At 39.3% G+C, this 143305-nt stretch overlaps 1 protein-coding gene across 2 annotated transcripts; it reads right to left on the bottom strand.

Moving 5' to 3' along the window:
- Positions 1-38405: 38405 nt before the first annotated feature.
- Positions 38406-96072, bottom strand: LOC148025138 (uncharacterized). 2 transcript variants are annotated; one of them, XM_087694868.1, is made up of 11 exons: positions 95082-96072; positions 94730-94930; positions 94527-94649; positions 93296-93333; positions 93048-93207; positions 92896-92931; positions 88800-92603; positions 88471-88629; positions 55921-56031; positions 39430-39572; positions 38406-39297 (listed from the first exon to the last, which is right to left on the bottom strand). In XM_087694868.1, exons 1-11 carry the CDS (start codon positions 95166-95168, stop codon positions 39063-39065), a joined length of 5097 nt encoding a protein of 1698 aa, XP_087550994.1. In that variant the 5' UTR covers positions 95169-96072; the 3' UTR covers positions 38406-39062. The 2 variants fall into 2 exon arrangements, with proteins under 2 accessions (XP_087550994.1, XP_087550995.1); XM_087694869.1 differs by lacking the exons at positions 93296-93333; positions 94527-94649; positions 94730-94930; positions 95082-96072 and adding an exon at positions 93334-93373 and having other exon boundaries at positions 93048-93238.
- Between the last annotated feature and the right edge of the window lie 47233 nt (positions 96073-143305).

The raw sequence follows: 143305 nt of genomic DNA, 5'->3' as shown, positions 1-143305 counted from the left end.
ATTAGAGATGGAGTAGCCACAACAACATGTGCAAATAATGCTGGTTTCCATATAGGGTGTTGCTATTGCTACTGAGCTTAATGCTGACTTTTTGGAGCTCAAAACGTCTAACAAAAGTCCGTAATCATTGCTAGAAGGTGTGGAGTTAATCCGAGAAGAAATGGGACTAATGCATATCTCATTGAGAGGCTACTATGAAAAATAAGAATGAAGCTCTATTCTCGAACTAAAGAGAATGTCGGTGAAGCTTCTTGAATGCCTGCTTTGGTACCAATTGAAAGGTGGAGTAGGAGTGAGAGTACAAGTGGAAGTAAGAGTAAGCTAGAGCTATGGAGGTTCAAGCAAGAGAGAGCAAGAGGGTGATAACTCCAATAGTCAAAATGTGTGACCTACCTTTTCTTATTCTATTGTCGTAGAAAGAATAAAGAATAATGTGATGGTGATGGACAACTACCACTTACAATATGCAAGTGTGCGGACATTGTGTACAAAGTAAATGTAAGTGGCTAGGCATAGGTGGCCTTTAATCGCCAACATCTATCAAAAATTTGGGGTAGATGTAAGAAGAACATTATAGTTGATTTTATGATTTATTGGCTTATCAAATATCATCATTAGATGATCTCGACTCCAAAAGTTATGCTCATTTATAAACAAGCCTTGCAATACTAGAATATAGCAATTCTACCTATCAATCACCTAAATTTGGAAGCCTATATAGAGAGATATCCAAGACTTGCTCATTAGTGGCTATCACAAATTTGTAAAGGCCATTTTGACGTTGTAGTTTAGTAAATGCATAGTCATAGTGAACATTGCGCAAAACACTAAGAAATGTTACTAAGGGTCATTCTTCTAATGCAAAACCCTTTGATTATTAGTGCTAACAAGACCGCATCAAAATCCTTTACATCTTCAAAAGAAACACAAGATTTTATTATATGAATGAATGAATTCCTTACATCTTATCTAGTAGTTTGGTAATTGTGACTAGACTTGTTGATTGCACATTTTGGTTTCACAAGCTAGGTATGAAGAGGATTTTCTTTTGCATAAATGATGGTTGTAGGTTCTTGAATTCCAATGATGCATTCTATATGGAATCTACAATATTCATGAGGATGGATTAAATGCAATAATAATTTACAATTTATGTGAGTTGGGAATATACATATTTGTTATGGTTGTGGTATTGACCATTTACAAGGATAATATCATCAAGCTTTCTAGTTTTGAAGAAGCAAACGAGTTTGATTAGGTAGATCTTCGCAAATACTTTGGCCTTCACTGTGTCTTTTGACAATTGGTTTATCTTTTTATGATCAATTGCAAACATTCCAATCATTTCATTTCTATTCTTCCTAAAGGGTAGGTAGAAAATGACTTCAAGAGAGTCCTTTCAAGGTAATTGTGGCCATGTAAGGATAAAAGCCATAATCATCCAACTAAGAATAAATGCATTATCAAAAGAATGAGCATAAATACTTATTAGTATAATCTACAATAACTTGACTAACAAGCTAAGTAGACTCATCAAGAATTTGGGGGCATCTTAGTAGCATAAACTAGTCGATGTTTATCAACACAAATCCAATGTATGTCAAAAACCTCACATTCGAGTTTGACACAATGCTAATGTATGTCACAAGATTAAAAAGGAAATCCCAATTCATTAGCAAACTTTGCAACATCAACTTAGAAACATATGCGCTTACCTCTAGACTATCAGTTGCTTGTTTCACAAACTTAGTCCTAATTGAGTAGAACCTTACAACATCATTGTGACAGAAGGAAAATTGAAACAATTAATGAGAAAGAGAGCTTCACTCCCCCAACATAAAGAGAAAGAGAGTGATATGGATAGAGAGATTGACCCATGAGCATGCATGCTGCAACCATTTTTATTAATCAATGAAACCATTACATGACATTGAAGAAAGAAAGTGAGATGGATAGAGAGATAGACCCATGAGCATGCATGCTGCAACCATCTTTATTAATAAGTTAAACCATTACACAACATAGTAGCACATTAGCGACACAAAAGGAGAATGAAGGAGAGAAGTAGATGTTTTTCTACCATTTCACAACATGCATGTTAACAACATAGAAGAAAAAACGAAAGAGACAATGAAAATATGTTCTTCATTGGGCGAGAAGATACTTGAGATTGATAGAGAGTGCAACAAGAAAACATAGATGGACTTTGCACCAAGTAATAACTTTGAGCTATGAGACAAAGAGTGATCCACCATTGGAGCATTATCACATCTAACCTCCATCAGGTGTGTTTTTAGCAAGTGAAAGGTTACCCCCAGAATCCTATGTGCAACGTGATGAATTGACACTGGACTAATGGGAAGCTTCCATGCGGCAAAAAATGCCCTCCTTTAACTAATTTTCTTCCCACTAGTTTTAATTCTAACCCCCTAGAAGGCCATCTATCACATGTCTTTAAAGCCCATAACAAAGATGCATCATAGGGATACATAGAGGATGCCTTCCATGCATCCACATTATACTTAATGGCCTAGCAATCATGTGCATTTGGATGGTCATTTTAAATGACTTATATTGGCATGTCTACCTTGGATCATACTCCCTCCCTCCCTCCCCCCCCCTCTCTCTCTCTCTCTCTCTCTCTCTCTCTCTCTCTCTCTCTCTCTCTCTCTCTCTCTCTCTCTCTCTCTCTCTCTCTCTCTCTCTCTCTCTCTCTCTCTCTCTCTCTCTCTCTCTCTCTCTCTCTCTCTCTCTCTCTCTCTCTCTCTCTCTCTCTCTCTCTCTCTCTCTCTCACTCACTCACTCACTCACTCACTCACTCACTCACTCACTCACTCACTCACACACACACACACACACACACACACACACACTCTCTCTCTCTCTCTCTCTCTCTCTCTCTCTCTCTCTCTCTCTCTCTCTCTCCCCAAGGGGTCAAATATCAAGTGGGAAGACATAATGAGTAGAGCAACTGGCACACAAAAATGGGAAGATTATTGATAGTACAATCGTGTGGTGGGGGGGAGGCACTTGGACTCATGAGATAGTGGTGGAGGTGGTTGGTGAGCCAATGTCTAGTGACTATGAGTGATGATATGTGATCATATAGCAATAGAAAAGATGGGATAGTGGTGGCAACTTGGGGTGGGATAGTCATAGTCTTGAGCTCGAAGGCCGTGCGCTACTTGTAGTGCACTCTTGTTGATCATCCACATATATTCATTGCTGCTCTACATGAAGTTACACAACTCTGAAAGCATGAATTATTGAATTGAGAGAACTAAATTTGAAAGGTCATCACTGAGATTACATATATTCATAATCAACAAAATAAAGAAATATAATTTGCCTATTTACATCTCTCTCTCTCTCTCTCTCTCTCTCTCTCCACAACAACTCTATACTTATTCCATGTGTGTGAAGAAATTAGCAAATTAATAATAAATCGTCACCAATACTTAGTTCCTATATGCGAGCTATATGCATGTCCTTTTTGGTAAGACATTGTAAAAGAGAGTAAATAGAATTAAGTAAGAATTAACTTAGCTCATGTCACCATTGTCTTGCACTATGAGATTGACATCAAGACCATTAGACATACTCTTATTATTCAAAAGACTCAACATACATGAAAACCACGACTAGCTCTCACCTAGCCTACTTACATAACAGATGCATACAAGATGGAAGAACATGCTTATGTATACTTAACTTCATTGAAGTCCATGTATTTGCTTGCCTCCTTCTTGATCCAAGTGCATGCTCCTTTGATCACACCTCTTTATCACCTCGATGGAGAGGATACACCCACAATGAGCTCAAAGAGATGAAGAGAAGAAGATGGTCTCTTGTTCCATGACCCTCACCCTCTTGCACTCTTGACTCACATGCTCTTGCTCATGAAGCCACTCACCTTGATAGGATGGAGAAGAGAAGATAACATGCAAAGAGATTCACATTCCATGTTCCTCACTCTCTAACAAGCTCTCAACTCCCTCTCCTTCACTCAGTCTCAAGACAACATGTTGTAAGAAATCAAGAAAGCAAAGTTTATACACATGAAATTTAGGATTAGGGTTTTCCCACACCCCTTGGGCATCCTACCCCTTTTGTGGCCTTTTGATCGGTCATGGCTTCTATTTTATGCTCTAGGCCTTCTTCTTAATTAGAAATTTGACTAATAAGCTATAATTTCAAAGTGCTAAAACTAATTGTGTTATAATTTGCAGGAGCTCGACTCTCAACCTAATAATAAAATAAATTTTATAAGATTGTTAACATTATACCCCCTTCTAGATGAGTGTCAATCCCATAACACTTATGCTAAAGAAATGATGCTATTGCTCGCGAGAAGCACTGGGACGTTTAATGAAGGATCTTAGCAAGGAAAGATGGTAAATGGTGATGTTAAGGAACTTGATGTTGGGTAGGTTGTCTTGAAGAGGGAAGGAGTAGTAGTATGCCAATTCTCGAGCTATCATAATGGTTGCACGCCACTGATGTTGATGGGACTTGAGGCTCCATTACACATGTTAAGTCACTTGTGCTCTCCCTATAGGGTGTATCTACCTTACTTATGCAATGATTTATGTGCATGCATGCAAAACTAGGATTTGAGTCGAATCCCAAGTAAACTTGGAATAGTTTCCCACACTTGAGGATCTATTTGTTGAGAAGTTATGGTGCTATGCTATTCTCAAGGTGGCAGGGCATCCAAGCATGCTTGGGATGTCTTGCCCTTGACATGCCCTGAGGTTGTGACATGGGGGAGTGGGCTAGGGTGTTGCTTAGTTGTAGAGAGGGTGCAATGTACTTATTATTTTGCTTTATTTTTAATATTTTTATTTTTTAATTTTTTGGGGATACAATAAATAAACCAAGTATAAGTGACTAAATAAGAAGAGACACACACTCAATGAGTGATGTGAGTGTATGCTAAAGACATTAATTGTTGAAAAGATATTCTTTAATTGATTCTCACAATTGTAATGATGACTTTGGGTAGAAGGGATGGTGCGAATGGCAAACTTGTTGTCCACCATGTCCTCCAATAAACTAAGTATAAAATGTTGGCAGTAGTAGGGCTCAAAGGCGAAGGCAAACCATCGCCACTTGATTGATTCCTACGTTTACATTAAAAAGTAGTAGTGGAAGGCTATCTTCATAAGATATCATTGGTTGTTGTAGAAGCCTAATGAGGAGTTTTAGGTAATTATAGATGGTGATGAAGGAGGGATCAGAATAGTTGGTGAATTGTCTTACAAAATAGCCAAAAGAAGGGACTAGGTTAATAGGCTAGAATAGTAGGTTTTATCAACATGGATTGTTCTGATATTGGGAAGTTATACCTACCATGTTTGTTCTCTTGGTACTCCTAGCCATGCCTCTATGGGTAGGGATAGTAGAATGGATTAGATATGAGGCAAAGAGAAAAAGATAATACCACTAAAACATATAAGATAGAAGACTCCAACATGTTATAGGTGAGGTTAGTAAAGAGGAGAGGAGGGGGGTGATTGGAAATGTGGCTAGGTGTTCTTTTCCAAAGATACTTTTGGTATGGATGAATAATAGTGAATGTTATTTTTAGCTGCTTTTGCCTTCTTCCATCAATCAAAAAATTCATACATTAGTTGCATGGATCAGAGGCCAAAGTAAATGAGGTGCTTATTTTGAGAATGTGATGTACCTTGAACTCAATAAAGTAACCTAGAGCAACATTTTTAGATACCTTTCCTTACTTCCTAGAGCTTTGTAACATTTTTGATAGGTTGTGACATCTATGGAATCTAACAATTTCATTGCAATATTTTTAGATGTTCATATGAGCAATCATATTGTACGTGATGGGAGAGACTGACATGTGTGTATCAGGCTATATGAGACTTATGACTTTCAGTCCATGCTTCTTAGATCCCTTCTTCTTTAGGTGGCAAAGTAGGTCCTCCTTGGTCCACTCTTCATTCATTAGAGTGATATCCTTGATTCCCTCCATGCTTTCCAAGCTATTTGAGATCAAGCCAAACTAAGGTTTGAGTTATTTTGAGTAATCTATGCGGGTATGGGCTATTAATGTTGCTTCTTTAAAGAGCTCTTGCTACTTGGCCATGGCAAACTTATAAGCCTCCAATTGCATGTTGTGTTGGCTTTTATTGAATAATGCTACACCTAGGTTATTCGAGAGCTTTATCAAGGCTGTTTTGTATAATCTTTGCATTTCATTCTCTACTTGGCCGATAGCTCTTATTAGGCGAGCTGGGATTGCTTCTTGTAATAATGCGTATGGAGCCTTCCATTGGCCTTTTATCTATTCATACTCTATTTTTCTTTGTTTATAACTCATTTTAGCGCTTTCTTGGGTCAACTTAAGGAAAGTCTTTGTCCATTTTTGGTTCATGTCAAGTATCTACTTGCATAGTTTTTTTGTGTCTTCCTCCTCGATTTTGAGTGCCTTATCTTTTTATTTGAGCTTAAGGTATTTCTCCTTCCTTAATTTGAGTTTGGAGTTTTGTCACTTATTTTTCTAATGCAATTAGAATCTTCTTGTAAGCTTCTTGAGTTTCATTTAGTCTTTTTTGTAGATCATGTCTTGCTATTATGGCTTCAACTTTATCTCTCCTAAGCTTCTCACACAATCATTTCAAAGCTTGCACCCTATTTGTTGCACTCTATCCTCCTATAGGTGGTTCATGGGTGTTTTTAGATGATTCTTCTGGGCATGGTATGTTATCCTAACTTATCATTGTTTTTTCCTTTGCCCTGGTTCATCAATTTGTGCCTTTGCACTCCCCAATTGAATCATTAGGTCACAAAGAGTTGTTGACTCAGATGATAGTGACTCCTCTTAGACTTTTTCTTTCCTTTTCTACTTTCTTTGCCAAGATTTGTGCTACCTGCTGAGAGATTGATTGGTCCTTATTGTACAAGTCCTTATTAAGGGAATCTTTAATTGCTTGAGCTAAGCTAAAAATATTCTCTTTATTTTTTCTTTAGTTTTTTTGGCTCATTATGATAGGATTTGGATTTTTAGCTTCCTCCCTTTGCCTCTTCTCCTTTTCCAGGGTGCAATTGTTCTCATGTAGTCTCATTTGGTGGTCGTTGTTGTTGGGCTACAAGCATTGATGACATAACACTCTACAAGGGCATATCCATATTGACTGTGATGACCCATATTAGTGCATTGCCATAGTTGATAATTGTGAACCATAAAACAAAAAGGCAATAAAACTACAAAGTAACCGACAAAGGCAAACAAAAGCAAAAGAAGTGCAAATCAAGCAAAATATGTAAGATACAAAATAATTTTTTAATCAATATTCACAATCATACAATTAATTGTACTACCATTTTGAGAGCTAGGTACATCATTGTGCAAGTTGTAATATTTCTTGCTGAAAAGAAAGATTGCAGCTTAGCAACTGTGTGGCTATTAGCTTTCATTCACTTTTGATATGGTTGATGTAATCTAAATATATATGCATAAACCAGGAAAGACCAACCAAGAACCAAATAGAATAGATCAGAATCCAACTTAAGTGAAAGCCTAAACTCAAAATCCCATGTATAAGACCTAGAAAGTAAATAGATAAACTCATTCTTGTGGTGTGCAACCTTGGGAGCATGCTTCTTTTTCTCGCTTCTATTTTATATACTTATGCTTAATCTTGGGAGTGAGGGAGAGTGAGAGCGAGGGAGAGAAGGAGAGACTTGAGAGATGAAGCTTCTTCCTTGCATGTCTTCTTCCCCTTCTTGCATGAGAGGTAGATTGGAGGAGAGATCAGATTGTCTTTCTTCTTATTTGCATTTTCTCTCATGGATAGGGTGTTTGTGAATTGGATTGGGAGCAATGGACTAGAGAAGGTGGATTGAGTATCACTAACAAATTGTGGAGCCACCAAAGCCTTCACTTTGAGCCTTCACTTTTGGGCATTGAGGAGAAGGTAAGGCGGTGAGTTCACTACACTCTCATAGATTCTTTTGTTCTTTCACATGGTTTGGAATGGATAGATCAATGTGAGAGTGGAGAATATATAGGCTATGTGATAGGTAGCCATTACCAAATCATCGGATGAAGTGCTTGAAACAATAAGCGATTAGCCAAGCCTGGTAGTTGAGCTTGCAAAGGCTCCAACATTTTTGTTTTGTTGTTAGGACATAACAGAATCATCCATGAAGGCAAACATTCTCTTTATCATGCATTGAAATAGAAGCACTGCTCCAAAATGAAATGGGAGCATGTACTTTGAAATAGACTAAGAGTGGGGCTCGAAATGAGTGCGAGATAGAGTAGGATGGATACATGAGTTTGGGATCAAGAATTTGGATTTCAAGTAGAGTAATAAGTAAGCGTAGCCTTACGAAGAAACCTTTAAAAATAGAAGTAATTAAAAAATCTAAATTTTTAGTCTATGTTTTGCATATTGTGAGATTTTTAAAGGGTTTTTTGTGATTTCAAAGTAGGGGGCTTGCAGAAGCTAGGGGTTTCAATTTCCATGCAACTCCTTGTAACTATTGTGAATTGAAGGAAAACTAAGCCTTTGCATATGAATTTTCTCTTGAGTTGCTAGGATAGAGATTGGTTGCACTAGGATTACTTCTACTCTATCCTCTTGAATGTCTGCGGCTTCTCCTAGTCTAGTACCTAGATTGGTTGAATTCATGGATGTTTTCCTCTCATTTAACACCCTCTACTCATCTATCAAAAATACTTAGAGTTTAATTCCAAGGGCTCTTCATTTGGTCTATTAAAGGGCCTATGCCTTAACAAGAAGGCTGTGAGCAAAGACCATAAGGTTCAAAGGCTTAAAGACCATACATGAATCATTGGTCAAAAGGGCCTTAATAAAAACTTTTAGCCTTTAAGGCCTCAAGCCTTCATCCCCAAGACATGGTTGGAAATATCTTTTGAAAGGCATATGCATTATTAACATCTAATCCACCTCTTTGAAGCTTGTAGCCTTGGTAAATTGCCATGTGTGAGCTATTTACCAAGGCCCGCCCGTTATTATAAGTGGTCTAATTGGTTAACAATTGGGCCAATTGTAGTGCTTTTATTTTAGGAAAAATTTCACTATTTAGGCTAAAAATGTGTGCCCCAAACAAATCAAACAAAAAATCGGGTCATTTTTGAGCCTCAAAATCATAATGATCACATAATATGGAAAATATTGGCATGAAAATTGAGTTTTGATTACCTAAAATAGATATTTCTATAGAGGAAAAGTATAGATATCCATAAACATCCATATAAATGTATGTAATGATATGTGATAAGGTATCTCTCAAGTTGAGGATATTGTCACCAAATAATAAACTATTTTTAAAGAGAGATATTTGAAAAAAAGATCATTAGCCAATTGATTTTGTGAGGCCAATTTGGTGAGCATTGACCCAAATTTTTGATTAAGACCGATCATTAGATTATTGGGTTGCAAATTTGAATGGGTTGAAATTTTGATTAATGGGCCAAGTCACTTTTTGATTGGGCCTATGGGCTAAGTGTTGATTCAAGTAGGAGGATTCCTTGTTATGGGCTGAATTTTGATAATGGCAAGCCAAATTGGAATTTAGGCCATTGGCGACACAAGTAGGCTGAATAGTTAAAAGGATCGAATTTTACAATGGGCCAAATTTTTGTTATGGGCTGAATTTTTGTCTAATCGGTTAGAATCATGTGGACTAGAATCACGTGGGCCAATTGCTCTTGTATTGGGTTGAATGATATTTTGTGGGTCACATATTTTTAAGAGAATCATTTTTGATGCACTCCAATCTAGATTAGATCTCACCAAGCTTCATAGCTAGAACAATTTGGAACAGATAAAGAGAATCATTTTTTGGTACACTAGAAATGTAAATGTGTCGAATGCTATATGGAATAAATCACCAAATTTGAATCATAACTATGTTAATGTTATAGAGACAACACAACAATATTGAAACACATGACACATCAAATAATTCCTATATCTTTCATATGCATGAAAAGCCTGAGGCCAAGTAGGCCATTGGGATGTAGGCCGAAGATAATAGGCCACAAGGCCATTCAAATGGGGCCATAAGCCTTGAGACCACACAGATAAACAAGACAATTGGCCTATAAGCAACTGCCCCTACACATAAACTTGGGCTATTGGCCACCAATAGGCCACCCCTCACATCGACTTAAGCTATTCACCATGTATAGGTCACTCCTACATGTTGACTTGAGCTATTGGCTACCTATAGGCCACCCCTCACTCTAGCTCAACCACCCATCTTCAACTCGGTTGACATCGTGTGGCCTCTCTCCTCTCAATTGCCACCTTCCTCCTTGACCCCATCCATGCCCACAGTTAGACAATTGAGCTTGAAGGTGGTCCTCTCCTCCAAGCGGATGATGATGCTAGCTTGGCATGCCTCAAATGGTCATGGCACTAGGACCTTAAAATCAACAAGACAAGCTTATTGACCATAGTAGACACACTAGCTCACCTCCCCTTCAACTCATGAAGGTCAAGTCAACCAAACAGTCGAAAGACCAAGGCTATGGCCTTCAAAGGCCTTATTTATTAATAACACCAAATGGCCAAGCCTATTGGGCCCACCCTCAACGGTTGAATTTTTAAAAATTCTTTACTTCAATAAAAAGGGAGTGTTATTGATTTGGCTGATGACCTTCCATGCCACCCCCACATACAACTAGGCAGCCACCATATCATACAAATTGACTGCCCACCATTGGCTCTTGCATCCTCACACATGACCTCATCATGATTTAGATGGCCTCACGGTTATGATCATATTGGACAAATGCTACTCAAATGGTAGCATTACACACGGCCTTGGTTAAGTTGCATGCCACTCTAATCAACCTCCCAGATTGCTCTCCTTGACCTATCCAATTCAAGCAGTTCTCTCTCAATGCCACAATTGGCACGTAGCCTCCTTGCCTTTATAAGACACACACATCAAAATGGCTCATGTATGACCACTAGGCAACTTGGATGGGACAAGCTAGCTGCCACATATTGTCATGGCACTAACACATCATCTTCACTAACATGGCAATTGATCACACAAAATTGCCTTGATGAACATCCTTGACTATTTCATAGGGGCTTGTATAATGAAGATTTAACTTGCCTAGATGTTTCCCAAACTTCAAATTATACACCATTACTAAATCTCATTCTTTAAAAATCTTCTTTTTCACATGCTATTTGACCCATGGGTATCCTTCAACACCGTAGGCCACCATAAACCTACTTGAAGAATCTATTTACTTGCAATCTCATTGGATAAGTGACCTCCTAACAAACCGACATGAGCTTCATGCAAAATAATAGGCTGCTTCTCAACATGAATACATCTTCTGAGCACTTGATCAATGCCCCTCTTTTAGAGGACTCTCATAACAGCCTGAAAATGTCTACTCTGCAATGCAAGCCTTCTCCCCTGATCTCTTAATAAATCTATTAGCATTACCCCATCAAACAAAAAATCAAACATTTGATCATAATAATAATAAAACGTATGTGCATATGTACTTTGAAATAATCACTCTCGAGCGAGCCTTCTCCCCTGATCTCTTAATAAATCTATTAGCATTACCCCATCAAACAAAAAATCAAACATTTGATCATAATAATAATAAAATGTATATGCATATGTACTTTGAAATAATCACTCTCGAGAAGTTGATCATTGACTTCTTGCACACGATCTCCTAATTCAAGTGTACTTAAGAAATTTGATATTGCATGTCTCTTACTTGGAGTGTGTACAATTTTATAATCAAATTCTTGAATAAGAAGCATCCATCTAGCTAACCTTCTTGCCTATAGCAGTACAATGTATTATCTTATATAGCAAAGCAATCCTATTATGCATTTTGTATAAATTAGAGATTTAACATTTTGGGATCTTGACATTGTTGTCTTGAAACTCTAGGTTGAACTTTAAAAAAAAACAACTTTGTCTCATGAAAGAAATCCAATTTTTTGTAAATCCATGAAGCAAGATGATGCAATTATGCTTTCTTGTATATATAATTTAAAAATTTATAAAAAATGACCATGTTTCATGGCAAAAATATAAATTTTTGATAAAGCTCAAAGTAATGAATTCCTTCTTGAAGCAAGAAGATTCAATTCAAAGGCCTACTTTATCTGCGTATGCATGTTAAAGAAGAATTCAATTTATTTACATTGTGTAATATAATACTAGTGGCATGTCATGCTTTATGATTGTCCATATGGCTATTTAAGATTCTATTTAAATTTTCCATTGTTGTAGCTTATCTAATTTGTAGTTAATTAGGCCATATGATCCCTACTCATGGCATTCTTAATTATTTGGATAGCACAAAAAAGAACTACCACCATGAATCCGACATGCTATCCATCTGATAGCATTTTGACAAGGAGCTAATCCAAAGAATTGTGGGAGTTGCTTGCAAGAAATCAACAACATGATCCATTTCAAGATGAAGGACAAGCAAGAGCATCCACAACCCTAGATGAGAAAGGAGAAACAATTTATGCAAAGGATTACTATGATGTGGGTACCTCTATAGGTATCGCCATAGTATATCACTCTCTTGCTAATTTTATAAAATAAGAGGAGCCAATTCCTCTTGACCAAACTCAAACAACTCCTTCTCATCAAGTGGCTAAGAGATTGCAACATTTAATATTGGGTAGAGTGATCTTGCTACAAACTTCTATAGCGATAGCCAAGAGATCTTTAACTTTCGATCCTTTACCACTTTGAGAATGATAAAAAGGAAACCCACAACAAACCTAAATCCACCAATCAATGCTAAGCTTAGGGATTCTAAAGTTTTTGGAAAGAAGAAGGGAGGTCTAAATCGCCATGTGGTTCAATTCGAAAGAAGACAACTTGCCACTAGCTTTTATAATATGTATGGGGATCAAGTCAAACTTCAGAAATTTGTTACAACCTTCAAGGGTAAGGACATGTGGCATGGGTTATTTTACTACTTACAATGCACTCAAAAATGCATTTTCTGTAGGTTCGAAAAAGATAAAATAGCCATAGATGTATTAAAGAGATTGAAACAAATTAAGAAGAAGTTAATATTGGTATAAGACTATGCATAGAAATTCAAGAATTTTTTGAACATATTGGATGCTATAGACAAGCCATCTTTAGATCTATAGAGTTCATACTTTGTAGAAGGATTGGACAAAACAATTGTAGAAGCAATTGCTGGCATTGAATTGTACGGAAATGCTACCATAAATGTCCTAGTTGATGTCAACCAAAGGGTAGAAAAAAGACTTAGAAAGAGCAAGTCCAAGAAGAAGGCCAGCGAGAACTCTTTTGACTCTAAACTTGATTATTCAAATACAGAGGATATTAGTGATAAGGAGGATTCATCTTCAAGATCAAACTCAAATACTAAGTCTAGTGATTCAAATGATGACACACGGAAGAGTAAGTAGAGGAGGCATAAGAAGAAGTTCAAGAAGTACAGAGGATCCTCTAGGGATAAGAGGAAAGGAAAAGATAAAGATGAAAATACTACCTTAGAGAAACAGCTTTAAAAAAATAAGTGGTTGCTAGATATGGGAATAATGAATGCTCCAATAAATGTAAAGTCTTCCAATATTTCTCAAAAAACTAGGCATGAAGCCAAAGAATGTTGGTACAATCCAACCATTAGGAATGCAAGGATATAGACAACACTGTTAGTAGCACTTGTTAATAGAATTTAACTTGAAATGGCACCACAAAGAGAGGATTCAGAGGATTTGGTAGGAAGGGTCAGCCACCAAAACAATGGACCTTCGACCGGCCAAGACCATGGAACAATTTATAGTAGAGGCCAAGGGGACCTTATTATACTACGAAAGGAAGTGCACATGTCAAGCCCAAACTACAAGTTATGGGTATGCGATACGGATAAGAGAGGGATGCATTCCTAAAATCAACAAAAGATGCAACCAATAGGAGCACCTTAAGTTCAACAACCACAGACACCTAAAGCAATGGTCTTAGTGGAAATTCCTATAGAGATTATAAAGGAACAATTTGTAGGCTAGCATTTGAAGCAAAGAACCAAGGAAGTAATGAATATAGAGGTGTCATATCAAGAGAAGAAGCTTGCAAACTAGCAGGTGTTGGATAAACACGTGGGGTGTGACTACTCTAATTGCATCATAGTTGAGGATTGTCCAAAGGACATTAAAGTTATGGCCATTACAAGAGCTAAAATAAAGAAAAAGATTATATGGATCTGCAAGAGAAATCCACAGAAGCGGTGGCAAAAGAGGTGCATTGAACATCAAAGAAAGAGAGGGCCAAACCGATTCAGCCCCACCACAGACCCACTGCAAAATATGCAAGAGGATCAAATATTTGAGAAAGAACAACCAACATGGTAGGAGATTCAGCAGCAATAGCAATATGGTTATGAAGAAAGCTTGGATATTCGTGAGCAGCATGAAGGCTCTCATGAGATATTTACAACATTAGCAAAGTCCTATTTACAATTAACATTAGAGAAAATCCTCGATCTCATTCTAGGTTTCAAAGAGAAGTTGTTGTTAAGGATTATATCTTAGCAACAAGTATGGAGGTAGCATGTGGACAATGAGTTGGGTACAACAATTTATCAAGCCATAATATTAAAACAAAGGCGAACAAGGTACCCACTATCTAAGTGGAATATTTAGGTAGAAATGATTATGTTTTGTTGGATGGAGGATCAAGGATAAACATAATCCCCGAAGAGTTAAATTTGGATCACAAACTTTAAAATTTAGTATCAACACCTTTTCAAGTAAATTGGTAGACCAAAGGGGGCTCCAACCTCTGGAAATTCTAAAGAATTAGCTTATTAGGGTGGTAGGTTTGAAATTCAAGGTTAGTTTTGTTGTCCTTAGAATGGAATGGGAATTTTTATCATATGTTAAGAGGGTTAAAGAGATAAAGCTTTCTATGTCTAATTAGGTGGTTTTGAAACCCAAATTTTGGCCATTAGTAGCTCAAACTATAAATATGGCATCTGAAATAGGAGATGATGAAGAGAAGTTGTTTTTGTAAGCTAATCTTACTATTGTTCTAGTATTTAAGGTTAATGTGGAGAAAATTTTATCAAAATACAATGTATTACTAGGATTTCTACTATAGGAAATGGAAACTCTATTGTGGAAAACTGCAATCCCACTATAGGAAATGTCAATCCTACTACATGAAAGTGATAACCTGATGGAGGTAGATGTTTGAAGCAAGTAACTATTGATTTTAAGCAAGTCAAGATAGTGTTGAAGAGGCTTAGAATACATGATAATCAACAAACAAAGACATAATAGGCTCTAGAGAAAGCTAGTCAACAAGCTATAACTAATGCAGAGTTGAAATTTAAGAATATTATGAATAAATTAGGAAGGGTACTAGAGGGTGATATCCAAGAAGTTAATTTGGATTTTGAAATAGGTTCTAAGCACATCAAGATGAGTATCCTTGTGGAAGAGGACTTTAAGCAATAGTTGGTACAATTACATAAAGAGTTTCAATATATCTTTGCATGGGAATATACAAACATGAAGCATTTTGATCTACAAGTTTGTCGACACAAAATTAATTTGAAGGAAAATTCTAAGCCCATAATGCAAAAAATCTATCACATGAATCCTAATTATGCAAAGTAGCTAAAGGAAGAAATTGAGAAGTTGCTCGTGGTTGGTTTTATCAAATTGGTTAATGAAGTAACATGGCTATCACCAATAGTGGTTATTCCGAAGAAGACTGACAAGATTTGAGTTTGTATTGATTACAGGAAGTTAAATGCAACTACTATCATTGATCATTTTCCTCTTCCATTTACAGATTCACTTCTACATGATGTTGCAAGTCATGAAATCTATAGCTTTTTGAATGGTTTCTTATGATACAATATGCTTCAAATGCACCTTGATGATATGGATAAGATCACATTTAACATTGAATGGTGAGCTTTTGTAAGTACAATCATGAACTTTGGATTGAAAAATGGACTTCTAGGGAGCATCCTATAAGACATTTGATCTGTATCTTACTACATTTATGAGAGTTTTTATTGATGATTTCTATGTTTTGGAAAAGAAAGAAAATATTTATAGCATTTAAGGCTATGATTTGAAAGATGTTGTAAGTTCGAGATGTCACTCAATCCTTCTAAATCAGTGTTTGCTACAAAAAAGAGAGCTTTATTGGGACACATTATATCAGAGGAAGGTATGCCCATTGACTTAAGAATAATCCAATCAATATAAAAGGTCGCATTTCCTACAATAGTTAATGAGGTTATGCGGTTTTTGTGGGGCAAGCTAATTGGCATGGCAGGTACCTTAGATACTTAGCCCATATTTGTTCTCCTCTTACCTTACTTACTAAAAAGTGTATTCAATTCATATCGAGAGATGATCAAGAGAAAGCTTTTAATGTACTGAAGAAGATGCTAGTTGTAGCTCGAATTTTGGAACCTTTGCAATGGGACCTACCATTTTATGTATTTGTTGATGTTTCAAACATTATGATTAGGGCATTGTTGCTGCTCTATCTATGCAGAATACATAATAGGAGGTCAGAGAATGCTTCATGGGGTAAATCCCAAATCTATAACCAAAACTCATCGAAAATCCGAACTAACCACATAGAGATATAGAAACACTAACTTCAGTACTACAAATCAGAGAATAAGAAGTAAATCAGAGAGAACATGTTGTAAATAAGATAAAGACACAATAGATGATGGTGCCAACTACTAGATTCTCAATATATCTAGATAAATCCATCATACATCAAACATAGACATCCAGGATTATCAGATCCACGAAAATGACACACAGAAATGCCTCTTCAAGTCACATTTTCTAGCTGCCACAAAATTGCACTTCATGAGGCACTAAACTTCATAAGACAATAAATACTGCCTCACACATAAGACTAACATAACTAAGGTCCAACTATGCTAAGGGTATAATACGTGATCCATAAAGTGTGAGACTATGACCATGGCTAACATCTGGCACAGCATGGTGGATGGTTGGAATAGCCACCCATGACTTGAACCCTTGCATGATCCCTAAAGTCAAAATGCCTTATCCAAATCCTAGCATAATAAATTATGCCTTACACATAGCCTTGCACCATGAAGTAAGCCACAAAGAAAAACCATAAGTAGAGCTTGTCCAATAGGATACTTATAGCCTTCTGAATGGTTGCATAATCCCCTCAAGAGAAAGTCAAAACAAAACATAAAGGCATCACATAGCGGCATACATATCAAGTATGAAATAAGTATGATGGACAAACAAAGAAATAGGTCTGATAGTGGTACATGAAAGTAACTCATGAGCTAGGAGGCTCATGAGAATCATGGTAGTCTGTAATAGACTTCCTGGTCATGCTGTTCATGTGATCTAAGAGATAAAACATCCATGTCATGAATCTTATCCACTGTAAGCTCCCTAATCTGCACATGGTTATGAATATCATGCAATACATCATTAATATTAACCTTGATAACATCAACATCAGAAGACCAATTTTTAACATGATCAAGCAAAGTAGTAACCATTGCCACGAGTCTATGATACTCAACGTGCATCTCATCAATTTTCTCCTTAAGAGCATTCTTTTCATGAATAAATGCTTCCATATTTTTAAACACAAATGACTGCTATAAACTGCATATGGCTGAGATATAACCTATGACATCCTATCAGCAATACCCACCCACAACCACTAATCATGCATCAAAGTAGTCAATGTAGGTCTCATTGAAGCCTAATCATCTTGCTGCATAAAAACAGACCCATCTAGATCAACCTCCATGTCATTCAAGAGTTGCTTTTCAACCTTTAGAAAAGGTTGTAAACAAGCATCCAAGAGTACTTTATCAGCCTTAAGCTTAGCATTTTCCTTAGCCAACAAATCAAGTTCACCATTGAATTTATCTTGCATATTAGATGTTCATTCCTTTTGAAAGCAACTGAAGACATTTACATTTAGCCAACATATCAGCATAGTCATCAATCTGACTCCGTAAAGAACCCACCTCATTATCATGCGATTCCCTCATCTTTTCCATCTCAATATGCATTTGTTCCCTTTTAGTCTTCATGCAAGCCAATTGCTCTTGCAAAGATTGTACTACATCCAACTTCACTGCACCACTAGATTGCATTTCTGTCATGAACTGATGTAAACCTGTCATAAAAGAACAAGCTTCCTCAAGATTCTAAGGAACGTAGGCATCTGAAACCACATTCATGTCATTAGGCAAAACCAATACGCTGCTGCAACTAATCACCATGTTTAGGTATAGGCATGTTCTCCATCTTGATCTTGGAGAATCTTACCTTTTTCTTTACCCCTTTAATCACTACATCTTCATGAACATTTGCATTTTTGGCATCATCATTCAACTACTCTAAAATATCAAAAGGCATAGAAGTTGCCAAAGCATTAACATGTGAGATTTCATGAGAGGAAAGATTCATGAACAAAGGATCCACCAAGTCTTTTGCCTTATCATTTCCAGAATCAACCAAAGCATTAGCATGAGAGAAATCTTTGTCATAGAGATCAACAAGTATGCCATCCACCAATTTCTACCTCTTAAATGCACTAACCTTATCCATTTTTGGAGACTCCCAAAGAGATGGATGCATGGTCGAGCACACAACCTGCATATGAGCATACAAGGACGCCAACATAGATCCAATCCTACTTTTCTGCTACTTTTTCTGAATAGTTGGTACATGGACTTCCTACATCAGCTTATCATACAAGATTATAGACCAATTAGGAACTCCAATATTTTCTGCATATCATAAAATACTGAATGTATCCTTTACAATGACATCTACCTTAATGAACAACAAAAACCTTTTCATAAACCACTTTATGAAGAATCTTCTTTTTGGGTCAACATGTCTCAAGACGTATTGATTTTGGGCACTAGTAACAGGTCCAAATTCCTGTTTCATGACTTCATCGGTACACCTTTAATGCTTTGGTCCATCATTGATTTCAAGAGAGAATACTTGAGCCAAAAAAGGAGTAAGTTCCAATTGACCACCAATTTTTCCACTCTCTCTCGGATCATCAACAACTGTTGTTGGGCATGTACATTATTACCCCAAGCATCCCAAGGCAACTCAGCAAAATTGAGAACCAATCTACTTCAACCAGCCCCTAGTATTGGGATTGTTTGTATCCATAAGAATAGAACAAATCAATCATTGGTGTGAACAGCTCACTGTCGTCATCACTAGACATCGTAGACAATGCCTTCGGTGTTGAATCCTTGGCTTTAGGAGTAACATATGGAGGAATATCGCTCCAACCCTCATCATAATCAGGAACAGCTCTCTGATGTTGGCTTCCTCTCTTCACAAGAAGTTTAGAAACATTTCTTTGCCTCATTTTTACCATGGTAGCTACCGCCACAACTTGCTGAGAATCAAAGAGGTAAAGAGATGAAGAATATGAAGAAAGAAGATGGCATGGAGTTGTAGGATGATGCTGTTGGATGGGCGCATGCATCAACATGCATGTCTTCTTTCCCATGCTTTGCCCTTTTTCTTCTTGCCCTACTTCTCAATGAGTTACACTCCTAGAAAAGAGAGTGTGTATCACACAGTGATGACAAGATGTACTTACTAAGAGTTTGACATGTGTCTGAAGTCTCTTCAAATAAGCCTCATACAATTGAAACTCAATGTCTTCACACAGTTCCATTCCCACAAGAATTGGAGTTGAAATCAATTGATCTACTAAACCATCATGTCGCACAAGTCCAAAATTAAAAGGTAACAAGCCTTTCAATGCACATTCCCTCCATGCCATGATAAGACTTTGCCAAGTCATAATATCTTGTGAGAAGGCTTTAAAAATATAACCACCATAATACAAATTCCCATAGCCCACTTTTAATATAGTAAAGTGCCACCACTTCATGAAGCTCCTTTGCTCCTATAACAATACAAAGAACAACTCTAAAGTATCCTGCACTTCATAAAGCAACATTAAAATTTGCATAGCTTCCTTATGAAGACCATAAGTAATAGAAAAGATAACATCATCTTCCAACATCTGCCAATAAAATAATGGCTCTATTTGTAAAGAATCAATCCAAGGAACCCTAAAAAGAATCATTAGGTGTAAGGAATCAAAAACTACTCTATGGGGTAAAATCCCACTCCTTGCTCCATGAGGCAACATTACTAATGGTTGAATCAAATTAACAGAGCAACTGTTGGTTTCTCCTGAACTTCATGAGGTGCATCATCATAATTCGGTTGTACTAGTCTTCTTAATCTAAACCCATTTACTACGGGCTAGAGTATGTCACCCTACAAAGTAGCCAACACAAAAGTACCTTGGCCCACATCTTTTACAACCTCATAAGGACCAATATACCTCAACTTTAGCTTTTCGGATGCTTTCCAAGCCTTGAATTATACACCATAATAAGACCCTCCCTCTTTAATTATCTTTTTCTTGATGTGTCTGTTTACCCATGCATGTATTCTTGATTGCACCATTGCTAAAAGGTAATGAGCTATAATCTGATCTTCTTCCCAACTGCATTAACTTTTTCAACCTATCATGAAACAATTCTTTAGGACACAACCTATAAGTAACTGCCACTCTCAAACTAGGAAGCAAGAACTCCATGGGGACAACTGCCTTAAGGCCATAAACCAACTTGAATGGAGTTAAATCAGTAGACACCTTATATGCTATGCGGAAATTCCACAATGTTGAGTCCAATTTAGTATCCCGATCCTTACAGTTATCAACAACTATCTTCTTAAGAATCCGAATCAAAATCTTATTAGAACTTTCAGCTTGTCCATTTGCCCAAGGGTGGTAAGGGGTAAATTTCTTATGCAGAATCATATGTTTAGAAGTCGGTTCCTTAATCACTTCATTCAGAAAATGCTTATCCCAATCACTTACCAACTCTATGGGGCATCCAAACTGAGTTATTATGTTAGAGTAGAGAAATTGTGCCACATTTGCTACATTATTGTCTCGCAAAGCTTTAGCTTCAACCCACTTAGTACAATAGTCAATACAAACCAAAATATATTGATTTTTACTTTGTCGAGCAGCTAGCTTGATAGGACCCACAAAATCAATACCCCACTTTTGTAAAGGTTTTAAAGGTAAAACGGGATGATCTTGCATTCGATCCCTAGATTGTGGTTGACCTTTCTTCATACAAATAATGCACTCTTTTGCATATCGATAAGCATCCTTAAGTACAATAGGCTACCACAAACCAGCTTGAAGAATCTTCTTACTTGTGACTTCTCTTGAAAAATGACCTCTAGTGAGTCCTGCATGTGCTTCATGCAAAACCATAGACTATTCTTGCATAGCTACACATCTCCTTAACACATTGTCAATGCCCCTCCTAAAGAGCACTCCCATAATAACCTCAAAGTTTTTGCTCTGTAATGCCAACCTTCTACGGTGGTCTCTTGATAAGGCTGCAAGCATCACTTCATGAAGCAAAAAATTCAAAATTTGATAATAGAAGGAATTGAATTGACTTGCACTCTTAACAGCTCTCCATCATGCAATTGATCATTTACCCCCAATGCAGGGTCCACTGTCAAGTCTACTCAGAAAATCAGCTCTACATGCTCTTTACCTGGTGTATATACTATTTTATAGTCAAACTCTTGCAAAAGTAACATTCACCTTGCCAATCTTCCCGTAAGCTGCAGTTTGTTAATGAGATACAATAAAGCTTGATTATCAACATGAAAAATGACTTGATTTTCCAATAGATAATGCCAAAATTTCTGCAATGCAAATATCATCCCAAGAGCCTCTCTTTCAGTTACTGTATAATTATTTTTAGTTGATGTAAGCCTTCTACTTGCATAGTAAACAGGCCTAAACCAACCAACCACTCTTTTCTGCATTAAAACTACACCCGTTGCAATGTCAGATGCATCTAAAAACACACGAAATGGTATATCCATTGGGGAGGTTGCAAGATTGTAGCCACTACCAACATCTTCTTCAATATCCCAAAAGCATTATCTTGATCATGTCTCCAAAAAAACTGAACTCCCTTCTTGGTAAACAAAGTAAGCAAAGCACAAATATGAGCTAAATACCACAAATACCGACTATGCCATTTGACTTGCCCCACAAAGTGCATCACCTCTAAGACTGTAGTAGGGACAGTAGCCTTCTAAACAACCTGAATTTTCCTTGGGTCAATAGCCATACCTTCCTCTGATATAATATGTTCAAGAAGAACTCCTCTTTTAGTAGCAAAAATAGATTTAAACGGATTAAGTGACATTCCAAATTGTTAGCATCTCTCAAAACACAATCTAAGATGCTGCAAATGATCCACTTTCTTACCAAAGACATAAAAATTGTCTATAAAGACTCTCATGAAAGATGTAAGATATGGACCAAATGTTTTATAAGCTGCACCTTGAAATTCTAGTGGTCCATTCTTTAACCCAAATTTCATGGCAGTACTCACAAATGCTCCCCACTCAAAGGTTGTTTTGTCCATATCATCAGGATGCATGCGGATCTGATTATATCCAGAGAAACCATCCAAGAAACTATATATCTCATGGCCCACTACATCATCCAATAAAGAATCTGTGAACCGAAGAGAAAATGGATCAGTGATTGTTGCTAGATTCAATTTCCTATAGTCCATACTGGAATAAACATCCACTTCAAACACTGGAATAACAATAGGATTAGCTTGTAGAAAAGGTTCATCCTCATCATCTTCAATCTCAGGGGGTATGTTAATTGTCTGAGAAATTAATGGACGGTATTTAAACTTCAATACCACCTGATTCTTAGTAGATAACTTGACCTCTCTCCCCCAATAAGGGATAATTACTGTATTAGAACCCCGATCTTGTTTCAACTTGGCTAATCTGAACCAAGGTCTTCCCAACATCATATTATAGTAATCTCCTAAGCCTTGCATACGAAAAACTACAAAACTGACCTTGAACTTCAATCCTGCTACTCGAATGAGTTGATTCCTTAGTATGCCCAAAGGTTGAAGTCTCTGTTGATCAACCATTTGAACCTGAAATGATGCTGCAACAAGTCCTTGCAATTTGTGTGCCACATATAGTTCTTCATGTAGAATATTAACCCATGAACCTCCATCTAGTAGTACATCATCAAACTTACTACCCAAGTATTCAACTTGAATGGTTGGAACCTTATAATCTACCACCTCTGACTGTGTGGGGATTATTGCTTGACACTTTGAGATCAATCCACTATCACCATCATGATGATTCCATACCTTATCTTGATTAGACATAATCTTTGCAATGAGCTTTTCCTTAAATCCTAGAATCAAATCAAGAATTTATTCCAAAGTTAGTTGTAAAGAAGATTTAACTAATGCAGTAAATAACTCATGGGAACCATGAAATGACTCATATGGGTCAAAACTTTGATGCTAATTGGTTTGCTCTACTATCAAAACACTCCACAACTTCTACCTCGCATCCCACCATTGCTTCCCTCTCAACAACAGCTGATATTAGAGTGGCCTTTCATATTCATGGGAGATCTTGCTTAAAGCAAGGAACACAAGGAGTGAAGCTTTATCACGATGTGTGAGGATTTGAGCTTATTCTTTAACATTGATGCTTACTGCCTGCACATTGATAGAGATGTTATTCTCATTGCTTGGATGTAGATCTGAGTCAATAGGTGCTCAAGCCATTGAGGCTTGATTTGGAGCTACAGTATCCCATTTTGGCAGTGATTTGGCAACCATTTGTGGCTAGGTATGGAGCAAAGATCTTGGCTTTGAATGCTTAGAAAGAGATCTTGGTACATGGTTTTTATGTATGCAAGCACATAGGTTGCTTAAGTACAATGGCGACTTGTTTTTGGGAAGCAAGAGTCTTAAGCAAGGGGTTTGCTTGAGTCTAGCAAGGGGCTTGCGTTATCTCAAACTCTACTTGTTTTGAAGCAGAGAGTCTTCTTGTGTTTGTAACACAAATAGAAAGAGAGAGAGTCTTGATAATTTTATTGAGAGAGTGATGTCTATGAACTGCGATGTAGATCAAGATGCCCCAAAAGATTGTTTATGTTTAAAATGACTCGCATGAGACTAATCCCCACATTTTTACATTATCTAGAAGATAAAGGGCATCCTTTTAATCACAGAAACCTTTCTATACGATTTGAACATTAGCTGGTTGTGACTAGTTTGCACTGGGATGCTTGCAGATTACTCCCTAACTTTGGATTGCATATAGATTTGGATAACATTGCTAGTTTATGCTCACTTTGTAGAGAGTATGTTAGCTAAATTTGATTTGTGAAGACAATTTATATGTACTTAGTCTCTGGTGACTATTTTATGCTCAAAAGATAGCGGAATACTTGGGACAACTTGTAAAAAATTCATGTCTTTGGGAGTGCTAAAATATTATTTTTACATCAAATTTATTTTAGTTTGATATTTGAATAGCCATGAGCACTTCATTTGTAGTCCATAAGTCTATTTTGAGTTGCAATTGGATATACCTTGTTGTTTTTTGTATATATACATACTTTTGTCATTATGACTTCTTCATCGACGTACAGAGAATGCATTGTTCAATATTGAAAAGCTTGATGGTACAAATTGTTCATACTACAAAGAGTAAATATAAAATGTATTGGTCCAAAGAAAATAGGTAAAGTCAAATGTAACGGGATTAAGCTTGAGGACATGGATGTAGATGTATGGGAGGATTTAGATGAGATGGCATGCTCTACTATTATATTGGCATTCTCAAAGTTTGCAAATTTTAATGTAACATATATAACAAGTGTATATGGTGCTTGAAAAAAGCCTGATGACTTGTATGAAAAAGAAAGTGCAATTTCACAGGTTTATTGGCTGAAAAAACTCATTGATCTTCGCATAAAGAAGGAGGCTTCAATGTCTAAATCAACTCAATGAGTTTAATAGCATTTTTAGACGATTGACATCTTTGAAGATTATCTTTTATGATTCAGTGTGAAGGCCATATTCTTGTTAGTCATGTTGCCTGAGTTGGGATACTTTCAAGACTACCATTAGTAACTCTGCACCTACAAATGGTCTTACAAGTGCTAATATTGAGAACAACTTGCTCCACCAAGGAGGTGAATCGAAAGAACAATATAGGGTCAAAGAGCTCCAATGCACTTATGGTGAAAGGAAGGTCAAATACCAAGGGGAACTCTCATGAGAGAGGTAAATTAAGAAGCAAGTCATGTAGCAAAGAGGATGTAGAATGCTATTTCTCTAACAAGAAGAGACACATAAAAAAGGATTGCTACAAGTGGAAGAATAAGCAAAACGTAAAAAGAAAAATAAAGATAATGAAAAAAATTATGAGAGGAAGGTCAAATTCTAGGATAAACTCTCATGAGAGAGGCAAGTTAAGAAGCAAGTCTATTTCCTACTTATGATGCTCAAAAGGGAGGATGCATCCATCTTGGAAACAACTATGCATGTAGCATTGTTGGCATTAGGGATATGCACTTGTCATTTCAAAATAGTTCTCATTTTGTTTTCCGGAATGCATGGCATGTTTCAAACTTGACAAATAGTTTGATCAGTACTTGCAACTTAATTTAAAGAGATTAATGTCGTGAACTTATTTTGATGATGACTACATACTTACAATTTCTTCTCTTGATGTTTCATAGTTGACTAATGCCTAGTCTACCTATACTCAGTGTTGGTTGCTTGATTCAAGGGCTTCATTTCATGTCACCCCTCATTGAGAGTGGTTTCACTCCTATCACAACATGATCGGATCTGTCAAATTGGGTAATGACCTAGCATTAGATATTGTTGGTATAGGAGATGTCCACCAACAGTTTCCTTCAGGTAATATGTTTACTTTGCATGATGTATATTATTTTTCGACTTTGTGTAATCTGTGTGTGGAAGATTTGCAACGATCTCTTGTTGTGGCCAAAGGATCAAAATCAGATACTTTGTATCCTTTGCATGTTTTTGGTGTTAAATATCACATTATAGCTATCACTAAACAACCATGTGTCTCTTTATGGCATCACCATTTGGGGCAAATATCAATCATGAAAGCTTTGTGCCATTTGAAATATCTTCCTTGTCTAAATTATTTCAATCTTGGCTTTTGTGAGGATTGTCTCCTTGCAAAGCAAACTAAAATGTTGCATAATAGATGTTGTGGGAGTAGAAGATCAAAATGTTTTGATTTGGTTCATAGTGATTTTTGTGAGCCAATGCCCATGTTTCATTGGGCAGAGCCTTATACTTTGACACCTTTATAGATGATGCCACAAGGAAGGTTTGGGCTTATCTTCTTCACAAGAAGAGTGATGCATTGGATGCATTTTAAAGGTTATTGGCATTTGTAGAGAACCAGTCTAGCAATAAGCTTAATTAATTGAGGACTAATAATGATGGAGTACACACCTCGCACACCTTACAAACTTTTGTGCTAGCCATGGTATCAAGAGAGAGTTGATAGCTCTTGAGAATCTTGCTCAAAATGTTGTGACTAAGAAGATGAACATGACCATTTGGGAAAGTGTTCATAGTATGCTCTGTAATGCTAGCCTCATGAATCCATTTCAAGCTAAAGCAATAAAGGTAGTAGTGTGTTTGATCAATACATCTCCTAGCAAGCCATTGCATGCCAATATACTAGAGAAATTAAGGTATGCAAAGAGACCTAGTTATGATCACTTGGGTGTTTTTGGCTTTGAGGCATTTATGCATATGCTAGGGACAAGCGGAGTAAACTTGATCCAAATTCTAAGGAATACATTTCTCTTAGCTATGGAGAATAAGGTGAAATGGGTAATCCCTTTGTGGGATCCTGAATCAAAGAAGATAATATGCAGCTATGATATTATCTTTAATAAGAATAAAACACATGAGTAGCCTATTAAAATGGTCAAGATTCGTAGAGTTGTATTTTAAGAGGATGGGTAGCCACCACATAAGTAGATTGCACAACTTGTTCCACATGATGTAAGTTTTGGATAGCCAATAAATGTTGAGGTGAAAGTTCCATGAGATGGTGGACAACCTCATGTTTTATAGGATAGACAGATGGGATAGCCAAAGGCTCCAGTTGAACCACTTTGATGTAAGTCTACAAGGGTTTCTAGACTACCAGATAGATATAATCCATCTCTAGAGTATGTCCTAGCCACAGATTGTAGTGAGCCTTCTTGTTATGCAAATGCTATGACTATGGATGATAGTCATAAGTGGAAAATGGATATGTAGTCAGAGATGGATTCTTTAGAGAATAATGCTACATGGGAGTTAGTTCCTTTGCCTTAGGGAAAACATGCATTTCCATAAAAGGGGGTCTACAAGTTGAAGGTATCTTCATTCGATGTATTGCCTAAATACAAGACAAGATTGGTGGCCAAAAATTTAAGCATGTAGGAGAAGGGGATTGACATTCATGAGATCTTTTCACTAGTAGTCAAGATGACCACCCTTTGTACAATTCTTGATTTGGTTGCTAGGGAGGATATGGAGTTGATTCAGATGTGTGTAAACATTGTTTCCTTGCATGAGGACTTGCATGAGAATATTTACATGCATCATCCTGAGGGGTTTGTTGTGGAAGGAAAGCAGTAGTTGGCGTGTAAGTTACATAAGAGCTTATATGGTTTAAACATGTTCCCAAGGAATGGTATCATAAGTTTGATGCCTTTTATGTGATCCGAGGGATACATTTGGAGTGAGACCAATTATTGCCTATATACAAAAAAGGATAGGAATGTTATCCTTATTATCTTGATTCTATATATGGATGGCATGCTAGTTGCTGGGAAGTCCATTATGGGTGTGGATGCCTTAAAGAAAATGTAACATGAAACCTTTGACATGGAGGACTTGGGGAATGCTGCTTGGTATGCACATTATGCAAGATTGAGACAAAAAGATACTCTATTTGTCTCAAAAGGAATATATTGGCAAGGCATTGGAGTGTTTTAATATGGAGAGGGGGAAGACTATCAGTGTTCCATTGCCTCCATATTTAAAAGTTAGCTAATACGACAACACTAAGCTAGATGAGAAGAATGAAAGATAAAGCATGAGTGGAGGCACCCAAGCCAAAGCAAGAGCTATGGTGGATGGAGCAAGAGAGAGACACATTGTATCTGGGAACTCCAATAGTCACAATCTATAACCAACCTTCCCTTATTCAATAGTCACTAAAATAACAAAGAATAAAGTGATAATGATGGGTGTCCTTATCCCCAACAACATTACACTTAAAGACGAATGTGTCTCAGTGAGAGGAGTAAAAGAAAAAGTGAAAAAATACAACATATACATAGAGTACGACAAATGAGAAAAGATATCATCTCATCCTATGCCCATCATGTTTCTAAGGAAGGCAAAATGTTTCACTAAGAGACTTTTTGTGAGTAGATCTATAGGATTCTCGTTAGTCAAGATCTTGACAAGCTCAATAGACTTGTCCTCTTCTACCTCTTTGATGAAGTGAAAGCACTGCAATGTGCTTAGTTTTTTCATGGAAGACCACCTTATGGACCAATTGAATGGCATTTATAGAATTTGAATGTAGTGTGGGGGTCATAGGCATACCAAGATGTGCGACTAAGTAGTCTAACCATAAAGCCTTTTTGTAAGCCTTAGTGGGGCTGCAATGTACTCAGCCTCTGTAGTAGTAGACAAGGCCCTGCATTGTTGCACCTTACATATCCAAGACATAGCACCCGCAATATAGACAAAGACGTACCCAAAGGTGGACTTTCTACTATTTGGATGTCCTGAATAATCAGAGTCATTGTACTCCATGACTCCTATATCTTGGCTACCATAGCAAATGCACATATTTGTTATGCCTTTCAGGTATCTCATGATACCCTTCACGACATCCCAATGCCGCATGCCAAGTATAGCCATATAAAATTTCATTGTGTCCATTGCAAATGCTATGCTGTAGACATGATGAGTAGCTATCATGGCATACATCAAACTACCCATTGCGTACGCATATAGAACCTTGGCCATCTTAGCCTTCTCTGGCTATAGACAATCGACCTGACTAACCTTCACATGAGAAGGTAAAGGGCAATCAATAGGCTTACTATCTTACATATGGAATCACTCAAGTGCTCTGTGGATATACTCCTTCTGGGACAAGTAGAGAAGTCCCTTAGAGCACTTGCACATGATGCACATACCAAGTATCTGTGAGTCATGTCCCATGTCATTCATCTCAAGCTCTTTTCTTGAGTTGATTCTTCAAAGCATTTAGCTCAACGTGAGCACTCCCAACTATAAGCATATTATCAATTGCAGTACCAAAATAATAAGGCTACCATCATGGGCCTTCTTTGCTTATAAACATGGATTCATATCATTATGAGAATACCCTTGCAAATGCATAAAAGAATCAAACTTATGGTACAACTCCCTAGTTGCCTACTTAAGCCCATAAAGACTCTTCTTCAATTTGCACATTAGGTGTTTCATGTCTTTCTCCATAAAGCCCTTAGGCTGCACTGTATAAATCTCATCATGTAGATCCCCATGTAAGAAAATTTTCTTAACATCCATTTGATAAAGCTCAAAACTTAACTGATTAGACAACCCAAAAGAACTTCTACTTTGAATCCTTTGCAACAACCAATCTAGCCTTATCTATTGGATTAGGTGAATAAGGTTACTTTTCAACTTGTACACCCACTTGCATGGTAATGCATGTTTCCCATCAAGCAATGAAACTAAGTCCCATGTACGTTTCTTCTACAATGAATCAAACTTAAGACTACTACATAACCCTCTCCTAAGAATGAGAATCATCTTTGCAGATAGCCTCCTCATAGGTAAGTGGTTCAGTAGAGTCTATCACCATGACATAATCCATAAAGGGCTCATAATAATGATCAAAAGAATGTGAAGCTCTAAGAAAGCTCCTCAAAACTAGTTGTGGGGCTTGTACTGCATGTCCTCTCTATCTAATAGTATAATCCTATATAATGGGCAGATTGTGGGCCACTACATTATCAACAACTGCAACAAGCTATCTCATTCGGGCTGGTTGAACGGTAAGAGAGAAAGCTCCCCTTGAAAGACCACCCTGCATACCTCAACTACCTGCTTAAGCTTCTTATGCATATTCTCTTCATGGAAAATTACATCGTGGTTAGGATACCTTCTGAGTAGCATGTAGATCCCAAAGGTGATAGCCCATCTCACTTGCATCACCATATCTAAGAAAGATACATTTGACAAACTTTGAACCCAGCTTAATTACACTTGTCCTTGTGAATATGGCAGAAAGCCTCACATCCAAAGGCCCTCAAATTGAGCATATGACGGAGATTTTCCATGCCATACCTCTTTTGCAACCTAACAACCAAGAGTAGTGTATAGAGATTTTCCATGCAATACCTCTTTTGCAACCTAACAACCAAGAGTAGTGTATAGAGATCTATTAATGAGATGCACAATAGTAGTAACTACCTTAGTCCAAAAGTATTGTGGTAAGCCTACATGACTAAGCATACTACGGACTCTTTCTTGAATAGTCATGTTCATGAACTCTACAATACCATTTTGGGGTGGGGTATATAGGGTGATCAACTGACGCTTAATACCCATTCATCACAAAACTACTCAAATGCCTTAGAAACATATTCACTCCCATGATCAATCCTTAGGCATTTCAGCCTATACCTAGACTAGTTCTCAACAAAAGCAAGAAAGCATTGAAATGTAGCTAGAACATCTTATTTTTCCTTAATAGAATAAAGCCAAACCTCACTTGAATAATTATCAATAAATATCACAAAGTATTTTGCACCACCCAATGATTGATAGGGCATGGGACCACATACATTAGAATTCACAAGAGCCAGTGGCTCACCCATATGCGTAGAATCAGACTTTTGATGAGTTATAATAAGATACTACAAATAAGTAAGTACTTTCATTCCTTTCAAAGACATGTGCCCAAGGCAACGATGGCATAAAGATACATGTGGTGCTATGGTCAATAGACCTAGATACAAACAAAGAATAGAGGTTGTCAGCCTTGGCACCTCGAGCAAAAACAAGGTGACCATGGGTACGCTTCCTCACATAATCACAAAAAGAGACACAATATCATGCATCATCCAACTTTTCGATAGAGAGTAAGCTTTTAGTCAAAGTCGGTATATGATGTACATTATGTAAAATAAAAGAGTTGTCTAAACCAAACTGCAATCCAACATCCCCAATGGCAATGATATCCCATGCATTGTCATTTCCTAGTCTCATAGAACCTATAATGTTGCAATATGTATGAAACTAATTGTGATGCAGGGTAACACTGAAAGAAGCCCTTGAATCAAGTAGCCAACACCGAGAGTAAGTAGATGAAACATTGGTCAACTTAGTAATATCAAGAGATGAAGCAGCTAAGATATAGTCATCATCAAGCTCAAGATGCATTACATTTATATATTCAATCTTCATGCTGGACTTACTAGGGCCAATGCTATGATAATTGAACTTTGCATTATCACATGATTTTCCCTTGTCTTTCTCATTGCACCTATGATTGTGCATTTTATGGCGCCAGTACGGCGTAATATAACCCTAATATGGTCTCATCAAACTTACATCTATGGGAGTTACTGTGAGATTGCCCAAGAGACTAAGACTTGCCCATGTTGGGTGTTGTGAGTCTCTACCATAGTTATTATTGCCATTGTCACCCTTTTTGCCTTTAGAAGTAAATGCATGAGAAGTACAAGATGCATCAATGTTCTTCCTATATTTACCTCTTCTATTAGTAGAGTACTCTCTATATCATTACATTTAAAACCACCCTCTGGGGGGACTAGCACTCATAACAATATAGAGATATCCCATGACTTGGACAGTGTGACAAGCAAGAACAAAGACTTGATATTATCTTTAAATTGAATGTCCTATGATACAAGTTGTTTAAAAATAGAATGAAACTCATTCAAATGAATAGACATAGTTCTACCCTCCTTCATGCAAAGGCCTATAAGATTCTTGAGCCAAACCAGTACAATTGACATGTAGGACTTAGCTTTTCATAAAGATCAAAAATCTTTTTTCATTATGCATAAGCATCACCCTTAGTGTCAATGACATTAAAATACACATGCTTTGATAATGACATAATGATAGTAGATTTGCATAGCTCATCAAGTTCTACCCAATCCTATGCATCATAAAGCTCATGCTTTATGCCTTGTAACTTCAATGGTTTAACTTATATCTTTTGCACCAAGACATGCCATATTTGTATCTTCCAGTATTGAAAATTATTACCATTAAGCTTTTCAATGTTGAAAATAGGAATATCGGTTAATGAACTTGCCTTGCAAATGTCTACAAATGATGAGAGTACGTGTTGCTATAATTAGAACAAAGCAATCCCAAAACTAATCCAAAATGGCAGGCAAATGGACGAGAACAAATGCGGGTATAGTTGTCTACCGATTGCAATTTAAAAAATTCCAAAAAAAATCTATCTACTCTCCAAAAGAATGCTAAAACCTGTAATTACAAAAATGCTAAAATAAAGGCAGCAGTATATATCAATCCAACGGTGGACAAATAGCCAAGAAAGCAAGCTTCCACTGTTAGGAATATTCAAGTAGCAATCAGGATGCAAAGAATTAAACTAACAATAATTAAGCATAGACTTCTAGTACCAAAGAATGCCATGAAATCAAAGTGTCAATAAACCATACATCCCATAAGCATATACATCATGTATGTAGAAAATCTCAAGGGCAACAAAGATCAATCAAATACACAATTAACTGAGAAAAAAGAAATGGCATTTAATACATAACCAATATGCATATATATATCAATAACAAACCGATGACAGACATATGTGCTAGTGCCCAAAGCATATGAAATCAAATCAGTCCACAAGCAGAGGTTATTGCATCCAATATCATACAAGAGAGTATATACATGAACCAAGAGTCCCACTATCTCAAAGAACCAAGCTTTGTTAAGTAAGTACAAGAATCTCCCACTAGAAGCAAATCCAAAATGCAAAGTGAGTAAGCAAAGCTCAAGACATATACGTCAAAGCATTCCAAAAGCCCAAATGCATCACAAATACATCCGAGAGCATGTGTCCAATGAAGCTTCAATACCCATAAGTGAGTAAGCATGGAAGCTCAAAGCAGCAATAAGTGTCCAACGAAGCTTCAATACCCATAAGTGAGTAAGCATGGAAGCTCAAAGCAGCAACCAAAGCCCAAGTACATCAAATGTAGCTCAAATCCAAGTGCCAAAGCATATCATAACTATATCCAAGCTCACACATCAATCCTAGACATCACCATAGACATGTACTATACCCGAAATGCTATGCAGACACATAGGGATTCAAAGTATAAAGCTCACTATTGTATGCTTGCTACCCAAACTATTATTACAATAATAAACACTTCAATGACTAAGCTATCGATCTCTATTCAGTCCAAAAGCCTTTCTAGAGCATCAATATAAACCAATCAAATGCTTAGTGTTCAAACTAGAAGTGTTCTATTTTGTGTAAAACAGAGAACTAAAAACTGCAAAGAATTAATCACACTCTTTATTTCTAGCTATAGAACACATGAATCTGATATTGTATACAAAACTTAATGGCCAAAATATGAAAGTACTATCAAGCTACCATAGTTGTCCACAACTTTTGCAGCATGCTCTATATCCACTCAAATATAATAGAATGGTTGCTTTTCAACTCAATAAGCACTCAAATAGGATGATCTAAGATTTGGAAAGCTCATCGACAAGTCGAGAGCAAGTAGAACAAGCCAAGAGATGAAAGAACTCAATGCATACCTCAGGAGGAAGAAAAAATGTTTGCCATGAAGCCTTGAGCTCAAGCTTCTTTACGGGCTGAAGCAAAGTGATCATTGAATCTCCTTGAATATCCACTTTGATACCACTTGAAAGATAGAGTCTAAGCAAAAGCACACAAGTAGAAGCAACAGCAAAGCAATAGCTATGGCAGATGGAGCAAGAGAACAAGAGAGAGAGACATTGTATGTGGGAACTCCAACAATCACACTATGTGATTGGCCTTCCCTTATTCAATAATCATTGAAAGAATAAATAATAAAGTGATAGTGTTCGGTGCATGCTACTTGTAGTGAATATATATGTGGGCACAATGAAGTAAATGTGGATGGCTAGACATAGGCACCTTTACCCCCAACACAGAAGGCTGAAATGGCCAAGATTCCTTATGCACCTGTAGTTGGTAGCTTGATATACTCCATGGTTGATACACGTCTAAACATTGCCTTGTAATAATCAAAGTGCCATTCAGTTGACACGAAACCCTGTCTTTCATGCAAATATAACGAACATTGACTTAAAGTATCACTTCATCAAGAAGGTGCTAAGTGAATTGAGCTTACCAAGATGCATCTAAATGATAACCCTATGGATCTTCTCACGAGCAGTTTATCTTTTGACTGCTTCGCACACTACAAAGTGTTGATCAACATTAGATAGTATCTTCACTTTCTTATTATACTCCCATAAAGGCACATTGGCCTTTAAGCAGAAGGTTATTGGGTTAAAGGCCAATGGCTAATAGTTGGGCAGGCACTCCTTGTATAAGTACACACTATACAATCATATATAAGTGAAGATAACAAAGAATAAGGGTACCATTCATCTTTTTATCCACATCTCTTCTCTCTCTTAACCCTCTTTACATCCCAACATTGCTTCCCTCTCAACTTTGAGTATTAGAGTCTAGGTATAAAAGGTAGAGAATAAGGAGTGTGCACATCTTTTACACATTTGTCATTTGTATCTTGTTCTTGAGGATCTCTTCTTGGACCTCCCACCATACATGGAGGTGTGTATCCATGTCCAACACTAGCAACAAATGTGTTTCATGTCTAAACCTTCTATGATTTCGAGTTATGCTACATTGTGCCATGAGCATGGTAGTAATATGAATTTATGTTATGGTAACGCTATGGCTTAGTCATATCTTGGTGTATTTTGTCTTAGTTAGAGTTTCATTCATTTCATTACTAGAATGAGGTAAAAGTAGATTCAGTCTTATAAGAGGGCATGATTGCATGGGTATGTGTGAGCATGCACATGCATATTTAGAATTAAAGTGGTTGCTCTTGCTTAAAGTGTGCATGAGAGAGAGAGAGAGAGAGAGAGAGAGAGAGAGAGAGAGAGAGAGGCATGATTGCCTTTTAGAGGCAATCATGTGTCTCTATATACAAATGTTTTTTAGAATTATACAAGTAAGCTCCTCGATAAACACATAGTGTGCTTGGGGTTTAACTCCTCTTTACTCTTTCTTTTGTAGGTTTGATATGTGCAACCATAAAGGTATGGCTACAATGGTAGATTATAGCATTAACACTTCCCTAAACTTGATAATAAGGACTCAAAACATTATGAGCCTTTTGAACCCAAAAATACAAGTTCAAGAAAAACTAAGATCTTCAACCTACACTTACATCAAATACTAATGTTAAGTGGTTTAATTTTCAAAGATATTTATTGCATACCAAAAACCCCTAGCTTATAGCATATTTATGATAGTTGTTTTTTATAAACTTGTAGATTATGAGGTTCAACGTATGTAGATAGAAAATATTAAGTCGTTTTATTAGCAAGGATATTGATTGCACACCAAAAACCCCTAGTTTATAGCAGATTTGTCACCAATAATGACACACCCATTCAACAAAGCCATGTTATATGGGTCAAAATGGAATTTGGTGAGTTGTTGGCTTCCAATCGGTCGAAGTATTATGCTCATGAAGGCATTGTGAGATAATGCGATGCTATTATGCATAGTAAAACTAAGTACAATCACACAGTGATTTGCCATGAAATGACCCAAATGTTCTTTTGATCCCTACACGAAAGTGTTTAATATGCATTTTCTCTCTCCTACACTACTTTCAATCCTCTCTCTCTCTCAAGCACAACTTAAATTTTCCATTTGCAAAACTTATGAATGATGATTTACCACTTACAATAAATGTTTTTTGAGAGTTAACTTAATGGGTAGAATATTGTCACTATGTTGAAAAGTAATTACTTAACTAGAATTGTGCTAGATTTTGCTAGTTTATATATAGGAAATTAATGTATTGTCTAGTTAGAAAGGCTTGATTATATGGTAAACAAGTCTATCTATTAGAAAGACTGCAATTTCTATATAAATAAGATGAACTATATAGAAAAGTTGATAGATCTAGTAGTTATATGTGGTAATCTTTTGATTTTCATATAGTAAAATTATTAGGCAAAGTTTTTCCTCGTTATAACTAGGAAATGAGAGAAGTTTACCAGTTTTTTATTCAATTTGCTAAATAGCAAATAGTTAAGAGTTCCTTATGTGAAGCCACATGGTTGGACCACAATCACATCGATCCCAATTAATGATAAATGTTCATACTATGAAGCAAAAGGTTTTTGTAACAATCTTCTCTATGGAATGGCTTCTTTGCAAATGTTTAGGCTATGCATATTTGGAGACGCTTTTAAGCGACACTCAAATGAGTTTACAATCTTAAATGCCAAGATGAAGAACCATACTAAAGTTATGTATGGCAACATCAGTGTTTTAAAGTCCAAACAATCCTTCAACAAATCATTTTTTGCAACATTAATCTTGATATTAAAACTTACTATAAGACATATAACTATACTTACACACGGACTTGTCAAGAGAAGAGCATCTAGCCCTTATGTTAGTGTCCTACATCATGGAATTGTTGATAGAGCAACCACAAAATTGTTGGCATTGTTGGTAGAGAAACCACAAAATTAAAGAGAAACAAGTGCACCATAGGAAGCATGTTAAATAATGGTCTTTGGTCCAACTTATAGTATCAACACACTAATTTGTATCATGTTATTGGTAAAGAAGATAGCCTAATAGCTTGTAACATACAAACCTTGCCAAAATCCAAATCTTTTTCATGTCATCACGAGGCCTAAGAAGAACCAATCAATTTGTCTTGAGAGCATTCCTAGTTGACCTTTGAACCCATGGTCAATCTCTAGACTATTTCAACCTAAATAATGCATTGGTAAAACAAAGTGTCATTTGCAACATTAACATAAAGTCGTAACTTACCACACTTGTGCAAAGAGCACTTGTGTGTCAGTTGCAATATCAACATAAAACCCCATGGCTCACCAGACTTTGTGGAAAAGATAGTCTTAATAGGAAAGCACCACAAAAACACCATATACTGCTTGTAATGGACTAAACAAGCAAACAAATGCAACAGTAGCAAGTCATGAAGTGAACTCAAATAAGAAATGATGAAACAAACTCATGATAAGAAATGATTAAATAATTCATGAAACCACAGCATCTGCATTCCTCCTTCCCAACTAGGTATGGGATTCTATGCCTAATGACATCTAAAGTAGCTCTAGTCACACAACCATTAAAAGACCAAGTATGACAAGTAAGGATCCCCTTTTGATGGCATTGCTTTGTAGATGTATCACTTCGGCATAAAGATGAGGGCTTGGAAGGTGAAGCACAAGAAGATTGCAAAATATCCCTTAAGAAAATGAAGGAATATAGAGAAAAGCTTACCTGTATCTAAGGTTAGGGGCCTAAACTAGTTCGAACAAGAAAATGCCAAGCCTTGCAAGCAAGAGTGACAAGAAATTGCCGAAGGAAGGGCAAGAAAATAAGCTTCACTTCTCCAAGAACCCGTACATAACAATGTGCTTAGCTATCACAATCATGACGAACATGCGATCGATGACTTGGATAATAACAGTATGCATGCACTTGGCATGTTGAGTCTTTTGAGGCTCCAAAAAATGCCAATCCTATGATGGCTTGCAACATGTAACACTTGTGTCAGATTGAGTGTGTGTGAGAGTGAAGGTTTTCTTACCCTGATCCACAAGTTGGATCAACAGAATCTTTTGAGCCGTCCCCAAGATTGCAACATCCTTTGCCTTGCCTACATGTGTTATAGTGTGCCTAAAAACCCACAAACAATAAGCATGGCATCGACTTATACAGGGGAAGCGTTGAAGGAGTGCACTGTGTATCAAGGGATTGCATTCATAGGATTATTTCAGAGAGCACCAAGACCAAAAACCACAATCATCCCTCGTTCAACTCCAAGAATCATTATCTGTATACATCCCACCCAAAAGCTTCTCGTCTAAGTTACAACTTTGTGCACGTTCACTAAGACTTTCCGAAATCAAAGGGAAAAACCAACTTGATCATAAAGCCCTTCCAAAGGCACGCCAAAAATGCATACAATACTTCAAATAGTAAAGGTCTTCACCAAATGATTGTGTCCGTTTCCATTACACATCTACCCTTCAATGGCAACAAGAAACATGTTTCATGTCCAAGGGAGAGTACACACTTCTTTTTTCTCCTCTATGATCAAGAGGGTGCATCCAGGTTACCTACCAGGCAGTAGCTCTTCCATTTAATCAGCAGAAGTATTTGGTATATTAGAAGTATATACAAGTCTGCTACAGAATGACCAAGTCTACACTCCCGAGAGAAGGTGATGCTGCCTTTGTCATTTATTTGGAAAACCAGGTAGCGCTCCTGTTTACGACTGCTGTACAAGACAAAATTAGCATACATCTGAGACATGTCCCCACAGATTTGCGGACGACAGCTTCTCAGACAATATCTGTATAATTAGGTTCCATCTCTCTGAACCTTGACATGGACTTCCACCAGAACTACCAGTCCAAGCCCATGCGAAAACAATGAAAGAATGCCACTCATAATTTCCGATTGTTATTGACACCACTGAAAATTGGGCTTCCTGTATAACTACAGATAAGAATACGTCAGGCCTCAAGGCAATTGCGCAGCCATCTCTTGGTTTCAAGGGATCTGACCAAAATAGGCTAGCCAAACCAGACACCTGTACAGATCAACCTGTCCCTTCGAGACACTGGAAGATCAGATGAGCTTGCTGTACAGAGAGTGCCAAGGGGTTTTCTGAGCACATATACACTACTATGTCTTCTTATCACTCTTCAAATTCTTCAGCTCCAGAAAAAGGTTACTCTTTTCAGCCTCGGCTTCTGCAAGCTGGATGCTTATCAGCATCAACCGCTGATTTGTACTATGCAACTCATCTTCAAGTTCTGTAGCCTTCTTTTTGTATTGTTTGAGGTCATCAATAACTTGATTCAGATCACCGAGGTCTTGAAGGGCCGCCATGCTTACATTTTGTTGTTTATCAAGAACACTGAGCCACAAAGCTTGTCATGAACATTAAACAAAACCGCATGCTCAAATCTCACTCCTGAGTTTTCCAGCAATACCATAGTGATCAAAATCAATCTAACCACTAGTTACAAAGCTACAAAATTAAGCATACCTTCTGAGTTGTATTTTGTACATATTGTTGGCTTCTACAGCTTCTGCTAACTCAGTCTCCAAATTGACAATTTTTTCCAGAAGGAAAGGATTCTTTGCTGTTTCCATAAACTTTGAAAGGCGAGCTTCAAGAAGATCATTTGCCTGCAAATATTTGCAAAGCAAAAGATGCAGTTTGATATGGAACCTTTGAACTCTAAAGAGCAAGCACCAGGAAAACATATAAAGAAAATTTTGAGAGGTTTTGTAGAATCCTCTCTGTAGAACTTGAAAGCCATGTACATAATTTTAAACAATTGAGTCTGCAAATAGTTTGCCCATTGTGCAAAACTGACTTGTGATCCATCGGCAACAAAACTCGAAAGTTTACTTCTGCCACTAACCTCTACGTGCGTACAAATTAACTTCCAACTCTACAGACTTCATTTGCCAATAACCCGCATGCACACCTGCACATCTATGGCTCATCTACTGTTCAATCAATACCATGTGATGAGCTTTGCTAAGCATCAGCAAACAAAGGAGAGCTAAATGAGGAAATCACATTATGCTAAAACACGTGCATGAAAAACATGCAAGAGTGTAGCCCCCAAACTGAATATCCCAAACCTCCAGCATATTGTGCACAACAAAACATACATAGGAGATCCAAGTTTAGTAGATTACCTTGGAGCTAAGAACCCCCTTGATGCTCAAGCACAATCTTTTCACATTGAAACAAGAAGGCAGAATTCAGGAACTAGACAGATCCAACAAAATAGATTTGAATAACGCGTGAAACGTACCATCTAATTATGCCACAAAAATCAAATCGAAGACCAAGCTGAGAAGTAGAGTAGAAGCCATCCCCCATATCTACTGTCTACATCAGTATGAGCAGAAAGTCAAAGTGCTTAAGCTGAAGGAGATGAAAAGGTGTTAGCAGGTACATACTGCATGGTCATTTCCTGTGACTTGAGTAGGGGATATTAGGAGCTCTATCCACTTTTAGCATCCGGATATTTTTTGGGTTGGCCACTTTAGCCCTCCATGTTTTCATGTCTTGTACATGTTTATGCTGATATATAGACAGCTGAGACCCATTGTTCTCTGGCAATTTTGGCTCTCATCAGAACCTCATCCTCACTGCCATTGTACATCATTATTCATACATATCCAGATCGATTCTGGATCAAGCACTTCCCGCATCTATGGCATTATCTAAGAATGCAAAACAACATCAATGGCAGCCTTCCAGCCTTGCATTTCCATGGTGAATGCTGCTGCATTTTCATGGCCACCATTGCAGAAGGGCTTCCAGCCTCTGGCATCATGCCAGGCTAATATTACACCAGGACTCCTCCATTCTGCATTATATTTTTCTGTCCAAAGGGGGCAGCAACTAAGACAACTTGTTTAGCAGTATCATGTGGTCAACCTCGGTCACCCAGAGAGTTGCCTAACTTGTGTTTACTATAGGATAGTAGGCAGTTGGGTGACATTTTTCAAGACCAAAGGAACTAGATTTACAAGGAGACATGTAGGAGACACGTGAGACTAAGTTGAATGTGTGTCACAATGACAAATAATCCTAGCTTGGGCAGTGGAGGATATTGGCAAAAGTTCAGGGGACAAGTGCTAGTGGGGTGCCTAAGTTGAATCTTGGTCAAGGACATTGAATTTCCCTTATGACTTTTGGTGTCATGGGGTTTAGAGGTTTTAATGTCCACTAAGGTTTGTAGAAAGTTTCAATACTTTCTTGTTCAAAGATGTTAGGAATTTAAAATTGAGATTGGGCAGCATTTAATCTTATTTTAGTGAGGGCAAAGCCGAAAGGGCTATGCAACTTGAATTTGCATATGGAAGCCCCAATGAAAATGGAAATTTTCCAAATGTTAAATTTGTATCAAGTTTGGGTTGTGCAAGTGTATCTTCCATGTTGAGCTCTTTCTCTCCCACTTTGGAATGGTTTCCAGGCCATGTGAGGCTAGAGAAGGCTATAGAGACCGATCTAGGGGAAATGGACAGCAGCTGAACCATAATCTGGACAGTTTGGCTGCTGTCAGGGCATTTTCTGCGCGAAAAAATCAAAATTCCTTTTCGTCTTCAGTAAATCTCTCTCTCTCTCTCTCTCTCTCTCTCTCTCTCTCTCTCTCTCTCTCTCTCGGACCAGTATCACATACAACGACATGAGGACGAAAAAGATTGATGAAGAGAAGGAGAAGATTGATAGAGCCCTTGATCCTATTCAAGCCGCATGGATAAAATATGGTTGCTCCATTCTTACCGACGGATGGAGTGATCGTAAGAAACACGGCATCATCAACATACTCGTCTCATGTCCACTCGGCACTTGCTTTTTGTGGGCCATAGATACCAGCAAGAGGGGAAGGAAAACAACAGGGGCATTCATCTACCGCCACATTTGGCAAGCTATCATTGAGGTATACATTGCCTTTTAAATTTGTTTCACTTTTTTTCATTATGAAAATTAATTTATGCATAGCTATCTATCTCCCTATTCTAATTTCTCTCTAATATCTATCTCGATTCTCTCTTTCCCCCCATGCCCCAACCCCCATCTTTCTTCATTCTTAAATCTTGAAAGTTGAAACTTGAAAGGCTCAACTCTCTCTTTCTCTCTCTAACCTCCAAGTATTGTTAGTATACTTATTTGTAATTTATAAATTGCAGTTGTAGATGGGCCCCTTGAATGTGGTGCAAGTTGTTACCAACAATGTATCAAATTGTCGATGCATGCACTGTTTGCTCGAGGCTGAGTTTCCCACGATTGTGTGGACTTACTCATGGAGGACATTGGGAAGCTCAAATGGATGAAGAGGGTGGTCCGCAAAGCTACATCAATTGTCACCTTCTTCACGGTAAAGGTAAAGATGCTTGCAATGTATCATGAGTATAGCACACTGGAGTTGAAGAAACCTTCTTCAACTCAATTTGCTTACATGTGGTTATTACTGGAGCACCTTTATGAGGTGCGGTCCACCTTGCGCTAGCAGATAGTAGTGTCCACTCTATGGAATGGGTGGGATGAGCATGAGACTGAGGAGGCCAAAGGCATGCAACACTTGTGCCTTAATGAGTAGTTTTGGCAGAAAGTCCATGCCATTGTCATTGTCATGACTCCCTTTTATAGGGTGTTATGTATGAGTGATTGCGAAGGGACCACCATGGGCCTTCTTGTTCACTTCTTTAGAGTGGCATTGGTGGAGGCATGTGCTTATACAATGATCATAGAGACATAGTGTATACATGTTTTAGAGATAGCAGAGAGGAGATGGACATGGATTTATAAGCCCGTCCATACCACATTCATACATTTGGCCTATAAGTTGTCGGCAATCATGGATGATTGAGAGCTCCATTCGGACCAGCTTGCTTATTTGACTCATGCGGTCCCTATGGATGACCACAATGTAGTACTAGAGGAGCTAGGATGCTATGTAGATCAAAGATAGCATGTGGCTTTTGCTTCTCCCACTTGTTGGAGGAGAGAGTCACTTGTGAAGCCTTTATTTTGGTAGCAAAACTTTGGATATGCATTGGAGACCCTTTAGTCCTTAGCCATGAGGGTTCTTGACCAAAATTATTCTTCAGGTGCATGTGAGAGAAACTAGAGTACCTATCCTCTCATTCACGCGAAGATTCACAATCAGCTTAGCACTTGACACTTAGAGCGGCTAGTCTATTGCTGCACTAACTTCCACGTGATGAGAACTATGATGAACATGGATAGTCCAAACCAGGTAAAGTTTAAACACTTAACCATAAAATTTAAAATTTATTGTTTTAAACTTTAAACTTCGAAGTTTATACTCTACAATTTAGACGTTAGCATTTACAATCTTATGTGCATTGTGTAGATGAATGTTGATACATTCAAGTTGACAGGCGACATTCTTCGGAGTGTACATCAAGAGATTGATGAGGAGGAGATGATTTTTGCAAAGCTCTATAGAGAGCTTATAGCAACAGATACTCATGACACTTGCAATCAGCATGCTCATAGGCGAGGAGTTCGAGTAGGTGGTAGCAGGGTCATGGCCATTCGGCATCCTCAACATCAAGCAGGCGTGGTTCGAGTGGCTTGCAGACATATGTAAGGCGGGGCTCTAGTAGCTCGCATTCTGTGCCTCATGATGGCATTCCCCCCTTGCCTACACAGCTGCCACCTAGGGAGCCATCATTTGATAATGATGGTAATCTCATTAGTGAGAATAAGTATGAGTGTGTCTCATTATCCAATGCCGAGAAGTCATCTTTAGACTCTCTTAATGAGCACTCTGATGGTTCTAATGATGATGATGATGATAATGATAGTGATGCCTTATCATAGATTCATAGATCTCTCTCTTTTCTGTATCTATTGTCATTGTCAACATGCATGATACCACTATGATACACTAGATTGTAGTTGTATCGCATGTTTTGCGCAGCCCATGCAACCGCAATGGTCAACCTCATGTATTCATCTTATTTTATAATGAAATGGCTATTTTCACTTTTAACATGTATTCTATCATTTAATGATTTATGGCTTTTTTAAAATCATGTTAAATTTTTTTCGTACTAATATCGTACCGTACCTTATAAAATCATAAGATACCATTTAATACCATATTTTATCATACAGTACAGTATCGTACATTTCGTACCTGACAACTATGAGAAGAAGATCCACCTTGGAATCAAAAAATGCCACTTGAAAAGAGACTTGTAAAGATAGTTAGAAGACCTGATGAGCTATAGAACCTGAAGTACAGCCATGAGTGAAAAGCCACTAGCTTTGTGACACCATGTCAAAAGGAATACTAAGGCCTAGTTACAAAGTCGCTACCGAAAATCCAAGGGTCCTGATCGAAAATTGATCATCTAGATATTTGATTTTAGTGGAGGTAAAACTACTCGAAAGAGAGCCAACCATCAAAATAAGTTGCCTAACAAGTACTATATGGTAGTCGGTGTCAAATTGGGGCCTAGACCAATTTATTAGCCACTAATGTTGGTGATTACATTAGAGAGTAGATATTAATTAATTAATTAATGCCAATCTAAGGGTCAATAACTACTCAGGGATACTTGGAAGACAAATTGTCTAGCCAATTTTATTATTGGATGGTGAAATTGATATTCTTGAGCACTAGAATAATCATTAAATTAATTTTCAGAATTAATGTTCTCAAAATTAATTTAATAAGCTGAATAATGCTGAAAAATGGGATTAGAAGATTGCCACTTGGCAAAATTTACCCATACAAGTGGAAAAAACGTTTCTAGGGGCTGGTGGAAGCCTATTCCAACCATTGTGAGAGAGAATGAGGTTGTTAGAGAGCAAGGAGATGCTGCTTATGTGATCTACAGCCACCATGGATCAGTCCTACAGCAAGTGATAGCAATTTGGAGCCCTCCAAAACACCATTTTCCAACAGTTTGAGCCATCGAAGAAAGAGATTTCAATCAATCTCTGTTGTAAACCCTAATTTACAACAGAAATCAAAGTTTTGACAGCTACCTCAAAATGCATGCTCAAAATCGAGGGCCTAGGACTTGAATTCTAGCAACTGAAATTGAGAAATTTCAAAGAGATTCAAGAGACCAACTAGCCAACATTAGATTTGGCGCTAAATTTGTATTTCAAGGAGCAAGGTGAAAGCCAATCCCCAAGCAAACCAAGGGGCAAATTGGTTTGGAGGCTTCCTGGTCAATTTTAACAGCAAGAGGTACTTGGATTAGCAAAGGGGATCAAAGGATCTCATTTGTACTCCTTCCATTCGGAATATAAGACAGAAATATCGCAAGGGGCGCCAATTTTGGGACCAATAGGGTGTCCTCCAAGATTAAAGTAGTAAAGTGTGCATTTTCAGTTTACATGAATTTTATGCTTGCTGTAATTAGTGCTTAATCAAATTATTTGTTACCCTATTCGAGAAGGAAGACTAGTTTCACAAGCCCCTCAAAGCTCAGACTGCCAAGCCTTGTCTATTAAGACCGTTTCGAGATCCTTTGAGAGCCGATGTTCTTTTAGTAGCTTTTGAGTATTGTAACCTACTCCACTAGTTTTTAGACATAATTCTTTACATATTGCAAGAAGCTAGTTCAAAGCTTGGCTATGGTTGTTAAAGTTATGCCTTTGTATGTTACTGTGATGATGCACATTTTGAATTTCAAGCAAAAAAAAATTGTTATCGTTTAAATATATTTTGATTTGTAAAATTCATGTATGCGATCCTTGACCAACCATTATGAAAAATAGTGCTACCACCAAGGTATCCTAGATGTCCCATCATTGCTTGCATGCTTGGCTATTCAAAATCCATTGGATTGGCACTACCATGATGGCCTTACATTTGCACACCTTGCCCTATAGTTACCAATTGTTTTTCTTCATTGGCTTCTTTGGGAGCTTCAAGTAAAGACTTTGGCACTATCTTCGGTGCATCTTGCTGTCCCGAAGGTATAGAAGATAAGTTTTTTTTCTTCTTGCACTTATTGTCCTTCATTGGAGCATTCAAAAATCGAGTAAACTAAGGATCATTTACCAATTCAGCAAAGCGATTTGTTGCTATCCCCATTCAATTTTTGAATTGATCATCAAATTCCTCTTCCCCTTGTTGATCATCAACATCATTTTGCCTTAAAGGCCTTGCCTCTTGTCCAATAACAACATTTTCAGCTTGTTGTCCATCATGTGAGCCTTGCCCAAGATCAAGCATTGCATTTCCTTTTTCCCCATGTGAATGTTCATACCAAGAGGCATCATCACTGCTTGATTCCATCTCACTATATACTCACATCTTGCTATAATTACCCAAGCTGAGAACAAATTCAGTACTAGCAGAATGCTTCTAGCTTATAATCAGGTGGCTTGGACCCACCAAGTCAACGAATTTGATGGTATCCTAGCAATGAAACCATGAAACCAACCTTCCTTCTCACAGAGGGTGGTAATACCTGATCAAGCACTTAATTAGAGCAATGAACAAATAAGCATAAATTGAAATACACACTTTACCATAACATTCTTGGACATTGCACGCCCTATTGGCCCCAAAACTAGCGCCCCTTGCGGTATTTCTTTAACTTGCATTGCTACCGGATGGAATACAACTAAGATTTCTTAATCTCCTCCACCAATCCAAAAGCCCCTTGCTATCATAACTAATCAATAAGCCTTTCGAGCACTTTGCTCATTGATCTTCACCCAAGCCTTGTACAAATTGGACCCCTAACTAGCCAAATGCTGCCCCAAATCAAATGGGATGGATTGGTATCTAAAATCCCTAGCAATTCCTTGAATTCCAACTCCTGTTTTCAATGTACTATGCCTTCCAACAATCCCTTGTGATTCCTTGAATTCCAGCTACTAATTTGAGTGTACAATGCCTTCAATTGCTAGTACGAGTTTCAAGGTGGCTGCTAAACCCTAATTTATGCTGAGAATTAGGATTTACAGCAGAAATCTCACTACTGTCCACCAAATTTTGATGAGAAACTCTTCAAATGGCTAAGAAATTCTGAGATACTTAAAGAATGGACTGAAGGAGGTGAGAGAATACTTGAGGAGAGAGAAATTTCAGATTTTCCACGCGGAAAACCCCTAAATCTGCCTATTGCCTATCCTGATCAATATCAAATGCTGTCGCCTGCTGCATGGAGCCTCCAAGCTGTTGTCGCCTGCCCACAAATGTTGTAACCAGCCCCGAATGAGCCTCAAACTACTGTCGCATGATCCCTAATGGTTCCTGACTGTTGTTACCTACAACAAATGGCTGTCTTCTGCCCTAGAAACTGATCAACAGCACCTCCTCTCTCTTTCCTACAGACTGAACCAACTGAATGGACCTCTACAAGCCCCGAAACAGCCTTCTCCTCCATTGCATAGGTATTTTTGCCAAGTGGCAGCCTTCTAATCCCATTTCTCAACAATTTTCAACCAATTAATTAATTTTCAAGATTAATTAATTCTGAAAATTAATGACAGCCCTTCTAACCTTACCCAAAATTAGATGTGCCCAATATTAGGGGTTGTAATTGACTGGGCCATTTACAACCCCTAGTGGTCCCTAGCCTTAATTAACCCTTGGGCAAGCACAAATCAATTAATTAGTGCCTAGCGTCACCATTGACACTTATTAGCCAATTAATAGTCCTAGGGCCAAATTGACACCAACTAACATCCAATACCTAGTTAGCATAACTTGTCACAACTTTTGCCTTTGACATCCACTGCTTCCTCAGGATCCTTGGCCTACTATGAAATAACTGCCATGTGCATCACATGTGCCTTATAACACTGCACATTTGATTATTAAATTAATCAAATGTTACTAGCAAGAGCAAGGCATCTCAATAATTGCCATGTGCATCACATGTGCCTTACAATTGTTGGGTGTAAAGACCCTTCGTCTCCGTGTAAATAGTCTTACGGGTGTGAACACACCCTTATTGTACCTTGTACCCTAACATATAAATACATTCTTTTATTCTTTGTGTACCATCACAAACTGGTACACCTGTCTCTACGTTCACTCCCTCTAACTCTCAACTCTGCTCTGCAGCTCACGCCTTGATCTCGCACTCCATTGCGTACTCTCCCCTTCAAACTGGTATCAGAGCACAGAGTTTATGCTTCTCGAGGCCAAACGCAGCTCATGAATAGTCAGGACCAGGAGGCATGACCAACGTAACCAGCGTGGACCAGCAAGAGCAGGCGAATGTGGGGCAAGCAATCGATGATACTGCTAACTGATGGGCGCCAGGTATAACTCACCAACGCAAGGAACTGCACGCGACGAAGACCAGGGAGACAGGCACTCTGGTGCTCCAAGTCGAGCGAGCAACTGACAAATAGCGCGGGCGAGAGTAGGCAATTGACGAGACTGCTAGGCAACAACTTTGAGACAATCGATAGGCGACTGGACAAGTCACAGGTGACAATCCCAGTCAACAGACCGGCAGGGTTCCAAGAACGCAAATGACGGGTCGCACATTTGGCACGCGGGGCTGGCATCATCTGACGGGCAGGTCAAAGGACCTCGTCACATCATTTTTCCTTAAGGTCACAAATTCGTTTTTCTTCAAAATTCTTCTTGAATTTCCCCTTGGCCTGACGGGGCATAACCACAAAGTTCAAATTTGTGCATATTTATGCCTAAAATTTTGGGGCTTTTCAAATTGAGTGCTCCTCATGCAAAATTGAGGCATCTGCGTTAGAAATTGCAAACATTGTGTGCATTTGAATTGGGGATTTCGCCAAATTTACTAAAACTTTGCTCATTTGAGTGAAATTTCTCAACATAAGACCCATAAAATTTAGGGCTTTCGCTGTATTGGTGAAATTTTGTTTAACTGAGTTAGATTAGCTAACATTGGTGCACAATTGGACCCGAGAAATTTGGGGTTTTTGCAAAATTTTGTGAAATTTTGCTAATTTTTTCCATTTTATGCTTTCGAGAATATGTATTAATGCGATCGAGGCAGATCGGTTAGTGAAATTTTGGGGCTTTTGCTGAAATCTATGGATATTGGCAAAGTTAATGCGTGAAACGCACTTTGGGAATATTGTTGAAGAAATATTGCGACTATAAGCAAAGTGATTTGAGCATTTTTGTCTCCCACTTGTGTGATTTTTGGAGAAATTGCAGAGATTTCTTAGTGTTTTGTGTATCAGAATTTGATACAAGCACATATGTATGCAGTGCACATGTTGGACAGCTCCCATTGAGTTGATGTATTGCTGATTATTCATGTTGCAACAGTCTTAGTGATCATTTGCAGATCTGGGATTGATGCAGACGTATTTTTGGTGATATTGCTTAAGTGGGAGTTACCTAGCAATGATGTATGCATTTAATGTATGCTGAAATTGCAGTCATACTGCTGAAAGTCATTTGTTCTACTGCTGTACATGTACTTGGACTGAATCTTGCTATTATTTGCTGAAAATTTGGGCTGAAATCAGCTGAATATTCAACTCATTTTTTGCTGTCATAAATTGTAACATTGAATTTCTGGTTTATTGCTGAAAAATAGCTGCAAATGCTTCTAGCAGCAGTGACACTAAATCCCTCTTTGAAATGAAGAGGTTTGGCACTGGCTTTGACTTGTGGAAGGATAGGATGCAAGGCATTTTGTTTCTCAAGGACTCTAAAGATGCTCTCTCTTGGAGACAGCCTGCAGCTATGACAGATGTCGATGTCTGATGATGTACTTACAGACATCAAGCATCTTGATACAAGTTATGCTATATGGAAAAAGCTTAAGGACACTTATGAAAATGCAACTCTTGTGAATCAAGTGTATCTAGTGGTAAATCCTTAATGAAGTAAACATGGAGTTGGATAAGTCTTTGAGTTAGTAGCACAACTCTGGTTTGTAGCCGTTCAATGATAAATTGAAGGCCATTTTCTTGTTCATGACTTTTCCTGATACCTACGAGTCTTTGGTTGTTTCATTGAGCAACAACCTTGCTTTAACCTTTGATGGTGTTAGGGGCTCTATTCTCAATGAGGAGATTAGAAGAAAATCCAATGGAGAAAGCAGAGGTTCAACCTATCATCTAAGAGGCAAGTCAAAAAAGAGGGGTAATGCAAGAAATAAAGGCAAAAGCAGGAGTAAAAGCAGGGGCAAACAGCAAGATGTAACTTACTATCAATGTGGACGTAAAGGGCATAAAAACCCCGATTGTCGCTACTACAAGAAAGAGCAAGCAAGAAAGAAATAACAAGGAAAGAAAAAGAAGGATGACAAGAAAGATAATAATAGCTTTCCCTCAAAAGAAGTTGCAAAGGCAAATGTTGCATCTAGTGTGCTCATTGAAGAGCTCTCTGACACTGGAGAGATACTTGTTGCAACCTCATGTAATGATGTAGATGTTATGGCAGCAACAGGTGATACGCACATCACTAAAAAGAAGGTAATTGATGCCTTACTTTCAACTCACGATTGGTTGTCTCAATCATGGATAGTAAACAGCGTACGTTTGGAGTTATTTTTCGAATACATTGCAAGTTGGCTAGGCAAGGTTTACTAGGGTAACAATTATACTTGTGAAATAGAGGGTGTAGGTACCATTCACTTGTTCCTTGAAAATGGCGCCAAAAGGGGACTTTGTATTATTTGCATTATAAAGCATTACCTAAGAAGTTTTTAGTTGTGGTTGAAGTTCATTCAAAGATGAAACTTTGGCACAAAAGACTTGTCCATATGAGCCAGAAAGGCCTTCACATTCTCTCCTCTTCAAGGAGATTTGATGTAAAAGACTTTGGTCTCAACTTTTGTAATGATTGCATATATGGAAAACGTGTGAAGTCTCCTAATTACTCTGGTGTCGTTAAGAAGTCCAATGCTCTTAACTTAGTACATTCTGATGTATGCACTATGCCTATTAATTCACATGGGGATGCACGCTACTTTGTCACTTTTTTTTATGATTTCAACAGAAAATCATGGGTGTATGTATTAAAGAGCAAAAAGGAAGTGTTGAATGCTTTTAAAAAGTTTCATGCTTTTGTTACCACGCAGAAAGGGCTTAAGTTAAAAGCTATAAGAACAGATAATGGAAGCGAGTATGTTTCTAATGAGTTCAAAAAGTTTTGTGAGATGCATGGCATTAAGAGGGAGTTGACAGTCCCTTACAATCCTGCATCAAATGGCGTAGCTGAAAGATATAATCACGCACTTTGTGAGAGAGTCAGATGCATGCTGTCCGTAGCTAATTTCGCACAACAATTTTGGGGAGAGGCTCTTAAAACTGTAGTTCATGTATGCAATCACTCTCCCAATCGTGTATGCTAAGCCTTGCAAAGGCTTAGCATCAGGATGCATTCGAGTAGTGAAAGTTGGATAGTTTAAAGGTACCACTTTGGGCCTTTAAGCGGGAGGTTGTTGGGTGTAAAGCCCCTTTGGGTATAAACTCCCATTCATCCCATGTATAAACTTATGGGTGTGGGCACACCCTTTTACTTGTACCGTAACATATAAATACATTTTTATTCTTTGTGTACCGAGCAACACACTGATAGCATGAGCATTGCATTCGAGTAGTGGGAGTTGGATAGTTTAAAGGCACCACTTTGGGCCTTTAAGCGGGAGGTTATTGGGTGTAAAGCCCCTTTGGGTGTAAACTCCCATTCATCCCATGTATAAACTTATGGGTGTGAGCACACCCTTTTACTTGTACCGTAACATATAAATACATTTTTATTCTTTGTGTACCGAGCAACACACTGGCACACTCACATTCAATTCTCTAAGCTCTCAACTCTCAGCTCTATCCCTGCTCATTCTAGTCTCTCACTCCATAGCAGTCGAGCCCAACATCAAGGGGGAGCTACATCACAAGGATATGTATTCTTAATGCTTAGCTTTGGCACTATTAAATTGTGCACTTATAAGATACATGTGAATATGCAAGTCACTTAAGTGACAAAGAGATCTTAGTAACCTCAGTGATCAATGGATAACATTGGCAAAAGTTGTATTAAGTTATACGTGACAAGTATTAGGTGGCACCCGGTGTCAAAACTTGGCCTAAAATGCTTAATTAGCCATTAGGGTCAGTGGTGACACTAGGGAATAAGTGCTCAGAATCACTTGGGTGATAAATTAACCTAGTCAATTTGATTGTTAACCGGTCATATTATTTTTCTAAGCCATAAATAATTAGTGAATTAATTTTCAGAATTAATATTCTAAAATTTAATTTAATAAAGCAAGATAATACTAGAAATTGTTTTGGAAGGCTGCCACTTGGCAAAACTTGTATAGAGAGAGAGAGAGAGAGAGAGAGAACACTATCATTGTTACTGCAACAGTTGACAAGTCATTTCCTGTGAGAATATGCTAGGATTTGCATTGAGGAAACACACCACGTACGACCAAGACTGAAACACAAAGACTCGGACAGAGACGAGCAAAACTCAAACCCTAAACACAAAACGCAAAACGCAAAAACTCAAAACTCAAAAACGAAGAGAAGAAACTCTAAAGTGAATTAATGTAAAAGTGTACACAATGCCCAAGGGCAGAGCAATGCAATATCAAAGAGTGACATCCACCGAAGATGGATCCCAAGCGCTATGACCACTAGCCAAAGTGCAGGAAACACCAAACATTGATTACCAAATTGTCACAAAATCAAGAAATTGATGCGCCAACAGAAAAGGTGTTTGCTAATGTAGATGGCTTGTTGAACAGCAAAAACGTAGATACTGCAACAGTCACCTGGTGGAAGAGATGGCAGTAGCCTGTCGCCTAGCACAAGATGCTGAAAACACATGTTGATCAGGTGCTATGATGACGCAGTAAATGGAGACCTCCAAATAGTAGGGCGATGGTGGCTGAAAACAGGCGGCCTAGGGCTGGATAGTGATGAGCCACAATAAGTGATGGTTGGACAGCAAATGGTAGGTGGGTGATGGCTGAAATCTGCATAGTAGAGTGAGAAACCTACACAAAAGGATGAGGCTAAATGGTTGGCAACCTGTCTATATATAGATGTTGAAGGATGTCCCACAAAATTAGGGTTTCAGGGAACCACTAAAACTCTCTCGAACTGCGCACCAAATTTGTATTTTTCATTAATTAAGCATATTTTGGGACTTTTTGAAAATGGTAATCACCTGTAAAGCATGTTTTAGCTCAGCATTTCCAACCAACAAGAGACCCTCCAAGAGCTAGCAACATGCCTTGAAGAGACTATAGCAATAGGTAACAGCAACTTGAGGGCTGTTTCAATCAAGCTACATCATATTCAACATATTCCATCAATGGAGATAGCTTTCATGGCTATCTAGACAAGATAGTAATTGATTTCTTTCATTTTCTCATGATGGAAATCTAAATTTTCTCTCTTTAGCATTGTCTCTCATCCTCCAGTCTATTCTCATCCCTTCTCAGCAATTTCTAACAAAATCACCCATTGGAGGTGGAGATTTTGACTAATCCCTACCATAACCCATAATTTATAGCAAAAATTAGGATTTGACAATCACCTCAAGAAGCATGCTCAAAAATTGAAGGCCTAGAGACTTGAATTTCAGTCACTAAAATTGGGGCAATTTCAAGAGATTCAAGTGACCATTCAGCCAACAAACATTTGGGGCTAAATTTGTCACCCAAGGAGCACAATTGAATACCAATCCCCAAGCAAACCAAGGGGCAAATTTGTTTGAAAGCTTGCTAGTCATTTATAATAGCAAGAGGCAATTGGAGAGTGAAGGAGATTCAAGGAATCTCATTGCATTCCATCCAAATTGCAATTCAAGGTAAAGAAATACCACAAAAGGCGCCAATTTTTTGGGGCCAACATGTTGTCCATTGTCCAAGATTAATTGGTAACATGAATTTTATGCTTGCTATAATTGTTGATTAATCACGTCATTACCACCCTCTCCAAGAAGGAAGCATGGTTGCAGTATCTCCCGCATAGGATGCTACATCAATTGCTCTAGCACAGGGGACCGAAGTATCTCCTGCATAGGATGCTACATCAATTGCTTTGCTTAGGGGACCGAAGTATCTAGATGGCCAGCTCCTGTCATACAAGACGATGGCTCATATCTATCGATGGTGAGGACAGTTGGATCGTCACACTAGGGATTAGGAATGCCTTGCTCAACATATGGATATGGCTTGCTCTAAGGTGATCCATCATAATAATTTTTTGGGACTACAGAGCTGGTGCACCACAGGGAGGAAGCCGTAATGACTACCGGTGTGAGGAACTCTGTCAGCACCTTTGTCTGGGTGGATCTGGATGTATTCCTCTCATGTGTCTGAAGAGGGTCTCCCTATGGCATTGGAGCTAACGATGCAAAGGCCCACTTTTGAAATCTTCCGACTGCAGCGCAAGGACATGGGCTTGTCTACAGCTTTGACTGTAAAAGGGTGTGCAGATGCAGGTGGTCTACATATTTACTGCACGACAATCAGGTCTGACAGCCAAAAGACTTTCAATGATGATGACTGAAGCCTGCAGGCATTAGGATGTGAGACAAGGTATGCATATGCCAGAAAGTGACACTATTGAGTGACTACATGGACGTGATTGATGAACAGGGTAGTCATAGATTAGCTGGCCCTCATGAACAGCAACATGTCAAGAAGACCAGCACAAAGATGAGAAAGATGGAGATGGCATCTTCATGGAGGGCCAGGCAGCAATGGAAAACGGTCTGTAGCTACAACTTGGATGCAGAACCAGGAGTGTTTGGATCCAAGTTCCACTGGGCACCTTGGGTAGGACCACCTATATTTCTTATGGTGCTGTTCACAGTGAATAAGGCAAAGTGATCTTTCCCTTTTGAGGAGTAACCCTTCCCAGCAGAAGTCCTGTTGCAATTGCTCCACTTCTTGGGCAAGGCTGCATTAGTTAGGGACCATTCTCAAGATCACATGCCATTGGAAAAAGGAACAAAATGGAAGAATGTCTCAAAATGCTGAGTTGGAGACACGACTCAGTACAGAAAGGGCCTATGAAAAGCAGTAGCAGTACAAAAGTGGTCACACCAGCTGAGTTTCTTTAAAAGCAGTCTGCCCCAGCTTGCCAGGTTTGCAAGAAAAAGTTGCAGCTCAAACCTCTCTATACACAGACACCTTCACCTGCATATTTCTCTACTTATACTGAAATTCAGAAGACAACACAAGGAATCGCATCTACAGTGGCTTATGATGGCTTCTCTTGGCTAAGTGCTTGAGGGGGCTACAGGCACTTATGTAGCTGCAGTGTCAATTGAGTATGATATACCCAAGTCACTCCAAGTTCAAATATTAAGACCTCCGGAGATTTGGAACAGCACGAACTCTCAATTCCATTTTCAAGCTCTTACTATTTACATCATTCCAAAAAACAGCTATGGGACCTGCACAACTTAAATTCCACACACCTGCATGCATCATTGGAACTTGGAATCCACCATGGTAGCTGCAGAACATACTATTATGCCTATCTTTTCTAGAAGTGGGAAGTGCAAAATTTTAAAAACTAAAGGCCATCAACTAAGGATGATGTAATCAAAGGTTTATTGCAAATAGAAAATTCAAGTCAAAGGGCATACACCATAGCCCTATCCATGGGTAAGCAGACTCAAAGAAGAGCTAAAATGATAGGCGTCTGCCCCCTAGCTCAACATCCAGTCATTGAAACAATCAAGGCTCTCCCATGACCCAAGAATACATCTAGAGGATGCTGCGTACAAAGTGCAGGTCCAAATACTAAATAGTAAGTGCTGGCTCAAATACTATGTACAAAACATGCATTGAACGAGCTTAGTTTTCCATATATTGCACCCACTTCTCATAAAAGAGCCAGCTGATGCCTACATGAGAAATCTACGGCAACACCATGGACGAAACAGATTAAGAAAAGACAGGGCCTGAAAGTAATCGTCTGTTAATCATTATGCTGAAGACTCAGAGTAAGTGGTTTGAATTTTAGACAATACTAAATAGGCAGCCATGCAGAGCCACTTTCAAAAAGAACAATGTAAAATACCTCCTCAAGGCGCCTAACTTCAGACTGCAGGACTTCTTCAGTCTGCATACTTGATAAAAGTTCTTGCTCTCTCCTTGAAAGGAAAGAATTCTGATTTTGCAACCGCAAAAGCTGTTACAGAGAAAACATAACAAAACAGACTTGCCTCAGTATCTGCTTAACATAAGATTCCATCCATTTCTAAGTCATACTAAAACATCCTTATTTCTTGAAGCAAACAAAGCCACAAGTCTAATTTTACCTACAAATGAGAAAGAGATTAAGAAGAGACATGGAGTTTGTTGTTGTAATGAAAGAAAGCAGGCAAATAGACACATCAAGATGTAAGAGAACAAAACAGGCCATAGATGCTAAACAGTCTCTCAGCATGTTGTAAAAAGGGACTCACTATGCACCCCACTTCATCCCATATCCCACAGTGTGCCCCATCACCTTAATCATCATTACCCTCACATCATTACCTTCATCATCATCCACCAACCTCAGCCCCAGAAGCTGCTGCCCAGTCATCAGAAGGTACTGCTACTGCCGCCACCAGCCAATTGGAGGTCTTTCCTGATGCCACCTCACTTCCTGGAGGTCTTCTTGCTGTTGTGTTTCTTCATTTATTCACTGTGTTTACCCTAACCCTAATTGTGTTCTTTTATCAGTCTATGCTTTGTCGTACGATTGTTATTTGTGTTTCTATGTTAGGGTATTTCTTTACATATCAAACCAAGAGTCTTTAGTGTCATACAAAAGAGCAAATTTGCTTATTGTATTTAAAAGGCAAATTTTGGTAGCTCAACACCTCCTCTCAAGCCCCAAAAGGGACACCAAGGAGAGAGAAGATACGGCTCAGCCCTAACCCAAACGATCCCATCCCAAAGAGACAAAGGCATTAAGCCAAGGATGTCACAATGGGCTGCCCAAGGACCTATTAAAACACAAATGTGATAGTTGACTTCTTTTGAGTCACTCAAGTGAATGGGACTTTTTTTTTTAGAGTTTCCTGTAAGTGGTTATTGTAGTTCATAAAAAAGATAGACCCTAATGCACAATCACAATCAAACCTATCTGTGTAGAGACGTAGAACAAATAAACAATAGCCGATGTAGTGTGATAGCCTGTTGCGGATCCCTGGTAAGCAATAGAATGTTGTATGCTTCACTTGATGACGTAAAAGGGAAACATGATACACAAATGCGTGGGTTTTCTCCTTGGAAGGATGCTTATTCTCATTAGTTCTCATTCCATCAAAGGGCCCAACATATACACACAATGCAAATGCAAAGGAGTAATGTGTAAAGGGCCATGCTCATGGAGCACGGTGCCACTTCCACGGTGTCCTTATCAAAGACTTGTTCACTTGCCCAAGAGCCCTTTTACAATGATGAATGATGTATTGAAATGCAATGATGTATGCCATGAAAAGGAAGATACAACAAGGAAGGGATGCTAATGTTCAACTTTCAAGACAAGAAGGCAATGCCATAATGTGCATGTGACATGAGGAAAAGGAAGGGATGCTAATGTTAAAGACAAGAAGATAATGTTGTAACTTGCATGTAACATGAGGGCAAGCTTCAAGCAACCCCCTCACAAAACATGAATGCCAATACCAAAGGTAGAGGAGTAGTTGATATCAACTTATCAACTTGGGGAGTTGAGGACTTGATGAATGATGAAGCCTAGTATAGCTTGATATAAAGGGTAGACTTGGCACCCCTCAACTAGTAGTGAAGAAATTGCAAGCCATTTAGATAGAAGAGTCATAAAAATATATTAGCAGAAAAATCAAAAGCAAATGGATGTTTTCTACAAAGAGCATTGCCAACTCCAATGTGTTTACATCAATCTTAGTAGAAATAGACCAAGAGAGTTTGGTCAACCACTCCACAATTACCCAAATTGAGTCATCAACAGGACTAGTTCTATCTGAACTTGACACATGACATTTAAGGCTTACTTAAGCTTGCTCACTACTCAATTGCAAGGAGAGAACTGAGAGGTGAGAGAAAAGAGTGACAAAGAGAGAGAAACCATAGAAGCTATGAACAAGGAGGAAAAGTAAGAGACGGTAAATGTATTAATGTCAAAAGATGTGAAAATTTACATGTCTCACCCTTTTTTTGCCTATGTCAATGTGGCAAGGTATTATTAATAATTCCACACTAAAATATATCTTCTTCCCAACTTCTTACAATCCATCCCTACCCAAAGGTTTTTGCCCACAAAAACAAACTTACATTGGCTAGAAAGGATGGATAAAACAGAGTACTACTCTGATTTCAGTTATACAAAGTATTGGAAATGAATGAAAGATTGAAGATATATTGACTGGACTAAAGACTTGAAGATAAATCTCAATTGTATACATGATCCTGATATCTTCAAAAGGGATAGGAGCCTTTAAGTCTTCAAGAAACAAGCTTAAGAATAAAAAGACGGCTTGCTATAAGAACAAACCTTACTGAACAAAATCTGCCGTAACTTCTCATAAAGGTGTCCAAATGAAGTGCGCCACATGTCAAAACGTAGCTAATGAAGAGTACTTTGACATTATGGTAAGTGATATATTTCTGAAAATTTGACAGAATAAAAATTGTTCTAAAACATTTTGTTGTCTTAACCTTATCTGCTCCATAATTGGCTCCATTGTAGTTATACTTCAGCCACCAATGCATCCTGTAGATAAGGAAACTCATCTAATATAGTTTCCAACCTCCAAGAAGCTTCTTTGGATGGCAAACCTCTCCATCTAATCAAATACTTAATGATAGAACAAAAGCGAAGCTTCTTCTCATGCTGACCTATGATCTCAAGGATGTACTAAATAAGACATTCTTCATCTATAGGTGGCAGCTCATCAACTGTATCCACAAGAGTACCATAGAAGGGCTTAAGCTAACTAACATGGAATACATTATGAATCTTAGTAGAACAGGGTAGTTCCAATCTATATACCAAGTCTCCAATATGCTTTAGGATCCTATAGGATCCATAAAACCTATGAGCAAGCTTGTTACTGAATCTATCCTTCAAGTAGAGTAATGAGACTTCGGTACTTTCAACAAAACTAATTCTTCTTCTTAGAACTCTAAAGGTCACCTCTTCTCATCAACATACATCTTCATTTGAACTTAGGCCTTCCTAAGATTCATCTTACACTACTGAAGAAGGGTCTGCATTCTTTCCAATTCTTCTTTTCCATGAGGATTGATTTTCTCATTGAAAATGATTGTGGATAAGGGCGCATTATAACTATACATAATCTCAAAAGGGTGAAACTCCAATTCTAGCATGAGTGGAGTTATTATAGGCAAACTCAACGAAATGCAACCAAGAATCCCATAGATGCTGCATATCATGACAGAAATGGTGAGAATAAGTCTCCAACCACTTAATTACCCTTTCTGTCTAGCCATCAATCTATGGATGATAGGCTGTAAAAGGAGCCAATTTAGTGTCCATGAAGCTGAATACCGCCTAAACTTTAAATCCTTGTCATATACAATCACTTGCGGTAATCCATGTAATCTAAAGTTCTGCTCCATAAATTGCACATAGATACTATTCCATCCCCTTTTTTGTAGTAGCTAAGCCAGTAATGAAATGTATGGAATCTGCATCCACTTGCCCTCAGGAATAGGTAGTGGCTACAATAGCCCACCTCGCTTATGGGTATTGTTCTCATTCTATTGACAAGGTATACACTTCATAACAAAATCCTTAATATCTCTCCACAATCATTTCCAATAAAATCTTTTGCAAATCTTATCATAGGTTTAAAAAACTCCAAAACGTCTCCATGAAGCTGAATACCGCCTAAACTTTAAATCCTTGTCATATACAATCACTTGCGGTAATCCATGTAATCTAAAGTTCTGCTCCATAAATTGCACATAGATACTATTCCATCCCCTTTTTTGTAGTAGCTAAGCCAGTAATGAAATGTATGGAATCTGCATCCACTTGCCCTCAGGAATAGGTAGTGGCTACAATAGCCCACCTCGCTTATGGGTATTGTTCTCATTCTATTGACAAGGTATACACTTCATAACAAAATCCTTAATATCTCTCCACAATCATTTCCAATAAAATCTTTTGCAAATCTTATCATAGGTTTAAAAAACTCCAAAACGTCTAGCTAAAGGCGAAGAATGTTGAACTCTAAATAATGGTGCCACTTCTTTATCGTATGTAAAATAGCCAACATCTCTTGGTCATAGACATTCATAGCCATTTCCTTATTTGTAAGCTTGCAACTTTTAAAGGCAATAACTCCATGCTCTTGTAACAAAACAATCCCTATGCCACGGCCACTAACATCGCACTATAGAGTAAACTCCTTTCAGAAATTTAGACGTACTAGAATAGGAGCAAAAGTAAAAAGTTCCTTTAACTGGTTGAAGCTACTATCTGCAAGTGTATCCCAAAGAAAGCTTCCTTCTTCAACCTATCAGTCAAAGGAGTTGCTATAGCCGCATAATGCTTAATGAATATATAATAGAATGACGATGGATCAAGAAACCCTCTAAGTAAAGTAATGGTATTAGTGTTATCAATCTAGTCAGCTTGTGTGTGAGTTTGGGCTATGCTTGATATTACTCGGTGTAACCAACCTTCCTTCCATGGATGGGTAATAAATCCCTAATTACAACTTAATTACAATAGCAAACAATTAATGCAAATCTAAAAATACAAATTTACCTACTGATCTTGGACAATGCACACCCAATTGGCTCCAAAATTGGCACCCCTTTCGGTATTTCTTTAGCTTTATTGAAAAAAAAGTTGATTTACAATGAGATTCTCTCGATCCCCTTCGCAATCCGAACTCCCCTTGCTGTCCGAGTGACCAGCAAGTCTTCAATCTATTTTGCCCTTTGATTCGGGCACTTAATTGGCCTTCACCCACTTCATAGACGATAGAAATGCCCCAAATTTAATGGCTAGCTAGTCCTCCACCTAAATTTAGCTAAAATTCACCTTCAACCCTGAAAAATCCAAGTCTTGGAGCTTCCAATTTGTGGCACGCTTCCTGAGGCTGCTGCTAAACCCTAATTTCTGCTGTAAATTAGAGTTTATAGCAGAGAAATTTGCAATTTCTCAGCCTCCAAGGATCCAAATGCTGAGATCTTCGGAGCAAGGCCATGAAATGGCTGGTAGATGAGAGAGGAAGCTGTAGAGAGAGAAAATTCAGAGTTTTGTCGCAAAAAATGAATGAAAATCAGTCAAATGCAGCTGCTGCCTTGCCACAACAGCTTGGAGATGCAAAGAACTAAAGAAAATCAATCATTTACTACTGCTGCCCTATCTCAACGGCATGTAGACGCTGTCACCTACTGTTGATTGGTCTTCTCCTGCCCCTAGCTGCCTCAGAAGGTCCTCCAATGGCTGCAAATCAAACCAACAGCATCTCCTCCCTCTCTCTTGCAAGTTGAATACACTAAAAATACCTCTCCAACCTCTAAAGATGTTTTTCAATCTTGCATGGGCATTTTTTACAAGTGACAACCTTCCCAAATGGTTTTTCCAGCATTATCTATAATTAAATATTAATCTAATAATTAATTAGATGCCTTGAAAAATAATCTGACTGGCCAATAATTAAATTGGTTAGGCATCTTCCACTCTCGAGTGTCTCTACGCCATCTTTGACCATCAGATTGGCGTTAGGTACCATTAAACGCCACTTCTCTACGGTCACCAACTAACACTTATAGCCAAACGAATGACCTAGGCCAACAACTAGCACCAGATACCACCAAGTACCTGTGCGGCATAACTTATAGCAACTTTTGCCTTTGACATCCCGTGATTTCCTTGTGTCTCGAGCTCGTAAATTTACTCTAACCCCAATTGCACCTCACATGTGCAACATTTACTTAATCATGTGATTAAAAATTAATCCACATGTTAATTGAGTTTTCAAAAATACATGTCCTCATGACAACCCTCCCCCTTGAAATCCTTGCAATCGTCTTCGATTGCACTGCCAAATGCATCAAAAGCAAAGTACTACACTAGAATTTCCATAGGGCATCATAGTCAATACAGCATTGCACATTGTTGTTCAACCATTCCATATGCCCAACATATGCTGAAAATTACCAACCAACATAACATAACATAAGACTCACAAAGAATCTCAAAAACATTGTCAAATTAGCATGTGACATGTCCATTTTTCATGAGCTCAACTCATCTAGCAAAACCAGATAGTATAGGGAAAACCAAGCATAAACCATGGCTGAAACATCAATGGCACCATAAGACATATTGTTGTCCACAAAACCAGCTGCATACCACTGAATATTAATGATCATACGACGCTGAAAACCAACATTACCAAACATAGTGACTAGTACACTGAATAGTAATCTCCTAGCAAACATACTGTTCAGCTACAATACCTTGAATGTATGTTGAATACATTTGAGATCCACTACTTCTAGAGCTGTCCATTACTGAGGAGTAGAGGTGCTAGCTCCCTCACAAGCATCAGGTAATACTCTGGACCTCTGTTGTGCCGAACCTGATCGAGCTCGAACTAAAGTCGGCTCAAACTGGAAAGCATCAAGGTAAAGCTGCAACAACTGAGGATGGTCTGCCAAGTCATCCTCCTCCATCCATTTGGCATCCATTGGTGAATAATTCTGAAACTTCACCAAGTACCTTCTAGAACCCTTACCCCTGATCTTCCTCTCTCTATGTGCAAAAATCTACTCTGGTACCAGTATTTCATCGAGCTCTTCAACCTCCAGCTGAATTTCAGCAAATACATCCTCTGGCACATTTCCATGAAAAGGTCTAAGCAACCTCATATGAAAGGCATTGTGTATCCGCCAGTGTGGGGGCAATTTCAGCCCATAGCATGCATCATTGATCCTCTCCAACACTTGAAATGGCCCATAGTATCTCATAGACAGCTTTGGATGCAATCGCTCTTTGCCCATCATCTTTTTTAGCCATGCCTTTTCAAATCGCAGCAATACATAATCGCCCTCTGCAAAGTGCAAAGCACACCTATGTCGATCTGCTGCTCTCTTTTGCCAATCCTGTGATCTTTGAAGTGCATTCTTAACCTTCTAATAAGTTGCATCAATGCTTTCCACATAGTGATCAAACTCAAAGATCTTATCTTTTGTGTGCAAAATAGGGGATACTTGTTAGCAGTCATGTTTGTCATGCCTTGTCATCTCCTGCCTGTGAGCCTCAGTCTGAGTCAGACGAGGACATTAGAAGCTCTGACATGTCTATCATGTGTTATGATGGGGGAGGCTAGTCACTCTTGACTGGACATCTAATTCGCACAAAATCCTTCAAAAATTAATGACTTATAAACCATTGCTCAGAACAAAGGGTTGTAAGAAGAAAAACTGTCCAATTCAAAGGAAGGAACATGATTGCGACATCAAATTTCAGTTTCAATGAACTTAGGGTCACCTAAGAAATATGCAAAATAAACAAAGTCTAAAAAGGAAAGGGAAAACCCCTTGTATGCGAGGTGTAACATCATGGATGGGTGGGAGAGGAAAGACCCCAATAGGGTCTAGGAAAAAAACATTCTCAATTAGTGAAGTGTGAATGATATTCACATGGGATTATACAAGATGGATGGATTGTCAAGAATCGCGTGATGGGGGAATGTGCTTGAGCTGCTGCGCCAAACGCACACTATATACACAAGAGGAAGCTCACTCAAGAATACAAAAAGAGAGATGGAAACCAAAACGTTTTCTTACTGGTTTCTTCTTCTTCTTCCACACACTATACAATGTATACAAATATTGAATCTATTCCACCTTCTTAATCTCTTGAGTCTACTTGCGGACGATGGCCTCCAAGCCAAGAATATCGCATGCGGATGACAATCCTGCAACCAGCAACAAGGCTTCGGGCAAAGGCATCACTTTCAATCCAACTGCAGTTCCGGTCGTAAGTAATGTATTTTCAAATTGATACATGCTTGCTTTGATTATCGTATGAGATACGTTAGGCCCCATACTATTGCACGAGTATAGGTCATGGGAAAGGATAAATTTCATCTCACCTACTCAGAAGATGGAGTTTGTAAAGTGTATATATCAAGGGAAGATAATTGCACCTAGTTACATATGACTTATTTGCTAGTAGAGCAATTACAAGGAAGAATTAGTCAAGCGTTATGAATGGCATAGTCATCAAAAGAACGACATTAAAAGATTGTGCATACAAGTGCTAGATTAAAGTATAGTCAAGGGTTAAAAATAGCATAATTACTAAAAGAAAATGACATTGAGAATCATGAATGGAAAGTACTAGTTTAAAGTTTAGATACTTCAAAAGGGTATGTGTATTTTTTTTTGCCTCTTTTAGTGGGCAGCCACTGGCTGCCCGGCCACTTTTTGGTCACTGTTGTGGGGCGCCCATTTTAGGGCATTTTTAGGGTTTGCGCCCATTTTAGGGTTAGGGTTAGGGTTTGTCCTTTTGCCTATTTATAGGCAGCCCCCCTCCCCACTTGATCACTTGTCTTCTTGCACATTCCGACACTCCTCCTCCCCCGTGGTGGTGCTGCCATCATCATCAGCCTGATCTGGTGCCCTCACTGACGTTGTGGGCTGCGTGCAGGGGCTGATCAGTCTCCTTCCGCCTTCCCGTTTGTATTCAGCATTCATTTCAATCAATGCAAATTTCTCTTCCCTATTTTCTGCTTTCTCTCTCTCTCCCTCCGTGTTCGTATTCCCTCTTCCGCAACGCACTCTCACATGGTATCAGAGCCGAAGGAGAGTACACGGAGCTGAGATTTACGCGGGAGAACACCCACAATCTTTGCGTTTGCTGCTGGTCTCTTCCCCAACAGCCAAGACGGCCCTTCCAGGAGGTCACCATCCTTGCGTTTGCTACAGGCACCCCCTCCAAAGGCTGCCACGTCATCAACCACCACTTCCTGCTTGCGTTTTCAGTCAGGGCGGCCACTCCTACAACTGGGCGACATTCCTCCAGTCTGCATTTTGCTGATCTGGCTGTCGTTCCATCTCCAGGCGGCTCTTCTCCTGCTAGCGACCTACTTCCAGGCTGCGTTTTGGTGCTGGCGGCTTCTGTCTTGGTGCTATTCATCAGACAACCTTGCGTTTTGCAGCTCCAGATATCGGTGTTTTGCAGATTGGAAGATGTCTTCTCATCAGTTTACGGGCTTTGATGACTCAGATGACAAGTTTTTGTCTCGACACTCATCTGAACGGAGGCGTGATTTCTATCACGAGGACCGTCATCCAGAGTCTATTCCTCTTTCCCGTCCCCCTTCTATTCATGTATCTCGGCAAGCCCCTTCCAGTGGAACGAAGATGCAACCTTTGGTACCCCCTGTACAGGTACCCATACTTCCTCAACTGCCCAAAGAGGATCGGTTGGATGGCTCCAACTTTTCTCTATGGTCCTGCAAGGTGGAGTGTATCTTGGACTCCTTCGATCTTTGGGAGCTTGTTTCTGTTCCTATTCCCCGGCCTAAGGTGGATCCCGCAGATGGGACTTCTATGGATCGTGCAGCCTTATGGGATCGGCTCAATTCTAGAGCCCGATCTTTCCTCTTTCTAAGTTTGCAGGATTCTGTCCTTATTCATGTTCACAGGTTGAAGACTGCAACAGACGTGTGGAGAAAGCTCGCATCTCTCTATCAACAGAAGACGTTTGCCCACCGGATATCTCTCGAAAAGAAGTTGCGGATGCTCGCTATTGATGATAGTCCTTCCATGAAGGGCCACATCAACAGATTACAGGATATGAGGGATGAGCTTGCATCCCTCGGTCGAACGATATCTTCTGAAGACATGGCTATGATTCTCTTGACTCAACTGCCATCGCCTCGGTTTGATGTCTCTCCACCAGCCTTCTTACTTCGAGGACCGTGCCCAGCTTCTATGGGAGGAGCTATCCCCGCTTGTCTTGGAGCATGACGAGCGACTCAGAGAGGTCAGTGCTAGTGGATCTGACTCCACTAGAGCCTTTGTTGCAGGTTCCGGAGGACAGAAGAAGAAGAAGAAGTCAAAGGCTAAGAAGAAGAACAGTTCTTCAGGCTCTGACTCAGATTTAGAGAGACTGAAGTGCCCACACTGTGGGAAAGGGACACATCCCGAGGAGAAATGCTAGAAGAAGTACCCTCACCTTCGTCTGGGAGCGAAGGGTGGATCTACATCGGAGCCTTCTTCTACCTCTATACTAGCTCTTACCCATGAGTCAGTGTTCCTTCATATCCATCCTTTGGAGGAGGATCCTTCTTCCGTGGCTACAGTGTCTTCTGCGCAGCCTTGGTTAGTGGGCAGTGGTGCTTTGAGTCATATGACTCCTCGAGGTGATTTGTTACAGGATCTCCGTCCATCAGAGGGTTCAGTCACTGTTGGTGACATTTTATCAGTGCCTATTAGTGGTGTTGGCACATTGCCTTTGTTTACCGACCGACCTTTGAGCTCCTTTTCACAGGTCCTACATGTTCCGGATTTGGGCCTTCCCCTCCTCTCAGTTTATGGCCTTATGAGGCTTGGCACACGAGTGATCTTCACCGAGCATGCCGTTGTTATTGAGGATTCTTCTACAGGAGCTGTCTTATCTACAGGTTGGCAAAAGAGCGGGCTTTACAGGCTCCATTTCCCTTCTTTGATGCAGGGTCCTCCGCAGTCTATTGCTACGCATGTTCCCACTTGTGCACCTTCTATTCCACAGGTTCCTTCCCATCCCCCACCTTCTCCTTCGGTGGTTCCCTCCCCTTTTCGCGGGGGACGATCTCGGTGATGTGGCTATGGATTCCCTGGCCCCTAGTGTTTTAGAGGGGGATTCCCAGGATCGTGAGGAGCTCCTTCAGCGGCAGTCTACATCGACGGACTTCATCGACATTGGCATTCCTCTTGCCACCCTAGGATCTATTTCTTCTTCAGCCTTCAGCCACATCCAGGATCTAAGAGGGGGTGTTAGCAGTCATGTTTGTCATACCTTGTCATCTCCTGCCTGTGAGCCTCAGTCTGAGTCAGACGAGGACACTAGGAGCTCTGACATGTCTGTCATGTGTTGTGATGGGGGAGGCTAGTCACTCTTGACTGGCTATCTTAGGATGTGTTTTTTTTTTTGGCCTCTTTTAGTGGGCAGCCACTGGCTGCCCGGCCACTTTTTGGTCACTGTTGTGGGGCGGCCATTTTAGGGCATTTTTAGGGTTTGCACCCATTTTAGGGTTAGGGTTAGGGTTTATCCTTTTGCCTATTTATAGGCAGCCCCCCTCCCCACTTGTTCACTTGTCTTCTTGCAGATTCCAACACTCCTTCTCCCCCGTGGTGGTGTTGCCATCATCATCAGCCTGATCTGGTGCCCTCACTAATGTTGTGGGCTGCGTGCAGGGACTGGTCAATCTCCTTCCACCTTCCCGTTTGTATTCAGCATTCATTTCAGTCAGTGCAGATTTCTCTTCCCTATTTTCTGCTTTCTCTCTCTCTCTCTCCCTCCGTGTTCGTATTCCCTCTTCCGCAGCGCACTCTCACAATACTTTCATACAACCCTCTACCACCTCAAATGGAGCTTTGCCCGCAGAACTATGCACTATGTTACTGTAAGTAAACTCAACCAAGGGCAAATACTACTCCCACTATGTCTTGTGGTCTGAAACATAGCACCTCAAAAGATCTAACACTATAGAATTTGCTTCCTCAGACCGACCATCTGTCTGCGGATGGAAGGATGATGAGAATTTCAGTATGGTACCCATATTCTCAAACAAGCCCTTCCAAAATAAATTGGTCATCCAAGGGTCTCGATCACTAATGATCGACTCTGGCATACCATGATACTTAAAGATGTGCTGCAAAAACAATCGTGCCATATAATCAGCCTTAATTTTCTTCCTCACCGGAATGAAATGGGCTTGCTTATTGAGCCTACAAATAATAGTCCATATCCCATCACTCCCTGTAGATGTCTTAGAAAGCTCAAAACTAAAGTCCATTGCAATGCTTTGCCAAGGGCTACTAGAATAGGCAAGGGCTGCAACAAACTCGGCATCTTTTGCCTATCATGCTTTACCTTCTGGTATACCATGCATGTCTTAACAAACTGTTCTACATCATACCTCAAGCTAGCCAATAAAAGAAATGCTCCACTGCCTTGACCGTGGCATCAATACCTCTGTGTCATGCATACGAGGGAGCATAACCTTCAGTAATAACTCTAGGCCTTAACTGCTTTGTGACACACAATCGTCCATGCAATATCAAAACTCCATCTTGTACACAAAGTGTCCATGCCTTTGGCCATTGCAAAGCTGATCATAAACATTAGCAAAGTTTGAATCAACATATTGCTCTTTCATGGCATCCAACTCAATGTGATAAACCATATTGACAGCCGATAACTGAGGTTTACGTGACAGTGCATCACTTTTCCCACTCTTTCTCTGCGATTTGTTCCTCTTTCCAGCCTTTGACTCTTTGGCATGTGACTTGGCATCATCATCGTGGAATCCTGCATCCTTTCCACGCAACAATGTGTCGATTGTAGTAGCAGTTTCTATAAGCTGAGACATGCTAGAAACTGTAGACTTAATGCAAAAATCTCAAATACCCTTTGGCAAACCACAAATATACTTCTCCACCTACTCATAGAGAGATATTGTACGATAAGAAGTAACTAGCAGCAATGCATCCCAAAGCTTCTTATTATACTGATCCAAGTTCTTGCGGTCTTTGGAATTCAACTGATTCCAACCTGTCATAATGTCTACTTCAAAGGCACTTGTCAACCAATTTGAAGCAAACATTTGCTCGAACTAGACCCAAGTGGTAGGTGACTTCCCTTGAATAAGAAGTGTAGACCACCACTGCAATGCATTTCCCTTCAAAAAAATGTGGCTGCTTTGTGTATCTTAGATGCCTCTGTGAAGATGCAGCCTATCTTGTGCACCATTGAAAGGCTCAAACTTCACGCTTTTGCCACCTTCATCATAGTCCTTCAGCGGACCGGGAGTCAAGTTATCATAAATGGGCTGCTGCAAAAAGGGTGCATTGGCTGTATTTGAATAAAAACCAATACTATCTAAAGCACCTACATGACCAGCACCAAATCCTTGTGCTCCAACAGTCCCTAGGGGTGCCGATACATATCCATATGGCCCACTTTGTGCCCCAAGCATCATGCTTATGCTGCCATACATGAGATTAGGCATTCCACTTGCATTACCTGAATACATTGGGTATTATGAGCCATCCATTGGCTGTTGCATACCATAGGGATTTGTGCCATACATTCCCGTATACAGTGCCTGTCCAACCATAGCATGAAAAATGGTACCACCACCAAAGTATCCTTGATGTCCCATGCTTGCATGTGCATAATTGCCTTGCTGCCCATATTCCCATGGATTGGCACTACCAAGTTGGCCATGCATTTGCACTTGCTGCCCCACGAATAGCAATTGTTTGTGCTCATCAAGCATTGTGGGCTCTTCTAAAGAAGGCTTAGGCATTTCCTTCGGTTCTTGTGGCTGTCCCGAAGCTATAGAAGGTGTCTTCTTCACTTTGCCTTTGTTATCTTAGGGCATTCAAGAATTGAGTAAACCGGGGATCCTTTGCCAATTCAGCAAAAAGATTTGCTGTTGTACGCATTCGATTCTTGAAGCTATCGTCAAACTCTTCAGCCCCTTGCTGGTCATCAGTCTCTTTATTCATTGAAGTGCCATCATTTGAGTCATTTCTCTAATTTCTGCTGTAAATGAGCGTTTACAGCAGAGAAATTTGCAATTTCTCAGTCTCCAAGGGTCCAAATGTTGAGATCTTCGGAGCAAGGTTGTGAAATGACTAGGAGATGAGAGAGAAAATTCAGAGTTTTGTCGCAAAGAATGACTGAAAATCAGTCAAATGCAGCTGCTGCCCTACCACAACAGCTTGGAGATGCAAAGAACTGAAGAAAATCCGTCATTTACTGCTATTGCCCTATCTCAACAGCCTGTAGACACTGTCATCTACTATTGATTGGTCTTCTCCTGCCCCTAGCTGCCTCAGAAGGTCCTCCAATGACTGCAAATCAGACCAGTAGCATCTCCTCCGACATTGCTCTGCCCTTGAGCACACTGTACACTCTTACATTCATTTACAGCATTCATTCACTTCAGAGTTGTGTTCTCTCTCTCCCTTCTTCTCTTTGTGTTTGAGTTTTGAGTTTTGCGTTTAGGGTTTAAGTTTTGAGTTTTCCTTTAGGGTTTGAGTTTGCCCTCTGTGTCTTTGTCTATGTCTTTGTGTTTTTGTCGTGGTCGTACACTCTGTGTGTCCTCAATGCAAACCCTAGCAGTCTTCTTAACAGTAAACACACACTTAGCACTTATACTCACATATATATATCTATCTAAAAACCTAAAGGTACACACTTGTCATTGTACCTAAAATCCTGCACACTCTCTACTTTACTCTCTCCCACTCTCTTTGTATCTTCACGCCTAAGGAACTCCTACTGTCTCGATCTTCGTGCCTAACCCGTCACTACAAACAAAAAGAAAAAGTCGAAGGCCCAATATTATCACTATGGTAAGAAGAGCCACTTACGGAAGAACTGCAAGGAGTTAGCAGCCTCACAGAATAAGAATAAGAAGAAGAAGAAGCGAGATGCGAACCCCTCTGACGCGTCATCCTCTTCCTCAAACTCCGACTCTGATCCCTAGCCAAAGAGAAGTTTGCGGCACGGAAGGGATCCACTTCTTCAAATCGTGGAAAGGGCTTGATTGCCCCTTCCTTTGCTGCTTTCTAGTCCAAGTGATGTAGTCATCCCTCGCAACTCTCCAGTGCCAAAGAGGGAGTGTGAGAGGGTGGTGAGATGGAGCAACCGCACCTCATCTATACCAATATACAAGTGCACACGTTCCACTAAGGGATATTCCTAACGCATCGACCAAAGTCTGCTAGCAAGTTCTAATCCTAGGGTCGAGATTGACATCCAGGTTCATAATACCAGTCTAGTCAGCTCATGAGTGAGTCTAGGCTATGCTTGACATTACTAGGTATTTTAGGCATTTTATGGTAGTCATACTGGTGATTATTTAGGCATTTATTGTTGGCCAACCAACTATCACATTTGGCATGTTTTGGGCCTATTTATTCAGTGGCTTTTCCTCCTCTCATTTGGCCGTCATAATTCTTCAAGTGGTCTTCCTATTGGAGAGAGAAGCCAGTGCCGATGCCTACGCAACCAATGATTCACTGTTGTACACATCATTCTTGTGTTTGGTATATGGATTCCATTTCCCAAGCACATCTCTAATTTCTCTTCCCTTGCAATATTCTTTTGTTCTTTTGTTTTCTGTCTTATGTTCAACAATTCATTTCAGCACTTATCTATGATTCCATTGTTACACCACTTCTAATAGATAGGTGTCACACTAAAAAAACTAGCGAAATTTTTTATAACAAAGATTGCTATGGCACCATTCGGATTGGCCAAGTCTTCAGAGCCACCAAGGCATTGACTTTTAGTCAATGCTTGCCAATCTCTGACACACTGCACCTTCTTAGGGTCAACATGTATCGTTGTTCACTGACAATATGGCCCAAGTACTCCACTTCAGTCTCCATGAAAAAGCACTTCTCCTTAGCAAAGAGTCTGTGATATCTCAACACATCAAAAACCTTTCTTATATGTGATAAATGGTCCTGTAGAATCTTGTTGTAAATCAATATATCATTAAAAAATACTAGGACAAACTCCAAGAGAAAAGGCTACAAAATCTTATTCATCAAACTCTGGAAGGTAGCTAGAGCATTAGTAAGCCCAAATGGCATCACTAGGAAATTATATAACCCACAATCATTCCTAAAAGTAGTTTTGACTTCATCATCCTCTCACATCTAGATCTAATGATATCTTGATCTCACTTCAATTTTCGTAAAGAACCTAATTCCCTTGAGCTCATCAAGCAAATCATCTACTCTAGGGATTGAATACCTATTCTTCACTATGATTTTGTTTAGATCCCTATAATCAACACACATCCTAAAGGATCCATCTTTCTTCTTCAAAAACAAGACCGACGAAGTGTATGATGAAGAACTAGGCTCAATGAGCCCCATCTCTAGAAGCTCTTTGATTTGCTTAGCTAGTTCTTCACTCACATTTAGACAAAATCTGTAGGATGGCTTATTAACTCGCTTTGAATTTGGCTCCAAATCTATAGGGTAATCCACTGTTCTCTTAGGAGGTAATGAAATAGATACTTCAAACAAATCCCTATACTCCTTGAGAAGAGCTTTCAAAGCTGGATGATTTACTGAAGTCTTGGACTGATCTTCAACCTCTTTGTTCCGGTCATTTTGTTGTCGCCCAATCATTCCAAGTATTCCTTGACCTTCCCTGAGTTGTGCTTGTTTGATCTAAAAAGTCCCAATTATGAGATGTGTGAAATGTAATTCCCCAGTTATACATAGGAAATGCATATAGACATATCTAGGAAATGTTAGGGAATTTCCTACATTCTACACATGTTCATATGCATGAATGAATTAAAAGCTCATTGTGTCTCTCTCACCACCTATTTTATCCTCTTCGCACTATCATGCAAAATGGTAGTCACAAATGCATTTGCCTCATCATTATCATCCTTTGAATCTTCAAAGACTAACATACTATGGACCTTGGCTCTTGCATTCTTATACACACTTTGTTGCATGGTCAACTGTATACTTCTCTCCACATTTGAAACATAAGCATTTTTCTTTCATTTCTTTGTGTAGGTTCATAGAAATAGACTTTGGATTAACATTGACTGATATAGTTCTAAACTTGTTGTCCCCTTGTTTAAAATCCAATCTTAGACTGTTTGCTGTCCTAAAATTGCCTTGAGGTCTTGAAGCATTGAATGATAGATAAGTTTGCACTCTAAAGCCCCCACTCGGTGCATGATTGCTGCATAAACATTGCCAGCTTATCCTTGTTTTAAAACAATCCTTGGCTGTCCAAAAGTAGACTCAAATTGAACTCTCTTCTATACTTCCTTCCATAACATTCCGCAAGCTCAATAGCTTTGAAAAGAATGGTGAGATTTGGCACCATAACATCAGCTAATAAAGAAGGTTCTAAACCGTACATATACTTGTGGAGTTTAGATTTATCACTTATACTCTCTACATACATAGTGAGGTTGATGAATTGGTTTCTATAATCCCGCACACTTAGGCCTCATTGCTCTAGCCCATACCAACTTCGTACCAATTTCTCTTTTCACGAGAAGAAACAAAGATCTAAGCCATGAGTGTCTTGAATGCATCCCAACTCTCTACTAGTATGTTCTCCTTTTTAATATATCTCCACTAAGTATGCACAAACCCTTCCAAATGTGATGAGGCAAAATGAATCTTCATATCATCATTTCTAGGGAATATATCAAAATAGGACTCTAATTTTGAAATCCGTTTCTCTAGATCGAATGGTGAAGATGACTGCCCACTGTACTTTGCCAAAATTATTTTGTCTTTCAATTCCCTTTCATGAAAAGGTTACTGTGCCAGAATAGACTGATCATGATTAGTAGGCATTGAACCTCCAAAATGAGATTGTACTCTTCCAAAAGGTGACTGAGAATTAGTGTGGAGTCTTCCCGATAGTAGACAACCTCTAAAAACTTGAGAATTCAGTCCACAAGCTTGTGGATTAGCACCGCTCATGTTGCCCAAATAGTCTTCATGCCTTTGTGAAGTCTCTCCTACTTCATATTGACTATTTAGATACCCCTTCGTCCAATAATTTCTTGACTTCGACCATTTTGATTAGATGGCTGAAATGGGACTAATGGGTCATTGTTTGATTAAGCTTTATCCCTAGCATCCTTGGTTCCCATTTGCATTTGCATCCATTGAGAGAATTGAGCCATAATTTGTGCATTGGATTCTACCCATTTGTTAATTTCTTCGTTTGGGTAGTGGAATCCACCAACTTCTCAATAGAGAAGACTTTGTTTGATGACTTGACAAAACCATTTGCTCAACTCTAGATAATAGTTCAATATGCCTTTGAGCATGTCTCTTCTCATATTCACACATGGTATGATTAAGAGCACTAAGTTCTCCTTACATTTGAGGCTCTTCAGAGCTCTCTTGAGGTGTATTTCCAACAAAGCATCTTTGATTTGTTGGGCATATTCATCCTGGGCCTTACTCTTCCCTTTATGACCTGCCATAGTAGACCCCCTGTAATGTCCCCATTACTTCGTTTATTTTAATCAGCAATGTGCGTATACATTCCAAAAATTAATTTATGTTGAAAACAAAATGATAAAGATTGCACATTTCTTAAAACTAGCTCTAACTATGAAGATAATTGACGGAAGGCTTGGGAAACCCTCCCAAGACAAGCTTATTAAAACTATGTTTGTAGTATAGAACAACAAAAAAAACTAGCATAGTGGATAGTCACTTGGCAGTTAAGTGCACTTGGGTGACGACACTGCCGAGATAGATGACCTCCCAGGAAGCTTTTCCTACAAGCTAGTGGGAGCTTCTCGCACGCCACCAACAGCGCCAATAAAGCCTTCGTAGCCGTTGCCAAGTATGCCAAGGTCTCGCCGCCTTGGTCGTGAGCCTTGGAGTGACGCCCGCCCGACAATGCGATGCACGGTGTCCGCCATATATTCGTAAATTCTTATCTTTATCTCCACACTACGTTCCAAAAACGAAGTCCCTCTCTAACATCATCAATGATGCTATCAAAAACGCTAAAAGCAAGCGTTCTCTCTTTACACCCCTCCCCCTGATTACTATATAAACAGGGATAGAACATCACGTCAAAAAAAAACACTCTGTTGTTGACGCGACGAAGCTCTGCTCCAATCCCTCTCTCTCTCTCTCTCTCTCTCTCTCTCTCTCTCTCTCTCTCTCTCTCTCTCTCCACACGTACGCAGAAGAGCTGCTCAAATCCATCAAGCTTCTTCCATGGCTCCCCAGAGACGTCGAGATATTGGGCGAGGTCATGCTCGGAGAGCTTCCCAATGCGAGGAAGTAGTCGTTGCTGAAGCGCAAGTGGAAGTTACCCCCGAATCCATTCAACCCGAAGGACCAGTTATTCCACAACAAACCGAGGTTGCGATCATAACCCATAATCACGATGGATGGCCGAGTGGAGATAATCAAGTTTAGTAAATAAAAAAGGGATTACTTTTAAGCTATTAACTCTACAACTTTCTAATTTTTCTATTCTATGTTATTGCTTTTTGCATCTTACGATAAAATGAGAGATAAGCTAGAAATGTTAGAAAAGCCCATAGAATAAGTCTGTTACATAGATTTCGATTGGTTAGAATGTACTTAAACTTACAAAAACATGTTAGTATTATGAATTGCTTTTTAGGAAAGAACATAGGAATTGATGAGGAGGATAGCTTGTAGGTTCTATGCATCGCAGACATGAACAAGTGTATTAAAAATGTTTTATGGTTATGTCTGTTGTTGGATTTGTGAATGATGAATTGTGTCTCTTATGATTCTGTGCTTGTAACAATCAGACAAGTTGTGGATTGTGGCTCGAGACGTTGGGGTCCCCAACCCAATGCTGCCTACACACTCTGCAGAGTGTGGAAAAACTCACCTACGGGTGGGGATCCTATGCTCCCGAGAAAGGTAGGTGTTTTTGGTTTTTTATCACTCGAGCACCTGAGAGGGCAAAGGGCCAAGTGATAAGTGCCCCTGCTATGTAGGACGGCTCCTAAGGCTCGGGGAAGCTTAGAGAGGCTCTGAGCCAGTAAATTCCCTGTTGACCGCAGACGAAGTGCGATCACATACAGTCCAATCGTATGAGATTGGAAGGTCCTATCCTAGACTAAAAAATGTCTTTTTATGGAAAGACGGTTTTGCACCACTCTACAGAGTGATGATTCTTCTTGTTATTATGAAACAAAGTATTTGATTTCCGAATTGTTTGTTATTTGCTAAAGATTGAGTTTAATGAACCCACTTTAACTGAATAATTTAAAAAAGTTATTTTTTTTATATGTCCGAATAGCGTAGTAGTATGCCTTGCTAATTAGAAAACTAAAGCAAATCCAATCGAGAAAAGTAGGAGGCTTTGATCCTGACGATCGAACACCTATGGCTGGGTAGACCTGATAAGTCGGATAACTTTTCAACACTAGATAGAGCTGATTAAATCGTGACACTCCCAATATCGATAGGATTAGTTACCAAGTTTAAGGGGCCAAAGCTGAGACTTTACCTTATGGGTAGGGGAATCGAGTTACACTCTCCCCCGTCTCTCACTCTCTTTGAACCAAGTAGTGTTAACCTCACTGATCTTTCTTAGGTGGGCATTAGATTGCTGTTAGGGGTGACTTGTCTACGCTTCCCTTGTGAAGTAGAACTAAGATTTCCATATTCAACTAAGTCCTAGGTTTCCCATAGGAAGACTGGATGGTGATGTGCATGGATATGAATTTCGATCGACTACTAAGAGGACTCCTCCGGGTCTGTTGGAGGAGACACCTCACACGTGGTATCAAAGCCTAGGTTTCAAAAGAGCTTTTAGTATAAGATTAAGTAGTCAACATATAAAATGAATTAATAAAATAAACACACTTGTTTAATGAAAATTGTTGTTGATTATCTTGCACTAACACTAGCATGCACATTGTGTCCACAGGAACTTAACAATGAGGAAGCTACACATTTGCAAGATATTTTCCCATCATGTATCAAGTAGCCTTAGGATCGAATAATTTCTCATACCGCAAGCCTATTTTTGAGATAATGGAAATGATCTTTATTCCTCAAATTGTATTGCAACCTTATCCTAACGCATGGTACATGAGAGATTTCTGGCCGACGAATAGGTCACATATAGGGATATATTGTGGGCATAACATCCTTCTTCATTAGTAGCTATGGAAGATTCAATGGGCAGAACAATCTAGGATAGTTAAGATATACATTTTGTTTAGTGCCTTTGTTGAACGGTTACTAGACATTGGGAATGAGCCTATACTTGAAACCTTGTGAATACATCGGAAAGTGCTACAAATAGTACCATCTAAGAGAGTTGTTGTAGTGCTAAGAAGGCCTTATTTTAGCATAGGATGTTTTGGTTACCCCCAAGAGCCACCATATTATATTGTTTGCTATGTACATGAGAATCCACCAAGATATGAGAGTATAGACCTTGATACTTTTCATGAGAAAATGATCCATGAGATGGTGTGTTGGTAGATCATAGTGTGATCAATATATCTTTGAAAATACTTTTCATAAATATAAAGTCTCGTTATTATTTTTGAAGAGCGTGAGTTATGAGCTTATGATGATAGTTGAGTTGCTTTGACGAGTTAATGATGAAGTACACATTATGTGATTGATTTTTTAGATCATGCATTCCACTGCTTACCAGTCAAACGTGTTGGAATTAAGAGAGAGTATAATGGCTATCTTAGAGAAGACTCATCTATGGAGTTATTTAAGCTTACGAAGGGGCTACAACTGGAGCCCAACCTAAGGACGCAACGCCTTACTTTTACTTAGACTCAACTCTGTACGAAGATGTGAAAGTCCATCTCAAGTTGTTGAAATGGCTCGAAGACTTCAAATTGATAGGACTCTATAAGTACAATCCTCTTCGAAATGATAAGGCAAAATATATAGATGGAAAACTTGTAATGAGAAATAAATAGGTGTATGACCAATATACAAAGGTTATTTCTCCCGATAGGATTGTCCTTACAGGGTGCGTAAAGTCAAAAAATTATGAGCTTCCAGAGTATCCCAATCTCCCAAAATCTTACCAATTCCTAGAGACAAAGGTCAAACCACCTCGTTTTGTAATAAAGAAGTTACACAGATACATTGTTAAACACTTGTACTTTCTTATGACAATAAAAATATCTCTCTTTTGCTTTTGATAAGTGTATTATGGTATTTTAGGATGTTGAACAAGCTTATAATTGATTTATGGTATTCAAGATTGCATACAATATTGCTTGCCAATCCTCGAGTTTCGAGAATCCGTGATGATAATTCTTGAAAATATGACAGACCCTCATTACATTCGAATCCAACGAGGCTGGTTTAGACGAATGCCATGGAGAATAGCTCGCAGCTTCTTCACGATCAACCCCGATCATGCAAGGAACCTCAAGAGTAATCTCAAGAGAATTCGGTGGCTTGAAAAACTAAAACTAGATCAATGTTTCTTATTTGAAGGGCAAAGGATTAATGATACTGTGACAATTAATGGGGAGACAATGACCCTACATCATTCGGTGTATGAACAAGTCATCCAAATTATACCTCCTGATCGTATAGTAGTCCACGGGAGACATGGCCGAAATGGCTACTCTGTCAGAGGATACCCTCCTTTACCCTCAATTTATAGAGCCTTAGAGACAAATAAGAACCCCCCTTACTTTGTAAATGTACCATTACATGCAGTCCATGACTGATCTCCATTGTATTTCTTCTTTTGATAAATAAAGATTACTTTATTTTCTAAAGTTGACTAAGAGAGAGTAGATACTTTAACTCTTGAAAAATCAAATCTAACATTCAACTTGTGTGGTAATCAAAATCGCCAACTAGTGAGAATTGATGAAACATATAAGAAACTCCAAGAGAAGAAGTTTCTTCTCAAGCAGACACCAGCACCTGGGTTTAGCAGTGAAGGACCCAAGGTGGAGCAAGATGCAGAAGCTTGGATTGAGGCTATGGACGACTATTTCCTAGCCGTTGAAACTACTGCTGCAAATCAGTCCATGACTGCTCGTCTTCGTCTTACTAGCAAAGCTAAGCTTTGGTGGAAACAATTTTGCCGGGATAAAGAGGTAACAGAAGCTTTCCAAACTTGGGAGCAGATCAAAGAAGTTGTAAAAGGACGTTATCTTTTTCCATCTTTTAAATCAATCAAGATAAATGAATTCTACAACTTATGACAATTAAACCTAACCTTGGAAGGATACTATTCTAAGTTTGTGAGTCTCCACAAATATACACCCCCAATGACAGCGTCTCAACAGATTGCAAGGTTCTGCCAAGGACTTAATCCACCCTTGGACACTCGCCTTGAATCAATAAGACCAACAACTCTCAAAGATGCTCTTATGCGAGTAAAGCCTATGGCCAAGGAAATCGCTCGAAATGGCCAAAGGAACCACCCAATAAACAATTATGGAAGGGGCTACCCAAACCGTGGTATCGACATGGCCAATGCCAGAGGGAATGGTACAGCTAATGCAATCACCCAAGGACCAAATGGGATAGGCAATAGGCAATGCTACCAGTGTGGAAGGACTGGACACCTAAGGGCAAATTGTCCTAACCGTCCTCAAAATCCTAACCCAAACCAGATTGGTGGAAGAGGCCAAGGGAACGGCAACAACCTAGGCCGTGGACGTGGAAGAGCAACTGGTGCCCGGATAATACCGTGATTGGACAACCCAAGGAATGCACATTAGGTTAAGAAATTGAAAGAGGATCCATTCATGCTCTCGTGGAAAGGAAAGGAGCGGACCACCAATGATCAGAAATTCAATCTCCAACTACTTTACAAGGGTACGTCGTTTATAATCTTGATTGATTATGATAGCACTCGTTCCTTTCTTGCACCCAAAACAACTAAAAGATTGTATATAGAATCCAAGGGAACAAGGAAAACGATAGTAGAATTGGCTAGCGGAAAGGAAATCGCCTCAACTGAAACTGTAGGAAAACTTCAATTTGAGTTAGACAGCCATACAATTGAAGCAAAATTCTAAATCCTACCACTAGGATGCTACAATTGCATTCTGGGAATGGGTTGGCTCAAGAAGAACAAAGCCTAGATTCTATGTGCTGAAGAGAAAATAATCTTTCGAGACTTAGAAGAATAAGCTGTAGCTAGAAGAACTAGAGTCCAACTAGCCAAGGCAAACCGACTCAGGAAAGGATTGAAGAAAGGTCAACCAATCTACACAATCCGGTTGAATAAGGTCAAAAAGACTAATGAAGGCACTGTACCTTCCTCGATCAATGACTTCAAGGATGTCTTTCCAAAAGAACTGACTCAACTGCCTCCAAATCGTGAGGTTGATCATGAAATAAAATTGGTTCCTGGAGCCGAACCAATATCAAAATGACCGTACAAAATATCTATTCCTAAAGCTATTGCGCTTAAGGAGCGACTGATAGAGCAAGGATTTATCTGCCCAAGTAATTCACCTTGGGGAGCGTCTGTCCTCTTCCAGAAAAAAAAGGATGGAACACTTAGACTCCGCATTGACTTTAGAGGACTAAACCAAGTTACGGTCAAGAACAAGTACCCCATACCCAAGATAGATGAACTTTTAGATCGCCTACACAGAGCCAAGGTTTTTTCCAAGATTGATCTAAGGTCCGGATACTATCAAATCCGAATCAAGGAGCAAGATATCCCAAAGACTACCTTCAACACTAGGTATGGTCATTATGAATTTTTGGTCATGCCATTCGAATTGACTAATGCCCCAGCCACATTCAACTGTCTAATGCAAGACATCTTTCGACTATATCTAGATGATTTTGTGCTAGTATTCTTTGACGATATACTGGTACTCCAAAACAATAGAGGAACATGAAGGTCACTTAAAGATCGCCCTAGTAACACTCCATGAAAATCAGCTCTATGCCAAGATGAGTAAATGCATATTTCGCACTAACAGGATTGGATATCTTGGATACATTGTTTCTACTAATGGAATCTCAGTAAACCCTACCAAAGTAAAAGATATCCTAGAATGGCCAATACCTAAGACAGTAAAAGAAATCCAAGGATTTTTAGGACTGACATGATGGTACCGAATCTTCATCAAAGATTATTCCCTCATTGTTACACCCTTGACAAATCTTTTAAAGAAAAATACAACAATCATTTGGATCATTGAACATCAAGAAAGCTTTGATAAGCTTAAAGAAGCTGTAACCACTACACCTGTACTAAAACTCCCTGACTTCAGTCAACCATTTGAGGTGATCATTGATGCAAGTGGACTTGCAATCGGTGGGGTGCTAGTACAAGAAGAAAGACCAATGGCCTATACTTCCAAAAAATTAAGGCCCTACGAGTCCAACTATGCCACTCATAGCCTTGAGTTACTCGCACTAATCCATGCCTTGAAACTATGGAGACACTATCTATTGGGAAGGAAATTCACTTTAGTGATAGATCATAAAAGTCTTAAGTGGATCTTCAACCAAGCTAACCTAAACATGAGGCAAAGAATATGAATAGAGATATTGCAAGAGTTTGATTTTGAAATCAAATATCGTCCAGGGAATGACAACACTATTGGAGATGCCTTAAGCCAAAAAGCCTTTCTTAACAGCATTGTCGAAGTTCGAAGCTTAAGAACCGTATCCATACCTGATAACCCTGTACTTGAGCTTGTACGCCAAGCTATTTCTCAGGATAAGGAATATGAAGGACTCATGGCTAAGGTACTTCAAGGAGGAAGCTCTGACAAAGAAAGGTCTAAGATTAAGGATTTTCATGCTAGCAATGGTTGTCTATATTACCATGATCGCCTTTGTGTCCCAAAAGGACCAAAAGTGAAGGCCAAGTTCTCATGGGAAGCACATGACAACCCCATTGCAGGACATCCGAGGTATACCAAGACACTCAATGCAATTCATAAGAGCTATCACTGGCCAAGATTGAAAAGGAATGTATTAAAGTATGTAACTCAATGCTTGACTTGTCAAAGAGTCAAGGCAAAAAGGATCAAGATGCCTAGAGAGTTACAACCCTTGGACATTCCACAAATGAAATGGGAGTCAATAAGTATGGACTTTGTTGTTGGATTACCTACTGCTGCTGGTGGATATGATTCCATCATGGTAGTGGTTGATATATTGACAAAAGTTGCACACTTGATCCCAATCAAAACAACCTATGAGTCATCTGACACTGCTCGAGTCTTTATCAAAGAAGTATTTACGTTACATGGATTGCCAAAGAGCATAATTAGTGACCGAGACTCCAAGTTCATTCACCTCTAAGTTTTGGACTTGCCTATTACAAGCAATTGAAATGTAACTATGCTTGAATACTGCTTATCGTCCTCAAACTGGTAGCCAAACTGAGAGAGTCAACCAGACCATTGAAGAAATTCTAAGGTCTTATTGTGGCAAAGAACCGAGACGATGGATTGAAAATCTACCTTTGGTGGAGTTTGCTTATAACACTACCTTTCAACAAACAATCAAGATGTCGTATTTTCAAGCCTTGTATGGGCAAGAATATCGTATACCTCTAAACTTCTCAGATCCCACTCTGAAGGTAGAGGCTTAGATTCTAAGGCTATGCTTGAAGAGATGGGCCAACAAATCCAATTGATCCGACATGACATTCAAGTTGCTCAAGATCGGCAAAAGTCCTATACAGATCTTGAAAGATCCATAAGAACATTCAAGAAAGGTGACATGTTGTTTCTAAGGGTAAGGCCTGAAAAGAGCTCATTATACTTGGGGAAATACAAAAAGCTTAGTTCAAGGTACTTTGGACCTTATAAAGTAATCAAAGTAATGGGAAGGTAAGCCTACAAGCTTAAATTATCACCCCATCTCAAGATTCACAATGTATTTCATGTAAGCCTACTGAAACCTTATGTACCAAACCCCGATCATGTGCTTAATGACAAACAAATAGTCGTGCCTACCCAAGGAGTTTTGGAAATGCAACCCGAGAAGATTCTAGATACAAGGGAAAAACCTCTAAGAAGCCAAATCCTAAGAGAACACCTAGTACAATAGAAGGATTATCCTGAAGAGGATGCCACTTGGATCGATGAGGCAACCCTTATGAAAGAATACCCCCAATTTCTCTCGAAATGAGGATATCTCGATTTCTCTAAGGAGGGAAGAATGTAATGTCCCCCCATTACTTAGTTTATTTTAATCAACAATGTACATATACATTCCAAAAATCGATTTATGTTGAAAACAAAATGATAAAGATTGCACATTTTCTAAAACTAGCTCTAACTATGAAGATAATTGAAGGAAAACTTAGGAAACCCTCCCAAGACAAGCTTATTAAAACTATGTTTGTAGTATAGAATAACAAAAAGAACTAGCCTAGTAAATAGTCACTTGGCAATTAAGTGCACTTGGGTGACGACATTGTCGGGATGGGGGAGCCCCTCTCTGACATCATCGATGATGTCATCGAAAACGCTAAAAGCAAGCGTTCTCTCTTTTACCCCCCCCTCCGATTACTATATAAACAAGAATAGAGCATCACGTCAAAATAATAATAATAATAGCAACAATCCTTACAGAAAAAGTCTCTCTATTGTTGACGCGACGAAGCTCTGCTGCAATCAGCTAAGCCTCTCTCTCTCTGCACACCTACACAGAAGCGCTGCTCAAATCCATCAAGCTTCTTCCATGGCTCCTAAAAGACGTCGAGATGCAGAGCGAGGTCATGCTCGGAGAGCTCCCCAACGCGAGGAAGTAGGCACTATTGAAGCGCAAGCGGAAGTTACCTCCAAATCCATTCAACCCGAAAGACCGGTTATTCCACAACAAACCGAGATCGCGCTCATAACCCGTAATCACGATGGATGGCCAAACGGAGATAATCAAGTTTAGTACCTAAAAAAAGAATTACTTTTAAGCTATTAACTCTACAACTTCCTAATTTTATAATTCTATGTTATTGCTTTTTGCATCTTACGATAAAATGAGAGATAAGTTAGTAATGTTAGAAAAGCCCATAGGATAAGTCTATTACATAGATTACGATTAGTTAGAACGTACTTAAACTTACAAAAGCATTTTAGTATTATCAATTGCTTTTTAGGAAAAAACACGGGAATTGATGAGAGGCATAAGTTCTATGCATCGCATATATTGACAAGTGTATTAAAAATGTTTTATGGTTATGTCCGCTATTGGATTTATGAATGATGAATTATCTCTTATGATTTCGTGCTTGTAACAGCCGAACGAGTTGTGAATTGTGGCTCGGGGCGTTGGGATCCCCAACCCAATGCTGCCTAAATACTCTGCGGAGTGTGGAAAAACTCACTTGCGGATGGGAGTCCTATGCTCTCGAGGGAGGTAGGTGTTTTTTATTTTTGATCACTCAAGCACCTGAGAGGGCAAAGGGCCGAGTGATAAGTACCCCTGCTCTATAGGACGGCTCCTGAGGCTCAGGAAAGCTTAGAGGAGCTCTAAACCAGTAAGCTTCATATTGACCGCAAACAAAGTGCGATCACATACATCCCAGTCCTATAAGATTGAAAGGTCCTATCCTAGGCTAAACAATATCTTTTTATGGAACAACAGTTTTGTATCACTCTGCGGAGTGATGGTTTTGCTTCTTATGAAATAAAGTATTTGATTTCCAAATTGTTTATTATGTGCTAAAGATTGAGTTTAACGAACCCAGTTTAATTGAGTAATTAAAAGAAGTTTTTTTTTTAATATGTTCAAATAGCATGGTGGTATGCTTTGCTAATTAGAAAACTAAAGCAAACCCAATCAAGAAAAGTGGGAGGCTTCGATGTTGACGATCGAATGCCTATGGCTAGGTGGACCCGATAAGTCGGGTAACTTTTCAACACTAGATAGAGTTGATTAAATCGTGACACTCCCAATATCGATAGGATTAGTTACCAAGTTTAACACCGTTTTAGGGAACCGGAGCTGAGATTTTACCTTATGAATAGGGGGATCGAGTTACACTCTCCCTCATCTCTCACTCTCTTTGAACCAAGTGTGGTGTTGTTAACCTCACTCCTGCCTTTGATTGACTACAAAGTGGTCTTTCTTAGGTGGGCCTTAGATTGTTGTTAGGGGTGACTTGTCCACGCTTCCCCTATGAAGTAGAACTGAGATTCCCATGTTCAACTAAGTCCTAAGTTTCCCATGGGGAGACTAGATGGTGATGTGCATGGATATGAATTTCGGTCGACTACTAAGAAGACTCCTTCGAGTCTTTTGGAGGAGGCACCTCACTTCCCCTGTCAGTAAACTAGCTATAACTTGACCTAGAAAACTCCAATTCTCAAACTTTTTGATTTAAAGCGGAGCCAACGACACCCTCTTCGAGATGAGCTCTAGTACATTATAATAGATTTACAACAGAAAATTCTGTAGCCCGATCTCTGAGGCTGAATTGTCCAAGTCTACACCCTATTTAACCTACAAGTACCCTATTTCCACCTAAATGGTTGTACGTAAGGGCTTTCAAACCCTATGAGAAGCTAGTTTAGAGCTAGTCTATCAGTTGATGTCATTGCCCAAAGGCCAACCATGCTATTCTAAGCTATTGAATTAGTTGAAAGATATGCTCATAAGCATAAGAAGGATATCCCTATCTATGTCGATTTTGGATAGAGAAGGGCTCTAAATAGGCATGAGAACTTTGGTGGAAACTTTCATGGATCTAGTGCTTCATTTGGCAACCTCGCAAAGTCCCCACATATCACATATTTAATGCTTCAAGGCAGAACAGCATTTCAAAGCCAGCAATCACCCATAAATTTAAGCTTAAACAAGGTGACAATAGACTTTAAAATAATTCAACAAATAGTGGCAAGTTTATACCTATGGATCTCTTTAGAGAGAGAAAGAGAAGGATCTATACTAAGTCTAAAGATTACAATATGATTGTCCGTAAAGATGTTGCTGAGAAAGAAATTGAGGATCAAACTATGGGTACACATGCTAAAATTGAAGATCATGAAGAAAATCTTAAGCAAGATTAGTTCTATGACCCAACAAATGGCTTTTTGTTTGGGAATGTTGTAACAGCCTTGTTTCACCCTATTTTGATCATTAAGAGACTTAAATCTTTGAGAGTGCTTATATCTTCAATTCTCTACTTGCAATACCTATGTGAGGGATAAAACGACAAAATAGGCTCTCTACATGAGCTCTGAATCATTGGGAGGTGGACAAAGTCTCCCCCCCCAAGTCGGTTGGTTACACCTCTTTGGGATCTTTAATAGTGGGGGAGAGTCACCTCTCTGTCCCACTATCTTTCCCAGCATCCACCTTTTTCCTCGATGGGGAATCTCAACATGGCAATGATATGCTACTCTAATCAATCAACATGATATGCATTATTGAAATTTCCATTCAGCTCATTCCATGAGATGCAATAGGATTGAAGTTGGCAAAATGAACGGAAGAGAATCTTACCATGCATTGACTCACTGCTAACTTACCCTTTACAATGAATTATGATATATTTTGCCGTGAATCAAACAATCATCAACAAATTATTGGATTAGAGTGAGCAATTTAACCAATCAATTGGTTCTTTAACAATTAGGATTGGATGTAATACTGAAAACTCAAATAAAAGCTTCTAATTCATTGTTTAAATCAAGCAAGTAATACATTCCCTGAAGGGGCTTATTTAACGAATGATGGGCTGAAATTTTATGGAAACTATTCAATTCTTTAATATCTCAATCAAATGTATGAAGCTCAACAATTGGATAGATGAGAGAGATCAAGAATTGAAGAGAAATACCTCTTGCATAGATTGATGAAGGCTTGAATAATACCAAATGCTTAATTAAGCCTCCGGTTGCTCAATGTACTGAAATAACCTTCAATCCTTGTTCCTTGGACACTTGAAAAGAATCTTAACACCTCAGAAGCTTGAGATTGAAGCCTTGAACCCATTCTTTCCAAATCTTGACTCCATGGAAACTCTTGAGGTTGAATCTTGGCTAATCTTACTCAATCTTTGCAATTTCTTCAAGGAAACTTCACTAAAGTGAGTCCAGGGCTGAAATGATAAAGAATGTTCAAGAAATTTGAGAGAAGTTGAAGCTTGGACTAAATCTTTCATGGCTGTCCATGGACAGCACTGCTAGGATTTAAAAGAGTAAGAAATATGCCAAAAGGACTAGAATGAATGCTCAATAGAGAAGGTTTTTGTTGCTTAATGAAGCCTTCATGTGCAAGATTGACACGGAAGAAGCATAGCAATAAGTGATCAGCCAAACCCACTAAAATTGTGCCATTTTTTTCGGGCTGCTTTTGAAGCACCATAGACAGCTGACGCTCTTGTGATTGGTTATGTCCCTACTTGGAATGAAGAGAGGAACCTTATACAAGTGTTGAATAGCCTCTAGAGATCAACGTCTAAGAGGTAGAGTGAATTCTTTGCTGAAAATTCCATAAAACCTGCTGGGAAGTATCAAGAAAGGGAAAAGAGAACCCCCTCTTTGAAAAGTAACCACAGTTTGTTCTTCTCCTAAGTTCAATTAACCCCTATTTTACCAAGTTACCTTCAAAATAGCCTATAATGGATGCAACCCTACAATTTTAGCAAGGTTTGGCTAAGTCTCTTCAAGCTCTTTGTCAAAGCTCCAAGATTAGTCTCTACTCCAAGTACAACACCTGCAAGTACCTACCATGTGGCTCCTATACATGCTGTCCAAAATTTAATGGTGAAAATTCAGAGAAAATATGTATGAAAATGAAAAAATCAAATGGGTCAAAAGCTTATGCTCTGATATCACTTGTCAAGGAAAGAATTGAGAGGTGAGAGAAAGAATAACAGAGGAGAAAGAAAGACTGGAAAGTTAGGAAAGAAAAGAGAGAAACCATAGAAGCTGTGAACAAGGAGGTGAGGTAAGAGACAGTAAATATATTAATGTCAAAAGATATGAAAATTTGCATGTCTCACCCCTTTTATACCTATGTCAATGTGACAAGGTATTATGAATAACTGCACACTAAAATATATCTTCTTCCCAGCTTCTTACATCAGTGTGGAGGTAAAAAGCGCACACCAAGAATAGGGTCGATTTACCAACCAGCCAGCAAACACAAGAATAAAAATGCAACATTGTGATGCCAAGGATCAGCACTGCACTAGCCACCTAGTGCAAAGGCTGAGTCCAAGGATGGTGCAAAGGGAGAATTCTTCCAAGAGGCAACTGCACGTCAGGAGACACAATGGCTGCGGGAGGAGAACAAATGCATTGAGTGCCAACAAAAAGATCACAGCCATGACAAGTGCCCTTAGCAGAGGTGTAGTCCAATGGATGTGTCAATTCAAGCAACTGCATTAATGACACAAAGTCCTAGACCCTTGGGTTCAAGATCCACAGTTGTGGATTTGATATGATTTGGGTTGGGTTACAACAACCAAGAGCTTTGATCTAGGGTGTGTCTTCTTTGCATAGTATATCTTCTATTGGCCCATAGGGAGCATGGATAGCAAGATCTCCATAACATTTCAATCAACTGGATGTAGGCTCATCTTTTAACCTAAATACGCATTTCTATAGACATCACAGTACTCATGTTGCAACAAGCCCCAAGCCCAAGGTGAAGTGTAGCCTTACATTTTTCAGTATATCTTAGTAAGTTTACTATACACGTTCTCTCATCTTTCTCAGCTCACCACTTGTGCTACAGCTCAAATCTGTTTAAATAACCTGCTTTGGATATTATCGTGGTTGTGCTATTTATGGAAGGAATAGAGCCAAAACATGTACTGAAACTGAGCTCATGAATTAAATCAACAAAGAGCCAAACAAATGCAAACAACACAACTACACAGGAAGAAGGAAAAATTGCTGAGTGCTTAGTGCAAAGAAGCAAGAAAGCTCACCTCATTTTTCAATTGGTCTGCCCCTGAGTCAGCCAGACCAGTTATAAGCTGCTCATTTGACAGCTCAAGATACTCAATCTTTCTAAGGAGGTCTGCTTCTTTCTCCAAATACTCTTGTTTAATGTTATTCAATTCCTCTTCCTTTGCCCTCCCATCTTCCTACAACCACTCAAGAGGAGTCGATAAAACAAACAAGCAACCATGCAAGCAATAATGATAAAAGAGGAACATTGACTTCTTCAGGGGGGACAACCGAGAACTCATCTATGCAACTTAAGACAATCAGATAGAAGTCCAAATAATGAGACCAGAAATATTGAGCAACTTACTTCCAAGAATCTCAACCTTTCGCGCAACTCCAATATCTCCTTTGAGTCTCTCGAAGGTGAAGAAAAAGCCAGCTTGCTGTTTGACCTGTCCATAGACTTCTTACTACCCCCTGAGGCCTCAAGGGCCTTCAGCTGCTTTTCTGTTCTAGTTAAAGTATCAACCTTTTGAGACAATTCTTCTTCTAAGAAGGTAATCCTCCTCTGCAATTCGATTTTTTCCTCCTCTTGCTCCACCAGCTTGCGCTGGGCCTGGCTCATTTGCCTTTTAAGCCTAATCAGCTCATTACGCCGTTCAGCTTCCTGCACTTTCGCTGCCTCTTGTGCTTCTAAAAGTGATTGAAAACGAACTAATTTATCCTCTAGAGCAGTTTTCTGTCGCTTGAGTTCATCCACTTCAGACACATAAACCTCTACAGCCCTGAGCCTCTCCTCAGTTGTGATCTTTTCTTGCTGCAGATTGGCACATTGAGCAGTTGTCTCCTTTAGCAACAACTCAAGAGCAGACTTATCAAGACTCTTCTGTTCCATCTCATCTTTCACACTCTTCAGCTCCTTTTTGACTGAGGACAATTCAACAGCTTGATTGCTCAGGACAGTTTTCTCATCCATTAGACACATCCGTTCGTTTTGCAAGCCAGATAACAACCTCTCAAGCTCCTGAACTTTGGATTTATCATCTTCTCCAGAAGCAGTCAGTTGTTCTATAACAGAATGCATTTCCTCCACCTTTTGACTCAAGTGGGCCTGCATACTCTTAGATGCATCAAGTTCTCTTGTCATCTCAACATTCTTGAGCTCCAATCGCTTCTGCAAACAAGATAATTCTTCATCCATTTCTCTCACCTTCTCTTGCATATGCTTGAGGTTCTCCTCCAGTTCCATTTTCTCAGCACGCAGCTCAGAGGCTTCCACCAAAGCCTGAGAAGCCAGATTTTCTTTTTCATCAGAGGTCGAGGATAGTTGTTCAGTGATTCGTTGCAGTTCACTCTGTAAAAGATCCACTGCAGCAATCTTTTCTTCTTGCAACTGAACTAATGACTCCTCTGCTTTCTTTGTGCGATGTTCCAAATTATCATTTACGCCTATAAGTGTTTCAATCTTAGCCTTAAAAGCGAGATCTTTCTGTTCAACGTCCTTCTGGCGTTCCACTATGTCAACCTCCAGCATCAAGCACTTTGCTCTTAATGATCCACATTCATTTGATGCATTTTGCAACTGCTGCTCACAGAATGTTTGATGCCGCTCTAGGTCTGCTACCAGTTTCTGTAGCTCATTGTAAGAGTGTTCCAAATTTGAATACTTGAATTTTGTTTGTTCAAGGTCATGCTGAAGGTTTTGCCTCACCTTGGAATTGTTCTCTGCTTCCTGTGAAGCCAAAGTATGTTGTTTCTCCAACTCAGTCAATTGAATCTGATGTTCGCTCAAAGTGTCTTGTAACCTGGCTTCAAGCTTACTGATTTCAGCTTGATGGTCAAGGCTCAAACCTCGAGCCATCTCCATCTCTAGCTTGTAAGACTCTCTTTCTTCAGTGATATACCTAAGCTGTGCCTCAAGACCAGATATCCTTTCAGAAAGTTGCACATTCATTTCTTCTAAATCCACAATTTGTGTCTCTAATTCCTCTTTATCCCTCTCTAGTTCTGCAGCTTTCCTCTCCAATGTTCTCTTTGCAACTAGCTGTGAATCAAGAGTAGTTGTCAATGCAGTCATCTGTCCAACTAATTCCTCCAGCCTTTCCCTAGAACCTCTGCTTTCATCTTGTGCCTCATCTAATTTTTCTTTTATATCTGCCTTTTCTGTCTCTAGCTTCAGAACCATCGAATGGTATTCATTTTTGGAGGCATTGAGTAGCTTGATTTCTTCTGAAAGTATTGGCAGCTGATATTCCAGCTCCTCAATACGTGATTTATTAAGACCCCTTTCTTCTGACAGTTCCCGAAGCTTTGTATCCAGCGATGACCTTGCATTCTCAGCTTCTCTCAGCTGTGCTTCCAAGCTTTTCTCACTGGCGACATGATCAGCCAGCTCCTGAATAAGTCTATCAATTTCAACGCAACGTTCTGCAAGATCCAATTCCAAAGATTTTTCAGAGGCCTTATGCTTCTCCAACTCTTGGTACAGCTCGCTAATCCAAGCATCATGTCTCTTATCATCTGCTTTAAGATTCTCTGATGAGTATTGCAACTGTAACTCCAGCTCTTCTTTTTGTTTTTGCAATTCATCAATCATAGCCTCCAGGTTTCTGTTTGATGCGATGACTTGCTTCAGCTGCTCTCTGAATTCTGCATTTTCTTCTTGTAAATGCATCAGCTTCTGTTGATGCTTCTGTTGGAACTCCTGCTCATTGATGAGGGATTGCTTTTTGTCTAATGATCCCCCGGCATCATTCATCAACATCCCTTCTAGCCTTTTTTCCAGATCTGCAATCTGTGCCCTTTTAGAATCCAGCTCCTTGCTGGCTGTGCTTAATTTGTGAAAAAGCTCCATATTCTCATCTGTTAGCTCTTTGCAATCTACCTCTTGCTCCTCCATTTTTCTCCTCAATGCATCTACCATCTTCAACCAGTCTTTGTCTGAAGTTTCAGTGATGAGCTCATTCGCCTTTCTATCCTCAAGATTATCGAGCTTGATTGTGTGCTCTTCAACTATGTCATCTTTTTCCATGATCTTCAGTGTACTCTCCTGTTCTGCAGAGCTCAGTTCTTTCATCCATTCTGTATCATCTGCATCGAAATCATTGTCCCCTAAGGTGGCTTGCCGAAGCTTGGCCTCCATGGCTTCAAGTTTTTCTTCTTTATCAGCCAACTTTTGCAGAAACTCAAACTGAGCTGCCTTAAATTTCTGCTCCCATTCAGCCTCCTTCCTGAAAATTTCTGCTTCATCCATACCAAGCTGGATGTGGCCTTGACCAGACTTTGTTATTGGATGGCCCATCTCCCTGTCTGCAAGTAATTGTTCTTCAAGCTCAGTCACCATATGTGTAAGTTCTGCATTTGAATGCTGCAGCTCATTGAGTTGCTCTTTCAGCTTTCTATTTATGTCTGCAAGAGTTTCCACCTCACTAATTTTTGAATCCAAGCTCTCTTCGAGCTCGGTTACTGCAAAAACAAGCTCAGAGTTGGAATCTTGTGTCTTACGAAGTTGCATCTGCAGGTCTGCTGTGAGCTCCTTTTGGAAGTTAGCTTCTTCTTGCAGTGTTCTGATCAGACGTCTGGATTCTTCTAATTCCCACCTAATATCATCATTTTCATCATCCCATCTTCTGGAACCCAATTTAGACAGCTTTAGTTGTTCAGCTTCCAATCTCAAACCATCACGCTCAGCTTCAACAGCAGACATTTCAATCTTAAGCTCTGCCACATTCTTCTGCTCTGCCACAAGCTGCTGCTTTAGAGTTTCCACTTCTACATTCAACTTGCGTGCCTGTCTTTCCCATGTTAAAGTCTCTCCCCGTAGCTCTTGAATAGTTGCTTCAGCTGCCTCCAGTTTTTGGGATAAGCCTGATGAGGTACGAGTTCCATTAGCCAGATTAGAGTTTACGTGCTCATTCTGCCAGTTGTAAGAATCATTCTGTCCCTTAGCTGTGTACGCTGCTCCATTTGGCTGTTTTGTACCTGGTGCAAAGGAGGATCTACCACTGTCCTGGCCATTGCCAGAGTCTCGGCTTGAAGTGGAAGCAGGCCGCCGCAAGGTTGGAACTGCATCCAGATCTCTTGTCATACTATCACTCAAGTCATTGCCATATGATAATGAATCAGTGGAATCTGAACTATGGCGTGATGCTGGTCTAGATGGAGGTCCATCCTGCATTTCCATGTTCATAATGGAGTCAATGAGATTATCATAGCTGAGAAAACCTTCTAGTGGTAAGCAAGCCTTATACATTATCAGAGTTAACAGAAAAATTTTCCAAAACTTGGAACTACAAGCTGAGAAGACCCTGTACTGAGAAGCCAGTCGGTTATAGAAAAAAGCAATATGAGACCCAATTTAAAGTCCCAGTTATTTTATAAGACCTCACAGACAAAACCACTTATGGATAGCAAAATCAACATGCCTTCGGAGCAATCCAAAGTGTAGTTGGAAATAACCTTACCCTCTGCAGCTTAGTGGGAGAAGTGGATCTCCTTGTCTGCAAAAAATGAGTTTTTAGTATTAATGAGGATCAATGCACGCATGCTTCTAGAATATAAACTAATAAGGATGAAAACACCACAATAAAATCAAACAATAAGACTGCAAATTTACCTTTGCTTGCCCCTGCAGGTTCATCAGATATGACTGAGCACTTGAAACTTGATTTGCTGACGCCCCTACATTCCGTGTCTGATTTTCAAAGCTACTAGCATCCTCTTCAGAACCAGTTTCTTCTTGCTCCGGATTAGCATTACGCCGTCGGTCCAATTCCCTATGGTTCAACAGATCACGTCTCAAAGCTCCTGCATGAAGGACAAGATTGTTGTTGCTTCAACCATTCTCTGAAAGATAGAACATACCTTGAGCTGATTTTTGGTGTTAAGCACTGGACTTTTACCTGCACAAAAATGAGAAACCCACATTGAAACCGCTTAAATCACCATGAGTCTACACCAACCAGGTCAAGAAAAAAAATAAGGTACCAGGCACATTTTGCTTCTATAGAATCAGAGATCAAGAAACAGCCCATATGATTCACAATTTAGCCGCCCTAAAGCTATAAAAACAGAGGTGCAGAAATGGCCTTTACAAATTATAATTGCTCCCCTAAGACTGAACAAATATATTGTGACACATATACATTCTGTGCATCTGTAAGGAGGATCATAAAAGCTGATAAATCTTAGGCTTTGTGGGTTCCTGCATATCACAACACCACATCATCACAACTATAAGGTACAGCATCCATCTGTATTCATAATGCATAACCCAACTCCCTTAACACACAACATGTCATATGTTAAGCATGGAACTTCAACTGTAGGAAGACCACAGAGGCAAACTAACATGATAAGAAGCTTCTTTATAACTGTAGGCATCCGAATGGGACTAAACAGTCTTAGAACGACCATCATCATTTCTTTGATGATGTAAGGAAGACTGAGCTGCTGAAAAACCAACCAAACAAGGCTCCCCTACCTAAGATACTCTCAAAGATCAGAAGCTACTATAATCACTTTGATGGAAGAAAATTATGTGTCATAATCCACTGATGATGCTTGCAACTACAAAAGAGAAGTGGGATGAGCTCGAGAAATTGTATGGTGCAGGGAAGAATTTCAAAATCTTCCTCAAAATAGAGTTCTTTAGCTTGGAATACAAACAAGGAGAAGACCTGGGAAAGTTCATTTCCCACATGAAGGGTCTGATGGGTCAATGAGCTTCCGTTCAAGCTCTGGTTGCTGAAGAAGATGCCATTGCAATACTCTTGAAAGCCGTAAGAAAAGTATTTTCAACTCTTGTCACTACTCTAACAAATGTACCAAATCCCATGCTTGAGGGTGTCATTCAGTCTTGTCTGGATGAGGAAAAGAGAAATTAAAAACTCCTGATGTCATTTTCTCAAAATTTCATTACCACCAGATTTCTTTAAGCCCAAATGCCACAACAACAATATTTTTTTCAAACCTTTACTTCCACATACAAATCCTTATCCTGGTCAAACATTAAAAGAATGACTTTACAAAGCCAAACTTCATTGAAACTTCAGAAAGAAACCTAAAAGCAAAAAACCTGCTTTCGCCAACCTACATGCAGTACAGTTCCGGCAGAGCAGTTCTTCAAAGGCAATGCAATGGAATCAGGTGAACTGGCATTGACATAATCTGAAAGATTGATAACCGCCTCTCCCAATATGCCAACTCGGAGAGAGCCCTGCATATAACAGTTTGGCAATTGAATATTGCTTTGCACAAAATGAAAGTAGTTGAGCTGTACATGTCATTGAATCCCACCATTTGAACCAGAAGTTTATACAGTTTATCCTCATAAGCTCCCGTGGAGGGGTCCTGTGTCAGTTTTGTGGATTCAATCACAGGTTCCAGCCATTGGCAAGTGCCATTCCGAACATGACCTCTTGGTGTCTTCACTGTGATTTTACCTGTCTCAAATGATAGTACAGAGACTACCAACTTGTCCCAACCTGAACTCGGTACCTGATCCAGTTTTGATAGTCAACTCAAGGATCAGCATTGGAAAACCAGCTTCAGAGTGCATATTTTTGAAAAAACAGCCAATTAGGGTAAAGGATGAGAAAACAATATACAACCAGGCAAGGTCAGGGTGAAACAGAAGGATCTCCTTTACCCGGCTGGCATGAAACTGAAGGCTGAAGTCAAATCTGGTTCCATCCGATCTCCGCCTGCTGGGTGGCTTATAAGCCCTCTCCATCATATGTTACTGAAGCGTATGATGACACTCACCCCATGCAAACTTGAAACATCATTGCCACAGCACATGCATGCAGAACCAAGCTAACTTTCAAACTATAGCCTCAACAATCTGGTATCAAGTCGATGACCATTGGACAATCTGATAAATCGATAGCCCACACACTATATTCAAGAAGCCTGCTTCATAAAAGGCTTGTTAAAACCTGCGAAGATCCAGAGTCCTGCAAAGAATGTACAAGTATTTTCCTGAGTAGACCATCCCAAGCCACCTGCTTCCTGATGCGCTTTGTTAAAACCATGAGGGCCTCATTGGTCCCAGCTGGAACTTTCTGATCTCAAAGTTGATCTCCATTACAATCAATCAACAGCCATCTGAAATATTTCTGACTGCAAAAGCTGAGCTCCATTAGAATCAACAGCCCCGTCTTGTAATCCATCCATTGCAGCACCATTTATGATGAGGCAGCTCGATGATGCTGAATCAAAGGGGCAGCCTCAATACCACGACCCTGAATAAGCACATCAATCTGCTTCTGAGGCGCAATTGCACACCGGACCCTGCCTCATTGTTAAACTGGCCGTGGTTGACCTTTGAAGTACCCTGATCGATCAAAGGAGGGATCCTCAGGCTCTAACCTTTCTAAAAGGGGCATGACAAATGCTCCATCGGGAGCATTTGCACAGTCCAGGGTAATCTGCCAAAAACCAGCATAGAGGAGGTCGCAAAACCATGGCCTTAGCCCCGTGGCTTTCAATTGATCTTGCTAAAGAAAGAGCGAGCTGGGCAGCAGAAAGAGAAGAGAGGACTCAGAGGAGGACAGCGATAAAAAAGAGGAAGAATGAGATTATGATTTGTCGCTGCTCTCTCTCTCTCCTCGTGTGTTCTAGCTAACATTCTCTTTCAACTGAAAAGACGCTTACTGAATCGCATCTCTCTCTCTCTCTCTCTCTCTCTCTCTCTTTTTTCGTAAAAGTCTCTCTCTCTCTCTCTCTCTCTCTCTCTCTCTCTCTCTAGCTGGAGCTCTCTATCGCCGGTTAGGTCTCTCTCTCTCACACACTTTTCGCCCCGGTGAAAAGCGCTTTCTTTACCTGTGAGGTGCCGGCAAGCGAGCCCGGCCGCCCCCCCCCCCCCCCTTTCATAATTCATTATAAAGCTGTTCACGTACCGCCACTGCCCAGCGCCAGAGGCCTTAGGCGCTTGCATAACCAATCCAGACCCTGCGTTCTACCTTCCAAGTTCCAAAGCACACTTTTGCAGCTGTCCGCATGAGAATTGAAACTTTTGAACAAGTCCAGGTTGTGTGAAAGTTAAACCTTTAAGCACATTTGTGCTCATTACTATTTTCCAAGCATAATAAATCGTCATTAAAAAGTAAATTTAGGATTCATTGCCATGGCGTGTCTAGCCCCTACATGCAAACAAATGCATAGAGCTTAGCACAAAAGATTGTAGGAGCAAGCTTGACGTGCATGATGCAGTCATGGAGGATAACAACTCTGAAGGAGAGAAATTTGAGAAGTGAAGTGTGCTCGCACAAGGAAGCAGAGTGAAGTCGAGGTTGATGCTAGCCCTATTCAACAACCAGCTCTACAGTGTGAAAGAAAGTGTTTCCTCGAAGAAAACCATTTTCTGTCAACACACAAAACAACTTCAAACTTAGAATTAAAGCCAACCCTGAGATTGTATATGAGGTTCTAGCAACTACACTCAAGAAGAACATGGATGAGAAAAGTAATGGCGCATCTAGGAAGGTTGACTTGGATGCTGACAACAACAAATTGTGCTTCAAATACTAGGGTTGCTGTGGTTTTCTTTGCTACGGAACCTTCCAAAGCTACTGAAAGGGATGCAGGAGACGCGGGAGAGAAGAGCACACACAATGTAGGTGCTATCAACAATGTTATGACAGCCTTATTACACTTTCATATATATATAAATAAAGAATATGGGCGGTCACTGTACACGGGCAGGCCCAAGGGCCTTTTACCCTAACAACCTCCCACTAAAATACCAACGGGCTAGGGAGTAAAAAAACAAAACAAAAGAAAAGAGAAAGGAAGAGGAATCATCACATATCGCCCAATGCCCAATCGAAAAGTGAGCTATGGAATAAGTGGCGAGAACCTCCTCACAAGAAGAGTCAAGCATCCCTGAGTCCATGACATCCAGGAGATAAGCGATCCCAAGCTCTAGACAATAGAGCAATCCATGATTGCTTCCCATGAAGCAAGCAACACAACTCATAAGTGCACGGCTGTAAAGCATTAGAGTGGTGCATAGCATTAGCGCAACGCATAAAAGACAGCGGAGAGCATACAAACTCTCCAAGGTCAACCATCAAAAGAGGGCCAACATCCAGGACACAAGTCAAACAGGGTCTCAAGATAGTATGCGGCCTCAGCAAAGCGGAAGACTGATATACGGCTGTAGAATCAGCCATAAAGCATACTGAACACACATCAAGAGGCCTGAGAGATGTTTGCGTCTCATAAAAGACAGCATGACGGCTGCGTAAAACCTGTTGGGCATCTAAATCCCAAAACTTGTAAGCCGTAAAGTCACCATCTCCATAACCAAGGAAAAGACATCTGCGTGACATAGACTCATGTGGCATACTGATAGTGGCCTCGCAGCCAAATATCCTCAAGTGATCATAAGAGGGTCTCATACCACTCCATGCCTCATGCAGGGTAATACCGTCCAAAGTCAAGCATGGCGTCTTGTTAACCAAGTAGACTGCCATCATAAGGGCCTCAGCCCAAAAGCCATAAGAGAATCCAACTGTGGTAAGCATAGCAGCAACCTTCGCCTGTAAGGTCAAGCACATGCCATGAGCAATCCCATAATACCAGGGGCATAAGAAATAATCAATGCCATACTACTGACAATAGATTGTAAACTGGGAGAGATAGCATAGATCTCATAATCCATCTGCCCTAGGCTTGCAACCAGCAGAATCCATAAACCTGTCAAGTATAGTTGCAGCATCCTCAATCCGTACGAAAGGGTAAGCCCAAACACGATGGGTAGCATGATCCATGAAGGTCACAAAATACGACGCTCCACCAAGTGAATGGGAAGGCATAGGTCCATATACTACAACATAGACAAGATCTAGAGGAGCATGCCTCACATAATCGCCATAAGCCAAAGAGGCTTTGCACAGACCATGAGTACAATGAGGGCAAGTAGCATGGGGAAGAGCAAGCAATAAGCCCATATCACATAAAGCATCCATCTCAGTGTATCATACATGGCCTAGACAACAATGCCATAACAATGCATGTGGTATCTGTGTAACTGCAACCATAGAATCTCCCACATGAGAGACATGCACTACATAATCACTACCATATCTAGCACCTCTGCCCAATACCAAGCAACCACAACGGATTTTCCATGAACTATCCCCACGAGAGACATAATATATTGCACCATGCAACTGACTGACAGAGATCAGTGAGCGTAGGCATATGCAAGACATCACGGAGCATAAGAGCAGACCCATTTGGCAAAGTCAAGTGTATATCCCTTGTACCAATAACATGACAATCCTGCTCAAGGCCCAAAGAAATACATTCGTCAACCTCAATGTAAAAAGAGAACCAAGCTCTATGCGGAGTAACATGACAAGATGCCATACTATCTAAAAGCCAATCAAAGGTATAGGCCATATCACTAAGCAAGTAATCAGCAGGTAACATAATGCCAGGAGTCTAGGCTCAATTGCATCATCATGGGTAACTACATGCAACATACCACTATCAACAGTGGTCTCACCTACTGTATCACTAACTCTGCTCTCATGTCTAGTGCAACGCAATCTTTTCTGCTCTCTAATCCACTTGAAGCATTTACGCTTCTCTTGCCCTGTCTTTCCACAATGAAAGCAAACAGAACCTGTAAAACCTGTAGAAGTGGACAAGTGCTCTGTAATAGCATGAGTAGGGCTGTCCAATACATCCAAGGAGCTCAAAGAATCAGGGAAACTCTCATCAGAGAGAACAGGCTCATCAAGAGGACTGTCTACATGACTAGAAGAGCTGGAAGTGGTCATAGCATACTGCAAAGGGGACTCATCCAAACCAGAAGGGGAGAACACAAAGGTATCAACCACGGATGCAAAAGCTCCCATACGAACAAGCCTAGCAGACAAAAGCATGACATATCCAACCACTGTAGCTCGCAACCATAAAAGCATAAGCATACCTCGGAGCCATAAATGCATAAGCATCCCCGAAATATAGGAGTATACATAACTTTGCAGTGTCTCATACCATTTACTGATATGCATGTCTAGCCAAGAACGGTAGGTGGCAAATAAATCTATAAGAATCAAGCTCCAATAAAAGCCCAAATATCTATGTAAAAGCATCCAGGTAAGAGACTCTGTAAAATACATAGCAATAGACCATATGCATACACGGGTGGCCATAAAGATCAACTACTCCTTGACATACACGGGCAATAGCAGCCCAAATAGCATAGATGCCATACAACAGAGAAGCAGGACGACCATAACTATAAATCCCAAGCACTATCCAAGTCCACTAATTAGTAAGTATCCCACATATCGAATGCAAGCGAGCAATCACAGCTCAATAGACAACTGTCAAAACAAAGGAGCAATTCACTACTCAATACTTGCAAGTGCATCCAAGTAATAGCCAAGATCCATAATCAGAGCATCAAATCTCATATAGCATCCAAGGTCGTAATGGAAAAAGCCAAGTCAATGTCCAACTGCTCAAGGGAATACTCAAATGAATGTCGAGACAAGCTCAAACAATTGCCATCCATAGCCAAAGCATAAAGCATTCACCAAGACATCATAACCCGTACTGGGTAGCCTAGGCATAAACCATGTCATAGATGAAATGCCAGCTACAAAGAAGTGACATTCAAACCCAAATCGAGTTCTAATCTCAGCTCAAAAGCATTCCGGAGCATAAATAAGACATGTGGCATAGTCCAAATACATTATGACATCATATGAGTAGCCAGGAGCACCCCCTGACCAATAGGCATAACCCAACTGTAGCATAAATAGCTTCAGCCCTGAAGTTTCCAACAGCAAATAATAGTCCAAAATTGAGTAAAATAATGCTCAAACCAAGCTCAAATCAAGTGCCAACTCATAGGCATACATTCCCAGACATGTAGGCACCAACCGGGCATAATCGGGCATAAAATTGACGTAATAGGTGGTTGCCCTGTTTTGGACAGATCTGGGACTGTTCAAAATAGTCAATGGCTGAGCTAAATTAGCTTCAAATGCATCTCACATAAGAGGCAAAACATCCACAAGTGATCCGGTATCAATAGACATTAGTAGAAGCATCACATAAGCCATACGCATACAAATACATGTTGTCTCAAACCTGAAATCTATTGCAAAATATTCTGTCATCATAATTTGGCAAATCCGACATCACCATTGTGTACGGAGCTTGCAACACCCCAACTTAGACTCTTACCTTGCCTGAATCGGGTTCCGAATGCCCGAGATATGACAAAAAGAGTGATTTTTGAGCCATTTTTTTCAAACACGCGCAAATAAAACATGAGCATATTGCTGTACTTGAGGGGCCAAATCAGGGTGGGTAGGGGATCAGCAAGAGCCCAATGAAGGCCTACACAAGCCTAGGACAAGTCCAAGCAAGAGGTGAAGAGAACAAGCTTCAATGATGGAAGCTATGGCTACCTCTTCATGAAACCCTGCTATTCATGTCAAAGAATGGCTGAGAATTGAGTGAGAAGCAAGCTCTCATACCTCGTGTAGATGCCGGGGAAGGCCGGGAAGCGCTCGTGAAGGACTTGCTCTGATACCAATTGAAAGGGATTCAGGAGACGCGGGAGAGAAGAGCACACACAATGTAGGTGTTGCCAACAATGTTATGATAGCCTTATTGCACTTTCATATATATATATATATATATATATGAATAAAGAATATGGGCGGTCACTGTACACGGGTAAGCCCAATGGCCTATTAACCCAACAGCTACAACAATGGCTTCTTGGTTTGACGCAATCCTTGAGAATGAAGGTCACATGGATCAAAATTATTGTGGAGAAAATTAATTTTACAAAATGGTGTTTAGGAGCAAAGAAGCAACTCGAAGAGTGCTTGCTCTAGGTATCTACTTTTAGGGCCTTGATCTGGTCCATGTTATGCCTTGGCAACCCATGAGAAGAGATAGCAACAAGAAGGAATGTCATATTTGGGTGGAAATACCAAACCTCCTAGCATATTTATGAAATACTCATTGACATTACCAAGGGTTTGGAAAAACCCTTCTACATGCCACATCTCACCGATCCCTTTAAGAATAGAATATGTATTCTCAAGAATACAATAGAAAGCAATGGGAAAATTGTGGCTTAATTTGGTCTCAAGTAAGTTTGTAAGAGCTTACTTCCATTGTGGAGCATGGGGCCACCACTACCAAGAACGTTCAAGGGTTGGTGACGATGAAGACAAAACAAAGCATGCTCATAATAAACCTTCTTTGGCAAAGATGGCTAATGCCAAACAACATCAATGTAAGAGCAAAAGCTATATGCTTTATAAAGAGGGAGATGAAGAAAGCTAGCAAGTTGTTAAAGATTGCGAAGATAAGCAATGTGCTCCTAGGCAAGGCATAATGGTTAATACAAGTACTTTGGCAAAGCCACCCCAAATTTGAAAATTTTTGGAGCAAGGTCTCCATTTCAAAGTGTAGAATCAACCTACCACATTTTTCCAACTCAACAAGATCCCTTTGGATCACTTGGACATGGAATACCTTGGCATGGACACTAAATTTAGATGGCTTCAAGGAAAGGCTATGCCCTGCAATATGACAATAGAAGCCACTGTTGGTTTGCTACTCAATTCAAGTATGATAAACAAGGAGGGTAAGAGGAGATTGGGAAAAACAATTGGCTCAAGGATCAAACTACGTTCAAATGTGGATATAAGGGTTTTGAGCGGCCCGACATATTAGATCAACAAAATACCACAATGGGAATGGGTTGGGACCAAATTAAGCTAGCAACCCTCAATATTAAAGGTCTCGATGGTGATGTTGGGAAAAGCTTATTTTGTCATTGAATTTTCAAGAATAACTTTGATGTTGTCTTAGGGCATGAGCACAATCTACATAGATGGATTGGCTCTAAATTTCCTCACAAAGAATATATCTACATTATAGGAGGTCAAAAAGGCCAAATCTCAGGTTGCATGACATGTGCCTCCTTAAGAGCTAGATTGCACTAATATGAACACGAGATTCGTATAATTTTTGCAACATACTAGATTATTATAAGACAGCCCCCAAAAATATGGGTATAATACGAAAATACATCAATCAACATGGAGATTGCCATATTGGATTAAGAAAGTAATTAGTATACCATTTCTATCATACAAAAAAAATCCATGATAAAAATGAAAAATGAGTAAAATAAACTTTAAGTACTTAAACTTTACATAAAATAAACTTTAAGTTGAATTTATTTTTTCATTTGAATGAATGAATGAGCATATACATACATACATACATACATACATACATATGTATGTATGTATGTATGTATGCATGCATGCATGTATCTATGTATGTATCTATGTATATATATACATATATACATGAATTTATTCTTTAAATGGACCTATTTAGGAGTAGGGAGAAACTTAGAGAATAGTATTAGCTTTACTTGATAAATTTATTCTTGAAATAGACTTGCTTAGGAGAAGGGAAAAAAATAGAGGATAGAATAACTTTACTTAATGATTTTATTTACAACTAGACTCGTTTAGGAATATGGAAGAACTTACAGGATAGAAACAACTTTACTTATTATCCTACGTGCTCTTTTTGCTTGTAAATAAGTCCACTTGAGGAATGTATAACTTTCATCTTAAGATCCATTAACGTCTATCATAAAAGTTTCATTTAAGCAAGCAATAGAAGGTTGTAGGTTTTAAATAAGCATCACTTTCATGTACATCTTTGTTTAGAGGTTACATACGCTTAAAATGAGATTTCTTAGAAAAACGGCTAAAAGATTGCCCATTGAAAATATTGAAGGAGTAGGATTAGCAACTACATCTAGAGCTAAAGAGTTTGTTGAAGAGACAAATGTTCCACACATTCAAGTTAGCAATTTGTATCGTATAGCAAATGTCTCAATACAATCTTTGCCATAAGCAAGTCATGTTAGATATTCCCATGCAAAACAAAGTTCGTGCCAAGAAGGATTGATGGCAGGATTTGAAAAGCAAAATAACATAATACTACATCTAAAGGGACAATGCTTTTATAGTGTGTGACATTAATTTTAATGTCATTCGAAATCCAATATTTCAAGATGCTTTAATATCCATGGTCAAAGATGGATTCACTCTATGATACTTTAATAAATTGTGTGAAAATTACTTGAATGATAAAACTAAAACAAAGCTAGAGATACATCTAAAATGTAAGTATTTGATATTGTCCCTTTATATGGATGTGCAATTGCATTGGATAATAATCAATGTAAGCCATTGCTAAATGTTTTCACTCTAGATCCAAGAGGCATGGTTTTTTTGGAAGCAATTAATACATAATTTCAAGAAAAGACATATCATTGTATAGAAAATATTTATGAGTAGTCGACAACAAATTTGGGTGTTCCAAAGAATGCCACTACTATTCTATCAAATAATGCTTCAAATTATAAGGGTGTATGTGAGCACATAATAACCAAGTAATCAAAGATTACTTGGGTTTCTGAAAAAGAGTCGAGTAGAGAAGAAGCGGTTTTTTAATAAAGGCCTATACAGTACTGGTGCAATGAATGTAGGTTGTGATTGTACTTGCTCATGAGAGGTATTTTCAGTGAGGTGGATGCACTTTTGAGGATGCTATGGTGCTACATGAAAGAATGCCATGCCTTGATAGGGGGACTAGTAATTCGACAAAGCACCATCATGTTATACTAGAGGTCTATATGTGAGGTTGATTACTTAGCAAGGTTGCTGACCATGTTTTCGAAGGATCGTCTCAATGCTAAAGGGATAGATTTGCCATATATGCAACTGACACTCTTAATTTATTATTAAAGGATGTGGAAAAGTTCTCATTCATTCAACCTATGTTATTGGATGCCACTCACATTATGAAGTTTATCAAAGAACAATAGTATACATATGCATTATGTCAACGATACTTTGATAAATGCTCAATGATTTTTTGAGCGATGTAGTTTGCTATTGCTTATCTAGTGCTCACTAGATTGAAAGAGGTCAAACATGTGCTCTAAGAGACAATTGGAAGTAGATTTTAGTGTATTTGGCTTGTAAAGAATCCTCCATATACTGATGGCATAAGAAAATATGTCATATATATTCAAAGCAATAGATTTTGGCAAAAAATTGCAAGAATCATTGAGTTGGTGAAGTCGTTTCTGCTTGCGTTATGCATGATTGATGAGGAAAACTTTGTGATGGTAGGTTTATTGGCACTTCCATGAGGCATTGAAAAATATATAGGAGCTCACATATTTCACATCATGTGAGAAGGCAATCATTACATGAATCACATTAGGAAAATATGCACACTCCATTATATGGCTTGTGATTTGTCTGGGATCCAAGTTCCAAGTCTTCCAACAACCACAAAATAAATAGGTTTTGTAAGACTTTAGGAAGATATGAGACCACTTATTAGCCAAGCAACCAAGGTAAGAAGGCATATTTGTAATGAGTAAAGTATGAACACAGAGAAGGGATGTGTGAGAATTCTTGGCAAATTGATGTAGCAAAGAGTTTGTTGGCCCCTACTTGGTGGAATGAGTTTGATTCTATGACTCTCAAGCTTCAATATATAACTACACGAGTAGTATTTTTTCTTGCTTCATTTGCTAGCTAGTACGAAGGAAGTTGGTTTATATTTGATTTCATGCACATGCAAAGCATTGAATGAAGCAAAATTGGACATCCTCAAGCAGTCCAAAGTGATCAAAAGAGCAACCCTCATATATGAGTTAGAGAGGCTTAGCCTAATCTCAATAAAAATACTATCAACATTGATCTAAATTTTATATCTCCTGCTTTTATAAGATGTCTTCGTGTAAACTTTATTTTAAAAAGCCTCATGGCCATGAAATCGGACAATGGAGATTAGATTTTTGTTCAACAATGTTGATTGGGAATGCAAGGGCTTATTCTCCAAATTTCACAAAGAAGAGAAGTTCATTGACAAGGAGAAAGCAGTGCATTGATTATTAGATCTAATATTTATATGCTAGATAGAATTCCAAGTTAATCAGAGCCGTCTCCATGAATAAAATAGAAGGGGCACTAAAGAGTATGGGATCAAGAGAATGCCCTTTGTTTTTGTGGAGTTACAAGTGAGTTGCTTAAACATTCATGGATCGTGCTTGGTGATAAAATGAGAACTAGCAAAGGGGTGGCTCCCTAGACTATGGACTAAGACCATCACCACACTCATCCCCAAACAAAGGTAATGAACTAAATTAAGTAACTCGAGGACTTTCTCTCTTGTGAACACTATTTACAAGGTGTTTGTCAAAGCATTGGCAAGGAGGCTAGGTCCAATAATGCAAAAATATACAATAGCAATTAGTATAGTTTTATCACAAGAAGGAATTTACTCGACAATGCTCTTAGTGCTTTAATTGATCTTGTTTGGGCCAAAACCTTAAGGCAAAAAATAATATTCCTTCAACTTGATGTGTGAAATGCTTTTGATAAAGTTAAATGGCTATATATCACAAAGGTGATTATTAAAATGGGTTTTGATAATAGGATTACTAACCTACCATACTTTCTAGCTAGGTAGAGGCCAAGGCTTCCTTTCCCTTATGAATAACTCCTCAATCAAATCAATGTCAATAGAGAGGTAAGGTATAAATGCAAAACAACATCCATTATTGTTCATCCCCTGGAATACTGGAGAACTTGAGACCAAGCATTGTTGGCTAGGCACCGATCCCACGAGAGGTGGACCAATGTCTCCTCATTTTCATGTCAACATTTTCCATTAGTCATGCCTCTCTTTTTTAGCTTTTCTCCGCTCAAAATGGCCCCATGATGATCCTCCATAGAAATACCCTATCTTAAGAAGTAGTTTTTTTAATTATATCATCTAAAAGTATCTACTCCCTAGTCCATTATTATTGACATTGGCAATAGTTTCGAACAAGCTTTTGTGATCAATGCGACTAAAATTATTTTCCTTGCTTGCTTCAAACTAGGCACCGTATTAACTACTACAAGCTTGAAGCCTTTGTAATTGGAAGCTATGACATCCTAATAGAGCTTATGAGAGCTAGGAATTCCATAATCAATTTTAGCTTGGTCAAATCCTTTCAAGGTCCCATCCTAATAGGGATGATCTTTAAACCTGCAGGGACCCAACTTGGCAAGCAAGGTGCCTCCTTCTCACAATTCTACTAATGGTAGTTAAAAGGGCACAACCAAGAGACATTTCCATCAGTGTTAACATCGTTTTTCGAACTATCTTTGTTAATTATTCTTCTACATAAGACCAATAGACTTACAAGGAGTCCCATAGCTCGAGCATAGGTCTTGCTTTTTTAATCACATGAGAGAAAATTGTGTCCCTCCTTGATAGGTCTCATGAGCTACACAATTTCTTGTTTTCCCTTTTGAGCAAGTCCAAAAGCCAAGAAACTTATGTTGCCTAACACTTTACTTAGCAATTTGGCTCACATGGCATCACCTTCAACTTCAAGAATCAATAATTTAGAGCACCTTGTTGGGCACTTTAGATCTTGCATTGACATGGGGGAGGCAAACCTATTGTTGCCTCTCTTGCCCCTCATAAATTTCCCTATAATTGAATCCCATTCTTATGGCATGTCATTCCAACAAATAAGAGGGAGAGGGGGGTAGCATGAGATTGCAAGGCAAATAAAAACTTTGAGCATTTTTTGCTTTACATGGAGGGGCCAATTGATTATATTCCCAATTTAATATTTTTCTTTACATTATTAAGAACCTAATGAGGTTGATAAGTTTCCTTCACATAGAAACCTTGGTCTATTCTAATTATATCCCCCTTCCATTGCAAATTCCCAAGGTCCTATTTAGTGATACTTATCGAGAAAGATTTTTGATAGCATCAATGTATAAGTGTAGGGGATTTAAGGCCATATGAAGGTCTTTCTTCTCAACTTTAAGTGACATTAGCATATCATCAGGAATGCTTGACCACCGGCTACCTTGCTCCATAGTGAATGCCCTATAAACATGTTGAAAGAGCTTGCCCATCACACCAAAAAGGGGATAAGAAACAATGGCAAACAATAACAACTAAGATTAGTATAACAATAACTCTTATACTAATCTTTGATGAAGTTTGAGTAGTAGTATATTGGATCGAAGTAGGGTGTTGGGAGGCATCCTGTAAGCTAGGTAAAATGAGCATAAGAGATGTAGATAAATCATTAGAGCCATTTAATAGCTTGGATCACACTTTTGTAATAAGAAATTATTATTTAATACAATATATTTTCACATCTAAATACTAAACTTGAACCTTTTTTCAATGCAAAATCCCCTCTTTCTTTATATCTTCTTTTACATTTGATTGCTCACACCAAGATTGTAGCTACAAAAAACTCTTAGGACAAGTGTGACAATTTTTTAGAACAATAAAGTTTTATGTTTGCTATTTTGAAAAATGCTAGGAGTTATGGCGAGCAAATGTTCAAGGCACTGACAATATCACTCAAATTGTGGAAGAAAAGCTGGACAACAAAAAAAATTCCTTTATGGAAGTTTCATATGAAGAATTTTTTGGTTGGCAGAGGTTATTGGGACTTATGTATAGGTGATGAGGCTGAACTTGAAATACATGAAAGGAATCCGACAAATTATCAGAAAAGAGCTCATAAGCTATGGACTGAGAGAGCATGCAAGGTGTTACATTGGTTTTCCTTATGTATATCAGATGCTATGGTTATACAGATTACTGGATGCAGTTCTTCAAAGGATGCATGGGACATACTCATGAAGAATTATGGAAATGTAACACATGTAAGAAAGATTCAACTAAATCAATAGTTCAATAACATGTCTAGGAATGGCATAAGCATTCATACCTACACTACAAAGATTAAGAATAAAGCGGATCAACTTGCCACCATTCCATCTTCAATGTCTGAGGATGATATGATTGCAATGACATTGAATGGACTTGGCAAAGAGTATAAAGCATTTGATATGTTTATTTCTGTGAGAGCTGAATCCCATAATTGGGATGAGCTAATTGCTTTGTTGCTGCATGAGGAAACTAAGCTTGGAATGAATATAGGTTCTAGTACGTCTCAAAGCAGAGACACTGTTCTTTACTCTAGCCAGCGTGGCAGATGCAACAGAGGCCGTGGCTCTTTTTGAGGTTGAGGAGACACTCGAAAAACTTATGGACAACATCAGCAGAATGCCCAACATGGCACAAACACACAGGGCCAGCATGGATCTAGTGGCTTTAGAGACAAGGGGAGATCACCCCATGGTAGAGGTGGTGGATTTGGTTCATGGCAGTCAAATGATCAGTCAAACAGAGATAAGGACTATCATTACTACAAAGGATTGTTATAAGAAGTAGGGAGATATAAAGGCAAAGGGCAAACAACATGGGCACTATGCATCTTCTAGCGGTGCTCATGATGAGCATGTTGACAGATTGTTTGCCATGCAGCATGTGTCTAAGAATGCATCTAGGTAGAACAAAGATGAGAGATGGTACGTTGATTCAGGGGCTTCAAATCATGTGACACCCCATGGAGAATGGTTTGATGAGATGGTTGCAGGTTCACATGGTTATGTATGTATTGGGGATGACAACCAACATGACATTCAGCACACAGGAATTGTTCCCTTGTTGATGCCTGATGGCAAGAAAAAGAGCCTGCATGATGTAGTACATGTACCTACAATAACCAAGAATCTTTTGTTAGTTGGATAGATGGCAGAACAAAATTTGCAAGTAAGATTTAATAGAGATGGATGCTTTGTTGAAGAATATGGTAATGGCTGCAAATTGATTGCTAGAGGCCGAAGAGATGGCAGAATGTTTACTCTTGATGTTCCATTCTAGCATTAAAAGCAACCATGTTTGTACATGATGATGGTGCTATACATGACGTTGAGATATAGCATAAGTGGATTGGCCATGTGAATGTACAAAAGCTGAAATTTATGCAGCAGAAGGAGATTGTACTTGGACTGCCTAAGTTCAAGTATCATGACTTTGGATATGTATGTGATGCATGTCAGTTTGGAAAGTAAGCACGGTTTCCATTTATGAGACATGTACGAAATAGCTCATGACCCTTGCAGTTGGTACATTTAGATGTATGGGGTCCATCTCATAATGCTTCGTTTGGTGGGTGCTCATAAGAAGGTTTCACTTATTGGTCCTTTCTCTAAACTTGGGGAAAGTCACTTGGCTAATTGGCTCCACCCAACCATAGGCCGATTCAACTAGAAAATCATCCATTTGCTTCCCATTGTATCAAGGTGTATTTTAGTGTTTTAACAAGGCATACTACCACACTGTTAAAACACATTAAAACACCTTTCTTAATTAGAGTATTATGAAAATGAGTTGAGCTATAAAATTTCATGTCTTAGATGAGATGGAGGTGGAGAATATTTCTCTAATTACCTTGATAGGTACCTTGCTAAACATGGGATTAGAAGATAGTTAACTTGCAGTTATACACTGCAGCAAAATGGTGTAGTAGAAAGGAAAAATAGGGTACTGATGGAATCAATAAGAGCTATGCTAAATGAGAAGAGTTTGCCAAATGGTTATTAGGCTGAAGTAGTAGTGACTACTGTATATGTGCTGAATAGAACCCCTAGAGCAGGGATTCATGATGTAACTCCATATGAGAGGTTGTATGGTCATAAGCCTGACATTTCACACTTGAAGATATTTGGCAGCATTGCATATGTGCATGTTCTAATGAAAAGAGGAAGAAATTGGATGCTAAAGTTGTCAAGAGTGTGTTCCTTGGTTATACACAAGATCAGAAAGCTTACAAGTGTTATGTACCGTCTACACATGAGACATTGATTAGCAGAGATGTTTTTGATGAGCTCACATCGTGGTATAGTAATCCAGCTGCAGTGGCTACTGATGGATTAGTCAGCACTAGTAATGCTGAAAATACACCTATAGTGAGTACATTTATGAGTGATCCTACAGGTGATGGGTCACCTACAGTAAGTCCTTGGTCAGGACGCTTGCGAAGTCGTACTCCTACGTCCACTGACACGGATATGTCAGTGAGCGGGAGATTGGATAAGGCAAAAGAAAAGATGCTTGAGGATGTGACATGTCCACTTATGCAGGTTATGAGTCATCTAACAACGATAGTTTGGATAGTGAGTTAGGCATTCCGTCTATTATGACACCTGGAGCAAGGCATAGTCGTTATGTACCGCCTCATGAGGGGCAAGCTCAAAGTGAGCCACAGTTACGGAGATCTAAGAGAGTCAGAAAACCAGTTGACTGGTTTACATACACTGGTTATTCAGCCCGCCATTATGCATATATGGCTAGTGTGACAGGTTACAAAGAACCTATAAAGTTTGATGATGCAGTTACAGATGATAACTGGTGTGCTACCATGGATGAGGAGTATGCAACCCTTGCTGAAAATGAGACATGGGAATTGGTTGAGTTGCATGAAGGAAAAGTCCTCATTGGTTGCAAATGGGTGTACAAGGTTAAGTGCAAGTTAGATAGTTCGGTAGAACACTATAAGGCTAGGCAAGTTGCAAAAGGGTATGCGCAACAGTATGGCCTTGACTATGAGGAGACTTTCAGTTTGGTGGCTAAAATGGCAACAGTCAGAACTGTCATTGCTTTGGCAGCATGTAAAGGCTGGAAAATATGGCAAATGGATGTTAAGAATGCTTTCTTGAACGGTGATTTGGTTGAGGAAGTATATATGGAGCAGCCTGAAGGCTATGTTCACCCGGACCTTCCTACACATGTATGTAAGCTGAAAAAGGCTTTAAATGGACTAAAATAGGCACCTAGAGCATGGAATGCTCAGATTAATAGTTATTTACAGCAATATGGATTTAGATTGGGTGATGCAGATCATAGTCTGTTCACGAAGAAGACATATCATGGATCTGTTTCTAGTGGTTTGTGTAGATGATCTTATCATCACTGGAGATGATGAAGAGGGAATCGTTGAAATTAAATCATGCTTACAGGCTGAATTCAGAGTCAAAGGCCTTGGTGAACTAAATTATTTTCTTGGGATTGATGTAGTCTCTATGCCTCAAGGTATATGGCTACTACAGAAGCAGTATGTTCATGACATGTTACAGAAGTATGGTATGGTTGAATGCAAGTCTATGGAGACACCTCTTGATCACAATGTCAAGTTGCAGATTGATATTGGGAATGACATAGAGGGCAGCTTGATATACTTGACTTTTACCCGTCTTGACGTATGTTATGCAATGGGGATGATTAGTCAGTTCATGCAGAAGCCTTGCAAAACCACATTTAGATGCAGTCAGGAGGATCATGAAATATGTAAAGGATACTACAGATTATGGGCTGTTTTATGCATATGGAAAATCTTTTGACTTGGTAGGGTTTATTGATGTTGATTGGGCTGGTGGTGCCTATGATAGGAGGTCAACCAGTGGTTATGCATTTGGATTGGGCAATAGTATGATTAGTTGGCAGAGTAAGAAACAACCTACTTTTGCATTGTCTAGTACAGAAGTTGAGTACAGAGGAGCTGCCTTAGCGGCTTGCGAAGTAGTTTGGTTGATGAAACTACTGAAAGACTTGGGAATATAGCTGGAAAGTAGAGTGAGATTGCATTGTGATAACCTCAGTAGTGTTATGTTGGCTAGCAATCCTGTCTACCATGCTAGATCCAAACATATTGAGGTTCACTACCATTTCATCAGAGAAATGGTTCTTACAGGGCAGATTGAATTGATTCATGTGAAGACTGAAGACCAGGTAGTAGACATATTCACCAAGTCTCTTGGTAAAGAAAAGTTCATATACTTCAGACAACTATGTTCCTCGTGGACTTTGTCTTCCACGATCCCATGTATGAAGTGATACCTCGTGGACTATATAGTGGAGATCTTGACAAGGTCAACAGACTTGTCCTCCACAAACCCATGTGTGAAGTGATACCTCACCTCAATGTGTTTCGTCTTTGCATGGAAGACTGAATTCTTGGCTAGCTGAATATCACTCATAGAATTCGAATGCAACGTAGGTATAGTATCAATCCCAAGGTCATGAACCAAATGTCCCAACCATATAGCCTCCTTGCAAGCCTCAGTGGTTGCAACATACTCGGTCTTAGTGGTAGACAGAGCCGTACACTTCTGAACCCTGGACATCCAATAGATAGCACCTCCAGCATAGGTGAATACATAGCCAGAAGTGGACTTCCTACTATATGCATGTCTTTGTGTACCCACAATTCCTATATCCTGGCTGTCATAGCAAATACACATATCTGTTGTGCCCTTCAGGTATCTCATGATACCCTTCACGGCCACAACACCAAGTGCAAAGGTAATATCTGGACAAGTGGCTATCATGGCATACATCAAACTGCCCGTGGGATGATGCATAAGGGATCTTGGCCATCTCGGCCCTCTACTCATCTGCTTGTAGACAATCGACCTATGAAACCTTCACATAAGAAGGTAATGGATAGCCAATAGGCTTCATGCCTTCTTGCATGATGCAGAAATGCTCAAGGACTTTATGAATGTACTCCCTCTATGAGAGGTAGAGTAGTCCTTGATCCCTGTCACGCTTAATGCCCATACTAGGAATGTGAGAGTCATGTCCCAAATCCTTCATCTCAAAGCTCTTCTTCAGCTGAGATTTATGAGCATCCAGCTCATCATGTGCTCTCCCTGCTATCAGCATATCATCCACATAAAGTACCAAAATAAGCAATAAGCCATCACAAATTGTCTTCGTGTAAAGACACGGATCCATAGCACTCCTGCTATAGCCCTATAACTGTATAAAGGCATCAAACTTATGATACCTCTCCCTAGGTGCCTACTTCAAGCCATTAAGACTTTTCTTCAACTTGCACACTAGGTGCTCCCTGCTAGGTTTTGCAAAGTCCTTAGGCTGCTCCATGTAAATCTCATCATGCAAATCCCCATGCAAGAATGCAATCTTGACATCCATAGGATACATGTCCCAGTCAAGTTGCGTGACTAAGGCTAAAACCAAGTGTAGGGTGGGCATCTTGACCAAAGAGAAAAGACTTCATCAAAGTCAACTCCATGTTCCTGCTTAAAACCCTTAGCAACAAGTCTTGCCCTATAAGCCGGCTTGGGATACCCGGGGGTACTTTTTAGCTTGTATACCCAAATTCATGGCAAATCCTTCTTGCCATTAGGCAATGCAACCAAATCCCAAGCCATATTCTTATGCAAGGAGTCCATCTCAAACTGCATAGCCCTCTCCCAGGAGTGATTGTCACCCCTGCGCATAGCCTCATCATAGGTGAGAGGTTCTCATGTATTTGTAACTAAGAGATAATGTACTGAGGGCTCAAATCTATCAGGTGGACGTCTAGCTCTAGTAGACCATCTCACTGCAGGCTCTGTTGCATGTTTAGCATAATATTCAATGCCCTAGCCATGTGTACCAACTGCTATTGCAAGCTGTCCCACTGGCTGTGTAAGAGCACGTGACTCCTCCTGGAATATAACCCTGCATATCTCTACCACCTTCTCAAGTCTTCATGGAAGACTATATCATGGTTGCAGATAACTTTCCGCACCTGCGGATCCCAGAGGCAGTAACCCATCTTGCCTACATCTCCATAGCCAATGAAAATGCATTTGGCACTCTTAGGATTCAGCTTAGTACACTTGTCCTTGGGCACATGGTAGAATGCCTCACATCTAAAGACACATAGATGTGCATAAGACGGAGGTTTCTCAGTCCATATCTCCTCTCCAACCTGAAAATCCAAACCACTAGAAGGTGATCTATTGATGACATGCATAACTGTACTGACTGCCTTAGCCCAAAAGCTCTATGGTAGACCTGCATGGCTAAGCATATTGCGTACATGCTCTTGGATGGTTGTATTCATCCGCTTAGCCAAACCATTCTGGGGTGGGGGTATAGGAGGGGGTCAACTGACGCTTAATATCCCCCTTGTCACATAGCTGCTCAAAGGCACGGTACACATAGTCTCCCACATTGTCAGTCCTAAGGCATTTCAGCCTACGCCTAGTCTGGTTCTCAACCAATGCAAGCCATCTTTGAAACACAGCCAATATATCTGACTTAAGCTTAATGGGGTAAGCCAAGACTTTACATGAAAAATTGTCAATGAACGTCACAAAATACTTTGTAGCACCCATAGACTGACAAGGCATGGGTCCACAGAAATCAGAATGTATCAATGCTAGGGGCTCACTCATGTGTGTCCTACAGGACTTCTTATACGTATTCCTAGTCTGTCTGCCATAAAGACAATGCTCACATAAATCAAAACATGCATAGTCAAGGGGCAGTAAGTATTGCAAAACAAAAAGCATTTTCATTCCCTTCAAGGACATATGGCCCAAACGGGCATGCCAAAGAGATACATGTGGGATGGAACTGACTGACAAAACATGGTCTACAGAGGACCCATCAACTACAAGAGGATAGAGGCTACTAGCCTTGGCACCTCTAGCAAGCAAAGTCTGCCACGGGTGATCTTCTAGGTAGAATCCCTAAATGAAACATGAAATCCAACATCATCAAGCTGCCCTACAGACATAAGACTACATGTAAGCGCAGGTACATGACGTACATCCTGTAACAGAAAAGTACTGCTAGTAGAGAATTGCAGTCGTACATTCCCAATGCCAACAATAGCAAGTGACTTGTCATCACCCAAGCGAACTGAACCAGAGACAATGCGATAGGAATGGAACCACTCAGGGTGTGGTGTAACATGAAATGAAGCACCAAAATCCAAAAGCCAGCGCAGCACATACATAGAGTGAACCTCGATCAATGGTGTAGCATCACAAGAACTAGCTGCAAGTATGTACTCCCCATCGGAGTTGCCAGTCTGCATGACATTTATCTCCTCGATTTTCACATTGGATTTTGTAGGCATAATGTTGAAATAAGAGGATTTTTCCTGTACTTTGTATTTCCCATTTTCTTTGTGCTTCTCATTGCGCAACTCATGACATTGTGGGCGTATATGACCTTTCTTAGCGCAATGATGACATGCCACATTAGCATTTCTCCCACGAGACTTGCTGTCCGACTTACGACGTGACCTAGACCTAGACTTCTGCGAGTCTCTGCCATGCCCATACCCACGGTCATTCTTTCCAGTACCATCTCTGCCTCTAATAGTCAAAGCATGTGGCACGAGGTATCCAAGTTCTTACGGTTGATCTCTTCCTGCAAAAGAGCACTTTGTACATCAGGCAAGCTCAAAATAGTAGCAGGAGCACATAAGGCAGTGCGGAATACATCCCATGACTCACTTAGAAAACAATGGAGTAACCTCATCATTAAAGGTAATGCCCTGTGAAGTCAAGTTCTTGAGAATAGCATAGAACTGGCTCAAATGAGCAGACATCATCACAATCTCCTTCATGCGCAGGTCCATGAGTTGCTTCAGCCAATACATCTGACTTGTTAGACTTTTCTTGTCATAGAGGTTCTTGATCTTATCCCAAAGCTCTCAAGCAATCTGTGCTTCCTCGACCACATTGTAATGCACCTGTTCAGTGAGAGACAAGATGAGGATGGACTTGCATAACCCATCAAGCTCATCCCATTCCTCATTAACCATAGTTTCAGGCTACTCGCCATGCATCCTTAGTTGCTTGATCTGAGAATTCTGCACCAATACCTGCCAAACTTGGCTCTTCCAGTAGTCATAATTCATACCATCAAGCTTAGTGATGTTGAAGATAGTTAATGTGCTCAAACTTTAAGATAAGTTCTCGTAGCATTGAATTAGAGATGATTTCTAAGTTGGTAGTACCAACATAAACATAATTTTGGAAATAAAAACTTTGATTAAAGAGATGGCAGTCACAATAATCATGTGTACTTATAAAAGTATCATGAGGTTGATGCAATGTAGTTTGTAGAGAAGGGAGAAATTTCAAGCCCAAAGTGACCTCATTAAAAACATGTGGTGGAAGCAATGATTTTATAAGATAGATGAACTCTTGGAAACATTTTTTAGGGGGAACTAGGTTGAGTAGATCATTACAATAGTAATACAATAGGTCTTAACAGTAGATATCAATATGAAATCGTGATGCTACATAGTAGGCATCTTCATAATTAGTCAAAAAGTAAAATTTTAACCATATAATTACAATCTTCTAGATTAACACTTTTTCTTTTTAGGTTTTTTGATGTGTATTGTTGAATCCTTGAGTGAAGAAGCGGATGGTATTGACACCACAATTTTTGGGTCTATGGTCTCATTGTGGTGTCCTGGTCCCTCTAGATGAGTTTTGAAATGATCTTTGTGCTCTCTAAATGTATGTATGAATCATATTCCATAAAACCATTCAACTTCGAAGAAGTTAAACATGCACTCATGCAAGGATTTGCCTCAATCCTACATGCTAGCCAATCCCCCCCCCCCCCCCCCCCCCAACACACACACACACACACACACACATGGTGGGAAAATACAAACATTACATCCAATTTCTCTTAATAAACTAAGATTTTGATAGATATTGCATTACATATTTTGCCACTACACCAACTGAGATCAATGTAAGCAATAATTAGAGATCCTCCCCACCTTTTGCATATAGAGTTATTGGAGAGGATATAGCTTGTAAGAAAGGCAACATCTCATAATACATGGAATGCTAGAAATGTCCAAGAAAGCTTGAATACATGAAAAGAAAAGCCATAGCATTGGCGAGGATCAATGATGAGTTGCAGCATCAAACTCACCTCATGCTAAGGTGGGTTAAGAAACTTGCCTCTATGCCGTGGTGGGATATGTAGACACCCATGTCTAGGTGGAAGGAACCATGAAGGTCCTTGGGAAGTGTTATTCCAAGAATGACAAAATGATAAGATCGATTAGCCTTATTTATAGCAAACCCTAGCTCTTCATAGTGATAATTTTATCCTAGGTTATGAGGAGCTAGGGTTTGCTATAAATAAGGCTAATTAGCCAAATGCAAGGATCATCTTATCATTTTGTCACTCTTGGAATAACACTTCCCAAGGACCTTCATGGTTCCTTCCACCTAGATATGGGTGTGTACATGTCCCACCATGGCATAGAGGTTAGTTTCTTGCCCCACATTAGCATGAGGTGAGTTCCGTGCTGTAGCTCATCATTGATTCTTAGTAAGGCTGTGGCTTTTCCTTTCATGTATTCAAGCTTTCTTGAACATTTCCAGCATTCCATGTATTTCATGTGTATCTCATGTTTGTGAGATGCTACCTTTCTTACATAAAGCCCTTTTCTTGGAATCCCAACTCCAGATCATCCTCCAACTTAGTGTTTTGCAAGACAAAGTAACTTAAGTTTGCACCTATTCATTTGTCTCATGCATCCCTTCCTTCGATTTTCAAAACATAAGCTCCTCATTTTCTAGCTAGCAATATTAATTTTCTTGGAGTTATCACTATAGAATTAAGTATTGGGATCCAAATCACTAAACGAGGCATAGAGGTTTGCAAACTCCAGAGCCCTTCAAGCAAATTTTTTAGTAAAGTTTCAGAGGTTTTACTATTTGCTTTAGGATCCTTGGAACTTTGAGCACTTCTCAATAGATTTTAGGACCTTATTCTCATTGTCCTGATCTTTGAGTTTTTTCCTTGTCTTTCCCATCTTTACTACTATTGCTAGGCTTGGCTACAATTAATTCACTTTTTTATTTTCTACACGATTTAGAAGCCTCATGCTTCTCCTAAGTGACCATAGCCTATTTGTGTCCATTGTCAACATGTGGTTTTTCTTCGTTAGACTAACCCTTGTTCTCAATAGTTCTTGGTCTTATCTCCTCCTTTGTTGGGGCATGCCCTAATGAATTGCCTAGACTATTGGCACAAGTAGCATGAATCTTGGTCTTATCTCCTCCTTTGTTGGGGCATTCCCTAATGAACTCTCTAGACCATTGGCATAAGTAGCATGAATCTAAGAAAGAGAAGAACCTAACTTCATACACCAGATACAAGCCTTGAATCAGCTTTGGGGTTGGAGGATAGTGATGGGACATACAAGACACTACCTAATGAGGCTACAATACTACAAACTCCAACTTCAAAGATAGCATGTAAATTTGAAAAAGGTACCCACACTAGACATTGGTGGGGAGAATATCTTTTGTAGAAAATGAGGTTGACCAAGAAGATAGTTGGCCAAATTTTTCTTATAGCCCACAGGTCGAAGAGGACCTAGTCTTTGTCCTAGTAGAAGCCAAGCAAAGCCTAAAAGAATCCATTTCCCATGAATCTATAGTAGACAAGAGAGCAATGGGCTTTGAACGTACTCATAAGCTAGTGAGATGTATTCTTCCACTAGGAACCCTACCCACAAATTAAAAAAGTAAGCCAATAGTAGAAAAGTTGTATACCTAGCACATATGGACTCCATGGGTAGCAATACAAAGACCTTGTAGACCCTCTTGTTTGCACCCTCAACAACCTTCTTATGGGTTTCATCAAGCTTTTGCATATTGGATAGCAAGGGTTTCCCCTTTGCTAGGTCAAAGCCTTTGGCTTTCATGTGTGTAGCATAACTTTCTACCTCCATATCCCTTATATCATTATGACATTGTTGCTTGGATGATGCATCATCAAGAATCTGGTCCTCTCTTGCACACTTACCTTGCGTGTGGGGTAAGGTACCTTTTGAGCCACCATGTGTAGATATTTCCCTCCCGAAATCCAAGCTATCTCATCAAGCTACAATTTCTCTTAGCCTCTAACCTACACAATCCAACACATGTAGAAGTTTGGGTGCTTTCATTTGGTCCCTCCATGATATGGTTGAAGGCTATTGGTTTTACAAGTTTTTCCATACGTACACACATGTTTGAGGTTTGGTTTCTTAATTTGATGATTTTTTAATGCATTGAACATATTGATGAATGAGATGTAACACACTTGAACTAAACAAAACTTCCATGTGCATTGTTGATCAAGGAAGGTCTTCATTAATTTCAAGATGTATCAAATATTGTGTGAGCATAAGAAGGAAAAATTTGTTGTATTGTCTTAAGTTCTACTCATATAAAAATGGTAACCATATTGAAAAAGATCGTCCTTCAACACTTTCAACAAGGAAGTCATGAAGTTGTGAAAAACTACCAAATTTTCACATATGTGAGCACATTTGCACATGCATTAAACTTCTTGATGTGATGGATACTTATTGACTATAGGTAGTTCAAACATCTCATGTCTTTTTAACATACAAAAAACATGAGTCTATTTAAAGGAATACATTTGGACCATAGAAGCTCTCATCTACAAATTTTTATTGTTATGTTTCTTTTTGTTTAGGAGGTTATAGAAAGCAACGATACATATCAAAGTTGTGGCACAATGATTTCATAGTTTCAAGATTTTATTGTGCTTTTTGGTGTTCAAGTTAAATTGTTCTTTATAGGGATCACATGCTCGAGTTATAAGAAAAACTGAGGAAGAATTGGTGCATTAGTACATAATGATGAGACAAGCAAATAGTGAGTATTGTGCCTTAAGTGAAAATATAGAATCTAGGATTAGAAAATACAAGGCACTCCAATTATTCATCATTCTAGTTGGGAATCCAAGAATAGGCATAGACTTACATCAACATCCTCTTAATTAAATAACCTTGTACCTTCACACACATTCTTAGAGGTAATGCTTATCTTAAGAATAATGATGTAAGTAGTGGTTGTTCCATATTCTCACACACAAGCTTATAGATACACTGCATTTCATAAAACTTTAGTGAGCTTATATGTTATTGAGCTAAAATGCATGAAATCAAAGTGCATGGACAAAAGAGATCACATTTAAAGCTCCCAAAATGAGAAAAGACATGAGCCAAGATTGACTATGATGAGAGAGAGAGAGAGAGAGAGAGAGAGAGAGAGAGAGAGAGAGAGAGAGAGAGAGAGAGAGAGAGAGAGAGAGAGAGAGAGAGAGAGAGAGAGAGAGAGAGAGAGAGAGAGAGAGAGAGAGAGAGAGAGAGAGAGAGAGAGAGCTATGTTGGCACCCAAAGTTATGTGACACATGGTTCTCAACTTTGGAAAAAGTTACACACAACAATGTGATAAGTAGACCATGCATGTTAAGATCAAACTAATAAAGGAGGAGAATATGCTTGGAAATTAATGTCTAGGTTGAACTTTGCCAATAATGGTTTGAGGTAAGTTCTACGTCTCTTTAGGGAATTTTTGAATTATGCTGAAGTTAGTATCTATTGGTCCATGCTCATATTTTGATTTTGATGGGGGGAACAAATACTCTTAAATACAAAATACAAGTTCTTCCATGCTACATATGGCTCTTCTTCTCAACTTATTAAGTTTGGGCACACCATTTCTTATGTTGAAAAATCACATCATTTTATGGTTTTCTTCGGTGTGATGAAGTGGAGTGAAATGAAGGCATAGGTGCTCCATTTGCACACTTACAATGCATACACATTTCTTTTGACCACCACAACTTTATAAGTTGTCCTAATATTTGCAAGTGTCCTTCTTATTTTAGAATTATGCTAAAGTTAGTATCTAGTGGTGCATGTTCATATTTTGATTTTGATGGGGGCCAAATACTCTTATATACAAAATACAAGTTCTTCTATGCTACATATGGCTCTTCTTCTCAACTTATTAAGTTTGGGCACACCATTCCTTATATTGAAAAATCACATCATTTTATGGTTTTCTTAGGTGTGATTAAGTGTAGTGAAATGAAGGCATAGGTTCTCCATTTGCACACTTACAATGCATACACACTTCTTTTGATCACAACTGTAGAAGTTGCCCTAATATTTGCAAGTGTCCTTCCGATTCCTCACCATGTCTCATGTACCTTGCTTTCCTTCATAGCCACCTCACCTTACAATGACCACCACCACCATTATCAAATTTGATTCTTCATGCTTATGCTTGTGCTATCATCTCCTTCATGTGAATGAGTTGTACAATTCTTCATGCTTGCTCTCTTGCTCACCATTTCTTCATGTGTATGTTTTCTATGGCCTGTGTGGCAATTTGTTTTGTATTGTTTTTTGTGAAACTAGATTTCTCTTTTATCTAAAACGTTCATAACTCATTCATAATCATTGCTCAATGTTTACTACCTATGGTGCATGGGAGTATCAACTGTGTTGACTTTTATGTTAGTGAAAATTGTTGGAGAAGGAGAGTGGATATTTGCCCTTTTAAGCACTTTATTGATTGCAATAGAGCACTGGTATTTCACTTACACATGCATCATACAAGTTGACTCTCGAGCCTTTATTAGCAAGCCATCTCCTGTGCTTTTTTTCTAACATTAAAAAAAAAGGTGAGAATTGTGTATATTACATTATTAAGAAATATTTACAGCTCCTCAAGGGAACGACCAGTTGATGATCATAAAACCTTACAAAACTTTAAGAAGCATATTGGCAATATCCTTTGGGGCAGTTCCCCACATTCTTTTCAAAAAAACTACAAAGTTCTTTAGAGCCATAGTGGGTATTGAAGACAAGGCACCATTAGCTCTAGTTCTACCAAAAAGATTGTGTTGTGAGCATTTTAGATGGCATGCAAAACAAAAACCCTCACCAAGCTCCATTATTTCATCTCCTCTTCATTGACATGCCAATGATCATCAAGTAGCACTTGCTTAGGGCCAAATAAACATGACCAATTGCATTTAATTTCTTAGCCACCTTTGCCCAAGCTTTCTTAGTTTTTGGGCATGTCTATAACACATGAAACACATCGTCCTCATACTTCTTATAGAAGATACAATGGGGAGAAATTCATATGATTGAGCTTCCTTTTAGTGGGGAATTTATAATTTAACACCCTCCATAAGAAAAGTTTGAGTTGGGTCAATAGCATGGCTATCCACACATTCTTAATGTGCCGCTACCAGACATTTAGCAAGTCAATAGGGTAGTGCATTTTCCAATCCTTTGATACTTTAGGAGCCCAACATAGATTGCTAAATGTTAAATTAGCTTGAGACTTGAGTTTGACCAATGGCTTCCCTCTTAGTGTGTCCCAAAAGAAAAGTGGGCTGTCAACGTAATTGAAATAGGAAGTGGATCATGAGACTTTAAGGTGGTCCAAAGCAGTGTGCAAGTAGTTGGTCTCTTTCCCTCATTTGGTCCATCCTTAGCAGTGTGGATTCATCTTTGGTAGGAAGATCCATGATGCAATGCTAAATCTCAAGTTTATCATGGATTATCTAATGGGAACAAGTGAGAATTCCCCTGAATTCCCTTCTCCTAAACACGGATTTGGATAAGGCTTATGACCACATCCATTGGGATGCCATCTTATAATCACTGATGGCTAAGTTCGAGCTGTTGCAACATGATGAGGACTCTCTACAATAGTGGTTCCACCAACATTTTCATCAATGGTATGCTTTCTAAATGCTCTATCCGTCAGGGTTGTCCCTTCCCGCCATGGTCTGCCCTAACATGAGCATTGGAAGCAGCAATGTCAGCACGCAAAGCATTTTCAACTTCGACCATGTCACAGTACTGCTTCTGTCGGACAACCGCAGCGTGCTGCAAGGTCCATGGCTTCTCCAGTCTTCCTGGTTTTGGCTGAGTCATTCGGATCTGGAGCCTGCCCTACATCGGGTCCCCTTTTCTGCTGCATGTCCTACTGCACGCCCTGCAGCCGCGTGACTGCGTCGGCCAAGCACACGCAGATAGGGCGCTGGGCAGGCTCGGCTATGGCCGTAATTCAGCTTTACAAATATTCAAGTCCTTCCTCACCAAACCATGCATGCATTATCCATGCAGGAACGCAAGGGACGTTGACTGATCTGATAACTGGTTGTTGACGGTAATTGATCCCAGCCACACTGTACACGTCGTCACTCTCACTCGTGCTTGCGTGTGTCTCCGAAGTCACTCTCCTGTGACGGAGCTCGATCATCATGGTCTGATGGTGGAACCCAAATCACTGGTCACGATCCGACTTTGTGTTGGTCCACAGAGCTTCGGGCTTCTAGCGGCGACGAGTAGAAGTACGGTTTTTTTTTTTCAGATGCAGCTAAATGACGTTTTTAAATTATCTTTTATCACGTTAATCACGTTAAAAAAAAAATAAAAACTCCTTTTTTTTACATTGACACGAAGTAGTTTTTATGTAGTTTCATGAGCTATTTAAGAGATGGCTTTTTAAAATTAAATATAGCTTGATGATTACATAAGCAAGGATGTCGATGCTGTTGTGTCGTTACGTGCACATCGTGTAAAAAACTCTAGAGTGCGATTTTCTTATAGATTTAGAGAGCCAATGTCACTTTAGACATTAGTGTTAGTGTCCATGGTTCAAAAATATTAAAATTTTTGACAAGTTTTAATCAATTTTTGATATTTTAGATATTATCTATTGTAAAAATTCATAAAACTGTAGACAACTTTTAGATTAGGATAACATGTAAAAGAAAGTATGTAACTTTCAGCTATTTTAAGAGGATTTTATGTAAAAAGAAAGATTAGCGAAATCGCGTGACACGCAATCGTTGTTTTCAGGCAGTGAACAACACTCTGAAGTAGGAGATGAAGAGAGAGTGATCTGGCAGAATTCTGGTCACGTGTGCTAGTATTTTACCCCCCTTTCGGAGCCAATGGAAATATCAGATTAGCGATTTGAGCATGTTGCTAGGTGGCACTTACGCAAAGGGATGAGCGTCTTAAATGGTTCTCCTTTGTGTGTGCGTTGGCGGGATGAGCGTCTTAAATGGTTCTTCGTCAATGCGGGGCACGTTCCTAAGAATTGTCTTAGGCGGAAGGTCGATGGGGACGCCTATCCTTTCTAGGCATCGACGTAAGTGTGAACGTGGGTGCTACCATTTTATCCACACGAGTATTAACGTCTTCGTGAATTAATTATGGTATGGAATTCCAAATTAATTGATTTATGTGGCTAGCTGCAATTATTCAGTTGGTTATTATTCTAACATGATTTTCTGAATTTTTGGCAGTTGATGTGTAGAGCAAGGTGAATTGGAAAGGCGCGCCACGCGCAGCCATTTTAAAGATTATTTTCTCAAGAATTTATTTGGCAATTATTAGATTATTGTATTAGACACACCGCTATTTCTTATAAAGCGTGCGCATAGCCTTTATGTAAATATTTATTAGCAAAATAGACTTTTAGAAGATATATCCAATAAAATATTAATGGTTTTAGAGAATTGTGGGATGCACAATTGCTAGCATCCATTAATTTAGATCACTCTATCTCTTTTCCAATACACTCAAACTCTTTATGCAAAGAGTGATTGTAAAGGGCTTAAATCTTGGGCAAAGAAGGTTTCATAATATTATTATAAATACGGCATGAAGAGAGTTGCCCACTTCATGTCGGGGGGAGATTGTACCCAATCTTGTGTCGCTTCATCTTACTGTTGAGATATCGAGCTCCACTCGTGATATGCCAGGGTGACCGTTGTGCATTTATGTCACCGACTTGTCAGTTGCAGATGCCGTTGGTACACCGCCCATGAATAATAGCTAGATGACAGCTATCCTTATCTACTCTAGTTCATGGCTCAGTTAGTATGCCACCTTAGTTAGTTGAGTTTGATTTGAGACCCATAGCAGTGAAAAATGATGATTTAGTTTCTGTGACCTTGAATGGTCTAGGAAAGGATTATGCACAGTTTCGAACATCCATTTCCGTCCGTGAAAGATTTCCTGATTTTGAGGAGTTGATTGCTCTTCTAATTTCTGAGGAGGAGAGAAATGGTGGTGCATCTTCTTCAGGAGGAACTTCAAAAGAAGCTGTCTTCTACTCAAATGCTGGAAGAGGTAGAGGCAGAGGTAGAGGAGGCCAATTTGGAGGCCGTGGTAGAAATCAGAATATGCAGCAAACTCAAGAAAACCAGTCCTATGGAGGAGGACGTAGTAACTCTAGAGGCAGGGGGAGCCAAAGAGGTCATGGTGGATGGCAAAGAGGCCAAAATGCAAATAGTAATGTTGAATGCTACTACTGTAGTAAAATGGGTCATATGGCTAAAGACTGCTATAAAAAGCAGAATGACATCATGAATGAAAAATTGCAACAAGGGAATTAGGTATCTTCTAGTAGACAGGGTGATGACAGAAATGAGTATTTGTTTATGGTGCAGCACATGAACAATTCTGTGACAAGTGCAGAAGAAAGCAACGATGTATGGTATGTTGACTCAGGTGCATCAAACCACATGACAGGTCATGTAGAATGGATGGAGGATGCAAGGAAAATGGAAAAACCAGGATTTGTAGAGACTGGTGATGATACTGCACATCCTATTGTGCAGATTGGAAAAATTCCTTTGTCTATGCAGGATAGGAAAAAGAAATACCTGTCTGATGTATTTCATGTCCCGAATATCACCAAGAATCTGGTTTCTGTTGGTCAAATGGTTGAGCAGGGCTTGCAGGTCAGATTTAATCCTCATGGATGCTTTGTTGAGGATATGAAAAATAAATGTTGCTTGATAGCAAAAGGAAAGAAGAAGGGCAGAATGTTTACATTGGATGCAGAGATGCCTGAATTGAGTGCAACAATGTTTGCACATGGGACTGGTGTAGTTGTAGATATTGATATCTGGCATAAACGCATTGGTCATGTTAATGTACAACGACTTAAATCAATGCAGGCCCAAAATATTGTTACAGGATTGCCTAAATTCAAGGTTGCAGAAATGCATAAGGTATGTGAAGCCTGTCAATTTGGAAAACAGGCAAGGAAACCATTTCCTAGACATGTTCAAGAGAGTAAGAAGCCATTGGAATAAATCCACTCTGATGTGTGGACTACTAAAGCTGCATGTCTTGGAGGCTGTCATTATTTTGTCACTTTTATTGATGACTATAGCAGAAAAGTTTGAGTGTATTTTATGAAAAAGAAAAGTGAAGTTTTTGGGCATTTCAAAACTCTTAAAGCTATGGTTAAAGAAGAAACATGCATGCAAATAAAATGCCTAAGGTCAGATGGAGGGGGAGAGTACATCTCAAATGAGTTTGCAAGGTTCCTGCAGGAGCATGGCATAAAGCAGCAATATTCATGCAGTCATACCCCACAACAAAATGGAATTGCAGAAAGGAAAAACAGGCATATTGGAGAGGTATCTCGTGCCATGCTCAATGAAAAAGACTTGCCAGATTTTTATTGGGCTGAAGCAGTTGCTACAGTAGTCTACATAATGAACAGGACTCCCACTGCAGCAATACATGGGATGACTCCAGAGGAGAGGTATACTGGTAGGAAACAAGATATTTCTCATTTGAAGATTTTTGGTTGCATTGCCTATGTTCATGTGTCACATGAGTTGAGATCCAAGTTGGATCCAAAAGCTGAGAAGTGCATCTTTATTGGTTACTCTTTGCAGCAGAAAGGGTATAGATGCTATAACCCTTCTACTCGTAAGTTTACAGTGAGCAGAGATGTTGTTTTTGATGAGATGAGTAGCTGGTATAAACCAGTAAATGTGATTGATGATGTAGATGCACAAAATGGTAATGTTGCATAGAATTCACAGCAGCAGTCACAAAATATTAGTGGACCTGGAGTGTCCTCTAGCAGTGGTTCACATTCTTCGCCATGGACAAGCAGATTGAGATCAGGAGAATCTCCTCAAAACAATGCAGATAGTGGTATGCAGGTTTCACGAAAAGGAAAAGAGAAGGTAGATCAGCCCATGTTTGATGTGAATGCAGGTCACTCTTATGTGGATGGTGAATCCAGTGGCTCAGAACAGAGCATTGATGATGAGTTGGGTATTCCTTCTATTATTACACCTGGAGTAAGGAAGACCAGGGATGTTTTGAGAGTACCTGGGAGTGAACCTACTTTGCGCAGGTCTACCAGAGCTAGGTATCCTGTGGACAGGCTGAAATATGATGGATTTACAGCCATTCACTATGCCTATATGGTCAAAGGACAGTATGGATTGGACATGCTGTCCAAATATGGGATGACAGGCTGTAAGCCTATTTCAGTTCCTTTGGAGCAGAATATGAAGCTGAGCGTAGATGCATGTGAGCTTCTGGAAGACCCTACTATATACAGACGCATAGTAGGAAGTTTGATTTATATGACTATTACCAGGCCAGATTTGAGCTATGCTGTTGAATTGGTAAGTCAGTTTATGCAGGCTCCAAGAAAACCGCATTTGGATGCGACCATTGTGCATTTATGTCACCGACTTGTCAGTTGCACATGCGGTTGGTACACCGCCCATGAATAATAGCTAGATGACAGCTATCCTTATTTACTCTAGTTCGTGGCTCAGTTAGTATGCCACCTTAGTTAGTTGAGTTTGGTTTGAGACACATATATAGGGTTCTTCTATTTCTATGTACTTGAGTTCTTTTGGCTTACACAACTAAGAAGAGGAAAACTGTTTTCAGCCTCCACCTTTGTGTGTATTCCCCCATTGTGCAAGCAAGAAAGCTACAAGTGAGACTCCTTTCTTCTCTCCCACAATCTTGACACTTACTTTACCATCTCTTTTAGTCTATTTTTAATTTCTTATGAGTCGTATGCAATTCTATGAGTAAAAGAGAGAAAGAGGGAGCTTCTTGTTGAGAATCAGCAATCACACTCACTAAAACAGTCTCTTTGTATGGAGCTTCAGGGTCAAGGACATGCAGGCTAACCTATTCCATATGCACAATGGTGCCTACTGTAGTTTCCTACTTTCCTATAAAGCATTGTACTTGCTTCCTTTTCTTAATGCAATGATAGTACTCTTTTCTTTTTAGTGAAGTGTCAATGTCATTGTCCACATACACAAGATTGTGTTTATGAGTCCAAGTCTCAATCTTGGAACCTAATTCACTTGTGTAACAAACAGTGTCTTTGTCTTCTCCATCATGAGTCCACACTTCTCCTTTCATCCACCATAACTCACTGCCATGCTCTAGATCCCGCATTTCTCACATGGTATCAGAGCCCCGTTGGGCATGGCATTGCTTCTCCAGCCTCTCTTGATTCCTCTCAATCTCAATCTAGCTCAATGTCAGCTCATGACTTCATCTCCCAACTCTACTCTCACTGAAGTTTCCATGGCAGCCATAGCCAGCAGCACCCTGTCAGATTGAGCTGCTTATATCTCACTCCACAGGTCAAATCTCTTGGAGCCTCCTTCTGGAAAAGTATTTCCCAACTCACAAAGCTTCCCTGTATCACATCAATCCATGACATTTGGCTATCTGAAGCTCAGCATTGTGAAAATTCTCAATCTCTGCTCTGTATCTGCCATAGCCAGACAGGACCTACCTCAGTTGGAGCTTCAATAACTTCTTAATCAGGCCACTTCAGCTCTTGATTCCTTCTAGGAGATTGCTCCTCTACTCAAGGCGCTTCATCCTAGCACATAAATCGACCACATTGCTACGCCCTGACCCCGGCATTACAGAAATCACAGAAACCTGTCCTGAATTGCGCCGAATCTGATCGAGTGTCCTACGTGCTTCATATAGTCCACGATCTGGACGATTTTCATAGGGCTTTGATAGCTCATGAAGTTAGCTTCCTAGGCATGTAAATTTTTTTGAAAATGATCAAGTATAGCTCCTGCAATCTGAGAAAAACCAGGCCCCTGTCTCAGAAACCCTAATTCCACCATAGCCAAAATTTCTCAAGCTTTTTTTTTCCTCAGTTTTTCTTTCTCCTGACACTCAACCCAAGCCTCTGTCACTCTAATCCATTGACCCAGCATCAAATCAAGGAGGGGAAGGACCTGAGAAGATTGAAGAACGACCGAACGATCCCGAACAAGAAGAATCAAGCTCAACATCAACATTGACATAGTGTGTTTTCACACTGTCACTAACTGTGTCTCTTGACACACTGCATTCTGCTCTTCTACTGATAAAATCTCAGAATTCTGGTGTTGATTTGCTGCTGATCTTGCAACCTCAACATGGGAAAAGACTCTCCAAATGCTCGATTCAAAGGAGTCGGGTTTCACACCTGGCAAACCCGCATCAAGCTCATCTTGATGAAAAAGGGTCTCTGGGCCATCACAAATGGCAAAGAGAAGAAACCTCGGGACGCGGACCTTGCAACTACTTGGCAAAAGAATGATGACAAAGCCCATGCCATTATCAAACTGGAGCTAGACGACAGTTATATCCACCATGTGGATAACTGTGAGACCTCACAGGATACATGGAAAAGACTTGACACCCTGTTCAGTGCACAATCTAAATCATCAAAGTATTGTCTCCTGATTGAGTTCTTCAGGCTTGAAATGAAGTCCAGCACATCACTTGCCACACATCTCAATTACATGGAAGGACTCCTAACCCAACTTGCAGGAATCAACATTAAAATGGATGAAGATGTTTGCATCGGTGTTCTACTTAAGAGTTTGCCTCCTGAATATAATAATGTATCAACAACTTTAATCAACATGCCAAATCCCGAACTTGTTGATATCCAGGCATCACTGTTAGAAGAAGAAAATAAGCTAAAAACTAAGGAAGAACCAAGTATCTCTAGAGATGAGCATGTATTATATGTTGGCAACATGTACAAAGGCAAGAAGGATCAGCTCTTCTGTGACTTCTGCAAAAGGACCGGACACACCGAGAAGTTCTGCCACGCAAGAAAGAGATCCCAAAAGGCCTATCTAGTCGCAGTCAAAGAAGAAGAAGAAAATGGAGCAAAGGAAGAAGAAGATGAAGATGAAGACCACCAGGATCGGAAGGACAAGACTCATCAGTCCTTCTACTCTCATAACTCTGATAGACTATTTTAAAAGTCTTGTATTTCCTTGCCCTAATGCTTCCTGCCATAAGCTTTGTAAACTCCTTATCTAACTTGGCATTACAGTCCCTGTACACTTTGTGAGGCCCCTGTTACAGCCTCTGGATGTCCATCATGTTTTGGTGCCCACACTTAGCTTTTTTTGCAACAGCCTCTGGTGTCTACCATGTTTGTGGTGTGCCCACACTTTGCAGGTGGTTCTCATTACAGCCTCTACACACTTTGTGCCTTTCTAGTTGTGATTGAGGAGGGGTGTTGAGAATCAGCAATCACACTCACTAAAACAGCCTCTTTGTATGGAGCTTCAGGGTCAAGGACATGCATGCTAACCTATCCCATATGCACAATGGTGCCTACTGCAGTTTCCTACTTTCTTATAAAGCATTGTACTTGCTTCCTTTTCTTAATGCAATGATAGTACTCTTTTCTTTTCAGTGAAGTGTCAATGTCATTGTCCACATACACAAGATTGTGTTTATGAGTCCAAGTCTCAATCTTGGAACCTAATTCACTTGTGTAACAAACAGTGTCTTTGTCTTCTCCATCATGAGTCCACACTTCTCCTTTCATCCACCATAACTCATTGCCATGCTCTAGATCTTGCCTTTCTCACACTTCTTCCATTCGCTACATGCAAACCATGCATCTGTTACTTGCAACAGTGGTATCAGAGCCCAGCCTACCTCTTGGGCTTCCAATCACCTACCCTCTGGCATGAAGGTGAGCTCTTTGCTGCAAATGGGCTCTACGGTCCGTCTCATCGCAAACCGACTACACGGCGGGATTCCCAAGCCTTCAAAACCCCCAACCCCTCTATCACAGTCAAGAAATTCTGTTATTTTCTCAGACATTGAAGAAGACCCACTCCCACATCATGGCGCCATGTTTCGTGAAGAACTGGAGCTTCGAGGTGATTAACAGGCTTAATTAAAAGCTTTGCTTAAGCTTAATCAAGAGCTTAAGCTCAATTTTGATTTTGTGGGGGGGGCATTTTTTGCCGCCACGGCAGCATCCACGACGTCCTCTTATTCTAAAACGTCAAGTTTTTTAAGGCTTAAAGCTTTATTAAGCAAGTTACATTACCACTTACATAATCAACTTCATCTTCTCTTACTCTGTGTCATACATAGACTCTGCAAATCTTCACAAGTCACAGCTGATTATCTCTTCCATAGAAGCAGTTCTTGCGCAGTTCTTTTCAGCTTCATAAATTTCACAAAATTCCCATAAAAAATTTTCGCCTTTCTTGCCTACTTCCATCCACAATTTCTTGTCCAAAGGCTGCTTAAAATTTTGATCTTACACGCCAAAATTCTTCAACGACAAGCAAGGCGTCTTTTCATTTGCAAGGCGTCCTAAATCTCCGGATTTCTCCATCAAGCAATCATATCATACGAAGGACCATCCGACACTACCAATTTTGACTCTGCATCACCACTTCCTGAGCCAACCCTAGAGCAGTGTATGGATTTAATATCCATGCAACTTGAAGAAGAGCGTCAACACCGTGTACAACTGGAGCAAGAATCGAAGTTGCTCAAGTGTCCTGCCACTGAAATTTCTACCAACTATGACAACCTAGTTCGCGCCATCAATGCTACTTTGGATGTCCACGCTAGTCGAAAGGAGTCCAAGATAAGCAAGCGTACATTCAAATTTAATTCTTTTGATGGTCTTAAAGATGGTCGCAAAATTCTGTCATGATTAAGTCAGTTCGAAGCTTATTTTGACAATGAGAAATACTCAGAAAGTGATAAAATTAAATGTGCATCTCATTATTTTATTGAGAAAGCTGCATTATGGTGGGATGTCATGTGTAAAAGCATTGATCGTCCTCTCACATGGAATGACTTTCGCAAGAAGATTCTTGCAAATTTTCTCCCTGCACAATTTGAGCTCCGCATGCAACAACAATGGGATCTATTCATGCAACGGGAACGTGAGTCTATCCCTCAATACACAGAAAGATTTTGGAGCACTCTCTTGTAGCTCCAAATGGTGGAGCCAGTGGCCGAGTCTATCTTCAAGAGAAAGCATATGTCTGGCTTAATTCCATCCATCCAAGCCGAAGTCAACATGTTCAAGCTCAACAATCTGGACGAAGCCATATCCTTAGCTCACGATGCTGAAAAGAAGCAGTCTAAAGACCGAAGGTAATTTTTGGCATCAAACGGTAACAACATGGGTAACAACTTTCGTTTTAATTCTTTCCGTAACTTCAATTCTCAATATGGAAAGAATCGTTTTAATCGACGGCCATGGATGCGAAATGTTCTTAATAATCATGGTCAATCAGTTTCCAATTCTAAACCTTCCAATCTACCTTCAAATTTGCTTAAATCTGGTGAACCTAAAAATGTTAACCCAAGTGTTTCCAATGTCATTTTCAAAAATATAGTTTGTTATAATTGTATGTTGCCAGATGGCACCTACGCAAAGGGATGAGCGCCTTAAATGGTTCTCCTTTGTGTGTACGTTGGCGGGATAAGTGCCTTAAATGGTTCTCTGTCATTGCGGGGCACGTTCCTAAGAATTGTCTTAGGCGGAAGGTTGATGGGGACGCCTATCCTTTCCGGGCATCGATGCAAGTGTAAATGTAGGTGATACCATTTTATCCACAACACGAGTATTAACGTCTTCGTGAATTAATTATTGTATGGAATTTTAAATTAATTGATTTATGTGGCTAGCTGCAATTATTCAATTGGTTATTATTCTAACATGATTTTTTGAATTTTTGGCAGCTGATGGGTAGAGCAAGGTGAATTGGAAAGGCGCACCACGCGCAAGCATTTTAAAGATTATTTCCTCAAGAATTTATTTGGCAATTATTGGATTATTGTATTAGACGCACCGCTATTTCTTATAAAGTGTGCGTATAGCCTCCATATAAATATTTATTAGCAAAATAGATTTTTAGAAGATATGTCCAATAAAATATTAATGGTTCTAGAGAGTTGTGGGATGCACAACTGCTAGCATCCATTAATTCAGATTACTCTATCTCTTTTCCAGTACACTCAAACTCTTTATGCAAAGAGTGATTGTAAAGGGCTTAAATCTTGGGCAAAGAAGATTTCATAATATTATTATAAATACGGCATGAAGGGAGTTGCCCACTTCATGTCAGGGGGAGATTATACCCAATCTTGTGTTGCTTCATCTTACTTTACCCTCTCTTTTAGTCTATTTTTAATTTCTTATGAGTCGTATGCAATTCTATGAGTAAAAGAGAGAAAGATGGAGCTTCTTCCATTCGCTACGCGCAAACCACACATCCGTTGCTCGCAACAAAGCAACATAGAGGAAGGTATTATTTTATACACGTTTTTGTCTACAAGAGTTTTATCTTCTCATAATGCAGAAATAAACTGACATGCTTCATCTTTGTTAGTCTTCTTTTACATTTTCTGTTTCTTTCTGTGAGTATTCTTCTACGTTTTATATTTCTTTGAACCCTTTTTTTTCCGTCTACTCCTTTCCCTAAATCTCCCTTCACCCTGCTATCTCTTACCCTCGTGGTAGACTTTCGACACCAAACCCATTGACATCGTGTTAGGGGAAGTTTATGCTATCATCAGGGGTGAATTCTGGAAGATATTTGAGCTGATTTGGGACTGATATCTTTACCCATATGCAGAGAATTAGCTACAATAGTATTCTTTTAATTCATTTCTTACTCTACAGAAGACGTCTTGTCAAAATATGCAAGTACTATGTGTCCCTATGGCAGGGCAATGTTTGTAGATCATTCATAGATGCTTTGAGTTGAAGTAAGAGGAGTTTTTTCTTTTATCTCTTGGATGTGGTAACTTATCCTTATTAGGAACTCAATTTGAAGCTCTCTTGAAGCAAGTCTCTTTGCCCTATAAGCCTTGTAATTGACTCATAAGCTTTTGTCCCTAACAGTCTACATTGAATGTAATCATGCAAAGTTGATTCATGCTTTGGCATCATGTGTGAATGATGGGATGCATAGTTATTTATGATACATGACAGCATATTGTACTTGATTTTATGATTTGTGATTGCTCTTACAGTCAAGAAAAAAAGCTTGATTTGAGTTAGAACTTATGAGATAATACTCTTGTAATCTTTGCTAAGAGCATGGAGTTGGAAGCTCTATTAACATCTTCAAGAACTTGGCTTGAAACCTTCAACCCTTCTCTTATCTCTACCATCTCCGGAGTCTTAGCTCTTAAACCCCCATACATTCTTCTCTCTCAAACCCATGTGATTGACCATGAAGTACCTCTTGAACCTTTAAACATTCACTATAATCTACTTATCTCTTGAAGACACATCTCTATCTATCTTATCTAGTTTTCTTGCCAAACCCCTATTGTGACCTTCAACCCTACGCGCTACGACATTGGTGAACCCGACGTGAAGGTCAGTGTAAGAGAACTCCAAGATGGGGGATTCTTTCAGGAGATACTGTACAACAATTGGTGCGCATACTGCACTAGACTCAGCAACAAAAAATCGAAATGTTACAACAACAACAACAAAGGCAAGACGAAGAGAAGATTGATTCCACAGCTATCAAGGCCCTGGAGAAAGTTGGGAGGAAATTAAAACAATTTAATGGTCAACATGTCTATGTTTTCATTCGCTTGTATGTTGAGAAAATGCTCTTCTTTGGTGTACCACAACATGCATGGAGTCGCTATTTTGCCAGACTAGCCAAGCATGGTCTTCAAGAAAGAATCCAAGGTCTTTTTTAGCAATATACAGATTGGGCTGCATTTAAAAAAGCCCTACGTGAAGAATTATTCTTAGAAGACTCTAGCCTAATGACGAAGAAAAGTTTCATTAATTGGGTTGAGAAATCCAACAAAGGTTGAGTTGCAATAGCTTTATACCATGAGTTTGAAAGTAAATTTGGACAACTTGATGCTGAAGACCAACAAAGTATGGAAGGTCAGAAAATTGAATTATTCCTTAAGGCTGCAGATCCCATTCTGCAAGAGAAGCTTGCTGATCACCTAGAAGATGCTACCTCCGAATCAGGAGTCAAGACTGCATGGATAGATGTTACTGATGCAATTAACATGATTGCTCGAAGAGAGCGGATGAGACTACTATTGGGCTCTACTTTAACTTCAACAACTCCATTGATGGAGATTGTTCCAACTTCAAAATCCCCTATTCCTTTGACTAATCAACCAACTTTTACTTCTTCTGTTCCTTCTAAAAATGATGTCATGGATGAACTCATTAAAAGCATGCATGACCTTCCTCTGAATCTTATAGAAATTAGTTCCAAGGTGGAGAAGCTGGATGTCAAAGTTGAAGAATGAGGATGATCATCAACTCAAAGACCCATGAGAGAAGACTATAAGAGGCATTGTATTTGGTGTGACAGCCAATAACATGACAAGAGGGAGTGTTCTGCCTTTCGTGAGGCTAAAGCACAAAAGCTCATCTTTTGGAAAGATGGAAAAATTAATACAGCTGAAACTGGTCTTCCACTAGAGCTAAAATTTGGCAATGGTGGAATGAAGAAAAGATTAGAAGATTTAGCTGTAAAGAATGCCTACGCAGCAATTGATGCAGCTACCTATGGGCTGCAAATTGAGACAACTAAATCAAATTTGAAAGTATGTAAAGCTAATGTGCAATCTAAAGTATGGATGCAAGCATTAGATTAAATGGAACGTGGCAAAGTAGCCAAATATGATTTGACTAACACCAGTCAGTGTATTTGAGGAATAAGTGGTTGGAAAGAATTGGTAGATTCTTTTTCTACCTTTGCACATTGGGTTGATGTCAATCATAAAGAAAACTTGATTGAAGAAAAGAGAAGAAGAGAAGATGAACCATGGCCTTCCTCTTCTGGCCCTCGAAAATGGATAACTAGAAGAATGCCTGAACAACCAAAGCTTGCTGAAAATATAACTCCAGATCAAGAGATGGAAGATGTGCCATAAACAAAGAAGACGGAAGGAAAGAAGAAAGGCAAGTAACCAAGCTACAAATTGCAGTTTGACATAGAATCTACAACTGAACTCAAACGTGTTCTAGAAGAATGAATTCTAGGAAGTAAAATTGAGTTCACCTTAGGTGAAATTCTGGGAATTGCCAAACATGAATTTCATGATGTAGTTATTAATGTAATCAAAAGAAAAAGACAATATGTTGGTGACGATGCTGAAGAAACAGTGCATGCTTTTTTGCAAGCTCTTTGAGTCTTTGTACAGGATGAAGAGAAGTCGACTGCACAAGGAATTTAGCTTGAAGCAGTTAAAGAGTTAATTGCAGCAATTGAAGCTAAAGATAAAGAAAGCATGGATGCAAAAATTAAAGAAGCGAAGGCTGAAAATGTAATGGTTGGCTGGTCCAAACTAGTTGGGCGGCCCACCTCTCAAATAGAAGGTCGTCTATAGCACATGCATGATGAGAAAGAAGCCCGATTCATTCCAAGTAGTCACTACTCCTGTACACATTGGGCAAGAGCAACAGCGGAGACGATCATCAAAATTGGAGAAAAAAAAACACCATGTATTGCACTCTTAGACCATGGTTTCGAGATAAACGTCATGGCAAGGAGTCTCCATGAAAGCGGCAGAAGGCCCATAGATGTTGATCCAGGTTGGCGAATGAGAGCTGCAAACAACTCTTCTAGAGAGTTATATGTTGCATGTCCTAATGTGCAGGTAACTATTGGAGACATAAAAAACAATTTTCACTTTTTTGTTCAAGACTCTTGTAGTTACCCTATTATTCTTGGGCAACCTTACATTTCTGAAACCTGCTTTTGGAAACAAAAGCTCTTGATGATGGTTCTTCCTATGCTCAAATCCGAAGAAAGGATAATGAATGAGCTATCCAATTTCTTATTGTGTGTGTTAACCATCATCGAAACAGAGATTGGCTGTGTGATTATCCTGTGCCTCCTAATGCCCGAGAATTCAAGGGTTTTCGGGTTGCACTGCTGTAAAAGGAGGCTATGGCAGTGTGTCATGTAAAAAGATTGAACCTCCTTATGCTACAGAAACTATATCTAGCAAATTTGTATGTATGTATAGCCAATAGTATGGGCTGTTATATGTCTCTTCCAGTGATGATTAAAGTTGAAAGAAAATATTTATATCATGTAAAAATGTCCTGAAAACTTATGACATGATGGTTGAAAATGAAGATATTTTGGGTATTTTTTTTGGGATTGATTACTATTGACACATTGATTGAAATATATGTAGCTGCTCATACAGAAAATCAGACTAAAAATCAGTCCACAAAAGTATGTACATTGGATTTTTATCAAACAATTCAAAAATTTGTTAAGCAAGAAGACATTGGTTTACTCAACAAGGCTAAAGCACAAGTGGAGACAAAATATAAGACGGTGGATAAGAAAGTCAAGCCTGTGGCAATCCCACTGCCTCTTGAAAGTGAAGGGCTGCTTGATAGGTCAGCAAATCAATGAAGTTTTTGTGATCGTTCCAACATTGGTCACAAGTTCACATCTGAAAGTATAAAAGAGCTCAAAATAGGTGAAAATTCTTTCCTTTTGCTGGCTGAAAAATACTATTTTATGTAAATGCTAATGAAACATGGAAAAGCTTTTGCATTTCAGCCAAGTGAAATAGGCTGTGTGGATCCAAATATTGTGGCTTCTATGGTCATTTTACGGTCCCACATGTGCCTTGGAACCTCAAGCCCATTCCCGTTCCAAGGGCGCATTTGCCCAAATTATTGGAACTTCTAAATGAGAAGATCAGAATGAAGATTTTAGAACCTTCTTCAGCACCTTACTCAAATTGATAGTTTACCATGCCCAAGCAAAATGGATCCTTACGATGCATTCAAGTTTGGGTCCAATTGTTGACGAGTTTGCTAAAGCTTTTGCAGGTAGAGCGATTTATTCTATGGGCAACCTATATTTAGGATATGACCAATTTTAGCTTTCATTAAAAAGCCGAGACATTACCATAATGAAGACACCTTTTGGATTGGTCTGCATGTGCACTCTACCACAAGGAGCAACAAAATTCATAGCCCATATGATGAATGCCATGCACAAAGTCTTAAGGGACTTTATTCCACAACTTACTCTTCCATTTCTTGATGATGTACCTATCAAGGGATGTGAAGTCAATGAAAAGAATGAGGAGCTTGATGAAGATGGCTGCAGGGCATTTGTAGTTAACCATATTCATGATTGTGACAGGATTTTGAAAAGGCTAGAAGAGGTAGATCTTACCCTTTCTGGAGCTAAGTTGATTTTTGGAGTAGAAGAAGTCCTAGTGGTCGGACATCTGTGTGTCCCATATGGACGTAAACCTTCACCAATCAAGATAGATGCCATCAGCAGAATGCAAGAAAAATGCACAAATATTTCAAAGGCGAGAAGATTTCTTGGTGCATGTGTATTCTATATCATATGGATACCACATTTTGCTCATATAGCCGAAAATCTCTATCAATTATTAAGAAAAGGCCAAAGATTCTCTTAGGAAAAAGAGCATACTCTCACTATACGTAAACTAAAGAAGTTTTTAATTTCAGCCCCCACTCTCAAAAGGGCTGATTATTCAAATGGTCAATCCATCATCCTTACTGTGGATACAAGTCCCATTGGGATAGGATGGGCCGTTGGCCAAGAAGACCTTGAAGATAACAGGTATGCAATTCGTTTTGGAGCAAAGGTTCTCAATGAACGTAAAAGAAGGTATGCAGCATAAGTAAAAAGGGAATTGTGGGGAGTTGTAACAACATTAAAGTGTGATCGTGAATACTTTATAGGTGCTTCTGTAGTGGTAGAAAGTGATTGTCTTCCTCTCTTGGGCATGATTGCCAATTGCTTTACACTCGACATTGCTATGCTAAGATGGATTGCATATATTAAATCTCTCAATCCCAAATTAAAGCATATTGCTGACATGCTATCATGTGCAATATATGACAATGAAGAAGAGCTGATGGAAGAAGATGAAGCTGAAGAATCTACACTTGCTGAATTTTATTCCATGGCTACTGAAAGTACCTTTTCAGTTGCTACATATACAAACCCAAAGCTGAATCTTGCAGGTAAAGCTAATCTTTTTAATGGTATATCATTAAGTACAGTAAGGACAAGAAAATATACTGTTGTAAATCAGTATACAACAACAAAGATCAAAGATTTATCTATGGAAAAAGGGTGGTCAACTAGAAGCCAGGATGCTCATTACATTGCTCAAGCTCTAGTTCATTTCCTTGAAGAAGATTATGAAGAAGATTGGATGAAGATTGGCCAATATTTGAGCACAATGAAGAAGAAAGAGACTTGGACTGATGAAGAGTTCAAGCATATTAAGAGGAAAGCTTATGGCTTCTTTCTTAAAAATGGGCATCTATGGAAGCACGCAAAGAAGAAGAAAGGAGCGCCTGTTCGAGTTTTAGGTAATAAAAGGTTACAACTATAGGTAATGAAGGAATTTCATGAAATCTTATAGGTTGGCCATAGAGGTATATGGGGAACCTTTATTAAAGTCAAAGAAAAATACTGGTGGCAGAACATGTATTGAGATATAGAGCATTTTCTTGAAACCTGTTATGTGTGTTAGATGTATTCTATGGTCAAGCATCGAGATGGTAACTGGCTTATCCCTTGTCTATACATTACATATAGGTTATTGATCTTGTAACCATGCCTAGAGGGATATGGAATATGCGGTATTTAGTGCTTGCAAGAGAAGATCTAACCAATCAAGTTGAAGATAAAGGTTTAACAACCAAGACCACTCAAGCTATTTTTCACTTTTTGCTTGAAGAAGTATTTTGCAAATATGGCTATGTTGGCAAGGTAGCCACAAATAGAGGAGAATTGGATGGCGATGAGGCACACAACTTCTTTGCTCAATTGGGTATTAAGTTGGCTTTGACATCAGCCTACAATCCTGAAGGCAATGGACAGAGTGAGAGAGGTCATCAATCTATTCTCAAAGCTCTAGTAAAGTCTTGTAGAGGAAAGATCAAAGAATGGCCGAAAATGCTACCTTTTGCATTATGGGCTGATCGAACTACTCACAGTACAGTGACTGGCTATATGCAAGTTGAACTTATGCATGGACAACAACAAATTATGCCAATTGAAGAATCTATTTTCACATGGATTCTTCTACCTTGGGAGGAAGGCATCAATAGAGAAGAGTTGCCGACTTTGCACATATGGCAGCCAGAAAGAAGGCTTGAAGATGTTCAAGCAGCTATTAAGAAGTTAAAAATAGCAAGACTAAAAAACAAAAGAAGTTTGGTAGGCAACATCGACTTTGGCCACCAAGAGCTATCCAAGAAAATGAGTGGGTGCTTGTCTATGACAGTAGCCTAGATAATCAATACAATGCTTCTACGAAGATAGTAAAGTGTTAGTTTGGTTCATATGTAGTAAAGGTCGTTCATGACAATGCCACATATTCATTGGTTGAATTGGATGGGACAAGCATGAAGATACCCGTAGCTGGAAAAAGAATGAAGCTCTTAAAACGAAGAGAAAGTTCAACATATGAGTTAGAAGACTTGGATATAATTCAAGAGCATGAAGCCATAGAAGAAGAAGAAGAGGCAGAAGATGAAGACATATCATCAAAAGTAACTTGCATAGACAAAAATGATGTTAATACAATCAATATAAAGATTTAAGTAAAGCATGGTAATATAACTTTGAAAAAAATGATGCTCCTTAAAATGCATGTTCTAAAGTACCCTTAAAAGCAATTCATCAATGAATTGAGTAGGTGGATACAATAAGTATGACCTAGCTTATGGTCCCATATCAATCTCCTAGCACAACTCCACATACACTGAGGGTCTATAGATAGGTCACCATAGAAGGAGGAGTCCACTTTGTTCTCAAAGAATTCCTGGCCTCCTGTCTTTTCATCATTGTTACCCGAATCTGCCTCTTCTACATGCTCCAAGCCCTCTTCGACCTCCACCCTTCACAATATTGACCCCTTCACCTGCATACTCTCCTCATGTATGTTGAAAACATTGCTCTCATCATAGACTCTTGTACTCCAAGGAGCTAACGGCACAACATACCACCATCGAGATTGTCGGGGGTTTGGATGGAAAATTACATGTTCAAAATCACATATAAGAGTGATTTAACATCAAGGAATATCATCATGCACCCTATAGACCTTTACTATGCTTGGCCATCAAGCTTAGAGCATGTAAGATTCTATCACTACCACAAAAAGTATAGCATCATCAAACCCACCATTGCATCTGATAACGAATCCACTCTCTGTGCTGCTTATGGAAATACTCTGGAGCAAGATACAAGACTAGTATGATTCATCGATTTTCACCCAGGCCACCAAACTAAAGGTTTCTTCTTTAACACATTACTACAAAAAACAAGCTTTAGGTCAAAGAGCAAACTAATAAGCATTGAGAACTTGACAAAATCATACTACATCGAGTGCTCTCCATGGTCTTGCGCACAATGAGGAAGAACTCAAAATGTTCATCACGGACTATATGCAAACAAACTTGCTCACCTCGGACCGAACCCACCAATTGATAAACATGATCATTCAAAAGATCCCTTTATCAAAGATAAAACAGTGATATTCACAATACCTCTAGTAGCTTTTGACTGTGAAAGTAGTGTTGTATCAATAAGGATAAAGATGTTAGAGCTTATGAAAGAGTTTTGAACAATACCTGACAATACTCTAACAATAGAACAATAAGTTGTATACAACCACCTCATTGATGCGATAAACAAACTACACATCGTCAACAATACACTAGGTAGTGGAAAGAGCTTTCTCATACGTTACTATAGTTGCAACCTCATTGCCAAGAAAATAAGAGCATATTTTCCATAGCAAGCACAAGAGCAACTACAACTAGACTATGCAGCCTATCCACCACGGTCCACTATCGATTCAAGATATCAGTATAGACACAGGAATATCCAGTACAGTTGCAAGAGATAGACAAACACTACAGGAAATAAGAGAAGTTGACGCAATGGTCATCAACAAGATGTCCATGTTAACAATGATAGCATTTAATATAATAGTGCATCATATAGTGAGCATCTGCCAAGGCTCACTACTCAATTTATTCAATAAAAAGATCGTGTTACTATTTGGTGATCTTACACAGTTACCACATGCAACAATTATCAAACCGAGTTCTGTAAACAATGTCACATCACATCGTCATCATGTGGGGACATGGAAAGCAACACACTTTCCAAACCTCAGTTCAACACATACACACCTACCCTTCCTACAGTTTCTACAAGTGATTAGTCATTGTTATCCAACAAAGTGAGAGATACATGAATGCTTACATCAGTGCATGATCGATGAAAGACGTCTTAGAGTTCATGGATCAAAAAACAATAATCACATGCAGACATGAGGAAGATATTTGCAACTACAACAAGCAGATTCTATACAAGTACAACAGAGTCAAATAGATCTAGACTGTCAAAGTTCAGACGAATGCAAACAACGAGCTAGCATTGCAGACCTGGCTACTTGATAAGAACTTTCATGAAATAGACGAGATACAAGTTGGTGCGAGAATCTAGGTCAGAAGTCAGCCAACAAACCAATAGCTCACCTTGTGGTGTAACAACCACCAATGTAAGGTACTGAATAGCAACTGGTACCATAAATCCATGTTCTCTTTGACACTCGCATATGTGATCACTGTTCACAAATCACAAGGAGCCATAGTCAACCAAAAAGCACTTCTAAACATTAGAAGCATGTTTGCGCCCGAACTAGTCTATGTAATGCTCTCCCGCATAACCGAAAGAAGAAATTTGCGTATTGTTGGCCTTCCAGATCCATTTGCCTTCACTTTGACACCTTTCTTGACACCATGACTCAAGTAGAGAGACAACATAGCTTAATAAAGAACAAACAAAGATCAAACACAACACATTCTATCATACAACAATCTCATGTGCTTCTTGTAGCAACTAATAAATCAATCTTTTAAACCTTCTTTCAAATGTTGTTTATTAATACATAATGTATTTTCCTACTTTCTTCTCCAACTAATAGATTTATTAACATAATTATGTTCTTTTCTCATTTTTTTTCCTTTATAGATAGACAACACCCGTTAAGGCAAATATGACTTTGAAATGAGGTACACATAATCCAAATGA

Source organism: Lygodium microphyllum, chromosome 15, assembly GCF_053477565.2.
Source record: "Lygodium microphyllum isolate KBCC chromosome 15, Lygodium_microphyllum_v1.1.10, whole genome shotgun sequence".
NCBI lineage: Eukaryota > Viridiplantae > Streptophyta > Polypodiopsida > Schizaeales > Lygodiaceae > Lygodium > Lygodium microphyllum.
Note: the sequence above shows the minus strand (reverse complement) of the source record. Positions and strands in the feature narration are given on the sequence as shown.

Excerpts from the sequence above, each read along its gene's own strand:
- LOC148025138 (XM_087694868.1), bottom strand. The coding sequence starts at position 95,168 with ATGATGGAGAGGGCTTATAAGCCACCCAGCAGGCGGAGATCGGATGGA. Across the intron at positions 92,932-93,047 it reads ACCTGCAGGGGCAAGCAAAG|ACAAGGAGATCCACTTCTCC; the intron begins GTAAATTTGCAG and ends CATTTTTTGCAG. Across the intron at positions 39,573-55,920 it reads AAGTTAGGCGCCTTGAGGAG|GCAAATGATCTTCTTGAAGC; the intron begins GTATTTTACATT and ends AAATATTTGCAG.